The sequence below is a fragment of the Bos javanicus genome, chromosome 5 (assembly GCF_032452875.1).
Source record: "Bos javanicus breed banteng chromosome 5, ARS-OSU_banteng_1.0, whole genome shotgun sequence".
NCBI classification, from domain to species: Eukaryota; Metazoa; Chordata; class Mammalia; order Artiodactyla; family Bovidae; genus Bos; species Bos javanicus.
The window spans coordinates 107,479,688-107,592,552 of record NC_083872.1 but is presented as its reverse complement, the minus strand read 5'-3'; the positions used below and the strand labels follow the sequence as shown (position 1 = coordinate 107,592,552).

Below are 112,865 nucleotides of genomic sequence, written 5' to 3'. Positions count from 1 at the left end.
TCTCTTCTCCAGGGGATCTTCTCGACCCAGGGATCAAACCCAGGTATCCCATACTGCAGGTAGGTTCTTTACCATCTGAGCCACTAGGGAAGCCCATGGTTCTTGACCAGGGGAGGGGTAAGGATAAGAATGCAGCCTGCAATTCCAGGCCGTTGAGCTCCAGCTGGGCCTCTCCTCCCCATGGGGGGAGTGCCCTCCTGACCCGTCCTGGTGCAGGGTCTCTCCCAAAGCCAGCAGTGTCAGCCTAGGCCCCTGCAGGCTGGGCTTCCCACTAGGACAGGCACTCTTCTGAGCGCCTCCTGCACCTGGCCCGGCTGCCATGTCCTCCTCACTCTGGGGTCAAAGGACATGGAGTTGGTGGGAGGTGAGAGGAGCAGGTAAGGGGACCTGCTATCAGGCAGCTGCCAGGTGGCCAGGGGCACGTGGAGCCCTAGAAGGAAGCAGCTCCAGGCGCATGCATAGGAGGGGCTGAGCAGTGGGGGGCCAGGGGACAGAGCAGGCGTCCCCCAGAGCAGTCAGGGACTGGTGGGCCGCGTGAGCAGCCCTGGGTGACCCCTCGAAGGGCCTTTCTCCCCACTCCCATCTCAGCCCAGGCCTGAGTCCGCACCTCCTGCCCTAAACCACCCCCACCTTCCTTCCAGGTGGCGCCGTGTTAATTTCTGCACGTCCACATATGGTGCTTGGTGGGAACTCCCAGAAAGCGAGGATCAGTCATCACGTCTATGGAGGCTGAGACGGGGTTGGGGGGCAGGGCGTGTCTGCCAGCTCTGCTGTAAGAGAATCAAACTGTGACAACTTTATCTGCTCCATGCTGAGGTGTGACAGGTCATCAACCCCAGAACCTGGAGCTAAACGCCGTGGGGTCCATCCTGTTATTATTCTAAATGGCAAACCTGAGTCCTCTTGGGCCGGGGTGAAGAGGAGGAGGGGGGCAATACAGCCTGCAGGCTGACCAGGCCTGGGGCAGGACTCCTCCCCACAGGAGGTGTTCTGGACAGCAGCAGCCAGTGCCAGGGCACTTTTCCTTGCTATTGGGCTAGTCTTCTGGGGTCCTCCTGCAGCGACCCAGCCCTTAGCACTGCCCCCACCCACCCCTCAGGCTTCAGGAGCTGCCTGACTACCTGCTCCCCACTCACTTCCTTTCTCAAAAGGATGGTTTCCTAAGAGAGGCCCATTTTATTATTTCCTGAATAAAAGTGGTTTTTAAATGCATTCAAGATTTAGTAGGAATTTTCATATAAGTAGGCTTATATGAAAATGACGTTGTTAATTGCTCAGTCATGTCCAACTCTGGAGAAGGCAATGGCGACCCACTCCAGTACTCTTGTCTGGAAAATCCCATGGACGGAGGAACCTGGTAGGCTACAGTCCATGGGGTCATGAAGAGTTGGACACGACCGAGCGACTTCACTTTCACTTTTCACTTTCATGCATTGGAGAAGGAAATGGCAGGCCACTTCAGTATTCTTGCCTGGAGAATCTCAGGGACAGAGGAGCCTGGTGGGCTGCCATCTATGGGGTCGCACAGAGTCGGACATGACTGATATGACTTAGCAGCAGCAGCATGTCCAACTCCTTACAGCCTCATGGACTGTAACCCCCCAGTCTCCTCTGTCCATGGGATTCTCCAGGCATGAATACTGGAGAGGGTTGCCATGCCCTCCTCCAGGGGATCATCCAGACCCAAGGATTCAACCGGGTCTCCTGTATTGCAGGCTGATTCTCTATCATCTGAGCCACGAGGGATGCCCATAGAAGGGAAATATGTGGCAGACTCGCCTGGTTTCCACCTTGTTCCATGCCTAGAGGTGGTCTCTGAGCGGCTTACCTGCCCTCAGACCCAACCTAGACCTTGTTGAATTTGTCTCCTTGTAGAGGCCTCAGCCCCTTGAGGCCATCCCTCTGTCATACCACCATCTGCTGTGTGAAAACACTGTCCATTTGTGTATTTTTATTCTTATTTTAAGTTGTTATTTATTTTTGTGGCCGTGCCACGTGGCATATGTGATCTTAGTTCCCCAACCAGGGATCAAATCTGTGCGCCCTACACCGGAGGCGTGGAGTCTTAATCACTGGATCACCAGGGAAGTCTCTATTTGTGTATTTTCGACAGCACCACCCAACATGAACCCCTGGAGAGCAGGCACTGTGCTCGGCCCATCACCACACATCCCTCACCCCTGGACCCTCACCAGGAGCACACCAGGCACCAGTGTTCTAAACCCTGTTGGGTTTTCCGTCTTCTCGCACTGGCACCCGGCCCCTTGCTCTCAGCCAGAAACCTGTAACACCTGGGGGCCACCCTGTCAGAAGCATTCTAAGTCAGGGCTGATGAGCTTGTTTCCACGTCTGAAGGGTCCCACAACGAGAGGCACTGGCCATAGAGCTCCGTCCATCCCCATGTCCAGTGGTTAAGTGGGTGACCCAGAGGGTCTGGGGTCCCTGTGGGTGTCTCCTCTGCTACCGGAGGGCTGCCCATCTCCTCCTTGACGACTGCAGAGGCCAGAAGACTTGCAGGATGGTGCCCCCTCCCAAGTCCCCACAGGGACAGCAGGATCCCATTTGGCTCTGGGCCCTCTCCCAGGCTTGGGCTGAGCTGGGTCCCCTCAAGGGTGCTCCCAAGGGACAAGTCCTCAGCTTCCTGGGTCAGAAAGTTCTCAGGATGGGCCAGGTCAGAGCTGGCCCCAGGCTTCTCCTGGAATTTCCCATTTCCTGGAAGGAGGGCGAGGGCCTGTTCCTTTGTACCTCCATGGGATAATGGGGCCCAGCCTGGGGTGCTGTCTGGATTTTTGGGTGTTCAGTGCTCTGGTCACCAGGGGAGCCGGACACCCTCTTAGCAGGTGTCCCTAGGCCAGCCATTCGGGCCAGTTGCTTCTCTCCCTCAGGCCTCAGCTTTGCTGGAGGGCTTCTCCTCTCTGCTCTCCTGGGAGACATGGCTCTGGGCGTGCCCCTGCCTCATGGTGGTGGCAGGCAAGGGCCTTGCATGCAGTGTGACGCCAGCCCCAGGCCGCCACATCTCCCTCCAACTGGGATTTCAGTCTTGCATTCCGCATCTCAGCAACTCAGGCCTATGCAGGGCCTTGGCTTCCCTTCCAGCTCCAGCAGCCTGCCATGGGCTCAGTAGATGTTTGCTCCACTCTAGTCTGTGGCTCCATCACTTTTCCTGACAGTTTTCTCCCAACCCTTTCACCTGGGCCTGTCCCCCTCCACTTCAAGAGGGTACACCTGGGGCTTGTCAACCCAGACCTTGTGATGAGAAAGTCAGGCTTCGGAGTTGACATCTGGAGGAAATCACCTGAGGCTGAGGACCAAATGTGATCAGTGGGACCTTGACACCAGCATACCCCTGGCGTCTCTCACGGAAAACCAAGCAGGGCCTCTATCGCGGAACACCAAGTCCTAACCCCCGGACTCCCACTCTGCTGGGTGCACGTTGGCTGTCGTGGTGCTCCCTCCATGTTCTAGTCTCCTAGCTGTGCTGGTCGCCACTGAAACCTGCTTTAACTGGCTGGGTGTGTGTGGGTGTCGGTGGGGGTCACTCCATGTGTCTGTATGTGTGTTGGTGGGGGTCATTCCCTCTGTGTGTGTGTTGGTGGGGGTCATTCCATGTGTGTATGTGTTGGTGGGGGTCATTCCCTGTGTGTGTGTGTGTGTGCGGGTGTTGGTGGGGGTCATTCCCTGTGTGTGTGTGTGTGTGTGTTCGTAGGGTTCACTCCACGTGTCTGTATGTGTGTTTGTGGGAGTCATTCCCTCTGTGTGTGTGTTGGTAGGGGTCATTCCATGTGTGTGTGTGTGTGGGGGTCATTCGGTGTGTGTGTGTGTGGGAGTCATTCTGTGTGTGTGTGTGTGTGTTGGTGGGGGTCATTCCGTGTGTGTGTGTGTGTTGGTGGGGGTCATTCCGTGTGTGTGTGTGTGTGTGTTGGTGGGGGTCATTCCATGTGTGTGTGTGTTGGTGGGGGTCATTCCATGTGTGTATGTGTTGGTGGGGGTCATTCCCTGGGTGTGTGTGTGTGTGCGGGTGTTGGTGGGGGTCATTCCCTGTGTGTGTGTGTGTGTGTTCGTAGGGTTCACTCCACGTGTCTGTATGTGTGTTTGTGGGAGTCATTCCCTCTGTGTGTGTGTTGGTAGGGGTCATTCCATGTGTGTGTGTGTGTGGGGGTCATTCGGTGTGTGTGTGTGTGGGAGTCATTCCGTGTGTGTGTGTGTGTGTTGGTGGGGGTCATTCCGTGTGTGTGTGTGTGTGTGTTGGTGGGGGTCATTCCATGTGTATGTGTGTTGGTGGGGGTCATTCGGTGTGTGTGTGTTGGTGGGGGTCATTCGGTGTGTGTATGTGTTGGTGGGGGGTCATTCCGTGTGTGTGTGTGTGTTGGTGGGGGTCATTCCATGTGTGTGTGTGTGTGTTGGTGGGGGTCATTCCATGTGTGTGTGTGTGTGTTGGTGGGGGTCATTCCATGTGTGTGTGTGTTGGTGGGGGTCATTCCATGTGTGTGTGTGTTGGTGGGGGTCATTGTGTGTGTGTGTCAATGGGGGTCATTTCCTGTGTGTGTGTGTGTTGGTGGGGGTCGTTCCATGTGCGTGTGTATTTGGGGGGGGGTCATTCCCTGGCCCTGCACCCAGAGCTCTGACCAAGTGCCTGCCCATCAGATAGTTCCTCGACCCATTTTTATTGTTTTGTTTTTGCATTTTTGTTTCAATTTATTTTGGCTGCAGTGGCTCTCCCTTGCTGCACGCAGGCTTTTTCTTGTGATGAGTGGGGCTCTTCTCTTACTGCGGAGCACGGGCTCCAGGTCTTGCAGGCTTCTGTAGTTGCGGCACTCGGGCTTAGTCGCCCTGCGACGTGCAGGATCTTCCCAGACGACACTGGCAGGCAGATTCTTAACCTCTGGACCACCAGAGGAGTCTGCCCCATTTGTGCATGAAGGGGCTCCCTGACTGCGTCACAGGGGGACACCCCCATGGCCAGACGAGGCCCAGTTGGTGCCCTCAGCCTCTGTGGTCTCACTGAGATCTGATTTGCGGTAAACCGCCTCTTGGGGTACGAAAGAAACAGAACCGACACAGTTTGCTCAAGTGACATATTTCAATATAATCTCTAAAACTCTATGAATTGAACAGATAAAATACCTCTGGGCTATTTTGTTACAAAATATTTGCCATTTGGATTCGTCGCTGGGTGCAGCCACCTTGCTTTCCTTGCCCTCGAGAGGCTGCTCTCGACGGGTGAGGGGGCGTACGTGGCGACGGCAGGGGTGCAGCGAGGATATATGTACAGCAGGACACGGGGACAGACAGATCGGTGGTTGGCGGGGAAGCCTACTGGCACACTGTCGTCTGGCAGGCTGTGGGGGCCGGGGGTGCGGGCTCAGGGCTGAGCACGTGGGCGGGTGCCTGTGCACACCAGCTCCAGCTTGGAGGCAGGCTGGCGCCGCAGGGTGGGGGAAGCTAGGTTCATCTTCATCTCCGGCTCCTGATTCTGCAGGTGGGGACAAATGGGTGAAACCGGGAAGGGGCCAGGTCCCCAAAGTAAGGCCTGGAGCACGGACAGAGCAGGGCCACCTTGGGGTCAGTGCGCATCTACCCAGGAGGCCACGTCTTAGGGGCTTGAGCAGCACTCCACGGGCCCCTCGGTAGGGGCTGGGGGGCAGGAGACCAAGAGCACCTCCACTGGGCCTTCCCGGAGGGTGGGGTCCCTGCCATGGCCACGGCTGTGCAGAGGGCCCAAGGCTTGTCCCAGTTGTCTGGGGGTCGGCTCTGGGGTCTGGCACAGAGGCGGGCCCCAAGCCTAGCCGTTTGGCCCATCAGAGGAGGGAGGTTCAGAGGCTGGGAACTCTGCGCCCCCAACTGTGAGGAGGCCCTGCCGCCCCCTGTCCCAGGCCTGCGGGAGTTAAAGCCCCTCACAGCTCAGGGTGGGCTCCACATGCTGCTGACTCCTGCCTGGTCTGCTTCCTGGGGCCAGCATTCCCAGGGCGCCACTGGGGCACAGGGCAGCCACAGCAGTGACTGGGGGGAAGGGGAAGGGGTGGCGGGGGGGCACGCTAGGGGTGAAGCCCTACCTGGGGAAGGCCACTGAGACACCTGAGCTTCGCATCCTCAGTGGAGAGGACCGCGCATGCGCCCGCCCTGAGCGCGCCGCCCCCGCCCCCGGCTGCTGGTCCTGACCTGGAAAGTCTGGGCATCGGCAGACACTTCGTCAGCTGTGTGAGCAGATGACAAGGGGCCCCACGACCCCCACCCCGCAGACACATCCTTTTCCTTCTGAGCCCACGCCCCTGCTCCCAGGCCCCAGGCACTGGGCATGTGAACCTGAACCGTGCCGCCCCATTGGTTGGCCGCTCCATTTGGAAAGGCTCTGATTGGAGCCACCCTGTTACAGAAAAGACACGGGAGGGGGCCCAGGACAACGAGGACTCGGTGGGGGGGTGGGGGGGGGGGCACAGACGGGCTCAGGCGGTAAATTGATCACACGTTATGGACACGGGCTAACAAAGACAGAGCCAGAAATACACTCACTGGTGACATCACAGTGACGCCTGTGCTCACACACGTATACACGAAACTAGGCCACCTGGGATCTCTGAGAGGAGGAGGAATCGTGCCTCCTTGCGGCCTTGGGCCTGCAGCTGGGGTGCGGGGTGCGGCTGGGGAGAAGTGAATTCACTCTAGGTCCCGACTTCAACTGCCATCTCTCGGGAGGTCTCGGACCTGGGGCCTGGAGCGGCAGGACCCTTAGGGAGGTCGGCAGTGTGCTGTCAGCTCAGGACCAGAGGAGGGTCCAGCCTGGCGGGGGACAGACCATCCCTGGAAGGGCCGTGACTGGGGCGGGCCGGCCTGCGCTCAGAGGGGTCGCACAGAGGCTGGCCCTGGCTCTGCCAGGCACTGGGGAGATCAGCGAGCCCTGCGTGGCACTCCTTCGAGGTTTCAAGGGTGTAGGGACACTTGCAGCCACCCCTACTGGACACGGGCCTGCTGCCTTCTGGGGTGGGGGTGGGCGTTAAGAGGGCTAGTTGAGGGCAATGGTGCAGGGGGGAGATGCTGAGCCTCTGAGCACCTGCTTCAGCTTGGGTGCTTCTGCATGGGCACCTCTCAGCCATTCTGTGTCCACAGCCCTCGTGGAGGCCTCGGAAGTCATTCTGGGGTCAGAGTGGGGAGGGGGAGCCCGACCTGGGTGGGAGTCCTTGCCCTGCTGGTTGTGTCTGCCCCTGGGCAAACCTGGCTTCTTCCTCTTTCTGCTTCTACATCAGGAAGACCCAGTTCTCCTGTGTGTGTGCGTGTTTATGCCCCGGGCACACACTTGACACTCTTTGGGGCTTAGAGCACAAGAAACTCTATAAGAGGTGCATTTTGCAGCTACGTGACCTCACGATTCCTTGGCTCTGTGGACCTGACTGAGAGAGAGCTGAGGGGCGCCCCTTCCCTTCCCCGTTTCCTGAAATCTCAGCAGCCCCGGGGCAGGCAGTGCCCCAGCCCCTGAGGAAGCAGGAGAAGCGCCCCCAGCCCCGGCCCCCCGCCCCAGGCCAGATGGGTCATCGTCCCCGGGGCACAGAGGAGCGGCCTCCTGAGACCGCTGGGCTGAGGGGCGGGAAGGGGCATCAGAGACACCCACCCCTTTCCCCAGGCCTCCCCCTGACTTGGCTGCTCCAGGGATCCAGGGCCAACCGGCCCCCACCCAGTGCTGGGGCAGGAGCCAGACCACCTTCCATGCGAGGCTCGGGTGCTAGCCCATAGCTGTCACACCTGCCTGCCCTCCCTGAGGGCCAGGGCCTGGCAGACCTGGCCCAGGAAGCTGGTTGGGCCCTCAGCTCCTGTCGCCCTCAATCCCTGGTCCAAGCGGCTGGAGGGGTGGTCAGGGTAGAAGAGGCCTAGCTGTGCAGGGCTGGGTGGGGCCCCAGGGAGCCAGGGAGGCCGGCAGATTGGAGGGGAGGGCTGCTCAACTGAGGAACGGAAGCTTGGGCTGAGCAAACCAGGTGCCAGGGATGGGAATGCTCTCTCCAAAATGACAGCGATGGGTGACCAGGAACGCGGCGTGCCGGGCGTGGGGAGCAGCGGGCGGAGGGGCAGTGGGGGCCCTGGCGTGGCCCCCTCCCTCTGCGACAGCAGCATGGGGGGCGGGCGTGTCTACACCAGGCTCCTGGAGCCACTGGAGCAGCGACGTTGGTGCAGCAGGGAGCCAGGCGGGCAGAACTGGTGTGGGTGGTTGTAGGGGGGTGGGGGTGGGGGCAGCGGGGGCCGGTGGGCCACCTTGAGTGGGGAGCCTGGGCCGCCCAGGGGCGTGGAGCCGCAGGAGTCGGAGGAGGCTGGGGCATAGCAGGAGAGGGCCTGGCTCAGGAGGGGCTCCATGCGGGCCAGGCAGGGCTTGTCCAGGACAATGACCTTGACTATCTGCTGGCACTGCACCAGGGTCCCGGGGGGCGTGGGCGGCGGCGGTGGCGGCGGCGGTGGGGGCTGCTCCCTCGAGGGGCTAGGCTGCAGGTCTGGCAACGGCGCTCCCCTCTCGGCCCCCGGCCCGGAGCTGTGTGGGGACACCTGAAGCCTGTTGTGAATTGACACCTAGTTTAGAAACAGCCAGAGAAGTATGAAATGTTACAAGACTAATTCCCAGCTGCTGGGACTGGCCTCCCTCCCGGGCCTCCCTCCCCGCCCACCCCCCAACCCTTTCCCAGCTCCTGTGCCCACGAGGGGTTCGCAGGCCCCACTTCCCATTTCTCCACCACCTAGAGGGCACCCGGCTGCCAGGCAGAGGTGCTGGGCTCGGGCGGAGCCCAGAGCCTGCCATGTTCTGCTCCAGCTGAGCCTCCTGGCTCCTGTCTGTGGGGTGGGCAGTTGGACCAATGGACTCGGGTTATGCAGTCTGATCTCACAGACCTGCTGGGTGGCCCTGGGCCACGCGGGAGCACCCACTAGCCTCCCCACTGGCCTCAAGCTGGAAAAGCAGGAGTAGCTCTACCGCTTCCCTATCTCTCAGGGGTGTGTTGGGGACACGAGGACAGGGTCAGGAGGCAGGTGGCTTTCAGCCTTGCAAGCCCCTCCCCTCCCACCAGCTTTGTTAGAGCGAGGCCTCATCGTCACTGTAGAATCACAAAGGTGTCTAAACTCCAGAATTCCAGGGACCCCGAGGGGTGGTCCAGAGACCTGCCCCATCCTCCCAGACTCCCCAGGGCCATGCCCACACATTCGAAAGCAGAGTCCAGCCACAGTCAGGTCCTTAGCTGCCTTTCTGGCCCAACCTGGGTCCTGAAGAAATCTGCCCTGCTGCCAGAGGGGGAACCCAAAGGACCCCCATTTTTCCCCCTGGGTTGGAGTGTGAGGGCGTGGTCCCTCCCTCAGCCCATGGAGGACACTGGGGACTAGCCTGTCCTCTTCTTGCTAGCAGGGATGGTGGAAGAAATAGCAGGATTCTGGAAGGAGGAGGGTTTAATTAATTCCTCATCCCTCCAGCGCCCCAGCCTGTAGATGTGACACACAAGCCTTTCTGGACTCTTGGACCTTTCCAGGGGTGGCTGAGACCCTTATCTCTGGGGTTGCTTCCGTCTGTCCTGGGGGCATCACCCCTCAGGCTCAGGATGGGGGAATACTAAGGCTGCAAAGGAGGGGACCCTATAGCCAGGCTAAACCACGATGGCCCTGCCCTACACTATCTCAGAGCCCTAAGCCAGCAGGTCCTGACCCTATTTACTGGCAAAAGGTGCAATGTCAAGAACTCCCCCTTCCTGGGTCCGGGTGCTGCCCTGATGGGTCACTTGGCTCTCCAGTCCTGCTCTTTATCCCCTGACTCCAGCCCTGTTTCTTTGGTTTTCACAAGCCCCCACTGCCAGGGTCTGCAGGCCGTGGGCTCTACTCTCCATTCTCAACCTTTACCTTGGCAGCGTTTTCTAGGCCTGAGCTTCTTCCCCCAACTACTCCCTGCCCTATTCCAACAAAGGAGTCCCCAAGCCCCTCAGTGCCCCAGACAGGGCAGAGCAGGGCTGCGTCTCCCTCCCTCTTGGGGAGTCCTCTGTGGTCCTCATTGGGACAGAAGGCTTCCTTCCATCCACTGGGGGGTGGGAGGCGGCTCTTTTCCCCACCTGCTTTGAGTTATTCTGAGTTATTCCCCACTCTGTTTCGAGTTATTCTCTGGGAGAAAGTGGCCTGAGACTGTGGGGTCAAGGTTTCTGCTCACTGCTCCCAGACTTTACCGCAGCCCCTCTCGGGGAAAATACCTGACCGCCCCGGTTGAGACCCTCGAGCCCCCCGTGGCCGCAGCTCTGGTCTCACCCTGCGCCTCCTCGGCTCCCTGTCCCTGATCCCCGCTCCGCTGTCTGCACCTCCCTCCGCCCCACCCAATCTGGCCCATCCTTATCTTTAATCGTTAGTAAGTGAAAAGCAGGAAGTGACAGCAGAACATTCTCTCATTCTGACCCCCCCACTCCCTGCTGATGAAAGAAAGAAGAGAGAGGGGAAGGGATGGAACATGAGTAGCAAGCCTGACAGCTCAGACAAGCTGGAGAAGCGCCTGCCAGCAGGCGGCCAGGCAGTGACGGGGTGGGGGGCGGAGGACGCAGGAGCTTGGGGTCCAGCAGAGAGGTGGGCGGCGAGGCTACCCTCGGTGCAGGGGAGCGGAGGCTGGCGGGGCCCTGGGGCTAGCCTTGCAGATAGCCACGTGGCCCTCTGGACCGGGGAGGAGGGGGCAAAGGGCCCCCAGACCGTGGTCCTCCCTGGGCAGGGGCTCGAAGGCATGGGCAGGGCTGGTAACTTGTGGTGTTTATCTGCAAGGCTGGAGAACGGGCAGCTGCAGGAAGATGGGCAGGGGGGTGGTGGTCGCGGAGGATGGAATACCCACCCTGGGGGCTTGCCAGCTGCCGGGGCAGGAAGCTCCTCCGTGTGAAGGTGCCTCCTCCAGACACAGGTGTGTGGGGGGTGGGGGGCTACGGGGAGAGTGAGGGTTTCCTGGGGCTTCCCCAAGTTTAGTCGGGCTGGGGCAGGGCTCCTCCCTCAGAGCCCTAAGAGGGGGCTCCTCCAGCTTGGAGTGGGGGAGTCTGTGTGAGCATGAGGGGCCCTGGAGGCCTGGCAGAAATGAGTGAGGGGCTCACGGCTTCCAAGGGGAGCCAGTGGGGAGGGCTGGGGTCCCCAGGCTTGCAGGGCGACTACATGCCCCCTCCCAGGTGGCGCTCTGGGCTGGCAGGGACCAGCTGCTCCTGCCACTCCACCAGTCCCTTCCCTCCAACTTGGAGGGTCTTCAGACACAGCAGCGCCCACCCCACCCCGACAAGGAGAAGCCCTAAGACAACCCCGGTCCCATCTTGCCTCACTTCCTCCGGCACATCCCACCCCGTGGCCAGCTTTCCAGGTGGCTCAGCTGTGTTGAGCAGACACTGTATCCTCCCAGCCGCCCCCACTTTCCCGAGGCGTCGACTCGGGGAGTGGACCTGAGGGGTGATTCTCGGAGGGGCCAGACTCCCTCCACAGAGGCTGGCAGGACGTGGAGCGTCAGGACCATAGCATGTGCGGGGCGGTGGGTTCAGGGGGCTGTGGAGGGATGCTGTGGGCCTGCTGGGGGCTTCATCTGCACGTGTTAGTCTGGGAGCTCAGCCTGGGGGGCTCGGTGGGCTGGGCATCCGGGGAACTGGAGGGGGCACTGTGGCTTAATTAGGCGCTGGAAGAGTGGCATTACCCATGCTAGCAGTAACTTTTAATTGTATCTCTTGAAATTGGTAATATGGTGAGTCGGGCTGGGGAGGCATTGATTAAAACCTGAGAAGAGAAACAACAGAGACAGTGAGAAGAGGACGGGGCACGCAGACACACTCACCTGGGCGACCAGGCCTCCACTCACCTCCACCGAGCTCTCCGCCGCCTTCTCCCCCACGGCCGCTGCTTCCCTTTTGGCTTTGAATGCAAAGAGCACAGGGCTCACTCTCCACGGCCCTGTTCCTGCACAAAGCCCTGCCTACCCACCCGCCACCCCACCCCACACCTCCCAACCTGGCATCCTTCTGGATCCTCCAGGGGCCCCACAACTGTGTGGGGCGGTGGACTTGGTGCCTGAGCCCAGCTCTGCCACTGAGCAGCTGTGTGGCCTTGGGCAAGATGCTACACCTCTCTGGGCCCATTTGTTCCTTGCTGGGTATTGTCGAATCTCCTTCACCTTTATCAGAGCCCCCGACGGACTGTGCAGAGTGGCTGTGAGGAGGCCTTGGTTCTCAGCTCCTGGGGGCTCCTGAGTGTCTGTGGCACAGACCCTGTGAGGGAGGGGCCCCATTCCTTTCTTGTTTCTGCTACCGAGCTGAGTGCTGAGGATTCAGTGAGCTGCACACACCCCAGGGCAGAGCCTGGTGCAGGTAAGAGCAGTCTGTGATTGCTACCAGGGATTTCTTTTTTAAAAACATTTATTTTTTTTGGCCGAGCCCTGCAGCATGTAGGTTCTTAGTTCCCTGACCCAGGGAACAGACTAGTGACCCCTGCATTGGAAGTGCAGACCACTGGACCACCAGAGAATTCCCCGTCTATGAGGGCTTTCTTTTTCTTTTCCATTAATTTTTATTGGAGTACAGCTTTACAATTCTATGTTAGTTTCTGCAGCAAAGTGAATCGCCCATACGTATACACACTGCTGCTGCTCAATCGCTCAGTTGTGTCCAACTCTTTGTGACCCCACGGACTGTAGCCCGCCAGGCTCCTCTGTCCATGGGATCCTCCAGGCAATAATACTGGAGTGGGTTGCCATTTCCTCCTCCAGGGGATCTTCCCAACCCAGGGATTGAACCTGCATCTCTTGTATCTCCTGTATTGGCAGGTGAATTCTTCACCCCTGAGCCACCTGGAAAGCCCCAGACATATATATATACATCCCCTCTTTTTTTGGATTTCCTTCCCATTCAGGTCACAACAGAGCCCTGCGAAGAGTACCCTGGGCTGTAGAGTAGGTTCTCATTAGTTATCTCTATTATACAGAGAAGTGTATATATGTCAATCCCATTCTCCCAATTCATCTCACCCCTCCTTCCTGCCTTGGTACCCATACATTTGTTCTCTACATCTGTGTCTCTATTTCTGCTTTGCAAATAAGATCATCTATACCTTTTTTTTTTTTTAGATTTCACATATATGCGTTAATATATATGAGGGCTTTCTGATGGGCCTGGCACACCCTGTGTACCCCCAGGGACAGCTTGAGGACTTCTTCCAACTCAGTCACCCCTGACTCCCTCCCGCACCCCCAGCAACATCCTAGAGCCCTCTGCCAGGGCCCTCTGATTTCTCACATCGCTGGGAGGGTGCCCACTCCCTCCAATGCCCACCCCTCTGCTTTCTGTAACACAAGAGGAAGCTGGGCTAATGTTTGGAACCGAGGACCCGCTGGGGAGGGAGCTAATGGATGAGGCCCTGGAGATGCACATTGCCGGGGGGGAGGCCGGGGGCTGCAGCTACCCCCAGAGACGGGCTGTGCTGCAGAGAGTGGGACGGGGTGTTCAGGAATCAGCCACAGCTGAGGTTTGACTCCGGCGTTTAAACAGCTGTGTAAACAGGCATGTGCTGTGACCTCAGACATAAAGGGGCCTGCTGACAATGGGGCAGGTGGAGAATTAGGAACTCATGGTGCCAGGTCAGACCCACACACAGAGGAGACATCACAGTGAGGGTCTCCGTGAGCAAAAACCGTGCTTGGAAAACCAATCTCATCTCCCAGCTGGCGGGGCTGGTCCTGTGATGCTGTCACAGCATCTCGGCGCCGTGGCCGTAACCGGGGGGGTTTGGGACCAGCATGGAGCCCACTGGAGGCTCAGCTCAAACTGACGTCCTGCTGGGACCCTGGTTTCCCAGGGCTTGGCATGAGGCACACAGCAGGCGCTCAATAAGAGTTCATTACTGTAAGGATGAATGGCTGAATTAATTAATTAGTGAAGAGTCTCGGATGGTTTGCTAGGGTGTGTTGGGCTGGGATTTAATTCTCATGCCACCTCTCCTTCTGATTCTTTTTTCTTTGGGGGCACGTCTTCTCCCTGCAGGTTGGGGGAAGGGAAGGGGCCGGGGACAGAAAAGTAGGAGGGGGGCCAAGGGAAGGGAGGAAGAGGTCTACAGAACATGGCCACAGGTGACAGAAAACCCGAAGCCGGCTGAATTCATCCGGAGTGAATAATTCAACCTGGAGAAACCATTTGAGACACTGGGTTTGAGGGTTCATGTGGGTTTCGGGAGGCTGACTCAGGCCTGGGATGAGAGAGTGCTGGTGGCCCCTTAGGGAAAGGTCTGGAGGGGGCAGACCAAGATTTCCAGACCCTTCTGGCCACCTTTCTTACCTGCTCCTGGCTGCAGATGCCCCTACCCCGCGCACCAGCAGTCAGCAGAGAGCGAGGGGCCCAGGGTCCTGACACCTCCAGGAGGACAGTGACGTTTGTCAGTAGACACATTTCTCACTCGCCTTCCACCCACTCCCACTGCTGAGGCCCCAGGAGGCTGGGCCGTGTAAAGCAGCATCTCCCTCACCCAAATCTCCCAGGACCCCAAGGCTGGGGCCCCAGGTCTGGAACTCACCTGTGGGCGATCCTTGCTTGGACTGTGGGTCTCCCTGGGACCCCCCGGCCTTGAAGGAGAGAGTCTTTGTTCCTTGCTGCTTCTCCAGCTCCCCTGGGAAACGGGGAAACTCATGAACAGAGAGAAACCTGGACTCCAGCACACAGAGGGGTGAGAAGGGATGAGGGGAGAGTGGGGGGGAGTGGGAGAGGGGGTCCCGAACACACGGCACCCACTTCCCCACTTCATGGCAGGCCCAGTGCCCTCTGGAGCCTCAGCTCCCCCTCCAGAGGCAGGGATGCCAGCCCCTGCTCTGACAGCCCGAGAGGAGGGGGACGAGGCGGACAAGATGGGGGTGACCACCCGGGTCTGCATCTTGGCTCCAATGCTGCCCGGCTGTGTGGCTTCAGGCAGATTACTTAACCTCTCTGTGCCTCTCTTATGGGGACAACAGTACTTCATAGGATCATTAAGAGGGTCGCAGGAGAAAAGACATCAAGGCACTCAGGGCTTGTCAGGCACTTAACACACATCAGCTCCTAGGACGACATGGAAGGCTCATACGGTGTAGCTAGCGCCTCACCACCGCTGGAGCCGTCCTGTCGGCCCACCTTGTCCGCCGGCCGAGCTCCCCCGAGAAGGGAGTACCCAGCCGCCGAGGCTCCGGTGGGTACCTGTCTGCTTTGCTCTTTTGTTGTTCAGTCGCTCAGTGGTGTCCGACTCTTTGCGACCCCATGGACTACAGCACACCAGGCTTCCCGGTCCTTCACCATCTCCCGGAGTTTGCCCAGACTCATGTCCATTGAGTTGGTCTGCCTGCTACTCAGCTTTAATTCCTCTCTCTAGACTAAAAACCGATTCCTTCCTGTCTGTCCTCAGTGGTGCTGGAGAAAGGCCAGTTACCCTCCTTGGGGGTTCGACAGCTGTTATTACATCCCTCCTTGGTTCCTCTTTTCCAGGAGACATCACTAACGTTCCCTGTGTTAAAGCTATTCCCTTGGGTTCCATTTTTGCCTCGCTAGGGGGCTCCCCAGGTGGTGCCAGTGGTAAAGAATCCACCTGCCAAAGGAGACATGGGTTCAATCCCAGAGTTGGGATTTCCCCCGGAGAAGGGAATGGCGACCTACTCCAGTTTTCTTGCCTGAAGAATCCCATGGACAGAGGAGCCTGGCAGTCTACAGTCCAGGGAGTCGCAAAGAGTCAGACACAACTGAACACGCACGGACTCTAGCAACTAGTCGCCTGTAATCTGGGGACACCGGCTTGCAAACCCCAAACCAGAACCATTTGTGCCGACTGCCTGAACCACACCATCAGTCAATACTCAGTAATTTTACTGAACCGAGAGTTGCTCCTCTCTCCCTTAGAGGGGCTGCCTTGGTTTTGGAGAAATCACCAAGGAGCCCAAGGAACCTGGGTGCCAGTCTTGTTTTGTCACGGACTGCGTGAATTTGGGACCACTTCCTTAAGTTCTGTTGACTCAGTTTCCTTATTTGCAAAATGAAGATACTACTACTCAGCTACTGGAAAGATGTGGCAAGAATTAAATAATTCAACAAGCGCAGCATTCAGCCCAGGGCTAGGCACGTAGTAAGGGCTTGATAAACAGGAACGCTGGCTGTTGTTTTCCTTTTTCTCTTTTCTTTCCTCCTGGCCTTCCTGAGCAACTCCTCCTCTTTGCTCAGCTTTCTTCTCTTTCTCTCCGCCGGAAGAGCAGGAGCAGATGTGAGCCCTCCCCCTCTTCCCTCAACCTCTGGACAGCAGGAGAGGATATTTGCCCTTAGCACCCAGATCCTGGCGATATCGACCCCTTTGTTCTCAGAGGGGCAGAGGGGCTGATGGGGAAAGCGGCCATGCGCAGCCAGGCTGGTGCTGCGTTGGATGCTGGGCTCTCCAGCTGCATCTGGAACATTCTGACATTGTGACAAGGTGAGGGTGTGTCCTTGAGAATGTTCTAGACCAACAGCTAAGATGGCATTGGAAAGAGTCTGTTATGCCCCTGAAGTCACACTGCCCACCTATAGCAGAAAGGGAATTTATACCCTTCCTGCACCAGGCATTAATAAGTTAAGTTATATGCGCTGGTCGGGAGAGTTTTTTGTTTTAACCTGATTTCATTGCTGTCTTAGGAAATTAGAGACAGAAACTAGCCTCTCATTTTCAGACTGGAAAGTACGTGAACCTCAGAATCAGACTCCAGTGCAACTGGTCGTCCGCTTCTAATATGCACCTTAGACTATGTACCTTAGACACATCCCTTAACTGCTCTGTCTCATTTTCCGTAAGGCCATGAGTCCTTGCAGCCTCCCTCTGGGCACACCTAAACAAGCTGCCAGGCACACAGCAGGCGCTCCAGGGATGCTCGTGAAACATTATCGCCTGGCGCATTGGCACCCTGCTCAAAGCTCCCACTGTCTTTTCTTCTGCCTAAGGGGTTTAGACCAATTTTGAACTACTTTTCCACTAAGTGGCCATGCAAGGCAGACCTGGAGTCTTTTTATTTTCTGTTGGAGTCTCTGAATCCATTCTTATTTAATTTTCCTTTAAAGGTTCTCTGAAGCTGCCGTGATGCTCCATGACAGGAAAGCGTGCATGTGGGCAGAGACCGCAGGTTGTCACTGCTCTTGTCTTGAACCCAGAAGCCACTGGTAAACCACCCAGATGGATGAAGTGGCTCTGAGATTGTCTACAACGCCTGAGCGACAGCAATGAGAGCAACCAAGAACAGGCACTCCTTGGAGGACAGAAAGACAGCTCTAAGGCGAGGGACAGTCAGAAAGCCAGCCAGGACTCTTCAGGAAGACGACGTTATAAAAAAAAAATAAGTGGGGGGATCCTTACAGGTTAAAAGGCATGAAAGACAGGAAACAACCAGCTGTGATGTGGGGATCTGAACTGGATCAGGGAGGAGGCTGTCCAGGGAGACTGGGTCAGAATCTGCCCGGAACGCCTCGGTGTGCATGTCTGTCTTTAGGGCTGGCTCATTTCCTGGTCCTGCTCAAACCCAGCGAGTTCTGTGGCCGAGGGGCCCACAGGGAGCCCCACAGCCTAGCTACACGTGCACACACCCTTGCGTACCTCGGTTTAACTGTGAAGCCTCCATCAGCCGTGATGGCGCGGTGGGGCAGGGGGCGGGGAGGGCTTGGGAAGGCAGAGGGGCCTTGCTCACCCACACTCACTCCACAGAGGGGTGTCTGTCTATGAGCGACCCTACTCCTGGAGCCAGGCCACCCAGGGGTCTGAGGTGAGGCGTCCTTACACTCTATCCGGATCTGCTCCAGCTCTGTCACCTCAGCGATGGACTCCTTCAGGTCTTCCACAAACTTCTGCATCTCGTCCAAGCCCAGGGCGCAGAAATGCAGCACCTGCTTCTTCTCGGAGCCCGAGAGCGGGGTCACCAGGGTGACGCCGTGAGAGTAATCTGGAAGCCAGACCCCAGCCGCCACGGGCCGTGAGCAGCCGCAGGCGAGGCCTGGGCCCTGGGGTGCCTGCCCCTCCCCTCCCCCAGCCCCGGCCACATCCGCAGACGACAGACTTACACTCGTTCTCAAAGAGGTGGAACTGCATGCCCAGCAGGCCCACGGACCTGCAGAAGGTGTACGTGGAGGAGCTCTTCTTCTTGGGGCAGAGTTTGAGAATCTGTCCAAGAGAGGGAGACAGACATGCACTGACGGGTGTGCGCTCGTGTGATAAACATGCCTCACACACCCAGGGGCTCTGGTGAACACAAGTGAATACACAGAAAAGGACAGGTACGCCCAGGCAGACTTACACATTTAGGATACATGCACACACACGTATACACACGTGCGTGCACACATACATATACGCACAATACACCGCGTGAAGCCGTCCAGCGGCCCTTCCCACTGCCCTCTAACACGCAGCCGGACTCCCGGCCTGGTCTGTAACCCCCACCTCATCTGGTCCCTGCTCTGCTCAGGCCAAGCCGTCCTTTCTGTGGCTTGAACAGAGCAGGTGGGTCCCACTGTGGGTCTCTGCACCAACTATTTCCTTGCAGCTTCCAGCATAGTCGGCTACTCTCCTCACTTAGTGCTGTGCTAAGCTGTTTCAATCACGTCCGACTCTTTGCAACCCCATGGACTGTAGCCCGCCAGGCTCCTCTGTCCATGGAAGTCTCCAGGCAAGAGTACTGGAATGGGTTGCCATGCCCTTACCCAGGGGAATCTTCCCATCCCAGGGATGGCACCCGGTTCTCTTAAGTCTCCTGTGTTGGCAGGTGGGTTATTTACCACTAGCGCCACCTGGGAAGCCCCTCCTCACTTAGCTGCTGCTGCTGCTAAGTCACTTCAGTCGTGTCTGACTCTGTGTGACCCCATAGACTGCAGCCCACCAGGCTCCCCCGTCCCTGGGATTCTCCAGGCAAGAACACTGGAGTGGGTTGCCATTTCCTTCTCCAATGCATGAAAGTGAAAAGTGAAAGTGAAGTCTCTCAGTTGTGTCCGACTCTTAGCGACCCCATGGACTGCAGCCTACCAGGCTCCTCCATCCATGGGATTTTCCAGGAAACAGTACTGGAGTCGGGTGCCATTGACTTCTCCCCCTCACTTAGAGCTTGACTCAAATACGGCCTCCTTAGAGACCCCTTCCCTGACCACCATTTCTAACAAACAAAAACAAAATGAAAGAAGAAAAATCTTGGCCTCAGGATGCCGGGGTTGCGGGAGGAGGACCCTCGGGATCCATAAGTCAATCAATGGGTCAGCCCATTAAGGCACAACAAGCTGAAAGGCAGTGAAGAAATGCATACACAGGTGACGGCAGAAACTGGTACTTTTTTCTTAACGGGGCAGTGCAGCGTCTCAACCACTGGACCGCCAGGGAAGTCCCTGGTATGTGTTTTAAGGATGAAGTAGTGTAAGGACTGGACAGTGAGTGGGCAGGCCACATTTGAGGTGGGGGGACATCTGCACTGAATGAGGGGAGAGAGGGGGTCATGCAAGGTCTGGGAGCTTTTCAAGCAGATGATGAGCAGCAAAGTCAGGGTGTGAGACAGAGAAGCTTGGTGGGCTAAGTCCATAGAGTCACACAGAATCAGACATGACTGAAGCACGCATGCTCTGTGTTCAAAGAGCGAAGGCTAAATGCCCCATAGATGTATAGACATGTACACGCACGTGTGCGTGCACACACACACACACGCCAGCATTCCCCTGGACCCAGGGACAGTACCGGCTGCTCGCAGACCCCCTGCACCTCCCAGGCTGCGGGACAGATGGACGTGCAGCCCTGTACCCTCCAGCCCCAGGTATCTCATTATGACGGGGAGGCAGACACTCTGGGACCTAGTCCATTCCCACCAGGACTGGGAACCCCGAGCAGATAAGCTCTCTGTGCCTTGGCTTTATAACCTACAGAGTAGGAACGATCCTGTCTGCCCGGGCCATCACCTGTCTGCTCTGAACACAGAGCATGCGTCATATCTGATTCTGTGTGACTCTATGGACTTAGCCCACCAGGCTTCTCTGTCCATGGAATTCTCCAGGCAAGAATACTGGAGTGGGTTGCCATGCCCTCCTTCAGGGGATCTTCCTGACCCAGGGTTCGAACCTGAGTCTCATACGTCTCCTGTGTTGGTAGGTGGGTTCTTTGAACACAGGCATCCATACAATGACTATTTAGTGAGTGTCCCAGGCATTGTTCTAAGTGCTAGAAAGCACGGGAGAACAGGATCTGATCTGTCTCCTCTCCATCCCCCACCACCCTTCCCATCCATGACTCATCCCAGGCTGTGGAAATCAGCTGCTGGGTGTGCAGCACCCTGTGGGGAGGGGTCCCTGAGCCCCTCCCTGCTCAGCCCCTGGCTCTGCTCCCCGCTCACCACCAGCAGGTCGTTGAAGAGGAACACCTCCCTCTGGTGCGCAGCCTGCTTCTGCAGCTTGTTCACGTCCGTCACCTCGAAGAGTCGGCTGCAGCAGACCAGGCGGCGATGCGGCACAGAGAGAACCTGGGGGGGGCACACAGTGCTCAACAGGGGGTGGGGGGGCCGTCACCCCCTAGCACCAGTTTCCAGAAGAGCAGATGCAGGCCCGGTTTGACCCTGAACCTCCCCTCTCCTCCCCCAGGGCTCTCTCCCCTTCCTCACGCTCCTTGGGGATCAGGGCTGGGCAAGAGGGGTTCTCGATGCTGGGAAGAGGTAAGAGGATAAAAGACAGAGAAAGGACATTGAATACAGTCTCTGGGTCTTCCCTGGTGGCTCAGTGGTAAAGAATCCACCTGCCAACTCAGGGGACACAGGTTTGATCCCTGATCTGGGAAGATCCCACAGGTTGCGGAGCAATTAAGCCCATGCACTGAACCTACCAAAGCCCGCACACCCTAGAATCCAGGCTCCACAACAAGGAGTAGCCCCTGCTCCCCACGACTAGAGAAAAGCCCCCAAAGCACCAAACACCCAGCATGGCCAAAAATGAATAAATAAATATTTTAAAAAAGAGAGAAAAGAACCTCTGGATCGTTCAAGTCCCATCACTGTGCACCCTTCTCCCTCCGAGGCCTCCTCGAGGGCACCGCCACATTCTGGGCTGTGCTTCTCTGTACTGCACACCCAGACACGAGTGTGCAAGGCAGGGAGGGGGTCCCGGGGACACTGGAAACCTGCTCTAGTGTATGAACCAGCTCCTGGGGGGCATCCGCAAGCCTGACAGAGGCTGCGACTTCAGCATGAAGGGCTCTAGCCAGGAAAGGCTGACCCCGCATGAATGGGTGGAGGAGTCCAGCACAGAGCCTCCAGAAAGTTCCCCAAACTGCCCCCTGAGCAAGCCACTGGGGAGGAGGAACCAGAGAGATCAGGGTTAGAGATGGAGGCCAGACCTTTATGTCTGCGGTATACGGAGCTTCTGTGGACATCTCGAGAGGACTGCCCTTAAAAACCACTGCAAACTTGGAGCAAACTGTGACCCGGGGCCACAGCTCAGGGGCACCTCAAGGGTTTGAGACCCCACATCGAGAGCCTGCTTGAGCCCATGTCCTTCCTTCTCTTCAGTAGATCATCCAGGATGCCCAGGGTCTATTCCACTCCAACCTCCAGAGGCTTCAACCCAAGAGCCTGGACAGTCTTACCCAAGACCTCACTTCCACCCCTCCCACTGCAGGAGCTGGTCAAGGCGGCGATGAGGAGATAGGCAGGTGGAAGGAAGAGGGTGCAAGAAAGAAAGGAAGAAAGGGAAGGAGCTGGAGACAGGGGCTCTGTGGCCCGAGGTGGGGGGCAAGTGATCCCTCACCCCTTCCACTTCCACCCCTCCAGCTCCCTGCCAGCTGAGCACCATGACCCCACGGTGGGCACTTACAGTCTTCATGCCCACGATGGACTTCTCCACCTTGGTGACGTATGTGACGTGGTCCTCATTGGACCTGAGCTCCTTCTGCTGAATCCTCTCGTAGATGCCGACCACCAGCTCCCTGGGGATGTCGGCACCGTCATCCACACCTGAGGATGAGGAGTGGAGAAGGGAGGGGGTCGGGGGGTCAGGGGCTGGAGCCAGAGAGGGGAAGCCCGCTACCTGAGTGACGCTCCCCAAGGGTGGCCTTGATTTGGCCCTGTCCCTGCTCCAAAGCCTTCAGTGGTTGGCTTCACATCCCTGCTGAATTAGAGATGACCTCCCTGGCCAGAGCACCTGCTGTATGAGGGCTCAGCACGTGTCCCAGCCCCACCTCCAGGTGCCCCACAGCCACAGTCTTGGCTCCTACCTCCCAGGCCTCCTCCTCATCTCTGATCACAGCCTCGGGCTCCTGCCTTTGCTCCTCCTAGCATCTCCCGCTCCGGCCCCACCATGAGGGCACTGCCCGTGTGCTGTCTTGTCTCTTTCAGGCCCTCCCCTCCCCTCCACAGGGAGCTCAGTGATTAGTTGTCAGATGGTGAGAAGATCCCCTCCTTGCTGGGAGCGCAGGGAGGGGTGGGACATTAAGTGAAGGAGAGCAGGGCAGCCCCCGCAGTGATGCAGTAACAAGACCACCACCCGTCTCCCACTTCATGGTAATGATCAGACTCTGGTGACAAAAAACACCAGCAGGAAGCACACCAACATGAAAACAACTTTCCCCGGGAGGGAGAAACAGAAGCAATAAACAAAATCTTCCTTCTACTTTTTCTAAATCTTCTTTTAACGATTATACACTCCTCTTTTCAAGAGGGGAAAATGAAAAATAAAACATCCTGGGCAAGTGCTCTCCAAGCAGTTTTCTTAAGTGTCGAGAGGACATTACACCTTCTATGAGTGACTCTCTGGATTGACCCCGTGTCTTCCACATCTGAGCTTGGTTCTGAGTTGGGCAGATGAACCAAGAAGCACCCCCCAGGGCCCCTGAAAGAAACCAGGCTGCGGCCAAGAGGAGCAGGGCAGGGGCTGAGCACACGGGGCTCCCAGGTAGAGATGGCAGGTTGCACACCTCTGCTCCTTCTGAACACCCCGGAAAAAGGAATCGGCAGAGACGGAGGAAGAGGCAGGGGCACCAGGGGACCTGAAAGTGGGTGAATGAGCACATGATCCGCAAACCTGGGAAAGTGGAAATGGAAACCAGCAGAGGGATTAGAAGGCTCAGAACCATCAAGGGCTCTGGAGCTGGCAGAGCCCTGGAGGTGAAGGTGGGCTCGAAATAGGAAGATCAGTTGAAAATTAGAATAAAAGGCAGTTAGACGTCCCCGCCCCTTCCTCCACTCCAAGCCTTCATTCTTTGGAAGGGATGAACCAGGAACTCTGGGCTGGTGGACCCCAAGCACAACCTGTTGGAGAAGGAAATGGCAAGGCACTCCAGTATTCTCACCTGGGAAATCCTGCAGACAGAGGAGCCGTGGGGGCTACGGTCCATGGGATTGCGAAGGGTCGGACACGACTGAGCAACTGACATTAAGCGCAACCAAGAGTGAGAGTCTGTGCTGAAAACCGGGGGATGGACCTGATGCCTGTGTATTAGGAGACCCCCGCGAGCCCACTTCCCACGCAGCTCTCAGTGCTGGCAGAGAGACTCACCCGCTCTGGGCCACAGATTAGACATTTCTCTTCTGAGGGATTAAGCATCCCAAGGGAAAATATCTAAAGATACTGCAGTCACTTCTCCCCGTGAAACAGCTTAATGAAATGTCGACACGAGAAAGCCCACCAGTCGGCAACCCCATGCACACTTGGAGCTTTAATCAGCCTTTAGTGGCTCACTGCTAAATGTGGATGGACAACCAAGTTTCATTCGCTGTGTATGGAAAGTCTCCAATACAAGAGAGGAAAAGTATGGGGAAAACTGAAAAAGGAACTTAGAAGAAAGCGAGGAGAAACCGAAACAAACAAGTGCAAACATGAGAAGATGTTGCATCTACGAAACAGGAACAAAAGGCTCTGAAGAGCAGCACTTAGCAGAAAAGAGTTCTTGAGAGTGAAAAAGATGACCGCAGAAATGAAAAGTTAAGCAGGAGATCTGAAAGAGAAAGCTGAGGGCCCTCTTCAAGAAAGTCAAACAAGAAGACAAAGATGGCAGACAGAAAGTTGCCGTCAGAGGCTCAGACTGGGAGGTCTAACATCTGGAACACAGGAGTTCCAGAAACAGAGTCCAGAGAAAAAGGAGAGGGGAAATGATTAGATGCAATATTTCGGAGGCATGTGTTTCTAGACTATTAGTAAAAGGAAGAAACTAGTTCCCAGCACAATGGGTGAAGAAAGAGCCAAAGAAGGCACACGATGATGAAACTCAGAACACGAAGGACTCCCCCGATGCCCGGCATGCTAGCAACCTCCTGGGCCCAGACAGCAGTTCCAGTGCCCTTGACCACCAGGGGTGACAGCCTTCCGTGTGGGTCTGAGACTCCCGGAACGACTCTGAGCAGGTTCTGGATCAGTTGAAAATTAGAATAAAAGGCAGTTAGACATCCCCGCCCCTTCCTCCACTCCAAGCCTTCATTCTTTGGAAGGGATGAATCTCCACTGCCTCCCCTACCTCGCAGGTTCCGGATGAAGTCCTCCAGCATCATCTTGCGGTCGGGCTTGATGTTGGGGCTGTACATGTCGGTGTTGAGCAGGATGATGGCGAAGGCCAGGATGAAGATGGTGTCCGGGTTGTGGAACTGCTGCACCACCTCGGGGTTGCACATGCAGTAGCGCTGGCTGCGGTGGGGACACGCGTGGGGCATGCGGTGGGGACACGTGTGGGGCATGCAGTGGGGACACGCGTGGGGCGTGAGGGCCCTGCCTTCCCCACACTCTGGAGAGGGGGGCACTTGGGAACATGTCCGGTTTTCTGAGTGTGGGCTTAGGCCCAGGGGGGCTCCCCATCTCCACTCTTTGGCCCCCATTCCCACCGAGGGGACAGGGCAGGTGTCACGCACCCAAAGACCCCAGACACCCCCTCCCCAACAGTACCAGCCTCAGACTGATGCTCAGTAAAAACCCGCTGGTTGATGGGGACACATGAAGTGCCACCAGGCCACCTGGAGGCCAGATGCTGGTCCAGCTCAGAGAGCCGCAGAGGTCTGCCTGCTTCTTTCCTCCCCTCCTGCCCCCCTCCCACCCTCCCCCGCCCAAACCCCAACCAGCCCTCTAGGGACTCCTGTCCTCAGCTCACAGCCCGGGCTGCTTCCTCCATTCCCTGGGCGTGTGGGGGACTCCTGCCCCCGGCTGGCAGCCCCCTACTTCCCCCACGCCCAGCGTATGTGAGGGCTGGGGAGGACCCACCTGAAGGCCTCTATGAGCCGCTCCACCTTCTGGGCCTCACCCTGCACGCGGATATGGGCCTGGAACTTGCGCAGGGCCTCGTCCAGCTCCATGGCAGAGAAGTCCATCTCGTCCACCACGCAGCTGAGGCCGGGAGGGGAGAGGGCCGTGAGGGCAGTGGCCAGACCTCCCTCCACCAGCCAGAGCTGGGAAGGGGGGCAAAGCCCCCCTGCTGGCCAGACAACCCCTCCCTGAAGGAAAGCGAGACTTGGGGGTCTGAGACCAACCAGGAGGGACTTACCCATGCCAGGGTCTCCTGCCATAGCCCAGGAGGACCTCCTCACCCTGCCTCCCCTCCCAGACAGCCCTGCAAGGTGCTGGCTGAGGGTCCTCCTCCCACTGCCAGAACCTGGGGCCCAGGGCGGCAGCCGGCAGTCCAAGGCTTCTGGCTAAGAGGATGCTGAGCCCAGACCTCCCGCCTCCAAATTCCAGGGCCTCTCCTCTCAGCCCCTGAGCATCCAGAAGTCAGAGATTTAAAAGGTGAACACAGTTTCCTCTCCTGTCCTCTCCAAGGCCTGTCAGGGGCCTGGCTTTCTCCCCACTTTCCGTTCCATTTGGGAGTCTCCTCTTACACAACTCCTCCAGTGTCTGAGCGTTTGTAGCCGAGCAGACTGCCCACCCCCAAGCAAGTGACAGGCCAGCTTAACCTCCTGGCCCCCAGTGCATCTGGCCTTGCCCTCCTGGGGCACCCTGTCCCCAGGATCATGAGCATTGGGGCAGGAATCTGGGCCCCACAGAGCAGCAGGCTTGACGCCCCCGAGGGCCACAGAGGCTCCCGCGTGGAGCTGACGTGTCCTTTTCTGCACACACGTGCCGCTCCGCTTTTCTCCGTCCTGGTCACCCCACACCCGCCCCATGCTGCCCTCTCCTGGTTCCCACAGGATGCAGAGAGTGGGGGGGTTTTCCTGAACACAGGGGAAAGAAGTAGAAGGGTACCATCAGAGGATTGACAAATCCAGTTTGTTTGACGATGGTTTCTCTGGTGTTGGGGGAAAATGAAGGTACAGGGAAGGGCAGGAGCAATAGAGAAGCAGGGGCCGTCAGGATGCACCTGCAGAGGGCCAGGCGAGAGACGGGGCTAAATCGGAACAAATCGAATGGACCCGAACGGACCAGGCCAGCTCAGAATCTGAGAGACATCCTAAAGGAAGAACTTGGGGGGACGAGGATTCATTTGGTTGATCGACAGGGTTCATAAGAGGCCACGTTAAATAACAGTGCTACTACGCACAGAGGAGACTGCTGAGGGCGGGAGTCAGTCCCTGGGCAGCCTTCACCAGGCCACAGGCTGTGTTAGCAACTCTTGCAGGAAAGTGAGGGTGTACATCTTTTATGTTTTACCAAGTATTTAATATTTTAAGTTGGCCTGAGTAAATATTTGATAATGTCTGGTTTGAGGAACTCTTCAGATAAAATGTCCCCACACCCAGCATCTCTCTCTTCTCAAAGCTGAAAGTATAAACGTGTTTATTTAGTATAACCTGGACAAAGTACTCCGGTAGGTCTGAAGCAAAGACCAAGCATTCTGAATTCTCAGCAGCCCAGGAGGCTCTTCCTGAGATTGGCCGCCTCTGTTCCCGCCCACTCTGGTCAGCAGGCCCTGGGGCCTCTCACTGCCTCAGGGCTCCGCCCACCTCTCTCCTCCCCACGGCCTCTGCTGAGGGTCAGGGCCTCAGCATCACACCACAGCTGTGACTTCAGTAACCTCTAGACCAGCCTCCTTGCCTCCAAACCATCTTCCGGAAGAACACTTCCAGGACATCCGCGGCCCTGTCACTCATTCCTCTGCTTATAATTTTTCCAAGGCTTCCCACACCCCCTGTATGAAACCCGAGTTCCCTGGCAAAGCACGGCCCTGGTTGCTCCCAGTCGCCCCTGCCCCTGCGGCATCCTGGTTCTGTCCTGCAGCCTTGCTCTCCATCATTGCATGCTCATTCACCCAGGCTGCTCCTTTGTCCTGCAGCCCACCCCCGACCTCCGGGTCTGCGTCTAGATGTCCATCTCTCGGAGAGTCTTCCTCGACCTCCGTGGTTCCTCTGCTGTGTCTCCCACCAGGCCACATGCTTCCAGATCCCCAGAGTCGATTTCTGCATTCCTAGCGGATATCTGAACTCAATAAACATTCCTGGGGTGGATGAATGAGTGAATGACAGGACCAACCTGGAGAACGACTGGGGCCATGAGCTGGAGAAGGGGTCGTCTGGAGAAGGAGCCCTGTGGCTGGGGCCTTGACCTGGTGGCCCAAATCAGCTGGACCTGACCTCTGGACACAGCTGCCAAGGGAAGGGACAGTGGATTCCAGACCGTGGGCAGTGAGGCAGCGTGGGGTGCACACACTTCCCATTGTTCGGCTGCCTTTGCAGGCCAGGGAGTGATGAGAACTCGGCCAGCTGGCCCTGATGAGGCTGCTCCCGGGGAGATGTCTGGACCTGCCTGGCGAGATGCTGCTAACAGGGGGTAATCCCGGTGGTGCTCCCACTTGGGTCGGGGGAAGCGGGGGAGGTGCCCTCCTTCCTGTGAGTTTCTGCAGAGATGTGGCAAGCCCCTTGCAAGGGCTGGGGAAGCATAAACACAGATGCTCCCTGCATCTATATAAACACGTACAACCTTGCATAAAATTGCTCATTAGCACTGATCCATGCATGGCGTCAGTCTGTGTTGCAGGAAAACGAAGCATCGTACACAACTGTGATCAAAATGAATGTTGTCATCTCCACTTTTTTTTTTTTTTTGAACGATAGCAAGACAGTGTCTGGCAGACAAAGGCACTGGATGAGAGCTGAAAATAGGTGATGATGGCAGCAGGGATTTTTAATTGGCCAGAAGAGACCATGAAGACCTGGAAGCTGAGGCTCGGGCCAAGGCTGGGAGGGGTGTGTGCGCTGCCCACGTGGGACTCTGCTCCAGGCAGAGCCGGGCCAGTTTCAAGATTAGGATGGAAAATGAAACCACCCACCACCACGAGCTGAAGGAACCCGGGTGTTATTTCTGCAGTTCTTGTATCATACAATTCAATTAAAAATATCCCCATCCGCCACAGAGTTATTTTCGTTAGTCAGAACTCATAACATGCCTAACAAAGGTCAGGGCCTTCCACAAAAGGGTGGCGTGGCTAACAAAACAAAGCTGGAGGAGGCTGACATAGGAGGGCCTGCCGGGGTCCCTGGTGACGACAGAGCAACGAAGGAAATCCCGTTTGAGGGCCTCAGAGGGGATGGCTGCCGACGCGCCTTGAACCTGCCCACAAATCGGGAGTTGGTGAGGAGGCTGAGGCCACTTTCCTTTCGCTGGGCTGGCAGCCCCACCTGGTGGTTTTCAAACTGGAGGGCTCACCAGAACCACCTTGCAGGCTGATCAGCAAGCAGGAGGCCGGGCACCACCCCCGGGTTTCTGGTTCCGGGGCTCTGGGCTACAGTCTGAGAATTGACATTGCTAACAAGTTCTCAGGGGCTGCTGCTGTTCGAGACCCATGCTCTATGCCGATGACAGGGCTGGGTCAGGGGGATCAGGCCCTTGGTGTCAGGCAACCTTGGATTTGAATCTTAGGCTTCCCTGGTAGCTCAGTTGGTAAAGAATCCATCTGCAATGCTAGAGATCCCAGTTCAATTCCTGGGTCGGGAAGATCCCCTGGAGAAGGGATACGCTACCCACTCCAGTCTTCTTGGGCTTCCCTTGTGGCTCAGCTGGTAAAGAATCTGCCTGCAATTCGGGAGACCTGGGTTCAGTCCCTTAGTCGGGAAGATCCCCTTGAGGAGGGCATAGCAACCCAGTCCAGTATTCTTGCCTGGAGAATCCCCATGGACAGAGGAGCCTGGTAGGCTATAGTCCAAGGGGTCACAAAGAGTTGGATACTACTGAGCAAATTTCACTTCACTTCACTTCTACCATATAACTATTAGGTTCTAGTCACTTAGCCTCACTGGGCCTCATTTTTCTCATCTCTAGAATGGAGCTGACCCTGTAATCCCTGTTACAGGTAATCCCTGTAACCTACCAGTGGGCAGGTGGGGTTATGGGTTTTAGAAGAGACGATGTATATAAAGCTCTCAGTTATAACAGAGTATAAGAAACAAAGAGTTCCCAACTTGCAGTTGCCAAGGGGTGGGGGAGGGAGGGATAGACTGGGAGTTCAGGGTTGGTAGTCACGACTATTACATTTAGAATGGATAACCAACAAAGTCCTACTGAATAGCACAGGGAATTATACTCAATATCCCATGACAAACCATAATGGAAAAGAATATATAAAAGAATGTCTATATTACTGAGTCACTTTGCTGTACAGCAAAGATTGGTACAACATTGTAAATCAACTATACTTCAATAAAAATATACATGTGTGTGTATGTGTTTAGTTGCTCAGTCGTATCCGGCTCTCTGTGACCCCATGGACTGTAGCCCGCCAGGCTCCTCTGTCCATGGGATTTCCCAGGCAAGAATACTGGAGTGGGTTGCCATGCCCTCCTCCAGGGGATCTTCTCAACCCAGGGGTCGAACCCAGGTCTCCCCCATAGCAGGCAGTTTCTTTGCCATCTGAGCCACCAGGGAAGCCTATATATGTATATATACATCTGGTGACTCAGACGGTTTATGTATATAAACACAAATACATTTTTAAAAAGGAAATGAGAGTTCTCGTTAGGGACCAAATCAGAGCTGATGTGCCTGGTGGTTAAGCAGATCTGAAGTTTCTACTAGCAGAGCTATAAACACCCTTGCCATCATCACCAATTAACTCTGCCTGAAAGTCCATCACCAGATCCATCAACTGTTTACAACATAGTCCGTCAGACAGAGGAAACCAAGTCAGCTCAGGCCAATGGAGGTTTGTGGACCAGTTCCTCAGCTCTGCTTTCTTCCTAGATGAGAGGGCCAGGGCCAGCAAATAAAGGTGCATCGGGGATGGGAGGGGCTTCTCAGGGGCGCTAGTGGTAAAGAACCCACCTGCCAATGCAGGAGGCACAAGAGATGTGGGTTTGATTCAGGGTCTGGAAGATCCCCTGGAAGAGAGCATGGCAACCCACTCCAGTGTTCTTGCCTGGAGAACACCATGCACAGAGGATCTGGCAGGCTACAGTCCACGGGGTCACATGGAGTTGAACACATGAGCGACTTAGCACATACACGGGCAGAGCACCTGATTTTGGTCGGGGCACTAGACGTTTCTTCTCTCAGCCCTCAGCTCCTGTCCAGGGAAAATGAGGGGGCTGGACTAACTGACCGTCCAAGGTGTTTCTCAGCACCACCACTCACAACTGGGGTCTGACATGCGTGGTAGAGACATCTGGACCAGATGCCTGTTGGGATGAAGCAGAAGGCAGGAAGGTGCAGAGCTAAGGGCTCGGGCTGTGGACCATTCTGCCCGGCTTCAGATCTCAGCAGCTGCTCAGCTTTGTGGGCAAGCAACCCACCTTCTCTGGTTCCTTCACTGGGTGCAGACTCCAGCATTCGCTTCACAGCGCTGCTGGGAAGAAAAAACGTGGCTCTGCATATAAGGCTCTTGGAACCATGCCTGCTGGCACATGATATACACTTGGCACATGTGAGCTGCCCACTCACTCACAGACGGCCCTCCCGAGAAACCCTAGGATGCCCTTCCAGGAAGTCCCCTTGCACTGAGCGGCCAGTGTCAGCCACCCCTGAGTTATCACACAGGATTGAGAGAGACCCCTCCAGAGCTAGGACCAGAGGGCTCAGGAAAGGAGTTGGCGCTGGGTTTATTTACTTTGGTATAAAAGCCCAATCTCCATGTACCCATGACCAAGCCAAAGGGAGTCTCAACTCTGGACGTGGAGTTCATCCCACTCTTGAACTTGGAGTTCCAGAGTTCCAGAGTCTCCATGTACAGGAGTGAGTGATTCTGAAATGCCAGTGACTGTTAACTGTTAAGGAGAATCTCTCATCCGTGTGTGTGCGTGTGTGTGTGTGTGTGTGTGTGTGTGTATGTGTGTAGGCAAGGGTGGAGGAAAGGGCACTGGAGAGGTGAGGGCTCAAGGTCATAAAACCCCAAGACACCCCTGTTAGAAGAGACCTTCTCCTTCCATCCCTCTGAGTGGGGGCAGCACCAAGTTTTCAGAGCCGCGCAAAGCCGCCTATCCGTGTCTGCCCCTGGCCTCTCTCCATCCCCCTCTAGACCCACCAGGGTGGGCATGGGTGCCAGCCTGCTCTCCCCTCGCCTGTGGATCTCCTCAGGAGCAAGACAACCCCCATCAGAAGCTACATACAGACAACGCCCAGGACCTTCTGGAGTCAGCCCTTCCCAGCGAAGAGAGGCCAGCGCCTTCCAGCCTGTTGAGTTTGACAGACAATCTGTCTTCATTTCTGAGTGTCCCCAAGAAGAACAAATCTGTTACACGCTGGCCAACACATTTCCACGGAAATGAAATAATGAAATCTGACTGAAACGTCCTACTCCAGTATCTAACAGAGAATGGAGCAGGCGCGGTGCAAGAAGGAATCCCCCGGGGAAACTTTTTCTCCCACCCTGCCCCCCGGGACTGCTCAACCCCCATACTGCTCCCCCTGCATCTCCGTGGGAAGGACAGATGCCGTCCACGTGCACAGCGATCACGCGGGCCAGGAGGGAGGCCGCGGAGAACCCACACGCAACAGCCCCCAATCCGCTGGCCTTCAAACCTGCTGAAGCGAACACTTCAGGAAGGAAATAGAGCAGAGCCAAATTTCCCAGCCATGTGAAAACGGAGAGGGAAGCACTTTCAGCCCCCCAAGAATTCCGACCCCCACTGCCCTCCGGGTCCCACTGCCCTTCCTCCTCAACACCAGAGGGGGGCTTCCTCCAGGCTCGGGGTGGCCCCTCCCTTCCCCAGCCGTGGTACTGAGACCTGCCCTGAGGAGTCTGAGTTTCCCTGTGTTAGGGGAGGGGCCGTGGGGGAGTAGGGGTCGAGGAGGTCTAATGCCCTGGGCTTCTTTTTATGCCCTGTGGTTTTAAATAGAAAATACAGTAACAGAAATAGCTGACATTTTAAAAGAATTTACTAAGCATCAGGCACCAAGTTAAGCACTTCATATCCATTTTAAAATTTAATTCATATGACTGGTTCTATTATCCCCATTTGACAAATGACAAACTTGAGGCTGGTTTTTCCTAAAAAAAAAAAAAAAGAGAGAGAGAGAGCCAAAAACCAAAGCCTTCCCAGGTAAACACGGGAATGGACATGGCCCTCTGAGCTCAGAATGCCTTCTATTATTATTCAGTAAAGCCTGGTTGGACACATTCCTTCTTGGAATGGGGCTTCCATAGACTAGCACAGAAAGGGATGAAAAGAAAGGTCAGCTTTTAACAGCACCAAGGGCCTAATTCTGGAGGCAAATATCAGCACCTCTGTGATGCTCAAATGCAGATCAGCGTCAGGGGCAGATTCTATCTGGTACGGCCCCTCCTCTCACCCTGTCTGCCCTCCTCCCAGGCCCTCTGCCTCACCGCCTCTCCCTTTCCTGTCTGGCTGTATCTTGGAGAGTGCGGTGGCTTGGGCTGTCTCAGTCTCCAAAGGGAGGGGTGATTTATGTCTTTTATTCAGCAAACAGCTTTGTACGGAATGGATGCGATGGGCTGAATGTCACGGGTGGGGGCAGGGAGCAGTGCGGAATCCCAGTGAAGCCTTCCCGGCCAGGACAAAACCAAAATGGCACTGGGTGGGGAGAAAGAAGGGGCAGGGGATGCTGGCTTGAGCAGCAGGGAGATGCCAGAACTCCCCGTGCCTGGCTGCCCCGCCACTGCCTGCCTCTTCCTGCCTCTCTGTCCTCTCCGGGCACTTCGCAGGGGACAAACCAGGCATCTGGGTGATGCAGACTTGGGGGAGGAGCTGCCACGTGCAGGCTGAATGTGCCAGGGCCTTGGAGCCCAGGGCCTGCGTGGCTGCAGAACAAAGCACGTGAGGTGGGGGGCATTCACTGGGGCAGAATCTGGGCTCGGCTCTGCTCTCCATCCTCCCCAAGCCTACAGTGCCCACTGGAGGCTCCTGGGCCCCTCGCCTCTCTTTCCACATCCCTTCTCTCATCTCTCCCTGTTGACCCCTGGGTCTGTATCTTCTCTGAAGCCATTCCTGTTCCTTCCCCTTTCTATACACACACACACACACACACACACATACATACACACATGGGATACCCAGCTCAGCCCTGGTTCCCTACATACAGTAGGCACTCAATATTTGGTGAATGAGTGGTGAATGGCCATCCTGTTCCCCTGAGTGCCCCTCTGGGTGGCTGTGGCATGGTGACAAAGCACACTTTAGGGCAGAAGATTTTGCATGATGACAAGGTGTTACAAGCGCACTAAGGATTGGGGGAAATGATAGATTCACCGGCAGTGCTTGGAGGGACCCGAACTCACACAGCCCAGCCCACTCTCTTTGCAGGTGAGGAAGCTGAGGCCTGGAGCAGAAGTGACATGCAAAAGCTCTAGAGCCTGTTCGAAGCAGAGCAGGAGTCAGAGCTGGCCTCTCAGGTCCAGCCACTTCTCTCTCCCCACTGCCCCATCATCTAAGCCTGAGCCCATCCAGCCGCCAGCCCAGTCTCCAGCCCTGTGCTCCTCCCGCATAGCAGCTGGTCTGAGTCTCCAGCCCACGCACTTGGTCTCCCGGGGAGGATGGGCAATTAAGTTTTCCATGTGCTGCTCAGCACAACCTGGGCTGGAGAAAAACCATGTGTTCCCTGAAGTGCAGGCCGGGGATGCTGGGGTAGGGGGGGAGGGGGATGGGAAGCAGGTTGGAATTCTGGGGCCAGGCCGCATGAGAACTGGAAAAGTGGAAGAGAGCAGACGAGGCAGTCAGGGCCTGGAAGTGAAGCTGCCACCGCTGCCCCAGAGTAGAGGAACAAAGCCGGGTCGCCCCCCGGATCGTGGGGCAGCTGGAAAGAATGAAGCCATCAGATGTAGCAGCTCCACTTGCTCATCGGTGGAAAGGGGACAAAGGCAAATGAAAAGGCTGGAGAGATGAACCAGAAGAAAAATAGGAGCGGAAAGTGACAGGAACTGGCTCTTTCTCCTCTTGCGCAGTTCCTCAAAGCGTCCCCTGAGGGGGAAGGGAAGCACGTGCATTTGTGGGTTTGGGCACCAGGAGGGACAACCAACTGTCCAAAGCCACTGAGTCAGAGACAGGAGAGGGCCATCAGGGATCTCAAGGTCCCTCAGATGGGTCCCACTTCCCTCTCTTCTGACTGCACTCAGGTAACAACTACCCCATCATGGATTTAGGAAGGTGAAAGGGATTCCTAAGGACAGCTGACCTCCCCTGGTAGCCCAACCCCTCCACTCTCTGGGTATGGAAACACAGGCCATGGCTGGAGGGCAGGGGCTGTCCCAAGACACAGCACCAAGGCTGTTCCACAAACAGAAGGCAAGTCGGGACTTCCCTGGGGGTCCAGTGGCTAAGACTCGGAGCCCCCAGTGCAGAGAGCCAGGGTTCGACTAGATTCCATATGCTGCAACTAAGAGTTCACATGAAATGAAGTGAAGTGAAAGTCGCTCACTTGTGTCCGACTTTTTGCAACCCCATGGACTATACATACATAGAATTCTCCAGGCCAGAATACTGGAGTGGATAGCCTTTCCCTTCTCCAGGGGATCTTCCCAAGTCAGGGATCGAACCCAGGTCTACTGCATTGCAGGCAGATTCTTTACCAGCTGAGCCACCAGGGAAGCCCAAGAGTTCTCATGCCAAAACTAAAGATCTTGCATGCCACGACTAAGATCCAGCACAGCCAAATAAATAAGTGTTTCTAAAAAAATAAAAAGAAGAAGCATGTCTCTAGCTCCCACCCCAGGGATACTGACAGTGACCCTCTTGCTTCTAAACCTGGAGCAGGAGCCCTAGCCCTCTGTGGTGGGCCTTTGCTGCTCCGAGCGCAAGTACAGAAGGAGGGGGTTCTCCCAGGACCCCTGGGGAAACACTTCTGCTGAGTGTGCTCAAGGACAAGGAGGTGGGAGAGAAGTGGGGAGGGCTCCCTACAGAGGGGTGACTTTGGAGAGAAAGTGAGCTCAGGGAGCCAGCAGGAGAGAGGAGGAACATGGAGAGAGTCAGGAGGGGAGGTAGGGGTCCGGGGCAGACTTCACAGGGCCTCACCCCCTCTTTGGAGAGGCAAGGTGACTCCAAGGTCTGCTCCTGAGCCCCAGGGAATCTGCCCCTTCCATGAGGCTCACCTACTTACCCACAGCATCACACCCATGAAGTTGAGCTCAAACCAAGGCAGCCCCCTCGCTCTCCCTCCCCCTAAATACCTCATCTATTGGGCTTTAAAATGATTTTTTGATTGTGTGATCTTGGTGATCAATCTATCTTTACGCAATCTTAGTTTCTGGTGGCTCAGTGGTAAAGAATCTGCCTGCCAAGCAGAAGACGTTGGTTCGATCCCTGGTTTGGGAAGATCCCCTGGAGAAGAAAATGACAACCCACTCCAGTATTCTTGCCTGGAAAATCCCATGGACAGAGGAGGCTGGCAGGCTACAGTCCGTGGGATCTCAAAAGAGTTGGGCCTGACTTAGCGACTACACAACATCAAACGTACTTTCTGGCTCTAAAAACCCTAACCCCTTCCTTTCCTGCCTCATGGTTCCTCCACGATATGAAGCGGATGCTCAGGGGCTGGGGGACTGGACAGGCAGCAGGTGATGCTGAGGGGTCAGTCCCCCAGGAGGAGATGGCCCCAGCACTGACACAGCCCTCTTCCAGTTTCACTCTCTTGCCTTTTGGTCTCCCTGGACTACTTCTGTGCTAGCCCCACCCCCAGCCCCATCCTCATCCCCAGTGCCTGTGGGAGGAGCACCCTGGCTCAGTAAGTGGCAGAATAACTGGAGAGGAAGCAGGTTATTGGCTAAGGATCATGGGGCGCCTGGCTCTTTTGACCAATCAGGAAGCCCCTAGGACTGGAGCCAGGACTTCTGGGAATCCACCCAGATTTCAGAGGTCCTGTCTTGCCCTGTGTCCTTCCCTAGCTGAGGTCCCAGGCCATCCAGGAGATCCTGGAGTGTAGGGTGGGCTAGGAGGGCGGGGCAGAGCCCGGAGGCGGGCACTCACTCGAGCACATCGCGGTTGAACTGCTTCTTGCTGTTGCCCAGGAACTCCCCGATCATCTGGCGGCTCAGGCCCTTACGCTGGAGCAGGAAATGGGCCACTCCAATGGGGGTGTCGGGGATGAAGCCTCGAGAGATCAAGAACTGGATGCCCTTGTCTGGGTTTCTGGGGTGGGGTGGGGAAAAGAAGTAGAGAGTGAGGCAAGACAATCCGTGACTCCTTTCCTCCCTTTCTTCCAGCCCAGGGAACCCACAGAAGTGCCCGGAGGTCCCCAGGTGGAATTCCCAGGAAATGCCACTATTCCTTCTGCTGCAGAGGGCCTCCCTTTCTGAAGGCTCTCTTCGCGCATGCTTCTGAACTCCCCACCCAGGACAGACGATGGTGCGGGGCTGGGGAGGGCTGGTCAAAGTGGGCTCCAGAGCAGGTGGAGGGGCATCCTTTCTGTCTTCAAGCCTCAGTCCCACTGGATCCGATCTTCAGGCCCCCAAGCCCTCCTCCCACCTGTATCCTGCTTTCTCTACTCAGGATCCACGCTGGAACCGGGAGGAGGGTGGACTGGGACACAGAGGTGGGATCTCTTACCACATCCCTCTTCCCTGTGCATTGTAGACACAAGAAAGACCCTGCTCCCCAGGGATTACTTTCCCAGGCTGGAGTCTCTGTGCGTGGGTGTGGGTGTGGGTGTGGGTGCTGGAATTTAAGGTAAATGTGCTCCCAGCCTGGTTTGCAAATCCCTGCTGCTCCCTGAGCTGGGTCTTACTGGTCCAGGAGAAGATAAGGACAGAAATAGAGGGTAAGCCTTTAGACCCGTTTATAGCAGGCTGACATTTTCAGGACAACCAAGCATGTGACTGTTTTTCTAGCAACTCACGTTTATTGAATTTTACAAAAGTATCAGCCCACGACATACTGAGTAAAAACCCAAGCTGATCCTTCAGTACACATCATTTGAGAAGCACTGCCTAGCTGGGTCCAGGCATCTGTGTGGGCCTGGGGAGGCAGGGCTGAGGCTACCCTCATCCCGGTGGCTTCCTGATATAGAAGAAAGAGCACTGGGCTGGGAATCAGGCAGATATGACTTCACCCAGCTATTCCACTTACTAGCAGCTTCACAGCGCTCAGCTCACCTCACTGTGCGAGCCCTATTCCTGTTCTATAAAATGGCATAATAATGCTCTGTCTAAAAATTTTAAGTTTGCAAACATTTACCTCAGGCAAGCTACTGAATATAAGCTTGAGGCCAGAGGATGTGTGTTGCTCATCTATGTGGTTTCTGGACTGAGCACTCCAAAAATCGTCGCGGAATGAGTAAACGAACACATAGGTGAATGGTTTCTGCTTAGTCCTCACTGATTAGTGGGAGAGATGCTGTGTTTTCTGGTTCAGGTCTATGAAGGAAGGGGTGAGTGAGGGTGGAGATGCATAGGTATGCTTGAAATCTCCCTAGGACGGGTGTGTGCGTTTCCTCTGCTTGCCACCAGCTGTATACCTCTTGGTAGCAAGGAAAGTCTGGCTGGAGGCTCTGAGCTACCGCGGTCATTCATCTCTGTGTCCACACCCCTGCTCTCTTCTGCTCCACTTCCACTTGCATCACACTCCCCGCCTGGCCCCCACCACCCCTCTCCTGTTCCTTGCACTAGGTCTCTGCTCCCCTGACCTTTCCTCTTTTCATCACTGTCTCTCTTCTCCCATCATCAATCCCATGGGGCTGATGTTCCCCGTTTTCCCCAACTTCATGTCCCACCTGAGGGATTCGTGCTCCATCCTTGCATTATTTACCTAACGCTGCATTTTCTTGTAAATATCTCACTTTTCAAAGCCTTGCTTCTTCCAGCAGTACTAGTGGTTAAAGCATAGGTTTGAGGTGTTTTAGCCCTAGTCCTTAAAGTAAATTCATACCAATTAAAAATAAAATGTGTGTCCCCACACAGTATCTCAAGGAGCAGGTGTGGTCCCCAGGCCCCCAGGGGAGGCCCCTGGGTCCATGCGGTCCATTTCCATTCCCAGGAACCTTGCTCATCGGTAAGTGCAGCTGCCCCCTTTCCCCCCTCCATCCTCCACCCCGACTTACATGTTGAAGAGGTTGAGGCCAATGCGGTACAGCCGCTTGCGCAGGGTGTCGGTGGACAGCGTGGGTGACTTGCAGCTCGCGGGGTTCTCGCAGTGGTAGCGTGGCAAGCTCAGGATCATGGCCTGCAGGGCCTCCTTGGAGGCCGAGGCCGACGCTTCGGAGCCCGACTTGGCTGATTTGGTGGACGTGCTGCTGCTGCTCAGCTGCTCCGAGTTGTCCCCGGCCTCGAGTTCGGCCTCGGTCTCTTTCGCCGCCTCCTCGGTCTCCTCCCCTTCTTCCTCCTCCACCGCTGGCCCCGCGGCCATCTGCGAGCTGGCGCGCAGGGCCCCACCGGCCTCCACCTCTGAGCTCGGGTCCTCAGCGGGCGCGATCCCCTGGCCGGCACTGGGGGCCTCGGGGCCCTCCGGGGCCTCCTGTGCTCTGGCCTGGCCCTCCTCAGCCTTAACCACCGCGGAATCTGCGGGGACAGGGGCCGTCTGCGCACCCAGGCAGTTGGCCACCGACAGGGCCGTGGAGGAGGAGACAGAGATGTTCTGGCTGGCGATCTGCACTGTGACGTCCCGGAAGGCCATCATGAGGGTGCTGCCGTGGCCCTGGGGCGGACTGGGGGGCTCAGTGGGCTCAGCCCCGGCCCCCGGGGAGGGGCCCTCGGGCTCCCGCGCCTCGCCCTCCAGGCCTGGCGGTCCCGCGCCCGCGCGCAGGGCCCGGTGGATCTGGTAAGCGCCGCTCTCCTGCAGGGAGCACATGGTCTTGAGGCTCCAGGTGCTGAGGGCGTCGTCGATGGACTTGGCCAGGGATTGCACCTGCTCGGTGAAAGAGTCCTCCAGCTCGGTGAGCGTGCCCGCAAAGGTGGGCGGCAGGGAGGGCGAGCGCACCAGTGGCAGCCCCGCGAGGCCGCAGCCCTCCAGCAGCGCCCTCTCGGCCGCCAAGCTCTCCGCCGTGGGCGCGCGCGCCTTGCGCAGGGAGATGCGCCGCGGCAGGCGGCTCTCCAGGAGAGAGTTGCGGATCTTCTCGAAGTTCTTGCTGAGCTGGTACTGGCGGAAGGCGGTTTGGATGGTGCAAGCGGCGCGCCGGGACACCAGGTGGCCCCCGTATTTGTGTTCTAGCATTTCAATCTGCAGTGAGGACAGAGAGGCGTGGGAGCACAGTTAGGGAAGGGATGTGACAGCGCTTTCAGAGACCAGGGCAGGGGGTGACCCGGCTGACCCTTGGCGGGGGCCTGGGATGGCACAACTAGGCCGGCACTGAGGGGCCAAAGTCTGAAAACTCTGCGATGGCCTCAAATGCCAGGTTGCTGCCAAGACTCCTAAAGGTGTGGCCTGGAGGTTTGGATTCTGGGGTTGGGGATACCCACCCAAGGGTGGGGCAGTTGCCAATGGTAGTAGGTGATTTTCATATATGAAAGTATTTATTTCTGAAATGCGTGGTATATTGAATTTGTATTAAAATATTTCATCAAAAAAGTAGAAGGGTTAGAGGAAACAATATTAATTGAAACTGGGTGATGGTTAAATGGGAGTTTATTATGCTATTCTTTCTACTTTTGTATATATTTTAAATAATAGAAAAATGAAGATTAAATAGAAAGAGTAAAAAACATTGCTGCTACTCCTGTTCACCTGCTTTCTTTCTTGGTATTCATGTCACGAATTGGGGTCGTTTCCTGTTTCTGGGAGCCACATAAGAGTTGGGTTTGGAGTTTGATTATCTCTGTGTTCCCAGTACCGAGCCCAAGGGCTGGCATGTGATAGAGCTCAGTAAATGTGAATTTAGTAAAAAGACAGATGGGTGATGGATGGATATTTCAACAGTGGGAGATCCTCCAGCTACCATGTTCTTCAATTCAACTCACCTCTGTTCCCAACAATGGGAACTGTTCCGATCGGGGCAGGGCTTGGTGGGACTGATAGGAAGGTGGGGTAGGGGGTGCTGCCTCATTTGGGTGGATCCGAACCCAGGAAAACTTCAGGCACTGGCCAGTCTGTCCTTCCTCCTCTCCCCTCAGCTCTCTCCCCACTCTGTGGTCTTTTCTGTCCTTGGGTGGCTAAGCACTGACTTTTCCTCCCTTATCAAAAATCTCTCCGGGGAAAGGACTAAAAAAACATTCTCTCTGAGGTGTGAATGACCAAGAGGGGTTAGCAGTGGTTCTTCCTGGACACTTTTTGCATTTAAACAACACACAAAGACCAGACGAAGGGGCGGGCAAAATGGCAGCACTGTGGCGGGTTCCATCGGTCCTTAGGGAAGCTTAGGACGTGAGAAAGTGTTCCTGGGCTCTGAAACTGTGTCCTGCTGCTAGTCACGCGCCGTACACTCCACTTACAGAGTGACATTCCTGAACTGAGAATCACGACTGGTGGCTGGGATCGACAGCTCAAGGCAAGACCATTAGCCCTTCAACCTCCCCCAGGATCACAGAGGAGTGCGGTAGGGACAGAAAGGCCAAACTCCATCCCCCAGGACATGGAACCCTTCGACCTGCTTCCTAATCTCACCATAACGTTCCTCTCTCAGGCTGACGATATCACCATCTCTTGCCTTCTTTGTAAGCTTTCTTCATCCACTAGTCCCTTCTACTTGCATTTCCAGCCTCCAGCCCAGCACTGGGCCCTTTCCACCAGCCTACAGACCCTCCTAAGTCTCCCAGACTGGATCATGTCTCTGCTTGACTCCCCTGTTCGGGGGCACTAGCCCACTCTCTATTTTCTACTAAACCTACAGGCAGACTCCTCTACCTCCTGTGCCTCAATCTGCGAGCGAATGCCGAACCACCGGCCAGCCCCGTGTGCCCGGACTCCTTGCAGCTGCCTCTTGCTCCCACCAGACTTCTGATTCTCCAAAGGATCACCTCAAAATGAACTTTAATCACTAAATCCCATGCTCAACTCCCTCGCTCCCCAATTTTCCTGCAGCTTTGATACTTTATCCTTGAAACTCTGTCCTCAGCCTTCACGACCCAGTCTATCTTGGTTTTCCTGTCTCCGTACAACTCCTGGATCCTATATTCTGACCACAGGGTCTCTAACCATGCTAGTGACGAGTCATTGGGTGCCCTCTTCCATTCTCCAGGCACATCTTCATGATTTTCCTATGCTGGACATCTTCCTGACTTCCATGTGGGAAGTCTTTAGAGCAGCCTTGTTAGCTGATAATTAACAGCTAATGAAGAGGGAACTGTCTAGGGAACAGCCTTCATGGCAACTCTATATAGATATCTCTGGGGCTAATATCCTCTCACCTCTTGTTTGAGAACCTTGTCTTCTTCCATCGTAACTTCACTGCACTGTGATAGGTGAACAAGCAAGCCCAGGAAACACCCAGCCCAGATCCACCTCTTCCCTGCTGGCTGACCTTGGACACGTTTCTTAACATCTCTGAATCTGTTTTCTTGTCTGTTAAATGAAGATAATCCTGCCGACTCTGTGATTTCATTCTGTGGTGAGAATTCTTATTTCACATGGTACTTGACACACAGTAGGTCAAAGCTCAATAAGTGGTAGCAATTTGATGGTGAAGTGTTGATTCCATGACTTTCAAATCTCCATGCCTAGACTCAACTCATGGAGAAGGCAATGGTACCCCACTCCACTACTCTTGCCTGGAAACTCCCATGGACAGAGGAGCCTGGTAGGCTGCAGTCCGTGGGGTCTCGAAGAGTTGGACATGACTGAGTGACTTCACTTTCACTTTTCACTTTCATGCTTTGGAGAAGGAAATGGCAACCCACTCCAGTGTCCTTGCCTGGAGGATCCCAGGGATGGCAGGGCCTGGTGGGCGGCCGTCTATGGGGCCGCACAGAGTTGGACACGACTGAGGCGACTTAGTAGCAGCAGTAGACTCAACTCAAGACCTACATTTCCAACAGTCCACTGCTCCCTTTCCCTGAAAGGAACCAGCTCTCAGTGATATCCTTAGTCACGTCCAGCACCCCAGCTCCAAGGCTGTCCAGTCTGGGGACCTGGCACTTGTCCCTGGGTCCCCCTTTGCCTTATCCTGTGCATCTGTCAAGCGCAAAGTCCTATAGCGCCACCCCTCCATACCTTCTGCCATCACTCTGAACTTTCCACCTGACTGTCCTACGTGGGGCGCTTTGGACTCCCCCCTTGGATACTCTGGCAGCCCCCGGTTGCTTCCCTGCTTCCTCCTCCAGCACCATCCACCTTGCATTACATCCCCCTGAGCAGTGTACTCAGAGAGCAGGGTAAACACAGGTCTTCCAGTCTCTGGAGATCCTTGCCCTAAATAAATATAAACACCCTGTTCTAGGGTGTCTGGGGCTCAGCAGCCTGGCCCCGCCCACCCCGGCCCCTCCTACTACAGGAGGTCCACTGCTCACATGCCAGCCCCACCTCCTGCCCCTGCCCGCACCCCCACATACTGGGCTTTCCTGCCCCAGCACTTGCTCAGCCTCCCCACCTCCACAGCCCCCTACAACCCCCAACCCCCCACACCCCTCCCCACACTGTCACCCCTCTTCACCCTCAGCTCCCACCCTCGCCCTCTCCTCCAGGCAAAAAACGTTCGCCCTTTCTTTCAGTGTCCCTCCCCCAGGACGCCTCCCAGTCCCCCAACCAGAACGGGTCTCCCTGCCCTGAGTCCCCTGGAGAAGGTTGCCTCCTGCTTCTCTGACACTCAGTTTCCTCACTAATCTTGGTGGTGCTCGTCTAACTCAGGCTCCCGCCCTCCCCTCCCTCCCCCAGACCCCTCCTAGAGCAGAAACTCCTGGAGGCCCAGATGTGTCCTCATTCTCTCCACTGGTGGCCTCAGCCCAGAGCCTGGCCCGGAGCCACTGCTCGTGCTGGCCTCCAAATTCAGTCCCAGAATCATCACTTTTTGTTCGCATCATGTCATATAGCTGGCTTCCCCTCACCCCAGCCTCATGCCTGCTGCCCACCCCGGCCCCCCACCCCATGCCTGCTGCCCGCCCCGGCCCCCCGCCCCTACAGGCAGGACACCATTCTCTGTGGCACCGCCATCCTGACCTGTGACTGGGGCTTCATTGGTGTTTGCACCCTGAACTGAACTCAACCAGGGGAGTGCAGTGCAGGCTGTCTTCTAGATCTGGGATCGGAGCCAAAGTCTGCACCACTGCAGCCCCTGCCCCGTATGTGTTCCCCTCCCCCATACCCACAGGCCTGGGGGACACTCCAGTGCCCCTCGACAGCAGCAGCGCCCCAGCCAGGCCCTCTCACCTGGAGTTTTGGACTGGCTGATGGAGCAGGCCAGGCAGGTTGGTGAACTGGGAGAATAAGGATTGTCCAGGATCCCTTCCAGCCCCAAAACTACAGGATGTGAGTGACTCGTGAGGACCACAGGGGCAGAATGCTAAATCCCAGATCTCAAAAAAACCTGAGATGGAGTCAGGCCCTGAGCCAGGCTTCATGACCCTCTCCATCCCCTTCAGGTCACTGAGCTGGTACCTCCCCTCTTCATCTTCTGAGCATCTTCTCACGCCAGGTGCTGTGTCGGGCACCAGGGATATAATGATGGACATCTTTGCCCTGCCTTCAAGGAGAAGTCAAGTAAACAGGGATGGTGATCCAGGGCTGGAGGGCAATGTCAGGGAGCACCTGAGTGCCATGGGAACACTGAGAAGGGGCCTCCCCCATAGCCTTGGGAGAGCTGCGGTGGAGAAGGAAGGCACAGGGAAGTTCTGAAGGAAGAGAAGGAGTGAGTATGGACCAGTGCAGGAGACGGGGGCCGGGCACAGAAATGCTAGCAATTGAGGCAAAGGGCTATATGCAGCAACCAAGGCCCAGAGAAGGGAAGGAACTTGTCTAAGGTCACACAGTCCATCTGCAGAAGAGAGACCTGTGGAGTTCCATCTTTTGTAAACATATGCCATGTTTTCAGTCACTCTGCCCAACTCCTCGATCGCTTTTTGCTAGTAATCTTGCCTGGAGAATCCCACAGACAGAGGAGCCTGGAGGGCTACAGTCCATGGGGTCACAAAGAGCCAGACACAACTGAGCGACTAACACTCCCACCCCTAGCCTGTGCTTGGCCTGGAGGGTTCCCTGGGCCAGAGGAGGGGGGCTATTCCCCAGGACAGGAGGACCTGGCTGCACCCCTACCAGCCCTCATCTTTCCTGCCCACTTCTGCCCTCCTGACACGCAAGCCCATCTACTAGAACTACACCCACGTGAAAAAGGTCCACGGTGCCTGTTAGAACCCCGCACGACTCTCCATAGCCCCTAGTCAGTGAGAATTAAACTAATTCCCTGCCCAGGCCAAGGCACGAGTTTCTTTTGGTGTTACTAACAGGCCACTGCTTCAGTTGAATGGTAATCTCTTCGGAGAGCAGGGAGGGACCATGTTTTTCTTTTGGGTATCCCACTTCCTCATTGCTTTGCTCATCAGAGTTATTTAAAAATATTCACTCGATGAGCTCTTACTCTGTCCAAGACCCTCTGCTGGATGCCGGGCAATGGGTGCACAGATGAACAGGAGATGGTCTCTGTCCTCAGGGAACGGAGAGGACGCTCTCATATGGCCAGCTGACCATCCCATCACACCGTGCCGCTCCAGACAGGCTGCCTCCCGGCCTCTGCTTGGGGATTCCTTACCCCAGAAGCAGGACCTGCTACATTTTCAGCAGCTCTTATTGTTAGTTAATAAAAAAAAAAAAAAAAAAGCAATAGAAAAGAAAATAAAACCTTCCTCTCCTTTAAGTTTAATGCACTAGTACCACTATTTTTATTTTGTTTTTTAGAAAACTTTTTATTTTTGGTCCTTGCATGTGGGATCACAGTTCCCTGGGGATCAAACCCATGCCCCCTGCATTGGAAGCAGGGAGTCTTAAAGGCTGGACTGCCAGGCAAGCACCACTATTTTTACCTGGAATGATAGAAACTAATCTGATCCACCCAATTCACATTCAGCTCTTCCATGTTTAAAACTCATCTTCATGTCTACAACTTCCCCATATGACCCTGTGAATGGGTGTGTGCTAAGTCACTTCAGTCATGTCCGACTCTTTGCGACTGTAGCCCCATGGACTGTAGCCCCCAGGTCCTCTGTCCTTCGGATTCTCCAGGCAAGAATACTGGAGTGAGTTGCCATGTCTTTCTCCATCATATGACCCCAGCCAATCTATTTTCTTTTTTAGAAGAACCTCAGAACCTCAGGGTTCTCTTTGTTGCCTCTTAGAAGAGGCCTTGGAACCAGACAGCCTGACCAGTACCCAGTGGGGCCCCAGGCAGCTGCCTCCTTTCTGTTGTTCAGTTGCTCAGTTGTGTCTGACTCAGCGACCACATGGACTGCAGCACGCCAGGCTCCTCTCACTGGGGGTTTTATCTACACGTCTGTGAAGGCCTCTGGGCCCACTTCTCTGGCAGCGGCTTCACTGGCTGTTGATTTATCTTGAGCTTGTAGTCAGCTCAAGCCCTAAGGCCTCTCGCCCAGGACCAAGCCTGCTCATTTTGTAATAGTGCTGTGGAATTTTCAAAGCTAAGAACAGAACTTGAGATTTTTCCCTCTTTCACTTTACATTTTCCATTTAACCACATTTCTGTCCTAATTAGATTTTTTTTTAATCTGGGATTCTGTTGTCAAGGTATTAGGTGTCCCCTTTCGGCTTTGCATCAGTCTCTTTTCAGAATGGTTGAACAGGGCAGTCCCTACTCAATCACCTTGGAATTGGTGCTGATAAAAAAAACCATTGTTTTCTATAATTCCATTTGAGAACAACCCACCTGACTATATTGTCAACTAACCCACTTCCTATCCCGTCCACATAGATATCACAGGAGATTTTGTCAAATACCTTACTAAAAGCCCTGTGGTGCATCGTGGGCAGCTGGCCCCTGACCCAGGGTAACAGCTTGGCATCCATGCTCAAAGGAAGGGATGTGTCTGGCGGGGCTCAACTGGGCTCAACCCAGTCTTAGTGACTTCTCTACTAGCTTCGCTTCCTAATCCGTCCATCAGGTTAAGGAATGGTTCTTTAGAACCTACACATTTTAGAGCTAGAAGGGACATCAGTGATGATTCAAGGTGTAATTCCCAGTTTTGCTGATGAGGAAACGAATACCCAGAGTGCTTAACTGGTGTTTCCCAAAGTCACAGAGGAACTGGAGCAAGGACCCACAGTGAATCCCACACGTGTGGCTCCAAGCTCAATGTTCTTCCTCAAAAACGCTAAGTCACAAAGTCTGTGTCTAAGCATGTTCACACACACACACACATATCTCCTTTCAGGTCTCTTAATTTTCCACCAAAACAACCGTGCCATTGTCATTTGGGGGGTGTCGACGGGGACACTATTTTTCTTGCTGCTTCACAGAATGGAAGATGGAGACCCAGAACCCCTCAGTGAAGTTTGTTTTCCAACAGGGGGCTTTCGTTGTTCAGTGGCTAAGTCCTGTCCGACTCTGCGATCCCACAAACTGCAGCACGCCAGGCAGCCCTGGTCCTTCACGTGGACTCTCCCAATCTGGGCTAATCCCGGGAATCTTTAGTCTACCTGGAGGACACCACTGTCTTCAAACCTCTTTGGAGCCTGTGTGTGCCTGAGCAGGGCGCTCGCCCCTTGAGTGGGCAGGTAGGCTGGGCATTTCTTTGGAGCAGGATTGGAGGTGGGGGCTTCACCTGCCTGGAAGTATGTGGGCCACTGGGCTTTCTGCAGTGGTAAGAGGGGCAGAGCCCTGGACACACTGCCTGTGGGCTTGGCACTGCACGGGTGACCCCTGCCGCTGGCAAGGCTGGCTGCAGGAAGAGCTGGCTGTAGGGAGGGGCAGTTACCCCTTTCAGCTGGGAGAACTAGCGGCCAAGAGGTGGGCCTGCCCCACAGGCGGCCCAGACAGGGACATCCCTGGGACCCTGGACAGCGCCCGAGTCAGGGCCCTTCACCACCCTTCCCGCCCGCCTCGGAGGCCCTGGGTACCTGTTTATTCTTTAGGTCAAGGGAGATTTCGTAATCGGAGGCGGCAGGGGCGCGGGAGCAGAGCGCCGTCGCCAGGGCAGGCTGCTGCCGGCCAGGGGAGGCCGCGCGGTGGGGGCCGGCCCGCGGGGAGGCGCCCCCCGCCCCCGGCCGCTCCTCCTCCTCCTGCAGCTGCTGGGCTTGAGCCTTCGGGGCATGGGCACTGGGTCTGCCGGCCGCCGCCGCCGCCACGGAGTCCTCCGTGCCCCCACCGGCCTGGGCGCAGGCGCCGTCACTGCGAACGAAAGGCAACGGAGCTCGGTTGGGGGGGGCGGGGTGCGTGTGGGTACGGGGAGGGGGCTGGGGCCCTCGGGCAGCTATGGGCCTGTGGAGGGGCTGGTGGGGGCCTCCTGCTGTCTTCATTAGGGTGAGGCTATCTTGGTGTGCAAGAACTCCAGGCCGGGAGGAAAGCCTGAGCTTGGGGAGGGTCCCCGAGGGGCAGAGGGAGGGGCTCAGGAACTTGCTTAGACGTAGTATGTGTGCCGTGTCGTGCTTAGTCGCTCAGTCATGTCCGACTCTTTGTGACCCACGGACCGTACTGGCCAGGCTCCTCTGTCCTTGGGGATTCTCTAGGCAAGAAGACTGGAGTAGGTTGCCATGCCCTCCTCCAGGGGATCTTCCCAACCCAGGGATCGAACCCAGGTCTCCCGCATTGCAGGCAGATTCTTTACTGTCTGAGCCACCAGAGAAGCCCTAGGGGTAGACTACCCGGGTTCCGATCTGGGTCCTGTCTCTTATTAGCTGTTACTTAACAGCTAAGCGGGTTACTTAACCTCACTTTTCTCTGTTTCCCCATCTATAAATTGTTGTTCAGTCACTCAGTTGTGTCCCACTCTTTGCGACCCCATGGACTGCAGCCTGCCCAGCTTCCCTGTCCTCCACTATCTCCCGGAGCTTACTCAAACACAAGTCCATTGAGTCTGTGATGCCATCCAACCATCTCATCCTCTGTCATCCCCTTCTCTTGCCTTCCATCTTTCCCAGCATCGAGGTCTTTTCCAATGAGTCTGCTCTCTTCGCATCAGGTATAAAATGGGAATAATAATAGAACCTACCTCACTGGGATGTTTGGAAGGCTTAAGTAAGTTACAGAGTTCTTAAGGCAGGGTCTGGCTCCTGCTGCCTGCTCAGTGTGTGTTAACTACCATAGTTATCAGTGGTCTGCTTACTGGCCAGTGGCTTAAGTAGCTGAGAGAAAGCTGACCCCCACTGAACCAGGTCCGTCTTTTAGACGGCCGATGTGAGGCTGGGGGAGGAGTTGACGCTTCTAGATGAAGTCGCTGCCCCTCCCCAGCCCCTCTCTCTCTGGTGGAACCAGGGACAGGAGCCACAGCTGCTGCCCACATGCCCGCCTCTGAGATGACACTCAGGCTGCTCCCCTCCCCGGCCAGCCTCCGAGTTCTGCCCCTTCCCCAGGCCCCGCGCTGAGCCCTCTCCAGCATGAAGCCTTCCTGGTGGTTCCAGCTTCCAGCCTCCATCTGCGAGGACCCCAGAGGGTCACCACCTGCATCACAGAGGAGCATCTCGGCTCACGGTGAGGGCTCCAGTGCAGCCCCCTCCCTTGTGGCTTTGGTCAAGTTGCTTTTTCTCTGAGCCCTGGTTTCCCCATCAGTACATGGGAGGCGCTGGTACCTGCCCTACAGGGTCCCTGGGAGGTGGAAAGGAATCAGCACGTTGAGGGCTTCGTGCAGCACCTGGTACGGACTGAGTGCTCCAGAAATGTTAACTTCTCTTTCCCCATCTCTCCACCCCACCCCCGATTTCCCACAAGCCTGAGGCTTGTACTCTATTTGATCCCCTTCTCCCCAGTTGGTGCTGAGCAAACAATGAGGGCTCCGCAAAAACTTGAAGGATGAATTGAAGAGAACCCAAGACCCCTGACACAGCCTCTGTGGTGGACAGGTACCCTAGGTTATCTAGCCCATCTTTCTCATCTCCCTTTTTCACAGATGAGGAGTGGGGGCCCAGGGAGGTGGGCTGGCTTTGGTTGGAGGGCCAGGCAACCTTGGGATTTATTTCTTCCAAGGCTTTGTCCCTCGTAAGATGCCCCAAATCGTGCCAGAGCAACTGCTTCTGCCTAACTTTAAAGCCTCCTAGTGCTAAAATAGCCAAGGGTAAAGAGTCCATCTTCATTCAAGTCCTCCCAGCACTCCCCTGCACCCCACCCCCTCCCTCAAACACAAATAAAGAAGAGTTCACTGGCTTCCCTAGCAACAAGGAGCCTGACTCCTTGCCTCTGCATAATTCTTTGCTTCGTCATTTTTCCTGTGGCCACCAATCAAGCTATATAGTTGGATGAGCTCTAAGTATTGGGTTTTTTCACTGGTATCACCAGGAAGTTCTTTGTAAGGTCTAACTTCAACTTTTCTTGAGATAGAACATGCCCATTCTTCCCGAATGGTCACGTGTGCTGTGCTGTGCTTTGTCGCTGAGTCGTGTCAGACTCTTTGTGACCCCAAGGACTGTAGCCTGCCAGGCTCCTCCGTCCGTGGGATTCTCCAGGCAAGAATACTGGAGTGGGTTGCCATGCCCTCCTCCAGGGGATCTTCCTGACCTAGGAATCAAACCAGGGTCTCCTGCATTGCAGGTGGATTCTTTACCAACTGAGCTACCAGGGAAGCCCCAGGGTCACATGGAAAAGCCCCAGAGTCACTTTCCTCCCTAGCACAACCTGCCTCCAGGGGGCAGAATGCGCTCTCACTCTGGACTCTGGACTGTCCTTGGTGGTGATGCCCAAGGCTTCTTCACCCCAGGTTTTCAAGATGCATGACATTAGGCCTATAAGCATCCAGGGGCCGAGGCCACCCATGGAGGTTTTTCCACACAGGAGACCATAAGATTTGAGTATGGGATGTGAAAGTCTTTGAGAACTTGGGGAACCAAGCAGCTCCTCAGAGGAACACTCCACGCCCAGAGGACCAGAATGATCTGTGTGTTGAAGCTCTGCACCGCATCAGGGGAGGGTCACTCATGTGGGGCGCTGGCTTGTGCTTAGAGGGCCTCTAGGTGCCCAGTGCACATGCCTGGTCCTGGCACATCTAGGATTCCTCGAGGTTCCAGCAACCACCCAGCTGTCCGTCGTCTCGGCTACCAGAGTTGGCTTCCTAAAGTGCAGATGCTCAAAACCCAGAAGTGACTTTCTGGTACTGCCAGATATAGTTCAAGGGCATTCGTGATTTCATCCAAATCTCCTTGTCCATACCCATCTCTGGGAGTAACCTGGCCACTCTATCTACTGAGTGTTAGTTGCTCAATGTTAGTTTGACCTTTGCAACCCTATGAATTATAGCCTGCCAGGCTCCTCTGTCTATGAGATTCTCCAGGCAAGAATACTAGAGTGGGTAGCCATTCCCTTCTCCAGGGGATCCTCCCAAACCAGGGATAACCCAGGTCTCCTGCATTGCAGGCAGATTCTTTACCATCTGAGCCACCTGGAAACTTTCCTCAAATCTGCGGTACCCGCTCAGACCACCATGCCTGTACCGTCATTTCCTCCTGCCAAGGTAATGGCACCCCACTCCAGTACCCTTGCCTGGAAAATCCCATGGACAGAGGAGCCTGGTAGGCTGCAGTCCATGGGGTCTCTAAGTCGGACACGACTGAGCAACTTCACTTTCACTTTTCACTTTCATGCATTGGAGAAGGAAATGGCAACCCACTCCAGTGTTCTTGCCTGGAGAATCCCAGGGACAGGGGAGCCTGGTGGGCTGCCGTCTGTGGGGTCCCACAGAGTCGGACATGACTGAAGCGACTTAGCAGCAGCAAAATGCCTTATCCTTTCTCTGCCTTGACAGCTCTTTCAGAATTCACTCATTGTTCCAGGAAGAGTCCGCCCTCCAGTGTGCTCCACTGGTTCTTGGCACTTGCCTCTATTTCATAACTGACCACTCTACCTAAATTATTCACTGATGTGTCTCTCTCCTCCACCAGACAGTGCCATGCACAGCTTTTTATCATAGGTGCTTATCACCTAGGCTGGCTTATAAGACATGTTTAGGAAATGTTAAATGGATAGAGGGATGGAGGGGTGGATGGGTGGATGGATGGATGGAGGGATAAATGGATGGGTGAATGGATAGCATTTAATCTCTCACCCTTTCCCAAGAGCAGAGATACTGTGGTGAGCTTGGTGATACAGCCCCAGACCCTTCTTCAAGGACTGATTTCCTGTCCAGCCCTGGGGCTGCTACTGAAGCTTGCCTTCAGCTGTCAGCTCCCCCAGCTCCTTCTGGGACTGTCTGAGCTGCAATGAGCTCCTGGGCCCAAAGTCATGTTTTCCCCAGGGCAGTCTACATCCAGTGGCCGACAGTGGTTATAAAGGTTCAGTCATGTGATCCAGTCTGGATCTGAGAGGTCATGCTCCCTGCAGAGCTCGTGATGGGATTAGCCCAGGCTCCTAGTGGACGTCTGTCACAGGTTAACCTCTCCCTGCCCCGCGCTACGCTCCTGCCCTCCCCCGAGGCGTGTTGACCCTAAGCATCCTCTAGTCAACATCCAGCACACTAGACTCAGAGTTTTTTCCCAGAGACACCAATGAGCGATGAGCACCCAACCAGCAATGGGCACCCAGCTTCTCTTTTTCCTTCCTTTTCCTTGTCAGCCACGATTACCCTGGTCTCCCTGCTCCCAGGCCTGTAAAACTTTTCTGGGCTCCAGACACCTTCAATAAAGACTCTGGGCTCTCTTCCCAGAAAACGGGTGTGCTTTCATATGTGCCGAGTCCTACCTCCACACTCAGAGGCTTTACAGGCTCCGTGGATCGGGCTGAAAGCACTCTTCTGGGGGGATGGTCATGGGTTTCATCCATGTGCTGAGGACTGTGCCAAGCACTGAGGGCTGGCTCCAAGAGCTGTAGGCAGCTCAGCTCTGGTCATACAGAAAGAAAATGTCAGGGTTCACACGCCACCGGGCTTTCAGACACCGGCCACTGTTCCCTCAACACTGATGGGTCCTCGCTCACAGGTCAGAAGGCTTGAGTGGAGGGAGCCCCTGTTCCTCTGACTCACTGATTTCAAGGAAAATATATTTATTCTGCACCTCAGTTTTCTCATTTGCAAAATGGGGGTATGAATATCTCCTTTCCAGGAGAGTGATGAAGATGAGGTTGACCTCCTAGGTTAGTGTGCTGGGAAAATGCATCCCTGAGAAGGATGAGGAGGTAGAGCGGGCGGCCGTGCAGCCCCTGCCAGGAGCTAGTCCCGGCGGTGGTGTCCCCCTGGGCTCCCAGGCAGACCCTGCCCGCCACCAGGAGCTCAGGGCCCAGGAGCTGCCGAAGAGCTGTATGAAGGCTTCCCTGGTGGCACGGTGGATAAGAATCCGCCTGCCAACGCAGGGGACATGGGTTTGATCCCTGGTCCAGGAAGATCCCACCTGCCCTGGAGCAGCTAAGCCCATGCATCACAGCTACTGAAGCCCCTGAGCCCTAGAGCCTGCGCTCCACAAGAGAAGCCACCTCAATGAGAAGCCCAAGTTCCGCAACTATAGAGTAGCCCGCACAAAGCAACGAAGGCCCAGAGCAGCCAAAAATTAATTAATTAATTAATAAAAGAGCCCTGTGAGGGGGCTGGGGAAGACTTCAGGGGAGGGAGCACCAGGCCTATGCTTGTCCGGTCCGCTAGAGATTGGCTTGGGACGTGGTCCTGGCACAAAGGCAGAGAAAGGGATGAGGGGAAGCCTGAGGCATGTTGTGGGGTTTGGGGACAGGGTGAGGAGGGAGGGACGGAGGGCCACTTTCCCCTCTGAGCAGTGGCCAGAGCAGCAGTTCCTGAGACCCAGGCAGAAGTGTTTTGAAGGCTGGAGGACTCCTTGGGCGGCAAGGTTCCCCCAGAGGGCCTGAGCCTGACCAATTGCACTAGATTATCCTGACTCCGCCAGCCTTTCTGAAAGCCCTTCTGGGACAAAGAAACTAGGCATTTTCCAGACAAAAGCTAACAAAACGCCTCACATCTCAAGATTTTTCAGCCTTTACTAAAACACTCCTTTCTCTCTCTTGCCTGAATCGATAAAGTGATCTTCGATGGTCAGAATAAAGGCTGAGCAAGGGGAGTCGAATGTCCTTGGTGGGGGGAGGGTCCCAGACGGTGCTGGGGAGGGGTTGCAGTGAATAGAGGGCCAGCGTCTGTGACAAATTCACCCTGTGCTGATTCCAAGCACAGGCTGGAAAATGCCGCCTGTGGTGGTGGAGAGCCCTGGGCCCCGGGCAGGGTCTGACCGCCTCCGCCGGCTGCGCTAGCTGTAACGGTAGGTACATGGCTTCCCTGCACCTTGGATTGCTCATCATAAGATGGACAGTTTGAGCAAAAGGCTCTGACAACAGGAAGGAAGGAGAGGCCAGCTTCCTCCCTCTCCCTTTCCCTCCATGGGGCCGGGCCCACACCCTGCACCTTCCTGTTCCTGTCCACGCCCCTCTGGCCTCCATACCCAGGGACATGGTGAAGGCCTCCCTGCCTTCCTCTCTGCCCTGACCACCGTCATCCACGCTGGAAGCTGGGGCTCGCAGGAGGAGGCTCTGGAGGAGGGCGGCTGGGTCTTCCCTGCTGTCCACTTGCAGAGGCCGCCCTTCCTCCCACGGACCCCAAGAGAGTAAGTTACTCCCTCTCCTGCCTGCTCAGTGGAGACTCCAGAATTTGGCTGCACGACTGTTCCAGAAGGGTCTGGAAGGGCTGGTTTGTCTGGAGGGGTTTCCTGTTGAAGGCATCACAGCCCTCTGGGCCTGTGTCCTCCGCAGAACCAAGCCCAGGGTGCCACTCAGGGTGGGCCCCCGAGTCCAGCGTGGAAACCATCTCTGCATCATAGCCCCTCACGGTGAGATGCCAGCACTTGGTGCCCACTGGGGAGGGGGTCTACATCTAGAAGTTTCCTCAGGACACCTCCCACACAGACTCACAGGTTGGACCACACCAGTGATGCGATCTGATTGCCACTGGAAGCCTAATATTTTTGAGCATTTTATTTCCTCCCCAATAAGTGTGGATCCGGTAGCAAAATCAAGCTCTCAGGACACCCTCCAAGCTCGCTGCCTGACACATTGCACACAGTCACAAGTCCCGGCTTCTCTGAGCCCAAGGACACACCTCGGGCTTTCTCACCTCCTGTGTCTGCCCACCCCCCCCACAGAAGCTAGTTCCCTGCCCATGTTCCCACCTCACCCACCCCGAGGATGATGCTCCAGAAACATGGCCTGCAGTCTGTCCTGACATACCCCACCGTCACCTGACAGCTGCACTGAATAGTTGTTGTTAAGTCGCTCAGTCGTGTCTGACTCTTTGCGACCCCATGGACTGTATCCTGCCAGGCTCCTCTGTCCATGGGATTCTCCAGGCAAGAACACTGGAGTGGGTAGCCATTTCCTTCTCCAGGGGATCTTCCTGACCCAGGGATGGAACCCAGGTCTCCTGCATTACAGGCAGGTTCTTTACCATCTGAGCTATAGGGAAGCCTGTGGGTTTCCCAGGTCATCTCCAAAGGTGTTTGGGTGAAAAAGGAAGCAAGACAGAAAAGCTTTGGGAGGAAGCCCCAGAGCTCCCACTGTGCGGAGCCAGCCCCCAACTCCAAGCAGGGCAGGGGTCAGCCCCAGGCCACAAACCTGTCCTTGCGGGGGCTAAACTGTCTCCTCCTCTTAGGACGGAAGGAGACCAGACTGTCAGCTGGCGCGATTTCCCCGATAAAATGCCTGTATACTTAATCTCATCCTCGCTGCACTGTGACAGCCGGGTGCTCAGTTAAATCATTTCCTCTCCTGCCCTGACATCTAGAAAATCCGCTCTCAGGGCCCGCTGGTCCTGCTTGATTGGCATTCATCAGGGCTTTTAGCTCCTTTGATCTCTTGCCCAGCTGGTCTCTCGGTTCTGAGTTCCTCACCCCTGCTCGCTGTCTCCAGCCAGCTCTCCATGTGTCATGGGCCAGGCTGGAGTAGAAACATCTGAACGTGGCCCCCTCCTCCCTGCCAGTTGCCTGCCGTCCAGAGGAGGAACTGGGCCCTCTCCCTGAAGGGCACAGCTCAACAACCCAGAGCAAGACCCAGAGTTGTGTGTCTCCTTCCTCTTGCTGTACTAGGGTCTCTGCTGCAGGGACCTCATCTGCTGAGCTGGCCCATTCTAAGTATTTCCCGGTCATGCCTGAGCCTTCTCCTGGAACTCCTAAATCTCAGCTGATTTATCCCTTTCTGCTCTTAAAAAATCCAGTTTTAAAACAGCTAGCACCAGGAATTCCCTGGTGGTCCAGTGAGTATGACTCTGAGCTCCCAGTGCAGGGGACGCAGGTTTGTTTCCTGCTTGGGGAACTAAGATACCACATGCTTTGTGGCGTGGCCATATAAAATTTAAAAATTTTTTTAATTTAAAAATCAAAAAAAAAAGGAAGACAGCTCTGGGCCATGGCACGTGCATGCGTGTGTGTGTGTGTGTTAGTTGCTCAGTCGTGTCTGACTCTTTGTGACACCATGGACTACAGCTCACTAGAGTCCTCTGTCCATGGAATTCTCCAGGCAAGAATACTGGAGTGGGTAGCCATTCCCTTCTCCAGGGTATCTTCCCGATCCAGGGATCAAACCAGAGTCTCCTGCATTGCAGATGGATTCTTTATCATCTGAGCCACTAAGGAAGCCCTCTATGGCACATACCTCATGCTAAAAAAAAAAAAAGCTAGCATTTATTGAGTGCCTACTATATACCAGATCCCTTTGCACACATGACGTCACTGAATCCTCCCAACCACCCTAAGGGGCTTCCCTTGTGTCTCAGCTGGTAAAGAATCCGCCTGCTATGCGGGAGACCTGGGTTTGATCCCTGGGTTGGGAAGATCCCCTGGAGAAAGGAAAGGCTACCCAGTCCAGTACTCTGGCCTAGAGAATTCCGTGGACTGATAGTCCATGGTGTCGAAAGAGTCAGACACGACTGAGCGACTTTCAAAACCATCCTAAGAGCTGAGTGCTGCTGTTGTCCCCATTGGACAGATGAGAAATCGAGGATCCCAAAGCTTCAGTAGTTGCACCAGGGTCGCAGGGTTTGTATGTGACCAAGCCAGGACCTGAACCCAGATTTGAGTCACTCTGTGTGTGCTCTCTATGCCAAAGCCTTTGACTGTGTGGATCACAATCAACTGTGGAAAATTCTGAAAGAGATGGGAATCCCAGACCACCTGATCTGCCTCTTAAGAAACCTGTATGCCGGTCAGGAAGCAACAGTTAGAACTGGACATGGAACAACAGACTGGTTCCAAATAGGAAAAGGAGAACGTCAAGGCTGTATATTGTCACCCTGCTTATTTAACTTCTATACAGAGTAGATCATGAGAAACGCTGGGCTGGAAGAAGCACAAGCTGGAATCAAGATTGCTGGGAGAAATATCAATAACCTCAGATATGCAGATGACACTACCCTTATGGCAGAAAGTGAAGAGGAACTCAAAAGCCTCTTGATGAAAGTGAAAGTGGAGAGTCAAAAAGTTGGCTTAAAGCTCAACATTCAGAAAACTAAGATCATGGCATCTGGTCCCATCACTTCATGGGAAATAGATGGGTAAACAGTGGAAACAGTGTCAGATGTTATTTTTGGGGCTCCAAAATCACTGCAGATGGTGACTGCAGCCATGAAATTAAAAGATGCTTACTCCTTAGAAGGAAAGTTATGACCAACATAGACAGTATATTCAAAAGCAGAGACATTACTTTGCCAACAAAGGTCTGTCTAGTCAAGGCTATGGTTTTTCCAGTGGTCATGTATGGATGTGAGAGTTGGACTGTGAAGAAAGCTGAGCGCCGAAGAATTGATGCTTTTTGAACTGTGGGGTTGAGAGTCCCTTGGACTGCAAGGAGATCCAACCAGTCCATCCTAAAGGAGATCAGTCCTGGGTGTTCTTTGGAAGGGATGATCCTAAAGCTGAAACTCCAGCACTTGGCCACCTCATGCAAAGAGTTGACTCATTGGAAAAGACTCTGATGCTGGGAGGGATTGGGGGCAGGAGGAGAAGGGGACAACAGAGGATGAGACGGCTGGATGGCATCACTGACTAGATGGACATGAGTTTGAGTGAATTCCGGGAGTTGGTGATGGACAGGGAGGCCTGGTGTGCTGAGATTCATGGGGTCGCAGAGTTGGACATGACTGAGTGACTGAACTGAACTGAACTGAACTGAGTGTGCTCTCAGTAGGTCTCCTTTAAAACCTCCCTTTGTATTTTCACAGTAAGTGAAATGAGGCTTCCCTGGTGACTCAGACGGTAAAGAATCTACCTGCAGTGGGGGACACCCGGGTTCGATCCCTGGATTGGGAAGACCTTCTGGAGAAGGGAATGGCTACCCACTCCTGGTGGGCTGCAATCCGTGGGGTTGCAGAGTGGGACACGACTGAGCGACTAACACTTTCACTTTCAATAAGTGAGATGGAGAGAGAAATCCCACCGTCGGCTTGCTGAGGCTCCTCTGATATAAGCGCTCCCTCCACCTCCCAACCCCGACCCAGGGTCTCCTGTTTGGGTCACACCACCCTGATTTGTCCTGCTTTGTAAATGCTCCTGGTCCCTCCATATGGACGCCTCCTCCAGCCAAGGCAGCGCCTTACCTTCAGGTAGAATCACTCTAGGGGAGGAGCCTTGGGGACTAGAGTGTTCATACCGCCCCCTCCCACCCCCTGTGATAGCTGAGGACACTGAGGCCTGGAGAAGGGGGAGGTCAGCACCAGCACCGGCAGGCGGCCTGCGTCCAGAGGACAGGCACTTTGGTCTCCATCTCCCATCTGCAGACAGTAAAAGCCTGCACCCTGTGTGTCCACCACCTTGACGTCCACAGACCCCTTTCTCTGTCCTCCCCCACCCTTCTCTCGGTTCCAGACCGAAAAACATCGTCCTTCACAGACAGCTGGCTTCCCTGTTTTTTAAAAATGTAGATACATTTACTTATTTGGCTGTTCTGGGTCTTAGTTGCGGCATGTGGGATCTAGTCCCCTGACCAGGGATTGAACTTGGGCCCCCTGCTTTGGGAGCACAGAGTCTTAGCAGATGGGCCACCAGGGAAGTCCCTTGCTTTGTTTCTTAATCACCGCAAATGTAATCTCTAAAAATCTCCTTTCTTTTTTTTTTTTTTTAAAAATCTCCTTTCTTAAGGCCTCTCAAAGGCAGTAAATTCTTTAAGAATGCCTGATCTGATGCACTTCCTCTCGCTACATAGATTAAGACCGTTTCCTCGTTCGGAGTCCGATGAAATGGATTTGAAACCCTTTTTGTTATCCATCAGAAATACTTACTGGAATGATAAGTCATTTTCATGGTCACGTTATGGGTTAAAAGATACATGAATAGGTAAAGATGACCTTTCAGAGGAGAAAACAAACTAACCCAGGAAGTAGTGAAGTTAGAGAAATCTCTAGGCCTTCCCTTCCTGGGAGTGAAAGGCGAACCTCTATAATATTCAAACAAGCAGTTTTCAGCAAACGGAGCAAAAATTTGTTTCTTCTTCTAAAATTGGACAAAAGCTGATCCTCATGGTAGCTTGCATTTTGTTGTTCTGAAAGTATTATCTTAGTCATGTTTATTTCTTTCCTTTTTTTTTTTCGGCCATGCCATATGGCTTGTGGGATCTCAGTTCCTCGATGCAGGGATTAAACCCCGGGCGAGGAGCCTGGTAGGCTGCAGCCCCTGGGGTCGCAAAGAGTCAGACACGACTGAGCGACTTCCCTTTTACTTTTCACTTTCATGCATTGGAGAAGGAAATGGCAACCCACTCCAGTGTTCTTGCCTGGAGACTCCCAGGGACGGGGAGCCTGGTGGGCTGCCGTCTAGGGGGTCACACAGAGTCGGACACGACTGAAGCAACTTAGCAGCAGCAGTATGGTGTAAAAGTTCAGAACCCTAACCATCAGGGAACTCCCAAACACGGAATTCCCATGTTCTTTTCCTTAAATAATAAAGCTTAGAGCTTTTATCCTCTAAAAGTATTCCCTTGGACGTTTCTCTCTTCAGCCTGGTTGCACGAACCTCCTGCTCAAGGGTCAGGGGAAGCGGGGGGCAGGGAAGGGCCCCACCTTCTCACTCCCTGGACCATAGGCCAGGCTCTCTCGGGGGGACAAAGTTTGGGGGGACCACACTTCACTTCCTGCACCAACGAATCCCTTCCTTCCTTTGTCCCCTGACGCCAGTGGTAGAAGCCACAACGGACGTGGTTCAAATCCCAACTGTGCTATCGACCGGTCCAGGGACCGTCATTCATCATCTCTGAGCCTCGTGTATAAGTAACATGGAACAACAATATTTTATAAGCTTTCCATGAGAATTAAATCATACCTGTATCTATTGCACACAGCAGGCTCTCAGCACAGGACAGCTAGCATTCTCCTTCCCTCTTGTGGGTGGGGAACACAAAACAGAGTCACAGAGGGAGCAGGGGTTCTCTAATCAGCTCCGACATCCAGCAGCCTGTCTGGAGGTGGCCCAGCCTGGCCTGGCTCCCAGGGAAGCAGCCCCCGGGCTGAGCATCCGTCATGACTCCCCAGGTCACAGGAGAGACCATCTTAGAGGACAGCTAGGCCTGAGCGGAAGCACACGGGAGATTGCTCCAGACACAAGTCCCATGTCCCACAGAGCAGAATGCGGACACCAGCACAGGACAGAACTTTCCTGATGCCCACTGGAGTTAGGGGGACTGCCCCTACCCAGCGAACCGCCCCCCCACACGGCATCTGCTCCATCTCTTGTGCCCCCAGATTCCAGCAGGGAAGACTCAGGGGCACGGAGCGCACAGAGGGGTAAAATGACAGGGGGTCTGGGGGTGGAAGACCACCGTCTCTGGCTCTGGGACCAAATTCTCTGCCCTCTCCATTGAGGCCACCCTCGGGGATGGAGTCAGCCAAGATGGGCTCTCCTGTGACAAGCTGGGGACCCTCAGAAAACAGGAGCCCAAATAAGGATGAGCAGCCGCTCCCCACTCCCGCTGCTCTACACCACCCGCAGTTTGCTACACCCACAGTGGATGGTGGTCTTCGACCCCCAGGACTCCCACCCAGGCTCCGCTCCAGGACAGCACATCGCAGGGGGCAGTCTGCACAGCCCTGGCTCAGGGGCCGGACCCCAACCCCTGCAAAGGCCTCTGGAACCGAATCTCTGGACTCTGAGGAGGACATCAGACAATTTCCCCTTGGCCTTGCCGCTGCCCACTGCCCCCCTGGCCTAAAGATGCGGAGACCCTGGAGCTTGGAGGATGGGTGGGCTGGGCGCGCATCCTTCCACCCCTACCCCTGCCCCGCCCCACCCATACAGTGACAGAAGCTGAGGCCTCTCTGTGCTTCTCTGGGGAAGAGCAGGCAATTCTGAAGTCCCAGAATGGGGAGGGGTGGGGGGAAGTGTTCCCGGCAGCCTGGGCACCTGATGTGATGGGTGGAGCAGGCACAGGACTCGGGGCCCCTGAGCCCACCTGTTTGAAGACTAAACTGTATCGACTGAGAATTCAATCACTCCGTAATCGCTGAGTAAACTCTGGCTGGTCCACTGATCAGGCCTCTGGCCACTGTGGCGGATGCTGACGTGGGGTTCCCCCTGCAACACCACTGCTGGCCAGTGTCCCCTCCTCAGGGGTCCCCAGCAGGGCCCCCAGCCTGGCTGATTGGCAGGGAGGAGGGGGACAGGGAGGGACTGGCTGGTGGGGAGTGGGGGCAGGCTCCCTTGTGGCCACAGTGCCCTGAGCAGAAAAGGTAGACTACAGAATCGTTTTTTCTTTTGTGGGGGGAGATATAAATTCCAGCCTAGAAACCCTGGCAGGTTGCATGCTAATACATTAACAGCAGTTAATTCTATACGACCGGGTTCCATTTTTATTTTCTTCTTTATATTTCTGCATTTTCCACATTTCCAAAAACTAGCAACTATAACTTATAATCAGAGAAAATAGATGTTATTCAGGGTCGAATGCAGTGGTTGGAAGGATCCCTCCCATGCTCCTGAAGAAAACTCCGGTGGCAGTTCCATGCAATGCGGCCGCCTGCGGGAGCTCAGCCTGGGCTGACCTTCCAGCCCCAGAACCGGTGGGCAGGGGTCCCTCTGCTGAGACCCCGAACTTCTCTCCACCCCAAGCCGTCATCTGCAGGTGGCCACAGGGAATGGAGACAAAATACCAGGGCTGCTTAGTGCTGGGGCCTGGCACATTAGGTAACATTAAGTGCCTCTCCCATCCCTGTTGGAGAACCGACGCCCAGAGTGCCCCGGCCCCTCCCCTCCCCCAGGGCCGGGGGTGGTTCTGCTTCCTGCCCAGGGACCCCCTCCTGAGCGCCCCCCACCTCCTGTCATCACTCTAACAGATGTCAGTCTTCCTCCTCTGGGGGGGCGCTCCGTGCCACCCACAGAGACAAATGGGCTGCTATTTCTCTCTCTCTAGATGCCGGAGGCTGCTTGTTCCCCAGATTACTGAGCACCCCAAAGGGAGGGGAGCCTATGGGAAGAAGGGCAGGGCCCGCAATCACTGCCCCGTTCAGTCACCCAGAATAAAGCCCTGTCATTACTGGCAGTGGGGGGACGTGAGGAAGTGGGGCAGAGCCCAGCTCGCACTCCACTCGCTGCCCTGGAGGCTGATCGCCCTGCTTCCCACCTGGGAAGTGTGGGGTGCCTACTCGGGGCCGCGTGAACATGGGCACGGGGATGGGTGGTCCAGCCTCAGAGGCCTTGTGGCCCCCGTAACCACCCCAGGGCACCCCACCTCCGGCCTCCCAATCTTCCCACTTCTGTGAGCGTTGCTCTCGGGCAGGCTCTGGGTCCCAAGAGAGAGGTTCCCTGACTCCACCCCCAAAGCTTCCCCCCGGGGTAGCTGGATAAGGCTGAGCTCGCACCCCTGCACCCCCAGGACTAGGGCTTTGGGAGGGGGCAAGGGTCTCTCCTGGACCGAGGGTTTATCTCAGGCTCCAGCAGCTCTTTTCTGTACATCTGATCAAAGGAACTATGGACCATCGTCTGCCCCACCACCACCCCCGTCCCCAGGATGAGCCCATCGGCTCCAGAAAGGGACTCCTGCTCAGGCCTACAGCTTGGGTAGGGATGGTTGGTGGGGGGATGGTTGGTGGTGGGGGAACAGCACCTCACACTCTGCTGACCTGGATCACTGCTGGCTTGGGCCATATTTGGAGGAGGGAGGTAAGGGGCCTCGTGGCCAACCCTGCACTCACGCACCAGAGACCCTGACCCTGAGGTGTGACTGACTGTGTGAAGTCTTCACTGGGCCTCCTGTAAGGACCATCCAGCTTCTCCCTGGAGACCCCAGAGGAGGCCCACCAGCTGAGGCCTTGCTGTTGTTCTGTTGTTGTTCAGTCGCTCAGTCAAGTCCGGTTCTTAGCAACCCCATGGAGTGCAGCACACCAGGCTTCCCTGTCCTCCACTACCTCCCTGAGTTTGCTCAAGTTCGTGTCCGTTAAGTCGGTGATACCTTGCAACCATCTCATCCTCTGTCTCCCTCTTCTCCTTTTGCCCTCAATCTTTCCCAGCATCAGGTTCTTTTCCAATGAGTCGGCTCTTCACATTAGGCGGCCAAATTATTGGAGCCTCGCTGAGCCGGTGAAAACCCAGACTGACCGGTGGGGGCAGCCTGGCCTGTCTCAGAGCCCAAACTGGGGTCTCCTGAGGGTGGCTCAGGGGCCTTGTGACCTGTATCCTCACCTCAGCCCAGTCTCTGACCTCAGCACCTCCTTAGGGAAGCTCGAGGGTGATGGTCGGGTACCCGCTCTGGAGGCTAAAGGGGAGGGAAGGGCCGGGAAGGTCCCAGGCAGAGCTGGGAACAGGCGTGTTGGGTGTCTGATGGGAGGAAACTTATCTGGGCAGGGCTTCCCCAGGAAGCCAAGAACAGACAGACAGACGGACACACAGACTACTGAACATCCGGGGCTTCTCCTAGAGAAGCCGAGACACTGACATCAGACAGACTGACGGACAGACAAACAGAAACACGCTCCAGGAAACTACAGACCGGACAGACAGGACACCTGGAACAACTGGGAGCGGAAAGTGACAGAGGTTGACAGTCGGGACACACCTGGGGGCCCCTCCCCCGGCCCTGCGCAGAGCTCACAGGCCCCGGGGGACTTAGAGAGCCTCCCACCTCCCTCCCAGGGATTCGAAGACAAGAGATTTCCTACCATCTTGGAAAAGAAGCCTGTCCCTCTGCCCCCTCCCGCCCCGCCTGCCCCCGTCTCCCACCCCCTCCCACCAGGAGTCAGGGCTCTGGGGTGAGGGTGGGGGTGGCTGGGAAGGGGCGAGGAAGACCCAAGAGATGACTTCTATCCTTGGGCACCTCCAAGGCACCAGCGTCTTGGGGGCGCTGTGTCATCTATGCTCACTGGCGCCAGGGCTCGAGGGGCAGCAAGAGATGTGGACCGGACTGAGATGGACCGATGGACAGCAGGGGCAGACCAGACAGCTCCTCTCTTCTCCTCCCCACCAAGGAGGACCACTCGGCCGTGTGTCTGAGCAGTGACCGCTCACGGGACAGGGCATGGCCTGCCCATCCTTCCTCCGGGTCACTAACTCTCTGCCCTCTTTCCTGTCCTCTCCCACTGTCTCATTCTCTCGTTTCTCATCTTCCTTCCAGTTTCCAGGAGGGTCATTTCCAATGTAGGGGCTCACATGCACCCCTGGACAGGGAGCCCCTGGGGATCCAGGGGGCCGCTCTCTCCTGTGGTCCTGGAGCAGAGCTCAGCCCCCAGTCCTCTGGGCATCAGCACAGCACCTGGTCCTCCCCTTGCTCCCATCCCCAGTGTGGTCACCTCCGGGAACAACCGTGCCTCCTACAGCCCTGGAGGTGAGCACCCTAAGGTGGGCCCCTGATTTAACCCAACCCAACCCCCCGCCACTTCCATTCCCGCCCCCTCCCCGAGAGTCCTGCCTTTCCCAACCCCCCCGCCCCCGACTCCTTCCAAGGGAAAACAAGCAGGGAAGGTTTACCATCGCCAAGCTCACCAGCTACCACCTCTGATGACTACCCATTATTTTCCTAGGAATAAAGGGGGAAGGATCATGGGGTCACTGAGGCTTAAACCCGGAAGTGGCCCTTAGTGCAGGTCTAGGCCTGGGTGCTCACAGCCCAGAACCTTCTGCTGCCCTCCCACACAGACCTAAAGCCCATCTAGGCTGTGAGCAGCCCAGAGGCTCAGAGAGATGGTACATCATGTTGTTCTCTACGTAGAACAGCCCTTCTTCATACAGATGGGGAAACTGGGGCCCAGGGGAGTTAAGGAACTTGCAACAAGAGGAGACAGCAGATGGGGTCAACTCCGCGCTGGAGTCCGAGTGTCCTGACCCCCAAGGAAGTAAAGGACGAGCAAAGGAAAGAGAAAGGTGCAGAACTGAGGCAGAAATCTTGGGGGAAAGAGAAGAGGACAAAGTGTGAGCAGCACAGAGGGGGCGGCTCCAGGTGGAGATGGAGGGAGAGAGTACTGATGGGGCGAGGAGGAGAGCTGGAGGGCTGGGGGGAGGACGGGGGGAAGAGAGAGGCTGGGTGAATGACCCAGGACAGGTGAGGAGGAGAGCCTGGACAGGACCCTGACTTCTCAGCGCCTCCCTCCCTTCCTAGGTGGTCGGCCAACCCAGCGGAGGTGGACAAGCCTAAAAATCAAAGTTATCTTGGCTCCTTCGTGGAAGGAGAAAAATTATCAAGAAAAATGCAAGTCTTGAGTAAGAAAGGCAGTATGGGTCCTCTTATTAGTTGGGCACCTTTGGGTGCCAGACAACCCACCACTAAGACATGTAGATAGAATCAAGTTAATTTCCCCTGATGTTTAAACAGGTGAACTTTTTATAGGCTGTTTAGTGGGGACGAGTATAGATCTGGGATTTGAACAGTAGGGTTATAATGACCTAAAAGTCAGCAATGGCTCATCTGGGGTCTGGAAGAAGGAAGGAGAGATGGAAACATGAGGAAGGAGGTAAAAACAAATAAAACGCGAGACTAGGGAGGAAGAAGCGGAGTGGGCCCCCGGTGTGTGCTCTGCCCAGGGTGGAGGACGGTGAGGTGGGGAGGGGAGGACGCGCAGCGGCTCTTCCCACCTGTGGGGGCCCAGGTCGGAGCAGGCGGGCTTCTGCTCGGCGTCAGCGGCTGGACAGCAGAACTGGTGCAGCACGGTCTCATTCCTGAAGGCAGAGCAGAGGGAGAAGGTCAGTGCCCTCTGACCACAAGGCGCCTCTGCCCAGCATGCTGCCCCCCGGGGAACTCCGAGGTCCCAAACGCTGCCCGGGGAGGACGTGCGTCATTGCAGACACCACCTCCTGCTCGCAGCCCTCCCACCCCTTCTACCTCTGCACCCCGGTCCCCGCAGCAGGCTCCTCCACGTGGATGTACCATCTATTCAGCCCTGACTTTTGTCACAATCACAGTTAGTCCTCCATAGCCCTGCCGCCCACTAAGGTCCGGCCAACAAGGCAGAACTAGGTCTATTCATCCAAGATGCACAGAATTGCACTCAGGGAACATTTTTGGCTAATCATGTGCAAAGATGCAAAGCGCTCATAGAAGCTCAGATGGTAAAGAATCTACCTGCAATGTGGGAGGCCCGGGTTCGATCCCTGGGTCAGGAAGATCCCCTGGATGAGGAAATGGAAACCCACTCCAGTATCCTTGCCTGGAGAATCCCATGGACACAGGAGCCTGGTAGGCTACAGTCCATGGGGTCGCAAAGAGGCGGACACGACTGAGTGAGTGAGCACACAGAAGACGTCTTGATTTACTGAGGCTCAGTTTTTTGTGTGTGTTTCAGCACAGAGGGAATTCAGAAAAATTAAAAAAGGAGGCAGCATGGGCTGAGAGAAGAGGAGAAGCTGGGATTCATCCGGAAGTGGACCCCATTTCTTATTTCAAAAGAGCTAGGAAGTGGAGAAGAGAGTAGCAGTACTGCCAGGGGAAAGTCAGAGACCAGAGACGCCAGCTGGCCGGAGGGAGAGGAAGCACCAAACGCCAAGAGCTCATGAGGCCGTCGCCCGGCCAGGCCCTGAACCAGGGGAGGCTGCCCAACCACGACCTCCCATGTCTGTATTCAGACTCAGAACTCCACGGCTCGGCCATAAACACAGCTGAGTCACTGAGGGGACTGATGAGACATGTGGTCCTGTAGTGGGTGAAGCGGCAGAGGATGGACAGACGAGGGGACACCCAGCAGGAGAACCGAGAAAGAAATGCCAACAACTTTGAGAAACAAGAACAAGTTATAGGGACTTCCCTGGTGGTCCAGTGATTAAGAATCCGCCTGCCAGTGCAGGGAACACGGGTTCAATCCCTGGTCCGGGAAGATTCCACATGCCGTGGACCAACTAAGCCTGTGAACCACAACTGCTGAGACTGTGTTCTAGAGCCTGCAAACCATCATTACTGAGCCCGTGTGCCACAACTACAGAAGCCCGAGCGCCCTAGAGACCATGCCCTATGCTCCACACCAAGAGAAGTCACCGCAATGAGAAGCCCGCGAACCGCAACTGGAGAGTAGCCTGCTCACTGCAACGAGAGAAAAGCCCGCAGAGCAACGGAGACCCAGTGAAGCCATAAAGAAATAAATACATAGACGAGTTACAGGACTTTCACTGTGTGTTTTTAAGACTTAAAGCTGCTCAAATTAAGAGAATTTGGTGTTGGCATAAGGACAGACATACAGATTGTACCCAAAGCAGAGGCTAGAAATAGACTCAAACATCAACTGATTCTTGGTACATTGATTTGTAGTAAAAGTACCAAGATAATTCAGTAAGGGATAATAACTTTTTTAACAGATGGTGCTGAAACAGTTGAATATGGAAAATGGACTTCGATCCATATCTTACACCATAGATATATGAATTAATACTAACTGGATCATAGACTTAAAGTAACAGATGTAATAATTTTATAAACAGACCTAATGATTTTATTTTTCCAGTAGTCATGTATGGATGTGAGAGTTGGACCATAAATAAAGCTGAGCACCTAAGAATTGATGCTTTTGAACTGGGGTGTTGGAGAAGACTCTTGAGAGTCCCTTAGACTGCAAGGAGATGCAACCAGTCTATCCTACAGGAGATCATTGGAAGGACTGATGCTGAAACTCCAATACTTTGACCACCTGATGCGAAGAACTGACTCATTGGAAAACACCCTGATGCTGGGAAAGATTGAAGGTGGGAGGAGAAGGGGACGACAGAGGATGAGATGGTTGGATGGCATCACCGACTTGATGGACATGAGTTTGAATAAACTCCGGGTGTTGGTGGTGAGGGACAGGGGAGGCCTGTCGTGCTGCAGTCCTTGGGGTCACAAAGAGTGGGACACGACTGAGCGACTGAACTGAACTGAATGAATGTATAAATAAAATTATAAAACTTTTCAAAGAAAACAGAAAAAAATCTGTGACTTAGAGGACAGACACAGAGATCTCCTTGTAGGATACAAAAAGCACAAACCACGGAGGAAATAAGTTGATAAATTAGACTTCATTGAAATAAAAAGAAATTTTCTGTTTTGAAAGACACTGTTAAGAAAAGTGAATTCTTATGACTCAGTAATGAGGGGCTTCCCTGGTGGCTCTGTCGTAAAGAATCTGCCTATCAATGCAGGAGACAAGGGGTTGGTTCCTAGTCCGAGAAGATTCCGTATGCCTCGGGGCAACTAAGCCGGTGCACTGCAACAACTGAGCCTGTGCTCTAGAGCCCAGAAACCGCAACATGAGAAACCTACTCACTCCAACTGGAAAGTAGCCCCACTCATCACAACTGGAGAAAAGAAATTAAGACCCAGCATGGCCAGAAATAAATTAATTAATTAATTTTAAGAAATAAGACAAACAACTTTATAGAAAAGTGTACTAAAGATTTGAATACATACTTCACCAAAGAAAATATACTGACGTCACTAGTCATTGCTGCTGCTGCTGCTAAGTCGCTTCAGTCGTGTCCGACTCTGTGCGACCCCAGAGACAGCAGCCCACCAGGCTCCCCCATCCCTGGGATTCTCCAGGCAAGAACACTGGAGTGGGTTGCCATTTCCTTCTCCAATGCATGAAAGTGAAAAGTGAAAAGTGAAAGTGAAGTCGCTCAGTCGTGTCCGACTCTTCGCAACCCCATGGACTGCAGCCCACCAGGCCCCTCTGTCCATGGGATTTGCCAGGCAAGAGTACTGGAGTGGGGTGCCACTGCCTTCTCCTCACTAGTCATTAGGGAGATGCAAATGAAAATCAAAATGAGACACCACTGCACGCCCACGAGAAGGACTAAGTTCAAAAGTCTGACAACACCAAGCGCTGAGAAGAGTGTGGCGCACCCAGAACTCTCACACTTCTGGTGGAAATGTAAAACAGCACAACTCTTGGGAAAGGACCCTGGCCGTTTCTTATAAAGTTAAAACACACACTATTTGCTCCTGTAACTGCATACCTAGGGCTTCCCTGGTGGAGTAAAGAACCTTCCTGCAATTGCAGGAGACCCTGGTTTGATCCCTGGGTCAGGAATATCCCCTAGAGAAGGGAATGGGTACCCACTCCAGTATTCTTGTCTGGAAAACTCCATGGACAGAGGAGCCTGGCGGGTTACAGAGTGAAGAGTCGCAAAGGGGTTGGACACAACTGAATGACTAACACTAATTGCATGCTTAGGTATTTACCCCAGATAAATAAAAATACACATTCACATGAAACTGTTCACAGCTGCAAAGGTTCCCAGAAGTAAGAAGCTGTCAACTCTACACATACACTGTCAGTTGATCTTGGACAAGGTTGCCAAGAAGGCACAACGGGAAGAGATCATCTCTTCAACAAATGGTATTGGGAAAGTTTAACACCCTCATGCAGAATAATGAATTTGGACCCATATCTTATACTGTGCACAAAATCAGCTCAAAATGGATGAGAGACTTAAGCATAAGACCTAGGGGGAAAGCTTTATGACATTGGTCTTGGCAATGACTTCATGGATATGACACCAAAACCACAGTCAACAAAAGTAAAAATAGGCAAGTGGAACTACATTAAACCAAAAAACTCCCGCACTGCAAAAAAAAAAATCAAGAGTGAAAAGGCAACCTACAGAACAGGAGAAAATAGTTGCAAACCATATGTCTGATAAGCAGTTAATTTCCAAAATACAGAAAGAACTCCTACAACTCAATAGCAACAAAACCTAGTAACTCAATTAAAAGTGGGCTAAAAACTTGAACAAGCATTTTTCCAGAGAAGACATACAAATGGCCCACAGGTATATCAACAGATGCTCGAGGTAACTATCAGGAAAATGCAAATCAAAATCACAAGCGGCTATTACCTCACACGTGGTAGGATATTTATTCTTAAAAAAAAAAATAACGACAAAGACTACAAACATTGGGGAAAATGTGGAGAAATTAAAACCCTTGTACACAGTTGGTAAGAATGAAAAAAATGGTGCTATGAAAAACAGTATGGAGGTTTCTCAAAAAATTAAAAATAGAGCTACTGCATGATCCAGAAATCTCCCTTCTGGGTATTTATCCAAAAGAATTGAAACCAGGATCTCAAAGAGATATTAGCACTCCAATATTCAGTGCAGCCCTGGAGGAGGAAACGGCAACCCACTCCAGGATTCTTGCTTGGAGAGTTCCATGGACAGAGAGGTCTGGCGGGCTACAGTCCATGGGGTTGCAAAGAGTCAGACAGGACTGAGCACAGCACATCATTCAGTGTAGCGCTATTCACGAAAGCCAGGATTCACAAACAACCTAAAAGATGGATGAACAAATAAAGACAATGCTTTCTATACAAGTGGAATCTATTCAGCCTTTAAAAAGAAGGAAATTCTGGGAATGCCCTGGTGATCCGTTGGTTAGGACTCCACACTCTCACTGCCCAGGATTCAGGTTCAGTCTCTGGTTGGGAAACTAAGAGCCCACAGATGGCGTGCTATGGCTGAAAGAAAACAAATACATAAAAATGGGAACAAAAGAAAAGAAGGAAACTCTGCCGTATCTGACAACATGGATGAACCTTAAAGACATGCTAAGCAAAATAAGCCAGTCACAGAAAGACAAATACTGCATGATCCCACTTACATGAATGAGGATCCTAAAATAGTCAAGCTCACAGAATTAGAGACTAGAATAGTGGTTGCCAGGGATGGGGGAGGGGAGGGGACAGAAGGGAAATTGCTCATCAACAGACATAAAGTTTTAGTCGTGCAAGATGAATTTTTCCTAGAGGCCTGCCGCACAGCATTGTGCCAGTAGCTGCAATGTATACCCAGGAATCTGTTAAGCGAGTGGATCTTGCATTGTGTGTTTGTACCACAATCAAATAAAATACGTAAAAAGGTTAAATATCCATGTAAGTGTTTGGGTTCAAATATTCATTTCTCGAGTTGTGTGACTAACAGGAGGGTTTCCAGGGACTTCCCTGGCACTCTGTTGGTTAACTCTTAGAGAACCCAGTGCAGAGGGCAGAGGTTTGATCCCTGGTCGGGGAACTAACATCCCACATGCCATGCAACCGAATAAAATAAAAAAATGATTTCTGCTTTGTGAGCCTCTGTGCCCTGGTCAGAGGAGTGGGAGTGGGATGGAGTTGGCCCAGAGTTAATTCAAGGAGCGTAAACACATGTGCACACCAAGCCTTAGTAAGTTGAGTAAATGATGTACCCTGCACACATATGGACCGTGTGTTCTACATGTATGTAGAGGCAGTATTTTTAGAAAAAAAAGGAGAGAGATTTGTGTTAAAGAAAAGAAAACCCTGCAACCCTAAGTGTCCATGAACTGGTAAATGGATAAGCAGATTGTAGCATATCTATACAAAGGAATACTATTCAGCAGTAAAAAGGAATAAGCTTTCTCATATAGGCAACAAGTGGATGAATTTCAAAAGAGCCTTACAGTAAGTGAAGGACAGCAGACACAAAAGTCCACACACTGCATGATTCCATGCGAGTGAGGTTCTAGAAAAGGCAAATCCGTAGTGACAGGAAGCAGACCAGTTTCAGTGACACGGAAGCGGAGAGATTCAAGCTGAAGGGAACAAGAGGTCATGGGGTGGTGGAGATGTTCCGTCACTTGAGAAGTAGCTACATAGCAGTAGACATTTGTCAAAAATCACAACCTACACGTTTAAATATGGGAGGATTTTATTTTATGTAACTGTATCTTAATATGGCTGATTTTTTTAAGACCAAAATATTTTCTTCCCCTTCTCACTTCTTGATACTTCATCAAGGATCTTAAGAATAATTTCTAAGTTCCCTCTTCCCATTGCCCCCGGGTCACCTAATTATTAACCACCCCCCTGCCCTCACGCAGCAGGAAAAAACACCAACTTTTTCATTCTCTTCAACTGTTAGATTGGATTTTCAGAGACCAGATGGCTTGCAACTGAGCCAAAGGAGGCCAGGGGGCCAGAAAGCAGGACAATGAGAAAGTTGGGGGTAGGGGTGGTTGAGCTGGGAAAATACTGGCCTGGGGCCTGCAGCGGGGGTGGGAGGGATGTTCCAAGAAGTGCAGCAGCAACAGCGCAGGAGCTGGTGATGGAGACCCAGGCCCCTTTCCACATGCTGGCCTATAAACCAGGCTCACCTTGTAAACCTGTCAGATCACTGTAAACCAGGCTCTTATCCCTGCCCTGTGCATCTTACTGACTTGTGGGGATTCAGTAAGACTTAAATGCAAAACTGCACTGGAAGAAACCTAATAAACCCAGCACAGACACACAGACATGACTGTGCGGTGCTAAGACGCTCAATCCTGTCAACCCTTTGTGACCCCATGGACTGTAGCTCACCAGGCTCCTCTGTCCATGGGATTCTCCAGGCAAGAACACTGGAATGGTTTGCTGTGCCCTCCTCCAGGGGATCTTCCTGACCTAAGGATTGAACCTGTGTCTCTTACGTCTTCTGCTTGGCAGGCAGGTTCTTTACCACTCGTGCTGCCTTGGAAGTCTATTACTGCTATTGGTCTGGGAAACTGAGGGACTCAGCGGCCCCAGCTCGTGGCCAGCAGAGACTGCCAGGTGCCTTCCCTACTTCCTCCTCCCAGCCCCCGTCCCTCCTGCAGGCCAAGGGCAAGAAGGAAAGGGTGGACTTCCTTTGCTCCTCAGTGCAGTCTGCCAACTGTACCTCCTCCTCAGAAACCTTTGGAAAGGTCTTAATAATAAGGCAAGTGATGACAGATGTCCCAGCAGCCAGGGGCAGAAAGATACAGAAATGTCACCCTGGTCTAGGAGGCCCGCAGCTCCATTTTCCACCCCAAGTCAGGCCAGGGCTGCAAGATCAGGTGGGCCTCCCTCTCTCCAGCCTCTGTTTCCCTCTCACTCTCTGCCCAGTCTCCTTTGGAGGAGCTTTAAAGGTCATCTAGTCCAGCGGTTCCCAACCTTTGTGGCACTAGGGACCAGATTCGTGGAAGACAATTTTTCCATGGACTGGGGTGGGGGGATGGTTTCGGGATGGTTCAAGGGCATTACATTCATAGTGCCCTTTTCTGTTCTTATTACATCAGCTCCATTCAGATCATCAGGCATTAGATCCTGGTGGGTGAGGAACCTCGATCTCATCCGTGTCCCCCCGCTGCCAAGGAATAGGGGTTACAGAGCCTGGGGGAAGAGCTACCCTGGTCTCCCTCTCAGAGAGGATTCCCCTGAAAACAGGCTGCTGGCTCTTAGATGTTCATGTGAAGAAGTCCGGTCCTGCAGAAACCCTGTGTTTCTCTCCTGGGTTCTGAGGAGCCTCAGGGCCCTATCGGCCGCCCCTAGGGCCACCCTGGAGTCAGAAGGCAAGTGGAGAAGGCTGGGCATGGAACTTACACTCCAACCGGAGCTCTGATCTGGTCTAATTACATGTTAGGATGCCATCAGATTTGATGTGGAGGGTAGGGGGAAAAGTTTCCTTGTTTTAAAAAACAACTGGGAAACTCTTCTTCTAACTGGACGCTCTCTTCATGAGGTGATTAAGCCTGTTCCACCTCTCCAGTCTCCATGGTGTTGGAGAGGAGCTTTGGTGGCTCACCCCAACACTCCTGGTCTCACTGCCTGGAGGAAGCCTCCTTGTTTAATTCTGCCTAACTCTCCGGTACCCGCCTTATCTTGGTCTCCTCATCTACAAATGGGGTTAATGATAGAACTTCTCTACAGCATTGTTCTCAGGGTGAGATGAGTTAAAACACACGCACTTACAATAGAAATTGGCGCACAATAGATGCTTGCCTGGTGGCTCAGATGGTAAAGACTTGGCCTGCAGTTCAGGAAACCTGAGTTCGATCCCTGGGTTAAGAAGATCCCTTAGAGAAGGGAATGGCAACCCACTCCAGTATTCTTGCCTGGAGAATCCTATGGACAGAAGAGCCTGGTGGGTTACAGTCGATGGGGTCACAAAGAATCGGACACAAATGAGCAACTAACACTTTCATATTCAGCTGCTTAATAACTGTCAGCTATTATTAAAGACCCTGCTTCTGCCACTCTTCCATCTCAGGGAGGGTGATCCCTTCTCTCCAAGCCCCCTCGTAAGGCTTTCTCCTCCTCGATGGTCTTCAACGCTGTCCCATTTCACAGACTACACCCTCCCCTCTCCTCTACATCCCCCCAGAAAGAGCCGTCTGCTACAGGCGCTTCCTCTCACCTTGATCTCCTGGAACTCACTGGAATGTAGCTCCTCCCTGGAGCCCTAACAGAGCTTTCCCCAGGGAGCCCCCAGCGAGCTTCATTGACTTGACTCTTCCACAGATTCATCGGCCAAACCCTCCTTCTTGAAACACCCTGACCCTGGCTTCCTGGGAAGTGGTCTGCTGGGTTGTTTCCACGGTGATGGGAGGAACCCATCCCCGTGGGGGGAGAAGTCCATGGAAAAAGAAGAAGCTGACGTCTAACAACACCAACTGGCCTGGCCAGCGCTTGTGACCATCCTGAAAGTGAGCCTTTGGGGTCAGGCTTCATTCTTGAATGAGCTGCTCTATTTCCCAAACGAACAGCAAACAGCACGTCTTGTGTCTCCACACCCCCACCCCTTGCTGGCCACCCATTACTGTTCAGTGTTTGCTGGCCTGGGGGTCTGCCTAGGTCTAGTGCATTCTTTTGTTTCCTTTTCAATTATGCAACACAGTGCTATCAATTCTGTTTTATACTCACTCCTCAGACTTTATTCATCTCACAGGTGAAGTTTGTACACCCCATTTCTAGCTTCTCCCTATTTCCTCCACCACACACTCAGCCCCTGGCAACCAGTTTTCTCCATTCTGTTTCTATGAATTTGACTTTTTTTTTTTCTTTTTAAGATTCCACATGTAAGTAATATCATGCAGTATTTGTCTTTCTTTAGACAAATACTTTAGGATCACATCCTCAAGGTCTATCCATGGTGTCACAAAGGCAAGATTTCCTTCTCTCATGGCTGGATGATAATATTCCATTATATATGTGTGTGTGTATATACATATATATGTACATATGTGGATCCATCTTCCTGACCCATTCACCCATTGATGGACATGTAGATTGTTTCCATATCTAGGCTATTATAAATAATGCTGCAATAAATGGGAGTGTAGCTATCGCTTCCAGATCCTGTTTTCATTTCCTTTGGATCAATACCTGGAAGTGGAATTACTGGATCATATGGTAGCTGTATTTTTAATTTTTTTGAAGAACCATACTGTCTTCCATAGCGACTGCATGAATTTACATTCCCACAACAGCGCACGAGGGCTCCCTTTTCTCCACACCCTCTCCGGCATTTGTTATTTCTTGTCCTTTTGATTACAACCCGCGTAATAACAGGGGTGATATGGTGTCTCATGGTGGTTTTTATTTTATCTTTTTAATTTATTTTGGGCTGCACTGGGTCTCCGTTGCTTCACACAGGCTTTCTCTAGTTGTCTCAAACGAGGGTACTCCATGGTTGCGGTATGTGGGCTTCTTACTGTGATGTCTTCTCTAGTTGCAGAGCATAGGCTCTGGGAGCGAGGGCTTTAGCAATTGTATTTCCCAAGTCCTAGAGCACAGGCTCAGTGGTTGTGGTGCATGGGCCTAGCTTTTCCTTGGCTTTTCCTCCCACCTAGATCCCTTGGTGGGATCTTCCCGGATCGGGAATTCAACCCCATGCCTCCTGCTTTGGCAGGTGGAGTCTTTATCACTGAGCCACCTGGGAAGTCCCCTCTGCCCATTTTTTAACGGGTTTGTTTTTTGCTACTTAGTTGTATGAGTTCTTTATACATTTTGAATATTCACCGCTTATCACAGCATGATTTGGAAATATTTCCTCCCGTTCGGTATGCTGCCTTTTTGTTCTGTTGATGGTTTCCGTGCTGTGAGAAAGCGTTTCAGTCTGATGCCATCACACTTGCTTGTTTCTGCTTTTGTTGCCAGTGTGTTCCTGTCACATTCGGTACCAGCACCTTGCTGGGCACCCAGGTTGCTGTCTCTTCCCTTCATTCCAGCCCCTTGCAGCTTATACAGCATCTTGTCACACACCTTTTCATCTTTGGGTTAGATCCAGTTGTTCCCCTTGGCAGGTAAGGAACAGAGAGGTGACCTGGGTTTCCCGAGGTTGCACAGCTGGTAACAGCGGGGTGGGGAACCAGCACTGTGCCGAGTTCCTCTCATCCTAGGCGAGCGCCCCAAGGAGCAGCCAGGGAGCCACAGATGCCCTAGGGAGGAATTCCATCAGTACCCCTTCTCCGACTGCAGGAGGCAGCTCGGTTCCTGGAGACACTACGAGCTGCAGATTTGGGAGGAGCTTCATTCAGTCCTTGCCTCCTCGCTGGCGAGGCTATGGATACCCCAAACCTACGCACACACAATCCTGCACACGTGTCATGGATGTACATGCACTCACTCTTGGCTGTGTAGACACACATATGCACACACATATTTTCATGTGCAACCCTGCGTGTGCAGATGGGCACACACAGGACTGAGACCAAGGATGTTTCATCCCTTACATGAACCCTGCTGACCACGTGGCCATGAAAGGCTATGATATCCAGTGCATGCTAAGTCACTTCAGTTGTGTCTGACTCTTCTGCAACCCACTGTAGCTCACCAGGCTCCTCTGTCAATGGGATTCTCCAGGCAAGAATACTGGAGTGGGTTGCCATTCCTTCTCCAGGAGATCTTCCCGACCCAGGGATCGAACCCAGGTCTCCTGCATTACAGGTGGATTCTTTATTGTCTGAACTGCCTGGGAAGCCCACAATGTCCCATGGGGACCTTGCAAATCATCCATCCGTGACTGCACGTGACACTCTGCCCATCCTAAAGCCCAGTCCTCAGGGCACAACATAGATGAGTGGGCCAAAGGCCAAGTTCAGCAGCATGAGAGTGTGTCACATGGAGGGCACGTGGGACCACCGGCCTTTTTGACCATGAACCCTGGACAAAGTTCCTGATCAGACCTTGACTCAAGAAGCACTTTCCCACCGCAGGAAAGTCCTCTATACTCCTCTGGAGTAGGGATAGCTACATCAGGGAGCACGAGGCTAGAGCTTGCGTGTGAATCACTGTTGCTGTGTGACCTTGGTGGGTCAACTTAACCTCTCTGGGCCACAGTCACCACATCTGTGAAATGGGGATAATCATACCTTCCCATTAGGACTGTATAGATAAAATGAGATTTAAAGACATACAAAAATGCTGAGTGCATAGTAGAAATTAGTATGTGGATGTTGAAAGGTTGAATGAATGAGATGAATGGAGATCAGATGGTTGTGGGTTGCATTGCAGGGCTGTCACTGCAAGCTGCTCTCCTTCTTGTGCCCCTTTAGCCCCCTGAGTATTTCCTGTCTGAGTGGAGACTTTGCTCCCTGCTCAAATTCCCCCAGCGTCCACCCTACACACCCCTTTGGAGGGGCCCTGCAGCCGCACACCTGTCTCTGTCTCTCTCCACCTTGCCCTTCTATTCCCTGAACACATGTGTTTCTTCCAGCCCCAGGGCCTTTGCACAGAATCTTTTCCCCTCAGGTCTTCCTGTGGTTCCATTCCTCACTTTATTTAAACTCTGGTCAATGTCACCTCCTACATGAGGTTTTGCCTATGAACTGCCCTCCTCCCATCTCTCCCTGATTTTTCCTCACAGTCAGAATGAGTTTGTATATACATGAGTTACTTTTCTTGTTGAACATCTGTCTTCTCCTCTCAAATGTGAGTTCCCTGGTGGCTGAGTCTTTGTCTGACCTGTTCACTGTGAGTCCCCTACACCTACAGCAGAGCCAGACATGCAGTAGATGTTCAGTAACTACTTGTTAAATGGATGGACAGCTAGAACTCTGCTCTTGAGGAGCCCAAATAAAACTTCCATCCCTAAACAACAATAATATGCTCAGTTCCCCTCTCTTCGCATTCCCTCTCCTGCACAGCCCAGTTCATTAGTTCAATATATTTTAATTTTTTCCCAGCCCCCCAGCTAGCTGATTCAGCTGATCTATTCTAACGGCTTTTTTTTTTTTTTTAATTTGGCTGCATTGGGTCTTAGTTGCAGCATGCAGGATCTTCGTTGTCTTTTGTGGGATCGAACCTGCATCCTCTGAATTACAAGGCAGATTCTTAACCACTAGACCACCAAGGAAGTCCCTCTAATAGTTCTTGGGCAGGGAGCTGCATGGGAATCCTGAAAACTTCCTTTAAAGTAGACTTGGCCATCTTTGCATGAAATGTTCCTTTGGTATCCCTAACTTTCTTGGAGAGATATCTAGTCATTCCCATTTTATTGTTTTCCTCTATTCTTTGCACTGGTCACTGAGGAAGGCTTTCTTATCTCTCCTTGCTTTTCTTTGGAACTCTACATTCAATGGATATATCTTTGCTGCTTTGCCTTTAGATTCTTTTCTTTTCTCAGCTATTTGTAAGGCCTCCTCAAACACCATTTTGCCTTTTTGCTTTTCTTTTTCTTCTGTCATCCTACTTAAATATAAAAAGTGGCCTTGGAACCATGTGGCTCCATATAGGCAGTAGCCACATGCAGTTATTTAAATTTATATCGTTGTTGTTCAGTTGCTCAGTTGTGTCCAACTCTTTGTGACCCCATGGACTGCAGCATGCCACCCTTCCCTGTCCTTCACTATCTTCTGGAGCTTGCTTAAACTCATATCCTTTGAGTTGGTGATGCCATCCAACCATTCATTCTCTGCCATCCTCTTCTCCTCTTGCCTTGAATCTTTCCCAGCATCAGGGTCTTTCCCAGTGAGTTGGCTCTTTGCATCAGATTAATTAAAATTAAATAATATTTAAAATTCACTCCTCAGTCACACTAGTCACAATTTAAAGTGCTCACAAGTCACATGTACCTATTAACTGTAGAATTGGACAGGGTAGATGTAGCACACTTATAACATCACAGAAAATTCTATCAATAAAAAAAAAAATAAAATAAAGTAGACTTGGCCAAAATAGAGGTGATGGAATTCCAGTTGAGCTCTTTCAAATCCTGAAAGATGATGCTGTGAAAGTGCCGCACTCAATATGCCAACAAATTTGGAAAACTCAGCAGTGGCCACAGGACTGGAAAAGGTCAGTTTTCATTCCAATCCCAAAGAAAGGCAATGCCAAAGAATGCTCAAACTACCACACAATTGCACTCATCTCACACGCTAGTAAAGTAATGCTCAAAATTCTCCAAGCCAGGCTTCAGCAATACGTGAACCGTGAACTTCCAGATGTTCAAGCTGGTTTTAGAAAAGGCAGAGGAACCAGAGATCAAATTGCCAACATCCGCTGGATCACGGAAAAAGCAAGAGAGTTCCAGAAAAACATCTATTTCTGCTTTATTGACTATGCCAAAGCCTTTGACTGTGTGGATCACAATCAACTGTGGAAAATTCTGAAAGAGATGGGAATACCAGACCACCTGACCTGCCTCTTGAGCAATCTGTATGCAGGTCAGGAAGCAACAGTTAGAACTGGACATGGAACAACAGACTGGTTCCAAATAGGAAAAGGAGTACATCAAGGCTGTATATTGTCACCCTGCTTATTTAACTTATATGCAAAGCACATCATGAGAAACACTGGGCTGGAAGAAGCACAAGCTGGAATCAAGATTGCCGGGAGAAATATCAATAACCTCAGATATGCAGATGACACCAGCCTTATGGCAGAAAGTGAAGAGGAACTAAAAAGCCTCTTGATGAGAGTGAAAAAGTTGGCTTAAAGCTCAACATTCAGAAAATGAAGATCATGGCATCTGGTCCCATCACTTCATGGGAAATAGATGGGTAAACAGTGGAAACAGTGTCAGACTTTATTTTGGGGGCTCCAAAATCACTGCAGATGGTGACTGCAGCCATGAAATTAAAAGATGCTTACTCCTTGGAAGAAAAGTTATGACCAACCTAGATAGCATATTCAAAAGCAGAGACATTACTGTGCCAACAAAGGTTCATCTAGTCAAGGCTATGATTTTTCCAGTGGTCATGTATGGATGCAAGAGTTGGACTGTGAAGAAAGCTGAGTACCAAAGAATTGATGCTTTTGAACTGTGGTGTTGGAGAAGACTCTTGAGAGGCCCTTGGACTGCAAGGAGATCCAACCAGTCCATTCTGAAGGAGATCAGCCCTGGGATTTCTTTGGAAGGAATGATGCTGAAGCTGAAACTCCAGTACTTTGGCCACCTCATGCGAAGAGTTGACTCATTGGAAAAGACTCTGATGCTGGGAGGGATTGGGGGCAGGAGAAGAAGGGGACGACAGAGGATGAGATGGCTGGATGGCATCACCGACTCAATGGACGTGAGTTTGAGTGAACTCCGGGAGTTGGTGATGGACAGGGAGGCCTGACGTGCTGCTATTCATGGGGTCGCAAAGAGTCGGACACGACTGAGCGACTGAACTGAACTGAACTGGCCGAAATGTGGGAGCAACCTAGATGCCCATCCATGGACAAACGGATGAACAAAGTGCGGTATGTCCATGCCATGGAATAACATTCTACCAAGAAAAAGGACCAAGTGTTGATACAAGCTACTGTGTGTGTGTATGAACCTTGAAGACATTATGAAGATGCCAGGCAAACACGACCATTTCTTCCACGACTCTATTCCCATGACACATCCAGCCCGGGGAACTCTCTAGAGTCAGAGAAGAGATGAGTGCTTGCTTGAGGTTGAGAAGGGTTGGAAGATTAGACTAGTGACAAAGGGTATAGGATTTCTTTTTTGAGGTGATGAAAATGCACTAAAATTATGGTGGTGCTAAAAAGCCATGGATTGCATAATTTACTTTTTCTTAATATTTATTTATTTGGCTGTTCTGAGTCTTAGCTGGGGCCCATGGGATCCTCGATCCTTGCCATGGCATGAAGGGTCTTGGGATTTAGGTCCTGACCAGGGACTGCCCCCACGCCCCCTGCAATGGGGACTCTGAGTCTTAGCCACTGGACCACCAAGGAAGTCCCAGGAATTGTATTCTTTAAATGCGTGAATTGGATGGGAAATGAATCGTATCTCTCAATAAAGCTGCTTTTTAAAACACTAAATAAATAAATAAAGTACATGCAGGTACTCCCCTTCCCCCGCAACTTCCCCCTCAATGACGGTCTCCAGGGTGAAGGCCACGTGCATGCCCATTCCTGGTTCCTGCAATCGTCTGCAGGAAGGCTTCAGAGCACAGAGGCTGAGAGCACTGACTCCAGAGTCACATCCCCCTTGGCTTTGAATCTGGATGCTGCCTCATGGTTGCTTGACCGAGGAGGGGTTCCTGACCCTGTTGTGCCTCACACCCCACCAACTATAGAAGTTACTGAGACATATATTGAGATAAAGTTAGGTTGTAAGGCACTTAAGAGAATGCCCAGGCCACAGTGAGTGCAGGATAAAATATTAGCCTATATTAAATTTTCATTACTTTCCTCCAGGCAGTGAGGCCGTGTCCTCAATCTCCCTGCTGTGCTTGGTATAGGGCCTTTCCTGTAGATGGCCGTCCCTGCAGCTGGCTGAGACAAGCACGTCCCCGTCGCTCCCACCTTCAAGAACAACTTTCTGTCCTGAACCCTCATCCCCTCCAGGTATCACCCCATTTCCTTATTCTTCCTTCTAGAAAAATTCATCAAAGAGTTTTCTGTACTCACTTTCTATAGATCCTTCCATTCCGTCATCTTCTAAACTTCCTTTTAGAGAAATTTCAAACATGTACTTTGCCAGTCTTCTATCCCCATCGTTTTTGCTGTGTGCTTAGTCACTCAGTCATGTCCAACCCTTTTCAAATCCATGGACTATAGCCCACCAGGCTCTTCTGCCCACGGGATTTCCCAGGCAAGAATATTAGAGTGGGTTGCCATTTCCTACTCTAGGGGATCTTCCCAACCCAGGGATCGAAACTGCATCTCTTGAATCTCCTGCATTGGCAGTCAGGTTCTTTATCAATGTGTCACCTAGGAAGCCCTAATATTGTTTTCAAATGTCCCTGATTGCCTTAAAAATGTTTTACGACTTCCCTGGCAGTCCAGTGGTTAAAACTCCCTGCTTCCAATGCAAGGGGTGTGGGTTTGATCCCTGGTCAGGGAAGCTCCCAAGTGCCTCATGGTACAGCTAAAAACATTTTTAAAAAAAGAAAAAAAAAAGTCTTTTTACAGTTGCTTCATCAGGGCTCTCCTTGTGGCTCAGTTGGTAAAGAATCCGCCTGCAATGCAAGAGACCTGGGTTCAATCCCTGGGTTGGGAAGATCCCCTAGAGAAGGGAAAGGCTACCTGCTCCAGTATTCTGGCCTGGAGAATTCCATGGACTGTATAGTCCATGGGGTCGCAGAGTTGGACACCACTGAGCAACTTTCACTTTCACTTTACTTTCACCTGAATCAGGACCTAGTTAAGGCCCAGACTTCACACGGGGTCAATTTGTCTCTTTTCCCTTCTCCACACCAATCAAGCTCCTGCCCTACCCCTTGCTCTACCCAAGTTGGGCTTTTTGGGGTCACCAGTGACCTGCACGCTGCTCAGTGGGCTGCCCTCCCTGCTCACCCTGTCACGGGGGTGACTCTGCTCCCATCCTCCGCACTGAGACTCCTCTCTGCTGGGGCACCACGTGGGTCTCCAGCTCTTCCGTTCCCTCTTCGGCTGCTCCTTTTCCGCTCCCCTTCCCACCTCTTGATACCGGTGTGCTCCAAGACTCCATACTGGCCCTCTTTTTTTTCTTTTCTTTTTCTTTTCTTATTCCTTGCTGGTGTCACCCTCCCCAGATTTTATCTCTAGTCCGTCCAAAGGCCATCTCCACCTGCATGTCTAACAGGCATCTCCAACTTAGCGTGGCTAAAACTCAACCCCTACAGACATCCTCATCTCATCCTTCCAATAACTTTGGCCCTAACCCTTGGACTCATCCTCACCTCCTCTTTCTCTCATACCCACGTTAATCCCTCAGGAAGCCCTGTGGGTTTGCCTGCTTATCGCCACTTACTGCCACAACCCCTGGTCCAAGCTACTTCCGTCTCTTAACTGGACCTTGCAACAACATCCCACCTTCTCTCCCTGCCACCAGCTTTCTTCCTCCTCAGTCTATCTATAAACCAGGCTCAACCCAGCAGCTGAGGTCCCTTTAAAGCATTCTCTGCTCAAAACCATCCACCAGCTCCCAGTTTTTCTCAAGTAAAAGCCAGACTCTTCACACAGGTTCCAAGGCTCCATCAGTGTTTCTCATCAAGCAACGCTGGCATTGTGGGCAGGGAAACTCTTCCTGGTGGGGACGGTCCTGAGCAGTAGAGGATGTTAGCCATAGCCCTTGCTCATTAAATGCCAGCAAAGGATCCCCTCCTACCCCTGCCAGCCATTGTGACAACTAAAATGTCCCTACGCACTTCCAAACACTGCCTGGTGGGTCTGGAAATCCCAGGAGAGACTCTCTTACAAGGTTTGCTGCAGCCCTGCATGCCCCCCACTCCTGCAACTGCCACCCCTCCAAGGTCGCTGACTCCCCTCAGACCACTCTCCTTGTGCTCCATCAGCCCCCCGCCTCCCTTGCTCCCTTGCCACTGCGAACCCTGCCAGGAGCCCTCCTCCTCCAGACCACACAGAACCCCTTCTCCAGGGCATACTCAGGCACTATCCTACTCCCAGCCTTCCCAGGGCACCCCTTCTGAAATGGCAAACCTTTTTATTCCCAGGCCTCCTTGCTCTCTTTCTCCCCAGAGCACTTATCCCATCAAACATATGTTTTAATTCTTAACCTTGTTTATTTATTTTTTTTTTGTCTCTAAGCTTCATGAAGTGATGTGGGGTATTTTGCTCGCTGCTACATCCGAGTACCTGGCACACAGCAGACAATCAATAAATATTTGTTAAGTGAAAGAAAGAATGCAGATGCCATAGACGTTTACTTACAGAGAAAAGAAAATAAGCACTTTTAAGCCACAGGAATAAGGAATTAATTTCACCCTCAGCAAGGACTGGAGTGTGTTCAGCCTGGAGTGGCAAGTAGGGGAAGAGATGATGAAAAGCTCAGTTTATTTCTCAGTTCAGGAAGACTTCCTGGAGAAGGTGGGCTGTAGAGCTCACTCTCAGCTCATTTCGAACCAGATTATAACATCCTGGCAGCTTCCCCAACACTGATGAGTGCAGACAACACAGGGAGCCCAGCTGGAAGAGCAGTGGAGTGTTTTCAGGTAGGGAAGCCCACTTCCTGAATCTATTTCTATCACAATTTACCAGTGTCTGTAGGAAGCTCCACCAGCAGGTTCCCCCACTGGAGGGCCAAGTTCAAATAGAGCCCCTGGATAATGCCTGCCTACCTGCACATGACCCATCCCCACCCTCAGAAAAGCCCACCCAAATGATTACACAGAGGCAGGCTGCCCAGAGCTTGCCTTCCGCACGCCCAGTGAACGAAAAGAAAGGACGCAGATTCACAGTCACACAATAGAATACTTTATAGCTATTGAAAAGAATGAGACAGCTCTTTTTATACTGAATACGGAAGCCTCACCCAGATAGATTATTAGGGGGGAAGAATGCAAGATGCAGAAGTGTACAGTATACTACCATTGGTACAAAATGAAATATATACACATCTAAACAAATATATATACATATAAATGTAGGAGTGCTCAGTTGTGTCCGACTTTCTGCAGGCCCCATGGACTACAGCCCCCCAGGCTCCTCTGCCCATGGAATTTTCCAGGCAAGGATACTGGAGTGGGTTGCCATTTCCTCCTCCAGGGGATCTTCCCAACCCAGGGATCAAATCCACGCCTTCTGTGTCTCCTGCATTGGAAGTTGGATTCTTTACCACTAACGCCATCTGGGAAGCCTATACACACACACACACACACACACACACACACACACACACTATCCCTGGAAGGATATACAAGAAATTGCTAACAGTAGCTTCTGGGAACAGGGGCTGGGGGTGAGTGGGTGTAAAACAGAGGTGAGGAAACACTTTTCACTGTAAATTCTTGCATCTTTCAAGTTTTGTACTATGTCGATGTTTTGATACTACCTATTTAAAAAGAGTAAATTCAACTTTAAAAAGAACACAACCAGATTGACAAAATGAAAGCCAAACGTGAAAAGTTCAGCACGTAGGGTTTTAAAATGAAAGCCACATGCAGAAGGACAGGGGGCCAGAGCAGAAGGACAGACTGCTTCCTGAAGAACAGAGAATGAGCTTCTCTAACAGTGGCTTCTCCATCTACGGCCCGGGGCTGAGAAAGCCAGTGAGTTCCTAGGTGCCATGCAGAGCCGGGGAGCAAGCGGAACCTGCACGGTTGGGGCAGGGCTGAGGGAAGGACTCCGCTTCCCCAGCTGGCCTGCCACATCTGACTCCTGAGCCACAGGGTTCATTGCGGCTCCAATGTTCTAGGAGCCAGACTGAGGGGACCGAGCCACCCACAGACCCGCCTGAAGCAGAAATTACAGGCCTCCGTACGCTTGTCTAAAAGCAAAGGAGGCAGCTGGAGAGAGTGGTCAGGAAGGCCAAGGAGAATTGACTGCCTTCAAATACTTGAGCGGCTGTCAGAGAATGAGGAGATCTGTTCTAAGCCCTCTGGAAGACTCCACCTTCCAAAAACACTTTTCGGCCCAGTTCTTGCCAGAGGGGGCCCCAGATAATACCTGTCCTTGAGGCCCCACTGGGCCAGGTGCCCAGGTTGCTGGGTGCTTTACTGACATCGACTCTAAATTCACGGTGGTCCTGGGGGGTTTCACTGTTCCTACTCCTACTTTAGAGACGAGAAAACCGAGGCTGTCACTGCTGAGGGGTCACATCAGTACGTGATGGAGTCAGGGCTCAAACCGGAGGCCACAGTCTGAACCACTACAGTCATCACAGGTTGGGCCAGAACTCAAAGGTCGTGTGATTCTGCTGCTGTTCAGTCGCTCAGTCCTGTCCAACTCTTCCCAACCCCAAGGACTGCAGCACCCCGGGCTCCCCTGTCCTTCACTATCTCTCAGAGTTTGCTCAAAGTCATGTCCATTGAGTTGGTGATGCCATCCAACCATCTCACCCTCTGGCGCCCCCTTCTCCTCCTGCCCTCCATCTTTCCCAGCATCAGGGTCTTTTCCAATGAGTTGGCTCTTCACACCAGGTGGCCAAAATATTGGAGCTTCAGCTTCACCATCAGTTCTTCCAGTGAATATTCAGGGTTGGTTTCCTTTAGGTTGATCTAGCAAGCTAAGGCAGGGCTGGGATCCTCTGCCAAAGTGACTTGGGTACAAGTAAGGCTAGTGAGGTGGATGCTGAGTAGAACTGGACCTCCCTGACACCTCCCTGATCCCCGATCCTCTTCGCTGCCCCTGCGGCTTCTCCCAGAAAGGCAATGGCCCTTTCCACAGTCCCGGCTGAGACATCCAGCTTGGATCGTACGCACCCTAGGGCAGCGCCCCTTCCCCGGCCCCTCACCAGAACCCGTCTCCAGCCCCCCGGAGGAGGGCAGCGGGTCGGGTCTGGGGAGGGCCCGCTCCCGGAAGCCCCAGCTGGGAGGGGAGGCGGGGGCTGGGATGCTCCCAGACACCGTGGGCGGGCGGCGCGCCAGTCGGGGTGGGGGTTGGGGGAACGGGGTGCGCTGCCGGGGAGCAGCCGACCCGCGAGATGCACCCCTCCCCACCCTGCAGGGCCAGGCGCGCAGGTGGGGGCAGCGGCCACGCTCCCCGGGCGCGTGACTCAGCAGCCGCCTCGCCAGGCGGGGCGCGGGGCACACAGCTTCCCGACGCGTGGGCCGTTCCGAGGGGGTTAGGAGGGGGCCGCCCCGTCGCCCCCGCGGGAAGCGCCGAGGGGCTTGTGGGCCGGGACGTTCCGCAGCGGCCGCTCGCCAAGCCGCCCACGCAGCCCCGAGCCGGCCCGGCGCGCCCGCCCCCGCGGAGCCCACGGGACGCGCCGCCTGCGGAAGGGCTTCCCCAAGCTCCGAGCGCTCCCCTCCGGCTGCTCCGGGGTTTACGCTTCAGTGTCCGAGGGGCGGGAGCCTGCAAATCCTGAGAATCTGGAGCGGGAAGACCCCGCGGAATGCAACCCGCCCTCCCTGACCTGCGGGCCCTGGCCTCCCTGCACGGGGCCCCAGGGTCTGTCTCCTTGGTTTCTCGCAAAAAAAAAAAAAAAAAAAACACCAGCGGATTCAGAGCTCCCTTCTTGAGGCTCTTAGCATTTGGAAGTCAGTTTTCTCATCCAAGGTAAGTTGGTCCTGTTGCAGCGACCTCTGAACGGCTCAGCTTTGCCCCAGCCTCGGTGACCGGTAGGCAGAGAGGGGCCCAGAGGTGGGCAAAGACCGATTGTCCCCACTGGGCAGAGAGGACACCAAGGCCCACTGAAGGGAGGGGGGTGGATTTGCAGCAGTTCACCCTTGGGGTCAGTGAGGGTGGGCACAGCGATCAGGACCCCGGAGTCCTGGCTTCTGGGTTCAGTCGAGCTGCTCCAAGAAACTGTCCTCTACCCACCCCTTCCACTGCTGCCTCAGGGTGCCTTCACGTGCCTCTGGAATTCCCTTTGGCCCTCTCCCACGGGTCCTTAGGAGTTGAGTAGCTCCAAGAATATCCAGGATGCCCAGCAAGCCGGTTTGGAAGCACCCGGGCATCTCTGTTCCTAAAGACCAGTCTGTGCACCGGAAACGTTAGACACAGCCAGGAGATTCCCAATTGCTCTGCTGAGTTTTTGTTGCTGTTTTAAATAATCATTGTGTTGAAGTGATGTGTTGAATGAAAATCATGGTAGATTGGAATCATTTATCACGGAGGAAATTGTGGAATTCCCTTGCCTCTCCGCTGGGATGGGGAGTGCATTCCTGATTGGAAACAGGGAGGCAGCTGATTTGACCTGCTGCACCCAAACTTGGAGAGGTCATGGGCGCCTGGCCCTGGCCACAGCTGGGCCAGTTCAGAGCAGATCACTGCGGTTTGGCCAGCATCTTGCTGCTGCCAGCACCTGAACGTCCAAACACAGCACCTCTGCAGAGTCCCAAATACCTTCCCCCTGTTCCGCCCACCTCCTTCTTCCCGGAGCTCACAGCCTCCAGAGGCCAAATCTCCTCCATGCTCCAGGCAAAGTGAGGGGGAGAAAGTGGAGGTGCTGTAGACTTGCCCCATTGAGGGACCAGGAGGAGAGCTGGCTGGGCAGCAGAGAGAAGCAAGCACTCAGAGAAAGAAGGAAGCCAGAGTCGGGACAGCGTGTGCAGTCTGGGCGATGAGAAGGCAGCGAGGAGGTCTGTGCTGTGGGGTGGAGCCATCACCCCCTCCTCCAGCCTGGAGTCAGGAACGAACCCACCCTCGCACAGACGCACCTTCTCCGTCCCCCAAATGCAGCCACGCCAGACTCACACCCACTCTCCCTCCCGGCAGCGTCCTAGCGGCTCCCTGACCGTAGCTCACACCACTGCCTGGTGGAGAAATGGGAGAGGCCTGGAGCCTGGCTGCTGCTTCCCATGGCTGCTCCCAGGCCAGGCGGTGACCCCAGAATCCAACCCTTTGTCCTTTGTCTGTTTTCTACCTGGTGACAAGGCAGCAAATCAGGTTTCCTTTCCCTCCCATCCTCTTAGACCTGTTTTCCATTTCTAGTTGAGCCTGCTGATGGGCTGTGTGCATGTGCAAAGAGAGAGAGAGAGAGAGTATGTGTGTGTGTGTGTGTGTGTTGGAACACTCCAAGGCTTTCTTATGCTTCATTCTTCCTAAAGCTTCCCAGGCTGAGGACTGGATTGCTCAGAGGCTTGGGTCAAAGGAGGAGGGGGCTCTCCATCCTCACGGGTAGAATTGGGGTGGGATGTACGCTCCCCAGTTGGCCTTCAGACCTGAACCTCTGATCCAGCGTTTCCCAGGTGCTCAGCTGGGGAAACTGTGCCCATGAGTGTGGGCACCGCTCACCCCCTCATGGACCTCCCTCCAGCTGAGACTTTCTTCAGCCCTGACTCCGTACCCCCTCCCTCCACTCAAGGATGGATGAAGCTGCCTGTGCCCTACGCACTGAGAGCTTATTCCTTCTCGTGTTGTTCATCACACACTGCTACGTATTGAGCTGGCCTCCATCCCCCACCCTTCTCAAGCTCATGTAACACCCACCTATTGCCTGCCAACATCCCCCCACCATGACAGACCCCATTAGAGTTGTGTGAGAGTTTTGCCATCTAACATATTATTTTAAGGGTCTAGAAAGGATCAAAATTGCTTAACCAAGCACCAGGATGCTCCTTAGATTCCTGCCTTGTGAATTTTACACATGGGGCTCATTGGGGAAGTATTCCTTCTCCAGCGCAGATAATTTCAAGACTAGCCAGTGTGGGAGTGAGTGCCCCGGGTCCCTCCCCTTTGCTTGCCAGGCAGTGCTAATTCCTTGCAAAATACAGTGGATGTGAAGACCATTCAGGCTTCATCAGCCTCCCCTGTGAGCCCTTCAACACCTTCTGAGCCTCCTGCCCCAACTGTTAGACATCTCTTCCCTTGTCAAGCTTGTCCTCAGACACTGTTCAGATAAACTCCCATGCTTTCAGAGCCAAACGTGTTGTTTTTCTACTGTCCTAGGAGAATTTGCATTTTAACAAGGGGGATAACCTGAAGTCCCCAAAGGAGTCCCTAATTGTGGAATTGCCGGCCTAGGCAAGATGTTCTGGAAGGCAGAGAGACCTCCCTGGGTGCCCTACACCCCTGTAACTGGAGGTAAGTTTGGGCCTGCACACCCACGGGGCAGCGCTGACTGGTTCTCTCAGCCCCTCACTGCACACTGACAAGAGCGCTGGATGAAGAGCGTGGAGAAGCTGAGTTGTAAACCTAGTTCGGCCACTAATCAGTCTGGAAGTACCAGCCCCTTCTCTCTCAGGCCATGGTTTTCTCATTTACCAAATGAGAAGTTCGGTGCAAATGACCTTCCAGAACCTTTTCAGCTCTGACATTCGCCTGACATTCGGAGGGTCTGGGGGACCCTGGTACAGCTCCCAAGGCGGTCCAGCCCCTGGGGCTGTAGACACCTTCCTGGTCAGGGCAGGGGTGGGGTGCTTCTCTGGGCAGGTTTCCACTGGCCTGCAGGCCTCCTGTCCACAGCAGTCCGCCCCCTGCAGGGGAGGGAAGGTAGTGCTCCGCACAGCCCCCGCCTGGCAGTTACATAACCCTCCCAATGGGATGTTCTAAACAGCAACAGCACAGCAGCCTTTGCCCTGCCCTGCCCTGCCCGGTGCTCCCCCCTCCCGCCCCACCCCCCCCCCCCACACACGCCTTTGCCTGTGATGGCCTCACAGCCACAACTACCTTTCCATCTTCTCTTTTCCATTTGTTTTCTTGCTGCTGTTGTTCAGCTGCTAAGCCGTATCTGACTCTTTGTGACCCCATGGACTGCAGCACACCAGTCTTCCCTTGTTTTTTTCTAGAAGGTATTTATTCTAAGAGAGTCCTTGCAAGATGAAACTCCTTTAGCCTCTGGGCTTGACCAGAATGAAGCAGAGTCCTCCCCCAGCCACCCTGACCGCCCAGCTTCGGCCAAAACGCCACGTCGGGTCAGGCCTCCCACTTTTCTCAGCCCTGCTCTGTCTCCCTTTCTGACTGCAGAGTCCTGCGAAGAGTGGGTCTGCCTTCTCCCTTCCCTTCCCAGAATGGGAGAATTTGGAGAAATGGATTTAGCTTTCATTCCAGTGAACAGGAGGCATTCTCCTGGTTCAGACTCCATCCCCCACCCTCCCCTGTTGTCCTTGACAAGGTCACATACGAGATGACACTGTGGTTTCCCCATTTAGAAGACGGATGAGGTCATTGTTACCACTGTGGGGTGTTGGGTGGCGACTCGGGTCCCCTCAGTGTCCATAAGAAAAGTGCAAGCAATCTGAAAATGCAGCTGAAGAAATTCAGGTTGGGCTTAAGGAAGCAGTTCCCAGCTATTGAGTTGTGAGACCTCCTCACAGCTCACTAAGGGACGACGGGTTTGTCCCGCCCAGCTGCATTTCGAGGCAGGCTCCCATTCACATATCTGGTGCACACTGTCCAGAGGTTGAGTGGTGGCTGAAGAAAGGTCACACATAGAAATGTGGCCTGGAACACTTCCTGAAGGAATCCTCAACCTGGATTCTCCTCGATAGCTATGGTCTCACTCTGCATGAAACTTGGGTCCTGGTTTCTTTATCTGTAGAAATATTACAGTGTATTGAGCACTTACTACGTGCCCAGAACAGCTTAAAATGTATATAATCTAATTTAAAATTTTTTACAACCTTTTAAAGTAGATATTATTCCTTATTTCATAAAAAAAAAAACAAGGCTCAAAAAAGGTATAAAGGAACTCTACTCAGTGCTCTCATGACCTAAATGGGAACCCAGAAAAGGGGATATATGTATACATGTAGCTGATTCACTTTGCTGTACAGCAGAAACTAACACAACATTGTAAAGCAACTATCCTCCAATAACAGTTGAAAAAATAAATGTAAGGCATTCGAGCTGGTAGCTGGTGGAGCAGGATTCATACCCGGTATGCCTGCCTGCAAAGCCCAGGTTCTGAACCACCTGGATCTTGAAAACTCCCAGGTGGCTCAGCGGTAAAAAAAATCTACCTGCCAACACAGGAGACGCAGATTCGATCCCTGGGTTGGGAAGATCCCCTGGAGGAGGAAATGGCAACCCAGTCCAGTATTCTTGCCTGCAGAATCCCCTGGACAGAGGAGCCTGGCAGGCTGCAGTCCATAGGGTTGCAAAGAGACACGACTGAGCGACTGAACAACAGCGATGTGGTTTCCTTAAGTTCCTTTTAGCCTGAATAACCTAGTTTCTCCCTCCCGCTACTCCTCCTCTTACTCGACTGTTAATGCCCTTGCTGCCTGAAGTGGACAGGACCCTCCATTCCTGTGTGAACACAAGAAGCCCTTTGCAACTTGTGTAGGAACCCACACTTCATGCTTCTCACGAAGCAGAGGAGGAAGGTGCTGCAGCGGCCTCAGCCTCAGAAGTCCCACCACATGGCCTTGCGTTTGGGGGTCTGCCAGGTGCAAGGAGCGCATCCCCAGGACCTGTTCCTAAGATACCCCTTGCTAAACGGCTGCCACCCTGGGTCCTCTGAGAGTTCTTGCAGGCCCCAGTGGAAAACCTTTAGGGTCTGCAACAGGGCCATCTGTGTCTAAAATTCCTTATGTGGGGTTTAAGTCCAAGATCCAGGCCTCTTTCCAGACCGCAGTCCAGCTGATTGTCTGGCTCTCCCTGATTTTTCATGTCACCCTCCCCCCAGACCTGACCCATCTGCCTTTTTTCACAAGTGACCTCTGAAACTCGGGCCGCATAGATATTTGCTGAATCAGCAGGAACAACTGCTGCTCCTCTCACTGGATTTCGGGCCAAGAGGAAGATGTGCCAGGATGGCCTTGAGAGGGCCTCTGCTGTTGGCCGTGTGGTTCTGAGAAGAGCTGGGGAAGGAAGGAGGTGGCGGTGGAGCAGGCACGCAGGTGACTTTTCTCTGGAGTCCTGTTGTTTTGGGCTGAGAGTGAGGAAGGAGCAGTGGCCCGGGCCCTCAGAGCGGCAGGGGACGGCAGAGCGCCCCGAGTGTCTGCCCGTGCCAGCTTCTGGGTGGGCAGAAGATGCCCAAGCCCTCCTCCTCTCAGCGAGCCTTCACTCAGGCCCCTTTTCCAGCTGGCCAGCCTGGTGTCGTCCCCTCCTTATTGAAATGGGCAAGAGGAGGACAGGGAGGCTGGGGAACAAGAGCGTAGTGTGACTTCCTCAGCTAGCAGGGGTTTTAGCCACTGGGAAGAAAGGACCAGTACTGAGTTCTTCCTACGTTGATGGGTTTAGCCTTGAGGGGTGATGGGGGAGGGGCTGTAGGTCAGAGTGGGGAATGGTAAGTGCGTGCATCACAGACATTTCCTTGGATTGACTCCTCCCAGCTCTGTCCCCACCCAGCTGTCCCTGCCTCTCACTGTTCTTCACGTAAACCCTTGGCGGCAACCTCGGAAACCTCTCTGGGCTGTGGATATGCTGTGTACACTCTCCTTTTTACCCCATTCTGTTCTGATAGAGGCAGGCTCTGGGCACCTGCAGTCCGCTTAACACTTACCAAGACGTTTGTAAACCTGTGTCTCGAGTGCATTGAGCACGGATGGTCTGTGTCTTTTCTGTCTTTTCGCAGCAGAGAGTGCAGGATTTTGAACGGATACAATAGAGTTGACTGACAGACCTTCACACACTCTTAAGAGCTCCCATGAGGGGCTCTTCTTGGAGATCTGCCACCTCCAGGCAGACAACCTTGATTCAATAGGAGCACAGATGCCTGCTCCAATCAGGGTCTCAGACAACAGGCTAGAAGTCACTTCCAGTAGTCTTCCTGCCATCCCCTGACTCTGGGGAGCACAAGACCATGGTGCTCAGATGACCCAAGATTTAGTTTATGCTTAGGATGGGAGCATAGAGGAGGAGACATGTCTACACAGCTTACATGGAAGCAAAGGATGGAAGGAAGAAAATATGGGGAGTGGGTGTGTTTGAGGGGAGGGATGAAAGGGGGAAGACAGAACATATAAAAAAGACAAAGGAGGAAGAAGAGAGGACAGGAGCTCACAAGACATTCAGAGTTCTCGGCCCCATGGAGATGGGGAGCTCCAGGGTAGGAGCTGAATTTGAATTATAATGAGAGAATCTTAGCCTGCCTCCAGTAATCCTCTGCCCATGGACGTGAGGACTTGGGCAAGCCCTGGGATCCACTGGCTCTAAACACATGGCTGGGTGGACAGATGGACACATGCTCAAGCAGAGAAGCTGTGGCCACACTGCAGCCTGGAGCTTCAGGCTGGGTCATATGCTTCCATGGCGAGGAAGGGACTTTGCTGGGTCAGGCTGAAGCTCTGGTTCCAGCCAGGAAAGGGATAATCAATTCTGTAGAGGCTGTGAGCCTTGATTGAAAAAATAAAGAGGAGGAAGCTAGATTGCTGCTTTCATTAAGAGGCAAAAGCAGTGGGGGCTGGAGCTTAGCAAGAGCCCGGAAGCAGCAGAGAAAGAATGTTAACCCCTTGGGTGTCATTCTTCGCGATGTCTTCACACTCACCCGTTCCCACATTGTTGCTTCCTTGACCTGACCTCCAAGGCCACCAGCTTCGCAGCTCCCTTAGCTGGAGGAGGGAGAGGCTGGGCGGCATATTAATGGAGATCTGATGACAATTAAACGATCTATTATTTCTCAGCCCCAGGGTCCCCAGGGCTCCCGCCTCTCCTGGATTTGGGGAGGAAGATGAGTTCTGGGGATAAGAGATAAGCTGTGCGGTGAGATCACAAGCCTCACAGTGCCTGGTAACCCTCACCCCTGCCTCAGCAACCTCACCAGGGCTGCATTCTCACCCTACTGAGGCCAGAAAAGGGGAAGGAAGAAACGAAAAAGGATTTCAGCAAAATTATGAAGGAGAGACCCCTCTGCCGGCTCTTCTTCCTACGTCAGCATGCCCAGTAGGGAACTGATTCAGCAGGGAGATTCCCAGGAGAGGCCCCAGGAAAAGGGCTGCTGGCTCGGCTCTCTCTCCCCCAGTCTCATCCGGTCCATGGAGTGCTGCCCATATCTAACCCAACAGCACTGAGAGGTTGGGTAGAAAAGGACAGACATGCAAAACGGGGGTCGTGGGTGGAGAGCAGGATGGGGCCAAACTTGTAGTCAGCAAAGACGATTCCTTCCTGAGGTTCTGCGGGGGAAACTTGGGCTGAAGTTAAGCAGAAAAGTGGGGAGACACGGGGATCCAAAAGGCATTAGTCTGTCTGGATGCCCAAGATTTCCCATCCAAGTGGGGAGGGAGCTGAGGGAGGAGGTGAGGCATTTGTTTCTGAGCTCTCTAAGTCTCTGGGTGTCTAGGCTTGAGGAGCAGGGTGGGGTGAGCTGGCAGATCTGAAGAAAGGAAGGGGTTGCTGGCAGTGTTAACCTCTTGGTACCTGGCACAACTTCCTGAAAGATTTCCAACAACTTCCACTCTCTTCCACCATTTTAATTACTTATTTTTGTCCTGCTCCCTTGGGAAGGAAAAGCAGGACAAGGGAGAGGGGAAGATGAGGACCTGATGGTTTCTCTCCAGTTGTGACATGTGAGGCTGGATAGGAATCCAGATGATACCTAAAACCCCTGGGTTCCCAGCAAGAGCCCCTGGGCCGGAGAGTTTGGGCTCTTTAAGCTGCTTTGGGGGCCACAGCAAAGTCCTTATTCAGGAGAAATGAGCTTTCCTCCACCCTTCTTGCCCACACAGTCCCCGAAGGGATGCAGAGAAAGTGGGAATGTGGTAGAAAAGGAGGAGGACATTGAGGAGCGTGAAGAGAGGAACCACGATTCCCTGGGAGCTGTGGCTGCCCTAGGAAATGGAATAGAATAATTCCCCCCCTATTTGGGGTGGGGGGAAACACATGGCATTTTGGATTTTTTTTTTGTTTCAGATTATTTTTTCACCTTTTGCTGAGCCATGGGCAGTAAGGGAAAACTGCCTTTCTGCTTTTTCTGCCAAATAAGGAAAGAAAACCGTGACACTGAAGGGAGAGCAATGGACCATTGAGGGAGCTTGGAAAAAAAGCCGCATCTTCTTGGGGTTTGAATCAAACGCTGTGGAGTCATCCTGGATCTTCCCCTCTTAAGAGCCCAAGATTTTGGTCACGTCTACCATGTGTCCTGACCCAACTTGTCTAACTCTGCAGTAGATACGAGGAAAAAATGAGCCTACATCAAATCTTCACAAGTATCTGTAGATTAAAGCATGCCAAGGCTGCTGAAGATGACTCTTGGTTCTTCTCCTTTCCCACCCCCAACTTCCTTACCATCCCCATTGTCAGGGTCAGGTGCTGACTAGCTTCTGATTTCCCGTGAGCTGTTCTTCCATCACCTGTCTCCTCAGAGAAAGGAAGCTGACATGGTCACAGCCTTCCCAACACAGAGGAGAGAATATTCCAGTCTTCTCTTCTTCCCATATCCCTAGTTCATGGACATTGGATGTAAAGAAAAAGAACTTGAAGTTCTAGAGTTTCTCATTAGGAGCTAACAAGCATATTTCTCTCTGGACCTAACATGAGATTCCACTTATCACCAAATAACCAAGGGGAAACAAGATTTGCAGTCACCAGCCATAACAGGAATTACATCCAAATGCCAACTCCGTTTGCCAACTGTCTCATCATTATTCCCTTTCCACGATTGCTAACACTTTGCATAGAAATCCTCCTTGAGTCAGAGGGTAGAGCTGTAACCAGACAGACCTGACACTGAAAAGGGATTCTCTGTAGGCTTGATGGGTTGTTACCTGGCACCCCTCTAGATTTGTGGGGATTCAGAAGAAAGAGGGTCCACTCAGGTCAGAGCAGAGTAAGCTTCCCCAAACAAGCCACTCCTGGCTTTTGACTCCCACTGCATCGGTTAAAGAGCTAGCTTGTTCCCCTGGGAGATGCTTTCTCCCACCGTCCTCTTCCTCTGTATCCAGCCCCCCTTCCTTCTCACATCATCCTGCCTCTCAGCCTTATGTTCTGCCTCCCAAATCCCCTCAGACCCCAGTTCTACTCTTCCTGGACCCTGTCCTTTTTAAAGCTCTTAACATGTCTTTTTTTTTCATATCTCCCTCTCCATTCAAATAATTTTACTACCCAAACTCCCATCCAGATTTTCCCTAACTTAAAAATATTCTTCAACTGTTCTCTTTTCTTCAGTTTAATCTTCCTCCCTAACTTCGCCCCCAGTCTTGTCCCCTTTGAAATCTGCCAGTTTTCAGTAACCCTAATCACTTAACCCCCATGTCTTTCCTCCTCTGACCCCTTTTGCTCCAACATCCCCCAGACCCCCTCGAACACTGGTGTCATTCCCTCCTTCCCCCCAAATCTCCTTGACATACTTCTGCCCCTAAGCATCTTCTCACCCCTCCACTTCACACTGCCCTAGTCCTCCAGACTCGGGTGCATCTGATTACCCCCTCGTCCCCCACTCACGTCCGTTAGCTTCCCTCCCTCCCACAACGGTTCCCATGCCTTCTTCCCCACTCACTCGGGTCTCCTGCTCAGGACGCCCTTGCCTAGGGCGGCGGGGGATTTGTGCTGAAGGAGGGTTCCAGCAGCAGCGCAACAACTCGGGGGACGCTCCTTCTCCTTGTCGGCCACGGCCCCGGGCGCCACCGGGTGCTGGTGGGGCGACTGGGGCGCGTGAGCCCTGCCGCTGGGGCCCGGCTGGGGCTGAGCCAGGAGCTGTCCGTGGTGCTGAAGCGGGGGCTGCTCGGGCGCGGGCTGTGGCGCGGCGGGAGGCAGCTGTCCGTGGTCCTGGAGCTGCTCCTGGGCCCCGGCGGTGGCCGGCGACGGGGGCACGAGCCCGGGCGGAGGCTGGGCTTGCAGCAGCTGCTGGTGCTCCCACAGGCTGCGGTTCTCGGCGCTCAGCTCGTCCAGCCGCCGCTCCAGCTCGTCGATGCGCTGGCGCTGGGTGTGGATGAGGCTCTGCTGGTTCTGCACGATGGCCGTGAGCTCCTTGAGGTAGAGCACGGCGCGCACCGGGTTCTCCAGCAGGCTCTCCATGCCGCCCGCCGCCGCCTGCGCCCTGCCTGCGCCTCGGCGGGCGGCGGGGAGCGCGAGGGCGCGCACGAGCCCAGCAGCCCCGGCGGTCCGCTCGCCTCCCTCCCGCCGCCGGCGCCGCGTCACCGCCACACCGACATTCACACACGCACGGGGGGCGGGACCGCGGCGCCCGGGCCCACCTTCCCCCTCCCATCCTCCCCCTCCCACCCCCTCCAGGCTTCGTGAGGAGTCTCGGCTTCCTGCAGGGCTGTCAGGGGCGGAGAGAGGCGAATGAGAGAGCGGGTAGAGGCTCAGGATAAACGGAGGGGGCCCGGGATGGATGACATGAATCTGCCAAGAAGGCATAGCCGGCGAGGTGGAAGTGAGGTGGGACCGGGAGGAGAACAGAAGCAGACAAGGAAAGAGGAAGCAGAAAGGGAGAGGATGGCGAAAAGAGACAGAAATGTACGAGAAAGAGGAAGTCTGACAGGTCACTCGTTCTTTTTCCTGTGTCCAGTCATCCCAGGGGGTGAGGGTCCATTTTAAAGACCTTCCGAGCAGAGGCCACCCTTGCCTCTTGTGTACTCGGCAATCTTGTATTCTGCTGGGGGAATCCCCTGGAACAGGAGGGTCGTGGGACACTGAGAGACCCCAGACAACATCTGGTCCTACTTCTTCAGCCAAGGGGAAACTTAGGCTAGGAAGGCTGTTTGTTTATGCTTGATTTTCTCTGGGAATGAGACCTCAGGACAGTTTTAGCCATTCTAATAGGAACATGAACTAAATAAACCAGACCCTCTGTGTCATGGACTAAAGAGCTTCCAGAAGCTTCTTAAAGAGATCATTCTGTTTGAAAAAACATCTATGAAATGCATACTGCACAGAACACTGTGCTGGGTGGTGGTAAGACAAGGGTGACTAGGATGGAATCTTTGGCTTCTTGAAGCTTATGATTAAGTAGGTGAAACAGGTAATAAATATTCCATTTCAATATTCAGTGGTGGTTGTAAGTGATAAGATGGAGATTGCCCCGAGTGCTCTAGGAGCCCAATGGCTTGGGGATTTGAGTATGCTCCTTGGGGGGAATAACACTTGAAGTGGGAAAGATTTTCCAGAAAGGGAAAACAGCATTAGCAAAAGCTCAGAGACAGGAATCAGTGTGGACTGAGTCACTCAATAATTTCTACAATAAATTTACATAAAACACACACTAAGTGCTAAGTAACATACTAGGAACTATACAGGCTAGCCGTAGCGTAGATCACAAGTTATCATTTCTGTATTCAAGAGGATTGCAACCTAGTAGAGTAGATATGGCATGCACATGAACAACTAGAATATAAATCAAAGTTTCTGTAAGAGGCCTTTAAGCCAAGTGCCATAGGAGTTCAGGGGAGTGAGAAATTGTGTTTAACTATGGTGATCTGATAAGGAGGAGGTGTTATTCAAGCTGGGCCCTGAAGGATGGGAAGTGTGTCATCAAATAGACAGAACAGGGGAAGGTCATGTCAGGCATGAAGATACGTCAGGCAGCAAGAAAAGACTAAGGAATGGAAATACAGCACCTCTGTTCAATCCAGTTTGGCAGGAAATGACCCTTTCCTCTGGGCTAGGAGTGCTCTTAGCATATTTGTTGGACTGTTGCATTTTCCCTGTCTACCTGCTGCTCCCCCAGGGTGGGTATATCTGTTGATACCAGGTATCCAGTGAGCTGGGTCAGCCACACCCATCTGGTGCCAGACTTAGATGACCTGGGGAGGATCTGTGCTCTGCAAATATATTGGTTTCTCTGCACTTGGGTTTTTATTTTGCTTTCTTCCCATTTATTTTCCTAGCAGATTTCCTTTTGTAAAGAATAAGTGCAGAAAGCTTATCCACAGCTGAGCCAGCAGTTGTGAGAGCAGAGCACCCAGGAGGGTGACCAGTATTTCCACTGAAGAATGGAGATTAGAGGGTGGGATGAGAGCGCACACAATGCAAATGCTTTTCTTCTGAATTTTCTCTGCTTGCCTAGTTGATTTGTTGTCGAAACAAGAGTTGGCTGTTCATAGACACCAATACTATGTCTATAAGTGAAATAGTCTGCAGCATAATTATCTATGGCGGTCCCTATTAGTTCTGCTGTGTTGGAATCACTTGGAGTGGAGCCCAAATGTTTTTATCTTTTAACTTTTTTCCTTTGATTAAAAAAAAATTATTGAGTTACAACTCATGTAATAGTATGCATCCACTTCGTGTGCACAGTTCAATGAATTGTGACAAAAATTTATACTGTGTAATCAAAATTTCCATCACTGCAAAAAATGGGGTTATTACCTCATGCCCCTTTGCAGTCAATTGCTGTCATCCTCATCCCCAATCAACCACTGATCTGCTTTCTGTCAAGAGAGATTAGTTTTGCCTATTCTAGTCACATAAATGGCAATCACAGCGAATATATTCTTTTGTCTTTTCTTTTTGCACAGCATCATTCTTTTGAGGTTCATCTGTTATAGGTATCAATATTTTGTTCCCTTTTATTTCTGAGTAGTCTTCTATGATATGGACACACTATAATTTATCTACTCGCTTATTAATGGATGGACATTTGGTTGTTTCTTGCTTTTGATTATCTTAAATAAAGCTGTTGTGATCATTAATGGACAGTTATTTATGCAGACATGTTTTCATATGTTTCATATTTTATGCTACATGTGTCTTCAGTTCAGTTCAGTTCAGTCGCTCAGTTGTGAATGACTCTTTGCGACCCCATGAATCGCAGCACGCCAGGCCTCCCTATCCATCACCAACTCCCGGAGTTCACTCAGACTTATGTCCATCGAGTCGGTGATGCCATCCAGCCATCTCATCCTCTGTCGTCCCCTTTTCCTCCTGCCCCCAATCCCTCCCAGCATCAGAGTCTTTTCCAACCAGTCAACTCTTCGCATAATGTGACCAAAGTATTTGGAGTTTCAGCTTTTGCATCATTCCTTCCAAAGAACACCCAGGGCTGATCTCCTTTAGAATGGACTGGTTGGATCTCCATGCAGTCCAAGGGACTCTCAAGAGTCTTCTCCAACACCACAGTTCAAAAGCATCAATTCTTCAGCACTCAGCTTTCTTCACAGTCCAGCTCTCTCATCCATACATGACCACTGGAAAAACCATAGCCTTGACTAAACGGACCTTTGTGGGCAAAGTAATGTCTCTGCTTTTCAATATGCTATCTAGGTTGGTCATATAAGAAAGAAAAATCTAGAATTGGAATTGCCAAGTCATATACATATACATATATATATATATATACACACACACACACACACACACAAATATTTAACAATAAGAAACTGTCAAACTGTTTTCCAAAGTGGTTGTACTGTTTTTTATTCTCATCAGCAGTAGGTGAGAGGTTCACATGTTTCACATCCTTGCTATCACTTGTTATTTTTAGCCTTTTTTGGTTGCACTGGGTCTTTGTTGCTGTGCACAGGCATTTGCTAGTTGCAGTGCAACGGCTTCTCGTTGCCGGGGCTTCTCCTGTTGCTTCTCTTAGAGCATAGGCTCTAAGGCACATGGGCTTCAGTAGTTGCAGCTCACAGGCTCTAGAGCTCAGGCTCATTGGTTGTGGCTTGTGGGATCAGTTGCCCCGCAGCATGTGGGATCTTCCCGGATGAGGGATTGAACCCGTGTCCCTTACATTGCAAGGCAGATTCTTAACCACTGGAACACCAGGGAAGCCCCTGTAGGAAGAATTCAAGTTCTTTAGTACACATGGGGCTATTCAAACATTCTGTTTCTTTGCGTATCCATTTTGGTAATTTGCTTCTCTTGTAGGCAGAATGACCTCCCAAAGATGTCTTAGTCTTAATCACCAAAACCTGTGAATGTATTAACTTATATGGCAAAAGCCACATTAAATATGTGATAAAATTAAGAATCTTGAATCACAAGAGTCTTTGTAAGAGAGAGGTGAGAATGTCAGAGAGGAGATGTGACAACAGAAGCAGAGGTCATGATGAGGCAATTGCTCTGTGGTAGCCAGAGGGCAAGGAATGCAAGAAGCCTGAATGTGTGTGCTCAATCATATCCGACTCTTTGTGACCCCACGGACTGTAGCCCGCCAGGCTTCTCTGTCCATAGGATTTCCCAGGTAAGAATACTGGAGTGCATTGCCGTTTCCTTCTGCAGGGGATCTTCCCGACCTAGGGATCAAACCCTGTCTCCTACGTTGTAAGACAGATTCCCAACCACTGGAGCAACAAGGAAGCCCTCTTCTCTTATTTTCAGTTTTTCTTTTTCTACCTACTTGTGTTTCCTGTACTAAAGCATATTGCTCTGGAAAATAAATATTTTGATACAAGCTGGAGCAGGAGTTGGGAGATTTTCTGTAAAGGGCCAGATAGTAAATATGTGTCAGAGAAGGCAATGGCACCCCACTCCAGTACTCCTGCCTGGAAAATCCCATGGACAGAGGAGCCCGGTAGGCTGCAGTCCATGGGGTCGCTAAGAGTCGGACATGACTGAGCGACTTCACTTTGGCTTTTCATTTTCACACATTGGAGAAGCAAATGGCAACCCACTCCAGCATTCTTGCCTGGAGAATCCCAGGGACGGGGGAGCCTGGTGGGCTGCCATCTCTGGGGTAGCACAGAGTCGGACACGACTGAAGCGACTTAGCAGCAGCAGCAGCAGTGTTTCCTCTTGCTTTTCTTTTACTAGATTCTTAAGGTGGAAGCTTAGGTTGATGACTTTGGACGTTTCTTCTTTTTTCATATAAGCACTTAAAGCTCTAAATTTTTGCTGTTTTTAAAGTTTTATAAAGCACTCTTTTTACTGCATCCCACAAATTTTGTTCTCATTTTCATTCAGAGCAAAATATTTTGCAATTTCCCTGTTACTTCTAAATCTTTCTATTATTAATTTCTAATTAAATTCCTTTGTGATCACAGAACATATGAGTTCAGTCTTCTTACGTTTATTGAAACTTATGGGACTTTATATGGTCCAATCTACAGTCTGTTTTTCTTGTTAATATTTTTTAATGTGGAGCATTTTTTAAAAAGTCTTTATTGAATATATGACAAAAATTGCTTCTGTTGTATGTTCTGCTTTTTTTGGCCATAAGGCATGTGGGATCTTAGCCCCCTGACCAGGGATTGACCCACACTCCTGCATTGGAAGGCAAAGTCCCAAGCACTGACCTCCAGCAAATTCCCTGCAGTTAGTTTTGACTAATATTTTACATGCAAGTGCCTGATAGCCTCTCCAGCTTTTTCACCGTTAATGTTTGCATGTGTGGTAGGCAGAATAATAGCTCCCGAAATGTCCATATCCCACCCTGAGAACCTGTGAATATGTTACCTTACATGGCAAAAGAAACTTTACAGGTGCCATTAAAATTATGACCTTGAGATGGGAAGAATGTCATGGAGGTGTCATCCAGGTGTGTTCAGTCTAATCACATGGTTCCTTAAAGGCGGAGAACTTCCTCTGGCTGTGGGCACATGGAGACATGACTCCAGAAGAATGGTCAGAGTAGTGTAACTTGAGAAGGACTAGACCTACTTTATTTGCTTTGAAGACAGAGGAAGAAAGAATTCCTTGGTGGTCCAGTGGGTAGGACTCTGGCTTCCACTGCTGGGGCCCGGGGTTCAGTCTGTGGTCAGGGAACTAAGGTGCCACAAGCTGCATGGTGTAGCCAAAAAAAGAAGGTGGAAGAAGAGGCCGTGAGCTCAGGAGTGTGGGTGGTCTCTAGAAAAGGCACGGTAACTGGTTCTACCCTAAAGCTTTCAGAAAGGAACGCAGCCGTGCTGAAGCTTTGGTGAGACCCATGTTGAATTTCTAACAGAACCATAAGATAATACATTTGAATGGCTTAAGCCACTCCGTTTGTGATCATTTGTTATGGCAGACACAGAAAACTAATACAACAAGTTACATTTCCTCCCATCCTTTAAATCTATCTGTGTCTTTACATTTAAACTGTGTTTTCTTTTAGATAACATTTAGTGGTGAAAATACAATATCTAAAAGGAAAGTTTTACTGGGTGGGATTAAAGCAGATAAACACTGCAGAATTTTAAAAATCAGTAAAACTAAAAGATAAAGCAACAGAAACTGCTCAAAGGGTCACCAAGTTCTCTATTCTTTTTCTTTTTTTACCCTCAATCTTTTTTTCCCTCTGAGTTTTGTGAGGATGGGTTCGCCTCTAGGAGTTCCACTTAGTTATTTTTTTGTATTTTTCATTTCTCACCTCATTATGTTTATGGTTTTCTCCTAATTTGGGTCTCATTTTCCTGCTTCCTCAGATATCTAGTAATTGTTTATTCTATACTGGACTTTTAAATTTTTTTTCTTTTTCTTTTATTGGAGTATAATTGCTTTGCAAGTGTTGTATTAATTTCCACTGTAGAATATGCTGGGCATTTTGAATGTGACTTTGTTGAGTACAGAATTTTGTTGTTTTCCTTTGAAGAGTGTTGGGCTCTGCTTTTATAAGTCATTAAATTATCTATGGATCCACTTGATCCTTTCAAGACTAGTTTGTAAGCTTTTTTTTTAGGGCAACTCTTGGGCTAATTTATCCCTGTTGCCATGGTATGATCATTCTGTCCTCTGATCAAATGCCATCAGGGTCTCTTCAGTGTGACTGGACAGAACTCTAATCTCTTCCAGCCTATGTGAGCCCTGTGAATGGTTCAGCTTAACCACCCACCCTATCCCAGTCATTATTTATTGAGTCTTACAGAGTTTTACCATATTCGTGTGCATTCAGTGTTTAGCATCAGACCCAAGAAGGGTTCTCTGTGGATTCCTGGAGCTCTTTCGTCATGTAACTCCTTCTCTGACTCTGCTTTGTAAATTCCAGCCACCTCAGCCTCCCTAAGTGTCTAAGTCCTCAGCTCAGAGAAGATCATGCTCTGCTCTGCTCCCCGCATGGCAATCTTTTTTTTTTTTACTTTTTGTTTAGCTGTAGTTGCCATGCTGTACATTGCATTGCCAAGACTTATCTTGTAACCCAAATTTTGTACTTCTCTCCACAATTTCCCATCTCTGGCAACCACCTGTCTGTACCTATGAGGTTTTTTTTGTGTGTTTTTTTTTAAGTTAGATCATGCAGTATTTGGTTATGTCTTTCTGATTCATTTAACTTAGCATAATGCACTCAAAATCCATTCATGTTGTCACAAATGGCAAGCTTTCATTCTTTTTTATAGGTGAGTAATATTCATATATATACATATATCTCACATCTTTATTCATCTGTTCACAGGCAGTTAAGTTGTTTCCATATCTGGACTATTGTGAATAATCCTGCAATGAACATGGGGGTGCATAAAAATTTTTTTTTAATTGGAATATACTTGCTTTACAATGTGCTAGTTTCTGCTGTACAACAGCGCGAAGCAGCTGTATGTATACACATATCCCCTCCCTCTTGAGCCTCCCTCCCACTCTGCATTGCAATCTTGAAAGTTCCTCCCTGAGGCCACAAGCCAGGGAGATTGGGGCTCACCTAGTTTGCATTCCTTTTCTTAGGAACCATCGCCCTGTGCTGCTGCTTTTCCAATGTCTGAAAATTGGTTTTCAAATTCACGTGTATACTGGAATGTAACAATTTTCTAGCCATTGATAGAAGGAGGACAAATGCAGTCATAGGTCTTGGCTTCTGGCCAGTTTTTTGTGGCCAGGAGCCAAGAAGTACATTTTTAACAAGCACCCCAGGTGATTCTGATGCACCTTAATGTGGAGAGCTCCTGGGCTAGCAAGCAACAAAAGGAATGCCTCTCCGGTTCACAGGACACCTTCACCTTCGTGTTTGTTATCATTTCATCCTCCCATCCTCCCGCTGGGAAAGGCAGGCAGGGATTACCATTCCTCTTTCAGGACACGCATGTTGAGGCCCGAGGAAGTCTTGGAAATGGTTGGGAGGAGTGAGAGAGACACCAGTGAGCAATTATGGGTAGTCATAGGGAAGAATCCAGCCACAGAAAAGGGCGCTTACCTCCTTGAGCCTCAGATCTCTCTCTTTTAAAATGACATGGTAGGAATACTCCAGTATTCCTGCCTGGGAAATCCCGTGGACAGGGGAGCCTGGCGGGCTACCGTCCATGGGGTCACAAAGAGTCAGACGCAGCTGAGCGCACACACGCACGCAATTACAGGGCTGCTTCTGGTTTCTGGACAGCCCACTCTCATTTTGGGGGAGTGGACTTTTGCTTTGCTTGATTAACTCTTGCTACTTAAAACTGCTAAAAAAAAAAAAAAAGCTAGGACACCAGGTTAAATTGTGTGTGTGTATACGTTTCTACACATACGCAATGCATAATCAACAATAAAATGTTTCAACGTTGAGATCAGTTCAGGAAGACTTCCTGTAGGAGGTGGGATTCTAGGACCTGTCTCTTAGCTATGACGTGTGTGCTGGTAAGATTAGAATTCAAGGGTAACCTGATGGCAGCAGGAAGGATACTGACAAGGGCTTTGATGCCCAGTGAACAGTGGGGGATTCAGTTTTTCTGGCCCAGGATATGAATTTGTGCCTTTCTTATCCCTCAATGACCTGACAAGGACAGAAGACACTGCCACCTCTGTCCACAGGGTGAGGAGCAGGGGGAATCCTCTTACTTCAGCACAGAAGACCCACACAGATTTCACACCTGGCTCTGACTGGACAGCCTGCCAGAGAGGCAGGTAGGAGTGGGGAGGAAACAGTGGCTGCGTTTGCTCCTATCCACAAGATTCAGGGGATGCCAGACCACTAGCGAGGGCACTCAGGAGCTCTTTGTTCAATCCTCTGCCTCTGGATTCCATGCAAACCAGAACTCGGGCACACACGTGCTTCTTATGCGCGCTGTTGCTAGGAATGGGAAGAAATCGAGCTATCAGCCTACAGGGAAGTAAAGCAAGCATGGCCTCTCCCCGTGACCTTTTGGGTCTGTTTTCACTGGCGTTTGCCTTATTGTTGTTTAATAACAGTGTTGATAATCCTAGCCAGCATTTGTCTTTCACTCTCTGGGCCTGGGTTTTCTTAACTATAAAGTGGGAATCATAACTGAATCCCCATCATAAGTTGTAAGGGTATTGTAAGGATAAATAAACAGTGCGTGATATGTGCAATCACACGTATTCATTTTATTTGATTCTCAGGAATGGTAAGCCAGACATGGACATTTTTCAGATGTGGCAAATGAGGCTCGGAGAGGGCAAGAAGCTTTTCTGAAGTTACACAGCCAACAATGGCAGAACTAGGTCTGGAAGCCAGGTCTCCTGTTCTAAGCCCCTACACCTTTTCCTCTGCGCTATATATTCAGACACCCTGACAGGTTGTGGAAAGAATACTTTGAGGGGTGGTCAGCAGGGACCCTATACTTGTGTGCACGCTAAGTCACTTTAGTCCTGTCTGACTCTTTCCCACCCTACGGTCTGTAGCCCACCAGGCTCTTCCATCCATGGGATTTTCCAGGCAAGAATACTGGAGTGGGTTGCCATTCCCTTCTCCAGGGGATCTTCTCCACCCAGGGATCGAACCCAAGTCTCTTTTATCTCCTGCATAGGCAAGCGGGTTCTTTACTACTAGCGCCACCTGGGAAGCCCCAATCTTATTCTTGTATGTGTGTTTAAATGAGATGAAGTGTCAGCGTACTCAGAACCATGTCTGGTGCAGAGCATATGCCCAGTAAGATCAGTTTTACTTTAATAAAGCTTGTATGTATACCATAATAAGTAAAGCAATGCCATACCATGAGCAGAGTACTTTGACATATACACAGGCTCGTTCCATCCTCACAGAAAAGTCCATGGAGTATTTGTATTAACCCCATTTTACAGCAAAGGGTGCGGGGCACACAGGAATAACGGAGCGTTCCCAAGGCTGGCAGATGACGGCGCCCCGGGCCCGCTCAGGCCAGGCTGCCTGGGTTTCCTCACTCGGGGCTTCTTTCAAGTGCAGCCCAATGGTGTTTCCGGGTCTCGCATAGTGAATGTCAGTGGATGGGATGCAGTTCATGGCCTGGGCCCAGAGGGAATCTCCGAGGCCCTCCTGCAGTCAGGATTTGGGCTGTAGGAGCCCTAGTCAGCCTCATCACCCCCAGTGGATCAGCCCAGCCCTTCCAGTCCTTCTGGGCCATTCCAAAGGCATCCCAAGCTTTCTGGCCTGAACAGAGTTCCACATCCCTCCTCCTAAGACTCCATTTCCTTGGGATGTCTCTGGATTTAGGGATGAAAAAAAAAATATGAGTTCTGGAAAAGGCAGACATGGGTTTGAGCCCTCACTCTGCCCCTTCCACCCAGGTGACCTTGGGGGAATCAGTCACCTTCTCTGAGTCTGCATTCTTCACTTGTATGTGGGTCTCAGGCGTGTGCTGTGGTTCCTCCACGTCAGACTCTTAGAGATGTTCCGGAAAGCCGTGTGGTTCCACGACACCTGCCGTAGGGGAAATGCTGCCTTGTTGAGGATCGGGAGAGGTGAAGCGTTCCCTGGGATCTGGTACCTGGCGAGTCACTTTCTTGCCACATGCCCCCAATCCTGTCCGTGGAGGGGTCAGTAGCGGCGCTGCCTGAGATCGCACCCATGGATGTCCTTCATGAACAGTAAGTGTTGAACACGTTGTTCAAAGAGGAAGTCCAGGTCCAAGCAGGACCTGAGGGCCCAGCTGAAGGTGGTAACGCCCCTCCACCTCTGTGCCCTCATCTGCAGCCCCAACATATGGCCCGCCTTGAATTTGGAGGTCAGAAGGCTCCATGACAGACTCTCAGAGATGTGTCAGAAAGCCCTGTAGTGAGAAGGCACAGAGAGAATTATCTTCCGTCTTTGAGGGGGGTGGGCATGCAGTGGGGTGTCACTGAGAACATTTGAGAAGCTTGCAGCTGGAGCCACAGCTCTGAGAACGCTGGCTACTGGTTCTGACCCTTTCTCTCTGACCCTGAGAAGCCCACGGGCTGGGGGCAAGATCTTCTCTCCTCCGGACCTCAGAAGTCCCGAGTGGAGTCACGGTGGAGGTGGACTCACTAGACCCAGGAGAAAGAAGGCTCTGGGAGCTCACGTACCCAAGGACACCCTCCCCACTCAAGCCCAAGCACCCCACCATGTCACCTGATCACCAGGCTCTGCCCCAAATTTCCCAGGACGGACAAGTCTCTGCACCACAACATGGTTGTCTAATACCAGGATGACAACATGGCTAGGAAGATTCTTCCTTTCTACAAATATTTGTTTGTGTGGCTATGCCAGGTCTTAGTTGCAGCACGGGGGATCTTCAGTCTTCACTGTAGCATGCAGGCTCTTAACTGCAGCATTGGGATCTAGTCCCCTGACCAGGGATTGAAGCCGGGCCCCTGTGTTGGGAGTGCGGAGTCTTAGCCACTGGACCACCAGGGAAATCCTAGGAAGATTCTTCTTATGTTGAGCTGTGATCTGCCTTCCTTAACCTTTCTCCCATGGGTCACATTCAGCCCTCTGAAGTCTCATTATACCAGCCAATATCTTGCAGCTCTGCCTTCCCAGGAAGAGGAGGAGATGAGAGAGGGGGAGGAGGGAGTAAAAGACCTGCAAACTCCCTGAGCTTTTTCATATAGCATCGTCTCTACGGAAGCTGTGGGTGTCACGTTTGACAAATTGTTTTAAAATATTCTCTTTTTCTGATTGCTGCCAACTCTTCTTCACCAACCCCCCCCCCCACCCACTGACACTGCTCTGAGAATGACCCAGGAAGTGGGAAGCAATCATAGCGCCTCACCCCCTAGGGCTTCTCCAGTTTGAATGACAATGTTTAGCAGTTTTCACCTTTTTATCATTTTTAATAATTTTTTCAGAAGAATCCTTTTCTATCAAATAGACTCTTAGGTGGAACTTGGATGGATGAATGGAGAGGCAGGTACTTGGATAAAATGGGAGTGGTGTGGTTATGTAGGAGTACTACAGAGCCGGACTACAAGGTTCAAGTCCTTGCTCTGTTGTTGACTAGTTACTGGCCTGGACTTTACAAGTGACTTTACAAGTCACTTAACCTCTCAGCTCCTCAGTTTCCTCATCTGCAAATGAGTGTGATGGTTAAAACCCATCTTATAGGAATATTGTGACAACTAAATGAGTTAGTGCATCTAGAGCCTTAAGAGAACCCCTAGTGTAGTGAGCGGAGAAGGCAATGGCACTCCACTCCCGTACTCTTGGCTGGAAAATCCCACGGACAGAGGAGCCTGGTAGGCTCCAGTCCATGGGGTCACTAAGAGTCGGGCACGACTGAGCGACTTCACTTTCACTTTTCACTTTCATGCATTGGAGAAGGAAATGGCAACCCACTCCAGTGTTCTTGCCTGGAGAATCCCAGAGACGGCAGAGCCTGGTGGGCTGCCGTCTATGGGGTCGCACAGAGTCGGACACGACTGAAGCGACTTAGCAGCAGCAGCAGCAGCGTAGTGAGTGTCTGCCATGATGGTGATGATGGTGGAGATCATGGTGGTGATGATGATGATGATGGTGATGATGGTGATGATGATGGGGGTGGTGATGATGATGGTGATGATGATGGGGGTGGTGATGATGATGGTGATGATGAGGGTGGTGATGGTGATGATGGTGGTGATGGCAAAAATGAAGATGATTGCTAAGGGCTGAAGTTGGAGAGGCTCTCCCTTCCTCCAACCAGTGTAATTCTTGAAACGTTGAAGATTCTGGGAACACTGCTTGTAGACAATTTATCTAGCTCATTTTCGCATTTGATAGAGACCTCTAGAGGGTCACACGATGGAGTGCTGTAGAATAAACCCAGATTTTGAGCTGAGGTCTCCTGCCTCCTGGACTTTGCAATTCTCAGAGGTCTTTCTGCATGTGCCAAGCTGTGGACCCGAGGCAAGGCCACAGACAAGGATTCAGCCTCACCCAGCAGCCAGCAGGTCTGACCCTGGCTGAGCTGTGCTGCTCCCCATTCACCCTAGGGTGGGTCCCAGAGGTCTTCTGCTGACGAAGTAGCAACTTCAGGCCTCTTGAAGTAACGATGGAGGCTGAAAGGTGGGGAGGAGGTGAATGAAGGCGATGAGCTGTGAAGCTTAATTCACCCTTAGGCCTGGTCTTAAGGGCTTAGGCTACAAGCTGTCACATTCTGTATTTACAAGGTGCAGTGATTAATTGACAGAGGAAGCCAGAGACCAGGCTTTCTCCGCCCCCTCTCCCCTCCTCTCTCACTCGGGAACAGGAGAGGACGTGTGTCCACAAACAAGCAGTCCCAGGCAGGGGTGCCCCTCTGATGTTTATGTTGCGTCTCCAAGGTGACAGAGCAGAGAGGCCTTTAGTTTTTAATCAAAACCAAATGAACTGTGTCTCTTACATCAAGTGACAACCCTCACTCATTCGTTTAACACAGTTTTCGAGCAACTATTATGTAAGTTTGGAAGGGCCACCTTCATAAGCAGGTGACCTTTGCAGTCATACAGAGTCTCATGCTCAGAAAAACCCACATTTGATTCCATGGTCTGCTGTCAGAACCTTGAAATCGTTACTCATTTTATCTCGACAGGGCTGTTTTGTGAGGTTGTAGGGAAGTCTGGCGCAGGAGAGCCTGCACACAGACAGCAGGTGTGTCCCGTCCCATCACCCTACTCCCATGCAGCCTTCTTGACACCCCGTGAGCAGAGAACTCCAAGGGACGCACATGCGGGGACAGCGTAGGGAGACTCACGTCAGCACAGGGAGGGGCGTGGGGTCCCCGACTGGTAGGTGGGTCACCCAGAGGCCGGGGAGGCCACTGTACATCCAACCCAGAACTTGCTCTGTGCATAGAGGGAAGGCAGTGACATTCGAAGAAACACAAATAACCGAGGAACCCCATCACATCCTTTCCTACTGATGTCACATCCTTATTAACCAGCAGTGATGCTGAAAATGGTGATGTGGAAGGAAAGGAAAAGAGAGAGCAGCCGCCAGCTCCTTGTCCTCACAGCCCTGCCTGAGTCATCAGTGACCCGAGGCAGAGTGTGGGGGTGGAGCTGCAAGTGAAGAGAGAGAACATCCAGGTTTATGCAGCATGTCCACTGTCCCAGAAGGGTGAAACTCGTCCATGTGAACCAGCTGTCAACTGTGTGATTTTGGTGATTCCACATAGGATTCAAATGCTCAGATTTCCATTTTAAATTTTCATGGTACGACACAAAGATGAATGAAAATTCGTGATGATCATTTAACTTTATTTTTTAACCTCTTAGCTTAGGATGGCATTAAATAGCAAAGAAAAATACTATGACAAACTATACTTCAATAGAAAAAGCTTCAATAAACTATAATGGAAAGAAATCTTAAAAGAGTATATATAGATAGATATTCTTTTTAAGAATATGTATTTATTCTTAAATATAGATGTATTCTTTTTGATTCTTTTCCATTTATATATATATATATACACACACACACACACACACAAATACAACATTGTAAACTAACTATAGGCCAAAAAATTATTTTTGATGTGGACCATTTTTAAAGTCTTTATTGAATTTGTTACAGTATTGCTTATGTTTTCTGTTTTGGTGTTTTGGCTGCGAGACATGTAGGGGTCTTAGCACCCCAACCAGGGACTGGATCTGCACCCCGTGCTTTGGAAGGACCACCAGGGAAGTAGCCACCCTCCAGTCTTCTTTAAATGCTATGACAAGTCAAGGCAGAAAACACAGAAGGAAAGGAAAAGCTGTCTGACTGTCTCTAATGGCATTTTCCCCTGCTTTTTGAACAGGGCACTGCCTTTTCATTTTGTGTGGGGCCCACACGTTACATAGTAGCCCTAGGGATGAGGCACCAGGGATCCAGGATCAACAAAACACAGTCCCTGCCCTCATAGAACCTACTAGTCTAGTGAGAGAAACACAGGTGAAATGAATGATCCTAGAAATACATCATTATAAGCTGATCAGTGGACTTCCTAGGTGGCTCTCGTGGTAAAGAACCTGCCTGCCAGTGCAGGCGACATAAGAGACGCAGGTTCAATCCCTGGTTTGGGAAGATCCACTGCAGGAGGGCATGGCAACCCACTCCAGTTTTCTTGCCTGGAGAATCCCATGGACAGAGGAAGCTGGTGGGCTACAGTCCATAGGGTCTCAAAGAGTCAGACACGACTGAAGTAACTTAGCACACATGCATACAAGCTGATGAGTGCTAAGTAAAAAAAATCAGAAGGTTACCTCAGGGCACATAGTAGCAGGACCTAAACTAGCCTTGGGGTCAGAGGAAGTGATGTTTAAACAGAGATGTGAGGCATAAGCAGGTGTTCATGAAGTAAAGAAAAGGAGTAAGCGGTCCAGATAGAGGGGACAGTGTGTGCAAAGGCTCTGAGGCAGGACAGAGGCTGGCATCCCAGGAAAAGAAGGCCACTTGACTGGACATGGCCGTCTTATAAGTCCCATCGAGGAATTGATCTTTATCCTAGGAGTTATGGAAAGCCATTAAAGAATCTGGATAGCGGACTTCCCTGGCGGTCCGGTGGTTAAGAGTGCGCTTCCATCCCAGTGGGTGTGGGTTCTATCCCTGGCCAGGGAACTAAGATCTTGCCTGCTATGTGGCATGGCCAAAAAATAAAAATTAAAACCCATAAACAAATGGAAGAATCTAAATAGGATTCCTGGTACATGCAGACACACGAAGAATCTAAGTAAGAGAGTAATGAGGTCAAATCTCTGTTTTTTTCTTTAAATGAAAAGTTCCTTCTTGGTTACAATGTAATGAAATCAAATTTATATTTTAAGGCAGGGCAAGAAAAAATTAAACATAAAGTTCTCTCTGTGTGTTTGAGCCTCCCCCGTCACGTACATTTCCCATTAACCAGAACCTTGAAAACAAGGGAGTGCCTTCTTAGCTGTGAAGATCATTTTTTTTTTTCTTTCTTCTGATGCTAGCAATGTAACTTCTT

General features: G+C 52.7%; 1 protein-coding gene across 12 annotated transcripts; it reads right to left on the bottom strand.

The window, feature by feature from the left end:
* Positions 1–5,061: 5,061 nt before the first annotated feature.
* On the bottom strand, positions 5,062–97,106 carry IQSEC3 (IQ motif and Sec7 domain ArfGEF 3). 12 transcript variants are annotated; one of them, XM_061418256.1, is made up of 15 exons: positions 96,497–97,079; positions 65,237–65,320; positions 47,192–47,462; positions 38,307–39,421; positions 36,239–36,400; positions 25,167–25,289; positions 24,433–24,599; positions 21,798–21,937; positions 20,330–20,455; positions 18,027–18,126; positions 17,747–17,908; positions 14,509–14,601; positions 11,810–11,862; positions 11,648–11,727; positions 8,443–8,530 (listed from the first exon to the last, which is right to left on the bottom strand). In XM_061418256.1, the coding sequence occupies exons 1-14, from the start codon at positions 97,012–97,014 to the stop codon at positions 11,653–11,655; spliced, it is 3,189 nt and encodes a 1,062-aa protein (XP_061274240.1). In that variant the 5' UTR covers positions 97,015–97,079; the 3' UTR covers positions 8,443–8,530; positions 11,648–11,652. The 12 variants fall into 12 exon arrangements, with proteins under 12 accessions (XP_061274232.1, XP_061274233.1, XP_061274236.1 ...); XM_061418255.1 differs by having other exon boundaries at positions 8,460–8,547; XM_061418248.1 differs by lacking the exon at positions 11,648–11,727 and having other exon boundaries at positions 5,062–8,547; positions 11,786–11,862; positions 96,497–97,080.
* Positions 97,107–112,865: the final 15,759 nt, after the last annotated feature.

What these genes read in the sequence shown, in the direction of transcription:
- IQSEC3 (XM_061418248.1), bottom strand. Translation starts at nt 97,014, where the DNA reads ATGGAGAGCCTGCTGGAGAACCCGGTGCGCGCCGTGCTCTACCTCAAG. An exon ending in TTCAACCGCGATGTGCTCGA is followed by an intron (nt 25,290 to 36,238) that starts GTGAGTGCCCGC and finishes TCCCGGCCTCAG; the next exon opens with CTGCGTGGTGGACGAGATGG. An exon ending in TCTTCAACGACCTGCTGGTG is followed by an intron (nt 18,127 to 20,329) that starts GTGAGCGGGGAG and finishes TCTCTTGGACAG; the next exon opens with ATTCTCAAACTCTGCCCCAA.